Below are 144,179 nucleotides of genomic sequence, written 5' to 3'. Positions count from 1 at the left end.
GACTGTCTTTCTCCAAACTCTCCCACTGTGGTTCCTTTTGAAACCCATCTCTTTCTCAACGAGCTAACAGTCTCTCTCCTAACCCCCTTTTAAACCCCTTTCAAACCTCTTTAATCCCATTTTAACTATTTAACCTCCTTAAACCGTTTATAACTATCTTTTTTAAACCTTTTAAACTCTGAAACCACCTTTTCACCTCCAACCCTCTTTTTAAACTTTAACCCCCTTTTAACCGTTTATTTTATTTCGACCTCTTTTTCACCTCTTTAATACCATTTCAACCAGTAACTTATTTAACCTCTTTAAACCCTCTTTTTAACCCTTTTAGAACATGAGTCACTTTAAACCCTCTTAAAGCTTTTTAACATTATTCTTAATCCCCTCCTGTGAAAGCAGCAAAACGTCCCCCAGACATTGAGCACAATGGAGGTTTGCAGACGGGGGGAGGGGGCAGGGGCTCCTGCCTCGGTGCGTCTCACAGGAAGTGACCGCACCGAGTAAGACAAAGATCCAACATGGCCGCCTCCAACGCTGCTGCCCCGCCCGCTCAGCATCCGACATGTTGTCCTTACCCAGAAGTGACCTCTTCACATCGATGCCAGCTCAACGTGTCCAGCGCCGGGCCCAGCTGGGCTCCTCCTGCTGCCCCGCATCCGAGTGACCGGTTGAGGAGTCACGTGGTCAGTTGACGCCATCTCCCAGAGTGCAGCGCGGCCAGAGCTGACGTCCGATGGGGGATTTTCGCCGCCGCGCTGGATTGTGGGAAGGCGGGGTCGCCATCGCCGCATCCGTCCAACCAGGTCCTGAAATAGGCGAAACCGCCGCCTTCCAACGGGGACGGGCACCGAAAGGAGCGAGAGTTGGGATTCAAACCCTGAGAGGCAACCAGGATCGCCCGTCGGCTCCTTCCAACCACCTGAACACATTCCCCACCCCATAAACGCCTTCGCACTCCCTCAAGCCCTTCCCCAAATACTGAACGACTTCCCTGAACAGCTTCCCATCCCCCGGAACCCTTCCCACACTCTGAATTCCTTACACTCACAATTAATCGCTTCCCATCCCCTGAACCCCTTTTCAACCCCATGAACCCATTCTCGATACACTCAACCGCTTCTCGTCCTTAAACCCATTCCCATCCCCTGAAACCCTTTTTACCCGCTGATATGATTCCAACCACCTGAGCATCTTCCCCAACTCCTTCCCATACCCTGAATCGCTTCCCACTCCCTGAACCCCTTCACAATCCATGTACTCCTTCCCTCCCTCTGAAACCCTGCCCCACCCCCTGGATCATTTTCAATCCTCTCGACCAGTTCCCCTCCCCCTGAACACCTTCCCAGCCAATAAACCCCTTCCACCGCCAAGATTCCCTGATCCCTTCCCAAACCCCTGAACCTCGTTCCCACCCTCTGAATCCCTACCATCAACTTCCCACCCTTGAATCAGTTCCCCACACCCTGATCCCCTTCCCCAACAACTGAACCAACAAGGATCTGCACTGGGGCAACAACTATTCAGTATATTTATTATTAAAATAGATAACACAATAGAGAGCCATTTATCCAAGATTGCAAATGACACAAGGATTTATGGCCTAGCAAGTCGTGTACATGGGAGCCGAAAATTGCAAAGAGACATTTGTGGATTAAGTGATTGGGCAAAACTGTGGCAGATGGATTTCAAAGCAGTTACGTGTGAGGTCATCTGTTTTGGACCAAAAAAGGATGGATCCGAGGATTTGTTTAAATGACTGTCATTCCCTTGAGAATAGAAGATTCTAATTCCAATAGAAGATCTAATAGAAGCGTTTAAGATGATAGAGAGGAATTGTTTCCTCTGGTGGGGGAGTGCAGAACACCGGGAATAAAATTAAAATTAGAGCCGGGCCGTTCAGGGGTGAAGTCAGATAGAACTTCTTCACACAAAGGGCAGTGTAAATGTGGAACTCTCGCCCCCAAAGCTGTTGAGGCTGGGGATCCATTGAAAATTCCAAAACTGAGATTTATAGACTTTTGTTAGGCACGGGTATTATGAGTTACGGAACCGATGCGGGTAGATGGAGTTAAGTTTCAGATCAGCCATGATCAAATTGAACGAAACAGGCTGGAGGAGTTGAATGGTCTACTCTTGTTCCTATGTTCCTATGTTCCGATGTCCCGATGTTCCTATGTTCCAATGTCCCGATATTCCTATGTTCCAATGTCCCGATGTTCCTCAGTAACTATGTTCCAATGGAGTAGGGGTGGAAGTGATTATCCGACGGGTCAGTGCTGGGCCCACATCTCCGCTCCAAAAATATAGACTATTCGGATTTGGGAATCGGGAGCACAATCGGAACATTTGCTGATGAAACAAAATTTGGAGTTTTGAAAACCAGTAACGTAAATTTAAATGAGTTCAGGAAGTCATTGATGGTTTGGACTGGAATGGACTGACAGGTGGCAGATGCCGTTTAATGTGGAGAAGTATGAAGCACATTGAATAATGGTCCGGCAACGCCTCGAATTTCAATTTCCAATCCTCCTGTTAAAATCCTTCCAGGGCCTCACCACTCCCGATCTCTGTATCGTCCTCCAGACCTACATCACCTCCCACACCCCGAGAACTCTGAACTCCTCCAATTCTTGCCTCTTGTGCATTCCCAATTTTCATCGCTCCAGTACTGGCGGACGAGCCTTCAGCTGCCCAGTCCGCAAGCTCTGGAATTCCCTCCCTAAACCTCTCCGCCTCTCTACCTCTGTCTCCTCCTTTAAGACGTTCCTTAAAATCTACCTCTTTGATCAAGATTTTAGTGAACTGTTCCAATGCCTCCTTATGTGGCTCAGTGTCAAACTGTGTTTGATAATGTTCCTGAGATGCGACTTGGGACGTTTTACCACTTTAAATGTGCTATATAAATGCAGGTTGTTGTCGATTATAGATAGCGAATCATAGAATCATAGAATTGTTACATTACAGAAGGAGGCCATTCAGTCCATCGTGCCCGTGCCTGCTCATTGTAAGAGCAATCCATTTAGTCCCATTCTCCTGCTCTTTCCTCCTAACCCTGCTCATTTTTTACCCTTCAAGTATTTCTCCAATTCATTTTTGAAAGCCACGATTGAATCTGCTTCCACCACGCTTTCAGACAGGACATTCCAGATCATAACTACTCGCTGTGTAAAAAAAGTTTTTCCTCATGACACCTTTGGTTCTTTTGCCAATCACCTTAAATCTGTGTCCTTTGTTTCTCGACTCTTCGGCCAATCGGAACAGTTGCTCTTCATTTACTTAATGTAAACCCTTCAAGATTTTGAACACTGACAATCTCCTCTCACCCTTCTCTGCTCTGAGGAGAACAACCCCAGCTTCCCCAGTGTATCCAGTAACTGAAGTCCCTCATCCCTGGAATCATTCTAGTAAATGGTTTCTGCACCCTTTCGAAGGCCTTCACATTCTTCAAAAAGCGCGGTGTCCAGGATTGGATACAATACTCCAGCTTTGGCCGAACCAGTGTTTTATGAAGGTTGAAAATAACTTCCTTGCTATTTTACTCTATGCCTCTATTTATAAAGCCCAGGAGGCTGTATGCTTTTTTAACCGCGTTCTCAACACATTCTGCCACCTTCAAAGATTTGTGCACATATACCCCCAGGTCTATCTGTACCTGCACCACCTTCAGTATTGTACCATTTATTTTATATTGCCTCTCCTCGTCATCCAGGGAGCTCTGCTTTTGTTTGCCCTACCTTCCCCCCTCGTGGGAATGTATCTGGTCTGTCCCCGAACCATCTGCTCTTTAAAGGCTGCCCATTGTTCGATTACAGTTTTCCCTGGCAATCTTTGATTCCAATTTCCCAGGGCCAGATCAGTTCTCAACTCACCAAAATTGGCCCACTTCCAATTCAAGATTTTTAATCTCGTTTTTTCCTTGTCCTTTTCCATCACTAACCTAAAACGTAGGATATTATTATCACTGTTCCCTAAATGTTCCCCCACTGACACTTGTTCCACTTTACCCACCTCATTCCCCAGAACCAGATTCAGCATTGGGCCGGAAACATACTTATCAGGGAAATTTTCCGAAACACAATCAAAAATTCATCCCTCACTCTGCCCTTCATAATATTACTATCCCAGTCTATATTAGGATAGTTGAAGTCCCCAGTAATCACTACTCTATATTTCTTGCTACTCGCTGTAATTTCCCTGCAAATTTGCTCCTCCATCTCCTTCCAAAAATATGGTGGCCGATATAATACACTGATTAGTGTATTGGCACCTCTATTGTTTCTTAACACTAACCAAATAGATTCTATCCGTGATCCCTCAAGGACATCCTTTCTCTCCAGCACTGACATTTTCTCCTCAATCAATACTGCTACGAGCCCAAATCTCCCCGCATCCTTTTTTTCGTTTCCTATGTTTAATGAACACGTTGTATCCAGGAATATTTAGTACCCAATCCTGCCCTTATATGAGCCAGGTCTCTGTTATCGCCACAACACCATATTTCCATGTGGCTATTTGTGCCTGCAGCTCACCAACCTTATTTACCATGTTTGGTGCGTTTACACACATGCAGTCTAAACCTACCTTAGACCTTCTCGGATTTTGTATTCGTCTGATCCCACCTCATAATATATTATTTCTTACTCTAGTCTCTCCCAATCCTTTGTGGACATTGTTTCTCCTTTCTAATGCTACATCCTGGTGCCCATCCCCGTGACGCGTATATCAATATTACAGAGTTTTCAATTCAGTATACACAGCAAACAATTTAATATTTTATTTTTTTATTTCAAATCAGCATTTGTATAATTTAAAATATTAAGTATGAATCAAATGGCCTCCCTATAAATCCAAACAACATGTATATAATCTAAGGCAGCATTTGTATAATTTGCATATTTATCTCTCAAAACTATATATATATATATATATATATATATATATGTGTGTGTGTGTGTGTGTGTGTGTGCATGTGTAACTTAATGCAAGACATCTCTCAATTAAAACCACATATCTAAAATTTCAGAGAACAAATATAACTTCAAGCAGTGGATGAATCATTTAAAACCATGTGTTTATTAAAGCAGTTTTTACTTATTTAAAGTGACATTCTTGTAATCGAAAGCAGCCATTTTTACAGACGATAACATCATCATTTAAACCAGCTTGTGGCAATTGATCTCTATCATCTAATTTGAAAATTCTCGTTCTCGTGTTTCGTATTCTTTATCTGCCCATGTTCAAATTCACAGGACACTGACCAGTTCAATGGGAGTAAGGAGAGAATGGATGACTTGTAAATGGAGATTGAATCTTCACTGCCTCCAATTATATCCTACCCTTCCATCGAGCTCAGTTTGTAGCTCTATCGCCTCTGAGTCAGCAGGTCGTGGGTTCATTTCTCACTCCAGAGACTTAGGCCCATGATCCAGGTTGGCACTCCCGGTGCCTGTACCGAGGGAGTGCCTCACTGTCGGAGGTACCATCTTTCAGATGAGACGTTAAACCGAGGCCCCATTTGTCCTCTCAAGTGGACATAAAAGATCCCACGGCCACGGTTGGAGGAAGAGCAGGGGGAGTTCTCCCTGGTGTCCTGGGACAATATGTATCCCTCAACCAACATCACGAAAAACAGATTACCTGATCACTCTCACATTGCTGTTTGTGGGACCTTGCGCTGTGCAAATTGGCTGCCGCGTTTCCTACATTACAACAGTAACTCGGTTCATTGGCAAGAAACGCGCTTTGGGACGTCCTGAGGACGTGAAAGTGGCTATAAAATGCAAATCTTTCTTTCACCTGAAAACTGCATTTGATTTTTCCTTCCAATTTCTTCAACAGTTTCTCACCGAAATATCTCGGGATTTTCTCTCTGCTTCGTATCTTTGGGATAATGGGCAGGTACTCAATTTGGCAGGATGTGACTGGTGGTGTCTCTCAGTGATCTCTCTTGGTGCCTCAACTATTCACTGTAGTTATTAGCGACTTAGATGACGGGACAGAGAGCCACATATCCAAATTTGTCGATGACACAAAGATAGGCAACATTCAAGTGTAGATGGAATCATAAAACTACAGCGAGATCGTCACAGATTAAGTGAATGGGCAAAACTGTGGCAAATGGATTTCAATGTAAGCAAGTGTGAGGTCATCAACTTTGGACCGAAAAAGGATTGATCAGAGTACTTTCTAAATGGTGAAATGCTCGAAACAGCGAAGGGCCAAAGAGACTTTGTACATAGATTATTGAAATGTCATGGACAGGTGCAGAAAATAATCAAAAGGGCGATTGGAAATGCTGGCCTTTATATCTAGAGGACTATACTACAGGTGGTAGAAGTTATGCTACAACTGTACAAAGTTCCGGTTGGACCACTCCTGAATACAGTATTCACTTCTGTGCTCCGCACCAAGGAAAGATATATTGGCCTTGGAGGGAGTGCAGCGTTGATTTACTAGAATTATACCTGGACTCCAATGGTTAAATTACGAGGAGACATTACACAATCTCGGGTTGTATGCCTTGGAATTTGGAAGACTAAGAGGTGATTTGATCGAAATTTTCAAGATATTAACGGGAACTGATAGGGTAGATAGAGGGAAACTATTTCCGCTGTTTGGCGAGTCTGTGATTAGGGGACATAGCCTAAAAATTAGAGCCATGATTTTCAGGAGTGAAGTTAGGAAATATTTCCACACGCAAAGGCTGGTAGAAGTTTGGAATCCTCTTCCACGGACAGCAGTTGATGCGAGCTCAATTGTTAATTTCAAACCTGATATTGATAGATTTTTGTTCACCTTAGGTATTAAGGTAGATGAGGCTCAGGAGCGCCGATGGAGTTAGGTCACAGATCAGACATGATCTTATTGAATGGCGGAACAGATTCGAGGGGTTAAATGGCCTCCTTCTGTCCCTCTGCAACACCTTTATAAATCACTGTGTTAGACCGCGGCTGGAGTACTGTGTCCAATTCTTGGCACCACACTTTAGGAAGGATGTCAAGGCCTTGCAGAGGGTTCAGATGTGATTGACTGGTATAGTTCCAGGATGAGGCAGCTCAGCTACGTGGACAGACTAGATAAATTGGAATTGTTCTCCTCAGAACAGAAAAGGTTAAGAGGAGAAATATTAGAGGTCTTCAGATTTACAAGGGGTTTTCATATAGTTCAGAAGGAGAAATTGTTTCGACTGGCAGGAAGGTCGCTAACCAGAGGACGCAGATTTAAGATAATTGGCCAAAGAACCAGAGAGGGGAGGTGATGAGGAATTTCGTTTACGCAGCGAGTTGTTATGATCTGGAATGCACTGCACGAAAGGGCAGAGGAAGCAGATTGAATGGTGACCATCAAAAGGGAATTGGATAAATACGTGAAGGGGAGAAAATTGCAGGGCTCTGGGGAATGAGCAGGGGAGTGGAACTAATTGGATAGCTCTTTTAAAGAGATGACACAGGCACGATGGGCTGAATGACCTCTTCCTGTGCTGCACGACTCATCAAACGCTGAGGTTTAATACTTCGTGCTTCCAGAAGATGGCACCTTTACTAAAATATTCCCGCTACCCCCCCCCCCGCCCCCCCTCCGCCACCCAGTGGACTGTTGGTGAAATGCAGCGAAGTTGGACCCTTCACATTTCACAGCAACTCTGGTGATATTAGTGATTCACTTGACATTGATCTTTCCATTCTCCCTCCTCCCACCCGCTACACGTACCGACTGTTGCTGAGGGACGGGCTCCACAGACCCAGGCTGCCTCATTGACAATTCACACCAAGGGCCTTATCTCCTGTGTCACAAGGGGCTCTCGTTGCCAGCCGCTACCGCACTTTCCAGCAGGGGTCATTGCTGACCAGGAGTGATGGAAGAGAGAGCGAGACAGACAGACAGGAGAGCGATAGAGAGATAGAAGGTGAGAAAAAGAAAGTAAGAGAAAGACACACACACACACACGGAGACTGAGACAGAGAGAGAGAGGGGGCAGACAGAGAGAGGTGGAGACAGAGAGAGAGAGGGAGTGGACAGAGAGAGGTGGAGACAGAGAGAGAGGGAGAGAATATAAGATCATAAGAACATAAGAAATAGGAGCAGGAGTAGGCCATTCGGTCCCTTGGGCCTGTTCCACCATTCAATAAGATCGTGGCCGATCTTCTCCAGTAACTCCACTTTCCCGTCCAATTCCCATATCCCTTTATTCCCCATGAGTCCAAAAACCTATCGATCTCAGCCTTGAATGTATTCAACGACTGAGCATCCACAGCCCTCTGGGGGGAGAGAATTCACAGATGCGCAAACCTCTGAGTAACGAAATTCCTCCTCATCTCAGTCTTAAATGGCCGACCGCTTATCCTGCGACTATGCTCCCTAGTTCCAGACTCTCCAGCCAATGGAAACGACATCTCAGCATCTATCCTGTCTCGTTTCGAGATTCTCTAGCCGGGGAAGGGGAAGCGAGAGGTAGAGGAAGAGGCAGGGAGAGGGAGAGAGACCGAGAGAGTGACGAACACACAAACTTAGAGTGACAGAGAGAGAGAGAGACAGGGAGAGAGGGAGAAAGAGAAGGAGAGTGATAGAGAGGGGGAGAAGGAGAGAGAGAGAGCAGGAGAGGGAGGGACGGGAGAGAGATAGAGAGACAGAGAGAGAAAACGACAGAGAGAGACAGAGTGGCAGAGAGAGACAGAGAGGCAGAGAGAGAAAGAGAGGGAGAGAGACGGAGATAGAGTCACATAGAGAGATAGAGAGAGATAGACAGAGAGACATACAAAGAGACAGAAAGCGACATAGCGAGAGGCAGATTGAGAGAGACAGAGAGAGAGAGAGAGACACACACACAAACACAGACAGGAAATGGGACAGAGAGAGAGACAGAGAGAGAGAGAGGCACAGAGAGAAAGAGAGTCTGGAGAGGGAAGGGGAAAGAGACACAGCGGGACAGACAGAGGAAAACTGTGCAGCTTGAGGAAACGAATCTGTAATGATTAACAGAAAAAGGAGATAGAGAGTGAGAGAAAGATGGAGAAAGACAGATTGCGAGAGATAGAGAGACACAGAAAGCGAGACAGAGTAGGGAGGGAGCAAAGGGGAAAACAATGAGAGAGAAAAAGACAAAAAGGACACAAAGAGTGACAGAGAGCGAGTAGAGAAGAGTGAGACAGAGAGAGAGATAGGTGGAGAGGGGGGCAAAGAGAGAGATTGATGGAGAGAGCAATCCAGCTAGTCCCACTCCCCCGCCCTTTCCCCGTAGCACTGCATTTTTTCCTTTCAAGTACTTAACCAGTTCCCTTTTGAAGGCCATGATTGAATTTTCCTCCACCACCCTCTCGGGCAGTGCATTCCAGATCCGAACCATTCACTGTGTAAAAAAAAATCCTCATGTCAATTTTAGTTCTTTTGCAAATTACCTTAAATCTCACTCCTCTGGTTCTTGACCCATCCGCCAGTTTCTCTCTTAATGCTCCCCCACTGAAACTTGCTCCACTTGGCCCACCTCATTCACGAGATCCAAGTCCAGCAATGCCTCCTTCCTCGTTGGGCTGGAAACGGACTCGTTAAGAAAGTTATCCTGAATACATTTCAAAAATTACTCCCCCTCTGTGCCGCATATATGATTACTACCCCAGTCTATATTAGGATGGTTGAAGTCCCCCGTTATCACTGCTCTATGGCTTTTGCACCTCTCTGTAATTTCCCTGCAAATGTGCTCCTCGATATCCTTCCCACTGGTTAGTGGCCGACAGAATACACCCAGTAGTGTCATGGCACCTCTTTTATTTCTTAACTCTCTGACCCCTCCAAGACATCCTCTCCCTCCAGTACTGCATTATTCTCCTTGGGTGCCTGTGAGATTTCAGCTACGATGGCCGATAGGTTCAGGTCGTTGGATTCGAAATCCATTGGGCTTTCCTCGGGCAGATTCGAACCCGGCTCGCAGTGGAACTTTTCAGTTATTCGATACCTGTTATTTTTCGTTCATCCTTTCAACCTGGAGATCACGGGCCCTGAAACTGCTCAGAGTTTTCTCCAATAGATTTTATTCTCGTGTCAGTGGCCGCGTGGTCGAATGGAAAAGGCGCTTGATTTCAGTCTGAATCGTGTTGCTGTTAGAAGATTACAGCTTCGAGTCCTGTCGCGTTGTTTTTAGACACAGGGCGTAACCTTTTCCAACATGTTCCGAATGTGTTTTACACCCGACCATTTCTAACTCAGAGTCTTCAGTCTGTCCGGCATTTTTTTACATCCCGTGGCGAGAGAGGATCTCCCACTGAAGTTTACTTACAAAAGTTGACTCTCCATTTTCAATATTATCGAATTCCCATTCCCTCGAAGAACGAAGCCAAGCAGAAGGAGGGAATAACATCGAATTACAGAGAATGTTCAGCACAGAAACAGGCCATTACGGCCCAACTGATCCACGCCGGTGTTTATGCTCCACACGAGCCTCCTCCCGACTGATTTCATCCAATCCTATCAATATAACCGTATATTCCCTTCTGCCTCAGTGATTGAGGGAGAGGTTTTGAAGATGTTTTGGGTGCTCTTGATCGGCACATAAAAGCCGGTCCGCCCATTTAATGCTCGGTTTGGCACAAATCCAACCTCTCAGCAAGGACTGTGTTTGAAAACCCCACATTCAGTTTAAGTAAGACCTTCAGATCCGTAGCGGCCGAAGTGTTGACTCTCTGTGACACACAGCCGCTTGCTGAAGTTTGTTTTGAGTGCTGCACCTCGACTTTTCACAATTCACTATAAAATGACATCGAATTTACAGCACACAAACAAAGCCATTCGGCCCAACAGGTCCATGCCATAGTTCATGCTTCACACGAGTTTCTTCCCATTCTGCTTCACCTCAGTCTATCATGATATCCTTACATTCCTTTCTTCCTCATGTACTTATCTAGCTTCCCCTTAAATGCATTCATGCTATTCAGCTCAACTACTCCTTGTGCTAACACGCTCTACATTCCAACGACTCTCTGGGTAAAGACGTTTCTGCTGAATTCCTATTGGTTTACTGCTGAATTTCTGATATTTTTGCATCCTAATTTTGGTCTCCCCCACATGTGGAAACATTCTCCCTCCGTCGACCCAAGACAACCCCTTTATCATTTTAAAGACTTCTATAAGGTCACCTCTCGGATTTCACTTTTCCAGAAAAATGCACCACAGCCTGTTCAGTCTTCCCTGGTCGTTATAATGTCTCAGTTCTGGTATCACCATTGTAAATCATTTTGCACTTTTTCCAGTCCCTCTACGGGATTTTTGTACCATGGGGACCAGAAATGTGCTCAGTACTCCAAGTGAGGTCCATTCAAAGTGCTATATCAGTTTAACATGACTTCTCTGCTTTTTAATTCTATTCTTCCAGAAATTAACCCCAGTGCTTTGTTTGCACTTTCTATGGCCTTGTTGACCTGCCTAGGCCCTGATCTCTGGAATTCCCTTCCTAAACTTCTCCGCCTCTCTACCTCTCTCTCTTCCTCACGGACACTCCTTTAAACCTATCTATTTGACCAGACATTTGGTCACCTATCTCCTTATGTGGGTCCTTTTCAAATTTTGTTTGGTAACACTCCCGTGAAGTGCCTTGGGACGTTAAGGGCATGATATGAATGTAAGTTCTTGTTGTTGTAGCATTGCCACATTTAATAATTTATGAATCGATATCTCTCGGACTCTTTGTGCTTCTACGCCACTAAGAAACTTATTTTTCAAGGAAATGTATTGAAGCGACCGGAGTTTAAACTGTCCACTATTTCCCAGGGGACTCCCGTTAACCTGCAAGTTCAAGCCCGAAGGGAAGTGGTGATTCTGTTCTGGCAAGGAATGGGAAAGCTTACCTGTGCTGTGTGCTCTTTGCTGCGGGCTTCAGTTGCAGTTCTACCGCTGTGGACACTTGAGGTCCGCAAGACCTGGTAGGACAGAAACACGTGTATTCATTGCAAAAATGTGCAACATGGACTTGAAACATCTGTCATCGCTACAACATTATGTAACAAAGGCCTGGAACATCTGCAATCGCTACAACAATGTGCGACATAGGCCTGAGACATCTCTATTCATTGCAAAAATCTCAACAAAAAGGTGTAACATGGGCCAGAAACAACTCTCGTCTCTGCAGCAATATATGAAATAGGCCTGAAACATTTCTAATGTCTGCAATATTCTGCAACAGGGCAGAAACATCTCTGATCTCTGCAACAAGTGTTACATAAGCCTGAAGCCCATCCATTAATTACAGAAATGTGCAACATAGCCTGAAACATCATCACTCTTCGCAGCAATGTATAACATGTGCCGGAACAATCTGTCATCGCTGCAACAATGTGTCGCATGGGCCCGAAAAATCTCTAATCTCTATCACAATGAGTAACCACATCTCTAATCTCTACCACAATGGGACTGGAACATCTCTAATCTCTGCAACGATGTGTACATAGGCCTGATACATTTCTAACCTCTACAACAATGTATATAATAGACCTGGAACAAGTCTAATTTCTAGAAAAATGCGTAACATAGACCTGAAACATCTGCAATCGCTACAACAATGTGTAACATAGGCATGAAGCATCTGTAATCGTTCTAACAATATACAGCATAAGCCTCAAATATATCTAATCTCCACAATAATGTATAAAATAGGCCTGAAACATGTCCAATCTCGACGTCAATGTATAAAATAGGGCTGAAACACCTCTAATCTCAACAACAGTTTGTATCGTCAACCTGAAACATCTCTAATCTCTGCAACAATCTGTAACATAGGCCTGAAATACCTCAGCTCATTGCAAAGATGAGCAACATAGATATGAAACATTGTAATATTCACAACAATGTGTAACATGAACCTGAAACATTTGTCGTTTAAAGAACAATGAGGAACACACGACTGAAACATATCTAGTCTCTACCACAATGTATAACATAGACAGGAAACATTTAAAATCTCTGCACCAATGTCTGACTTAAGCCTGAAACACCAACAATCTCTGCAACAATGTATAACATAGGCATGAAACGAATCTAATCTCTACAACAACCCGTAATATAGGTCAGAAATATCTGTAATTTTTGCAAAAATGTATAACTTGGGACTGAAACATCAAGAATTTCGACAACAATGCGTAACATAGGCCTGACGACCTCTGTTCATTGCAAAAAATCTGCAACATGGACCTGAAATATCTGTCATCTCTACAACATTATGTAACAAAGACCTGGGACATCTGCAAACGCTACAACAATGTGCAACATAGGCCTGAAACATCTCTAATCTCGACAACGATATGTAATATAGGCCCGAAACATCTCTAATCTCTTCAACAATGTACAAAATAAACCTGGAACATCGCTAATTTCTAGAAAAATGCGTAACATCGGCCTGAAACATCTGCAATCTCTCAACAATGTGTAGCATAGGCATGGGAAACCTGTAATCGCTAGAACAATGTACAGCATAGGCTTGAAAAGGTATAATCTCTGCAACAAACTGTAACACAGGCCTGAAACATCTGTAATCGGCACAAGAAAGTACAGCATCGGCATGAAAATGTGTAATCTCTGCAACGATGTGTAAGATAGGCTTGAAACAATTGTAATCTCTCCAGCAATGTATATCGTGAGCCTGAAATATCTCTAATCTCTACATCAATGTATAAAATTGGCTTGAAACATCATTAATCTCCACAACAATGTATAACACGGGAATTAAACATCACTAATCTCTACAACAATATATAACACGGGAATGAAACTTCATTCATCTCCACAACAATGTATAACAGGGGAATGAAACATCATTAATCCAGACAACAATGTATAAGAGGGCAATGAAACATCACTAATCTGTACAACAATGCATCAGTTTGGCCTAAAACATCTCCAATCTCTGCAACAATGTATAACACTGGAATGAAACATCACTAATCTCTACAACAATGTATAACAGGCGAATGAAACATCATTAATCTCTACAACAATGTATAACAGGGCAATGAAACATCACTAATCTGTACAGCAATGTATAAGATAGGCCTAAAACATCTCCAATCTCTGCAACAATGTATAACACGGGAATGAAACATCACTAATCTCTACAACAATGTATAACAGGGGAGTGAAACTTCACTAATCTCTATATCAATATATAACACGGGAATGAAACATCACTAATCTCTGCAACAAAGTATAAGATAGGCCTGAAACATCTCCAATCTCTGCAATGATATAAAACATAAGCCTGAATCAAATCTAACCTCGACAACAACCTGTAACATAGACAAGAATCTTCGGCAATTTTTGCTATAATGTATAACATGGGCCTGAAACATTCCTAATTTCTGCAACAGCATGTATCATGGGCCTAATTAACTCTATTCATTGCAAAAATGTGCAACATGGGCCTGAAACATCTCTCATCTTCACAACATGATGTAATAAATGCCTGGAATATCTGCAATGGCTACCACAATATGTAACATGGGTCTGTGACATCTCGACTCGCTGCAGCAATATATGAAATAGGCCTGAAACATCTCCAATGATACAACAATGTGTAATATAGGCCTTAAGCAGCTCCAATATCTACAACAATATGCAACATAGGCCTGGAGCATCTCTAATCTCTGCAACATTGTATAACATGGGCCTGGAACATCTCCAATCTCTCGAACAATGTATAACAACGGACTCAATCATTTCCACTCATTGCAAAATTGTGCAACAGAGACCGGAAACGTCTGTAATCTTCGCAACAGTGTGTAAGAGAGGCCTGAAACATCTGTAATCTCTGAAACAATGTATCACATAGGCCAGAAACAGCACTAATCTCTACAACGATGTGGAACACAGGCCTAAATTACCACTTTTCATTGCAAAAATGTGCAACGCAGACCTGAAATAACTGTTATCTTCTCAACAATGTACAACATGGGACTGAAACATCGGTCTTCTGTACAACTATGGTAACACAGGCCTGAAACATCTGTAATCGTTAAAGCAACGTGAAATATAGGCCAGAAGCATCTGTAATCTCTACAACAACCCGGAACATAGGCCTGAATCATCTGCAATCTCTGAGACATTTTTAATCTCGACAACATTGTTTAAAATAGACCTGGAACCTCTCTGATCTCTACAACAATGCATAACAAAGGCATGAAAAAACTCGAATCTTGACAACAATGCAAAAAAATAGACCTGGAACGTCTCTAATCTGTACAAAGATGCGTAACACCGGCTTGAAACATCTGCAATCCCAACAACAATGTATCACATGAGCTAGAAACATTTCTAATCTCCATAACAATGTGTAATACAGGCCTGAAACATGTTATCTATACAACAACGTGTAACACAGGCTGCAACGCCTGTAATCGCGACTGCAACGTGCAGCATCGTCCTGATAGATGTCTAATCTCTACTACAATGTCTAAAGTAGGCTTCAAACATCTTCAATCTCTACAACAATGTGCAACATAGGCCTGAAACACATGTAATCTCTTCAAAAATGTGTAACATGGCCCTCCAACATCTCGAAGCTCAAAAGCAATCTATAACATAGGCTGGAAACATTTCTAATCTCGGAAAATGTCTAACATAGGCCTGAAACATCTCTAATCTCTTCAACAATGTGTAGCATTGGCCTGAAACATCTCTAATCTCTACAACAATGTGTTACATAGTATTACAAGATATAAAAGTGACAGGGCCATGATATACATTGTTGCAACGATCACAGATGTTTCGGGCCTATTTTACAGATTGTTCTGGAGATTAGAGATGTTTCAGGCCCATGTTACACATTGATGTAGAAATTAGATATATTTCAGACATATGTTATACACTGTTGCAAGAGATTGGAGATGTTTCAGGCTTATGTCACACATTACTGTCGGGATTGGAGACGTTTTTACCCTTTGTCATACATTTTTGTAGTGATTATTATCTGAATGGTGATAGATTGCGAAAAGGGGAGGTGCAATGAGACCTGGGTGTCCTCGTACACCAGTCGCTGAAAGCAAGCATTCAGATGCAGCAAGCAGTTACGAAGGCGAATGGTATGTTGGCCTTCATTGCATCAGGATTTGAGTACAGGAGCAGGGATGAAGAGAAATTTCTTCACTCAGAGGGTGGTGAACCTGTGGAATTCTCTACCACAGAATGCAGTGGAGGCCAAGTCATTAGATGTATTTGAGAAGGAGATAGATATATTTCTTAATGCTAAAGGGTGAGGGGGAAAAAGCGGGAACAGGATGCTGAGTTCGACGATAAGCCATGATCATTTTGAATGGGGGAGCAGGCCCGAAGGGCCGAATGGCCGACTCTTGCTCCTATTTTCTATGTTTCTATGTTTCTATGATTAGAGTTGTATCAGGCCCATTTTCTACATTGTTGCAGGCCGATGTTATGCATTGTTGTAGAGATTAGAGATGTTCCACGTCAATTTTATCGATTGTTGTATAAATTAGTGATGTTTGAGGACCATGTAAGATATTGCTGTAGCGATTGCAGATATTTCAGGCCGATGTTACACATTGTTGTAGAGATGCCAGCTGTTTCAGGATAATGTTATACATTGTTGCAAAGATTACAGATAGTTGAGGGCTTTGTTGCTCATTGTTGCAATGGGTAGAAATGTTTCGGGCCTGTGTCCCACCTTGTTTTACAGATTAGTGATGTTTCAGTCCTACGTTACACATTGTTTTAGGCATTGGAAATGATTCAGGTCTTTGTTATACATTGTAACAGATGTTACAGATGTTTTAAGCCTATGTTACATCTTGTTGCAGAGATTAGAAATGATCCTGGCCTATATTATACATTGTTAGAGATATTAGAGATGATTCATGCCTATTTTATATCTTGTTGCAAAAATCAGAGCCGCTTGCTGCCTATGTTATATATTATTGTTGAGTTTAGAATGGTTTCAGGCCTTTTTTTTATATTGTTGCAGAGAGTAAAGATTTTTCTGACATGTGTAACACATTTTTGTTGAGATTAAAGATGCTTCAGTTCTTTTTTATACATTGCTGCAGAGATTAGATATGTTTAAGGCCTATGTTACATCTTGTTGCAGAGATTATATGTTTCAGGCCCATGTTATACATTGTTGTAGATATTGGAGCTGATATAGGCCCATGTTATACATTGTTGTGGCATTTAGAGAAGTTTCAGGCTTATTGTATACATTGTGTAAGAGATTAGAGACGTTTCTGGTTTATGGTACACATTGTTGTTGAGATTAGAGAAGATTTAGCCTTATTGCATACATTGATGTAGAGATTAAATATGTTTCAGGCATATGTTATATATTGTTGCAGACAATAGAAATGTTTCAAGCCTATGTTATATATTTTTGTGGAGTTAAGAGAAGTTTTAGACCCATGTTATGCATTGTTGTCATAATTAGAGATGTTTCAGGCCTATTTTATATATTGTTGCAAATATTAGAGACGTTTCTGACCTAAGTCATATATTATTGTTGAGATAGCGATGTTTCAGAGCTATGCTTTATATTGTTGCAGGGATTGGAAATGTTGCAGGCCTATGTTACAAGTTGTCGTAACGATTGCAGATGTTTCAGGCCTATTTTATACATTGTTGCAACGATTGCCGATGTTTCAAGCCTATGTTACACAGTGGTTCAGAGATTAGTAATGTTTCAGGCCTGTGTTACACATTGTTGTGTACATTAGAGATGTTTCAGGCCTATGTTACACATTGTTGTGTACATTAGAGATGATTCAGGCCTATGTTACACATTGTTGTGTACATTAGAGATGATTCAGGCCCATGTTACACATTTCACTGCTCTTTCCTCAAAGCCCTGCAATTATTTACCCTTCAAGAATTTATCCAATTCACTTTTACACATTAGTATGAAAGTTACTATTGAATCTGCTTCCACCACTTTTCAGGCAGCGCATTCCAGATCATTACAACTCGCTGCGGAAAAAAACCGACCGCATATCTTCACTGGCTCTTTTGCCGATCATCTTAAATCTGAGTCCTTTGGTTACCGACCCGTTTGCCACTGCAAACAGCTTCTAATTATTTACTCTATTAAAACTGTTAATGATTTTGCATACCTCTATCAAATCACCCCTTAACTTTTTTCTATTCCAAGGAGAACAAAGCAGTTTCTTCAGTCACTCCACATAATTGAAGTCCCTCATCCCAGGAATCAATCTAGTAAACCTCTTCTGTACCTTCTCTGAGGCTTTGACATCCTTCCTAAAGTGCGGTGCTCAGATTGGACATAATACTCCCGTTGAGGCCTAAGCATTGTTTTATAAAGTTTTAGTATATTATTCTTCCATTTGTCCTCTATCCTCTATTAATAAAGTCCGGGATCTCTCATCTTTTACTGCCTTCTCAACTTGTCCTGCCACCTTCAAAAATTTGTGCACATATACCCACAGATCGCTCTGTTCTCCCACATTGCCTCTCCTATTCTTCCAGCAAACGGATCACTTCACACTTCTCTTCGTTAATTTACATCTGCCATGGATGGACCCATTTCACCAGTCTGTCTGTGTCCTCCTGAAGACTGTTACTATCCTCTACATTGTTTACCCCGTTTCTGAGTTTCGTCTCTTCTGCTAACTTTCAAATTATATCCTGTATACCCAAGTCCAGGTGTTTAATATATACCAGTCCAGGATCACTCTGGGCCTGTTTAGTTGGGGTGTGCTGTCAGTCACGGATCATTCTGTGCCTGTTTAGTTGGGGTGTGCTGTCAGTCCCGAATCATTCTGTGGCTGTTTAGAATGGGTGTGCTGTCAGTCCCGAATCATTCTGTGTCTGTTTAGAATGGGATGTGCTGTCAGTCCCGGATCATTCTGTGTCTGTTTAGTTGGGGTGTGCTGTCAGTCCCGAATCATTCTGTGGCTGTTTAGTTGGGGTGTGCTGTCAGTCACGGATCATTCTGGGCCTGTTTAGAAGGGGTGTGCTGTCAGCCCCGAATCATTCTGTGGCTGTTTAAAAGGCGTGCGCTGTCGGTCCCAGATCATTCCATGCCTAGAATCATAGAGTCATAGAAAAATTGCGGAACAGAATGAGGCCATTCTCCCCATCGTGTACGCGCCAGCTGAGAAACGAGCCATCCAGCCCAATCCCACGTTCCCGCATTTTGTCCATGGTCCTGTAGGTCAAGGCTCTTCAGGTGCACATCCAGGCATTTTTTAAATGAGTTGAGGGTTTCTGCCTCTACCACCCTCTCAGGCAGTGTGTTCCAGACGCCCACCACTCTCTGGGTTTAAAAAGATTCCTCATTTCCGCTCTAAACCTTCTGCAAATCACTTTAAATTCATGCACCCTGATTATTGACCCCTCCACTAAGGGAAATAGGTCCTTCCAACCTGCTCTATCTTGGCCCCTCATAATTTAGGACACCTCAATCAAATCACCCCTCCGCCTCCTCTATTACAAGGAAAACAACACCAGCCGAGGTAAAATTCTCCAGTCCTGGCAACATCCTCGTAAATCTCCTCTGCAGCCTCTCTCGTGCAATTACATCCTTCCAGCAATGTGGTGATCAGAACTGTGCGCAGTACTCAAATTGTGGCCTCAGTTGTGTTTTATACAGTTCCAGCATAACATCCCTGCTTTTATATTCTATGCCTAGGCTAACAAAGGAAAGCATTCCATATGCCTTCTTAACCACCTTATCAACCTTTCCTGCAACCTTCAGGGATCTGTCGATATGCACTCCAAGGTCCCTCACTTCATCTATACCTCACAGTATCCTCTCATTTATTGTGTATTCCCTTGCCTTGTTTGCTCTCCTCAAATTCATTACCTCGCACTTCTCCGGATTGAATTCCATTCGCCACTTTTCTGCCCACCTGACCAGTACATTGATATCTTCCTGCAGTCTACAGCTTTCCTCGTCACTGTCAACCACAAGGCCTATCTTTGTGTCATCCGCAACTTTCTTAATCGTGCCCACTACGTTTCAGTCCAAATCGTTAATGTATACCACAAAAAGAAAAGGACCTGGTACCGAGCAGTGCGGCACCCCACTGGAAACAGCCTTCCAGTGGCAAAAATATCCGTCAACCATTACACTTTGCTTCCTGCAAAAGAGCCAATTTCGGATCCAATTTGCCACTCTCCCTTGGATCCCATGGGCCTTTACTTTTTTGATCAATCTGCCATGTGGGACCTTGTCAAAAGCCTTGTTAAAATCCATGTGGACTACATCAATTGCGCTACTCTCATCGATCCTCCTTGTCACCTCATCGAAACATTCCATCAAGTCAGTCAGACACGATCTCCCCTTAACAAATCCGTGCTGACTGTCCTTGATCAGTTCATGCCTTTGCTAAGTGACAGTATATCCCGTTCCTCAGAATTGATACCAATAATTTGCCAACCACTGAGTTTAGGCTGACTGGCCTGTAATAATCGGCCGATCCCTCACTCCCTTTTTAAACAGCGGTACAATGTTCCCAGTCCTCCAATACTCCTGCACTGCCCCTGTATCCAGTAAAGTTTGAACAATGATTGTTGAAGCCTCCGCTATTTCCTCCCTGTCTTCTTTGAACGGCCTCTGATACATTTCATCCGGCCCGAGTGATTTATCCCGTTTCAAAGAAGCTAATCCTCTTAATACTTCCTCTCTCACTATGTTTATCCCATCCAATATTTCACACTCCTCCTCAACTTCAATCCCCAATCATTTAGTTTTTATTTAAAGGGGATGCGCTGTCATTTCCGGATCATTCTGTGTCTGGTTAAAAAGGGTTTGCTGTTAGTCCCGGATCATTCTGTCCGTTTAAAAGGGATGCGCTGTCAGTCCCGGATCATTCTGTATGTTTAAAAGGGATTTGCTGTCAGTACCGGATCATTCTGTGTCTGTTTCAAAAGGGTTTGCTGTTAGTTCCGGATCATTCTGTCCCTGTTTAAAAGGGGTGTGCTGTCATTCCCGGATCATTCTGTGTCTGTTTTAAAGGGGTGTGCTGTCATTCCCGGATCATTCTGTGTCTGTTTTAAAGGGGTGTGCTGTCATTCCCGGATCATTCTGTGTCTGTTTTAAAGGGGTGTGCTGTCATTCCCGGATCATTCTGTATCTGTTTAAAAGGGGTTTGCTGTTCGTCCCGAATCATTCTGTGTCTGTTTAAAAGGGATGTGCTGTCAGTCCCGGATCATTCTGTGGTTGTTTAAAAGGGGTTTGCTGTTAGTCTCGGATCATCCTGTCCCTGTTTAAAAGGGCTGTGCTGTCAGTCCCGGATCATTCTGTGGTTGTTTAAAAGGGGTTTGCTGTTAGTCTCGGATCATCCTGTCCCTGTTTAAAAGGGGTGTGCTGTCAGTCCCGGGTCATTCCGTGTCAATTTAAAAGCGATGTGCAGTCAGTCCATGAACATTCTGTGTCTGTTTACCGGTAGAACAGAGATCAGACTGTGAAATACTAAGGAGCAAGGTGAGCGAGCAGGTGCGACGGGTTATATATTGACTTCACGTGGAGATAATACTGTAGTTGGAGTTGATGGGTTAAATGTCCTGTTCGTGTATCTGTCACATTCTGTCACCTGAACTCACGTGTTAAGCCTTTTAGTTGGGCCACAGCTCACAACCTTGTGATCTGAAAGATCGAGAACTGCCAACTTCGTCCAGCTGCCAACTGATCAACAGTCACACAGAAAGGAAACAACTTTTCCCAGGATTTTTTCAGAGAGCGGTCAGTCCCCGTGTGTCTGATGAAAAAATGCAGACAACTCTCTGTGCCAGAACTGATGGAAGCTCTTCTCTCGGTTCTTGGAGTCATCACACCAGAGACATCACACCAGATGGCATATTAAAGTGCACGGGAAGCGTGCAGGAGAGAGGGGTCTGATTTCGAGCTCATGTGGATGCAATACTTTGGGTGGAGTTAAGGGTGAAATGTCCTGCTTGTGTGCCTGGCACATCCTGTCAGATCAGCTCGAGTTTTAAAACCAGAAGTGGGGCCAAAAACACAACCTTGTGATCTGAAAGATAGAGAACTGCCAACTGAGGCAAGCTGCCAACTGATTCACGGTTACACAGAAGGGAAATTCGTTTTCTCCGAATATTTTCAGAGAGTCCCTCCCCGTGTATGCGATTATAAATACAGCAAACTCTCTGAGTCTAGATACAGAACTTGTGTACTCCAGCCGTCTGATCCTGACTCTGAGGAACTCAGCGGAAGATGATGAAAGTCCTGCTCTTGGTATTTGGAGTCCTGGTGCTGACTCAGTCCATCACTGTTGATTGGTGGAGGTTGGGAGGACGCGTCGTTGTCGCAAGTCGCGGAGGTAAGTTTCTCTGATCTCGCAACACCAAGTTTTGTTTAAACTATTTTATGATCTGAATGAAGCTCACGGTTTGATTGGTTAAATGAATATTATTGTAAGAATGATTGAAGAATTTAACCTGAACCAACTAAATCCCCCGATTGTTTAGTCGGTACCTGAGCGGGTAGTGGGGATGGTGGGTGTTGTTTGATGATCCAAACAGACCAGGAATTAAAGCACAAATTACTGGCCAGTGCCAAGTCAGTGGATCTCAGCCGGAGCATTGACCTGTTTGGGAGACTCAGTAATTGGTCTCAGTTCCCAGGTATTAGGGAGGGCGAAACTCACAGTTCCTGCTCCCAATCAGTGCTACCTGCTACAAAGTGTAAGAGTGCGAACGGCATCAGGAACTCCTTCAGCCCCTTTCCCCCACACTCACTGCTCAGACCCAGATGAAGAATGGTGAATTGGGAGCGATACTGGAGGCATCTGTGGAACCGGACCCCAGACACGAGTCAGATTTTCATAACATGAGGGGAAGGGATTGGATCAAAAGGGTTTCAAAACAGGTTTCTGAATCCTAATAATTCTGCAGTCTACATAGAGATCAGAATATGAGGACATGAACTGAGTAGAGGAATCAACAGTGAAACTATCAAGTTCAGTCGCCGGGTGTCAGTTTGCCTCAGTTGGGAATTGAGTGAACATGTTGTGGGTTGATGTTCCACTCCAGTACATACAGCCCAGCACTGGGGGAGTGCTGCACTGTTGGAGGTGTCATTTTTGAATGAATCGTTAAACGGAGACCTTGTCTTCCCGTTCATGGGGCAGGAAACATTTGGTGGCATTATTTGAAGAGCTGGGAGTTCTCCTGGTGTCTTGGACCAACATTACTCTCTCAACTAACATGACCAGAAACTCCCCACACTGTCAATCTCATTTTCTGTTTGTGGGACTTTGCTGTGAGCAATTTGGTGCCAACATGGTGTCGGCACTTCAGAAATAATCCTTTGTCTTTGAAACACCTTCGACCCTTCTGTTGACGGGAAAGGCTCGATATAAATGTCAGATCTTTCTTTTCTTTGTCTCTGGTCTCAGATAGCGGGAATGGTGGGCTCCATTCTGTGGAAAACCTATTGTGCTGCCCTTGAGAACAAAGAGTGAGTCTCTACAGGTCGGGGAGAGGTCAATGCGAGGTTTAATGAAGTAAAAATGAGCTGAGGTTCATGTGTGGTCCAGAGTCAGTCCCGGTAACACGGACAGACTCAGCTTCATGTTTTCTCATTGATCTCCCACCCTCTTTGTTCAGAACGGTCAATTAATTAACTCTTCGTTTTGTATTTTAGTGCACGTTTTCAACTGCAGCTCGCTTGGAGCAATGTGTCGTGAGGGATCTTGTAACACAAACGAGGAGACTCTGCTGCTGATCTGCCACGATGGGTTCCATTGTTGCAGGCCGAACTAGTGAAAGATCCAGTGATGGATTCTCACCAGCCCGAGCGCTCCAAGTTCTCACTGAATGAAACCTTCGTTCACGGGGAGCAGGCTCTGTTTGATTGTGTTCGTCCCATAACCCTCGGACCCTGTATTACTGCTGTCTGAATAATGGGCTGTACTCAGAAATAAATCTCACTGCATTGATCACAGCTTCATATCCGTGTCTTGTTTCTCTTTTGGATCATTGTGTCCCAGGTTTGCATGCTCAGGGGTCTTATGAGGCTGCGGGAAGATGTCGGAATCGTCGGTAATGAGAAGAGGAGACCAGAGCAGGGAATCTCTGAAAGTGCCTAATAACACATTCAGAAAATTACTGAAATAAGACAGGCGTTCAAGGTTCAAGATATCTCACTTGACCGGGTTTCTTCAGGAAGATTGGAAGGAGACACACATTGCATCAGGCCCATCAGATTGCTTGATTGGTCATTAAAGCGGGAGCTTTAACTCTGAATCTAGCCCGTGCTCTTCCTGCCCTGGGAGTATTTGATGGAGACAGTGTAGATGGGGCTTCACTCTCTATCTAACCCTTGCCGTACCTGCCCTGGGAGAGTTGATGTGCCAGTGTTGAGGGAGATTGACAAGAGACCCATGTGAATCTGGCAGTATAACTCGATGCTGTTGGATGAAGCTGCTCTGACATCAGTAACTATATCAAAATCATTACTTACTGAACACAATTGTATGGGTTCAAAACCTGTGATTATAACCCAACAGCGCTCTTACATTAGAAGAATAAAAAATATAAGAAATATTTAACTGTGTTGGGAAGCAAAGATAAAACATGTTCCAACTTCTGTCGCTCTCTCTGCCTCTGCCGAATCTCTCGGTCTCGTTTTCACTCACTCTTTCTCTCTTTGACTTAATTTATCTCTCTCTATGCTTCATCTTTCTCTGCCTCTGATTTCTCTGCCTCTGTTTATTTAACTCTGGCCCTGTCACTCCCTGCCTCGTTCTCCCTCTTTCATTCAGTTTGACGGGGTCTCTCTTTTCGATCTCTCAATCGCTCTCTCTCTCTCGCTACCTCTAGCTTATTTCACTCTGCCTCGTCTCTCTTACACTTCCTGCCTTGTTCTCTTCTCTATCTCTCGTTCCCTCTTCTTGCCTCGCTCTCATTCCCCCTCACTCCATCTGTATCGTCCCTCTCTCTTCTCTCTGCATCATTGTTTCTCGCCAACTCTGCCGCTTTCCTGTCTCTCGCTCGTCTTTCTCTCTCTGCCTCATTCTCTTCCTTTCCATCGCTGCTGCTCTAACTTCCCTCCCCCCTTTCTATCTCTCTGCCTTATTCTATCTCGCCTACCCTCTCTTCTCTCTCTCTCTAAATCTCCCTCTCTCTCACTTATTTCCACCTGTCACTGTTTCCTATCTGTCTGTCACTTACCCACTTTCTCTCTCTGTCCGGGTCTTCGTTCTAAGTTAAGATCCCTGATGCAACAGGACTATCCAAACACAAACACTTTCACACTGATCCCAGCCTGTACTCTGAACACATTGCATGAGCTGATCACAGCTTCTGCACCCCTAGTTCGCAAATGAGCTGCTCAGGATGTGCAAGGCCCACCAGTGGCATGGAATCCTGCAAGATTTTGACATTGCTCGAGAGCGAAGCCTGCTTTTGGTCCTAACTTCTGCTGCACCTCTGCCTCCACGTCTCATGCAGCCTCGATTCTTGAACTAATTTTATTATCTTCCATCCTCAAGTGACATTTACACACTCTTCTTCATCCATGAATTATCCATGCCTCTGATTTGGTTCTCTCTGCGAATCTTTTGGACCTTGTTTTTCCTTATTTTTGACAGTCCGTCTCTGTTACTGAATCTGTTTGTTCATTTTCTAATTTGATGTGAAATTTTTGAATAGCTGGCAAGCAATACCTGATATTTTGCTCAGCGTATTTCCACAAATTGAGATGAATCTAGGGAGCAGAAATTAACCAAATGAACCTTCTTTGAATCTTCTCTAAGGCAAGTATATCTTTCTTTAGGTAAGGAGGCCAAAACTGTACACAGCACTCCAGGTGCGATCTCACCAGAGCCCTGTACAATTGCAGCAAGTCCCCCTTACTATTTAACCCAACCCCCTTGCAATAAAGGCTAACATGCCATTTGCCATCCTAATTGATTGTCGTACCTGCATGCTAACTTTCTATGATTCCTCCACAAGGACACCCAAATCCCTTTTAAATCCCGATATAAACACACGAGGGAGAAATGAACAGAAGTGTATGCTGATAGGGTTAGATGAAATAGGGTGGAGGAGAGATAGAACAGGAGTTAAAGTTCAAAATTGGGTTAAGGCCAATTTTACTAAGCTGAGAAGTGATTTAGCAAAAGTGAAATAGAAACAGCTACTTGAAGTTAAATCAGTGTCAGAGCAGTCGGAGCCATTAAAAGGGAAATTCAAGGGTTTCAGAGTAAACGTGTTGCCACAAAGATAAAGGGTGGGACTGCCAAATCTAGAGCCTCCTGGGTGACAAGTAGCATACAGGGTAAGATAAAGCAAAAAAAAGGAATCTTATGTCAGACACCAAGTGCTCAATACTGCAGAAAGCCTAGAGGAGTATGGAAAATGAAATTAAATTAAATCGGTGAAATTTAAAAGGAAATTCGGAAAGCAAAGAATAATACTGGTAATTAAAATTACGGAAAACCCAAAAAATGTTTTATAAATGCATAAAGAGCAAGAGGATAACTGTGGAAAAAGTACAGACTATTGGAGATCAAAAAGCTAACCCATGTGTGGAGGTGGAAAATGTGGGTATGGTTCTAAATGAATACTTTAATTCTGTCTTCACAAAGGAGAGGGATAATGCAGGAATTGAAGTTAAGAAGGAGGAGTGTGAAATATTGGATGGGATAAACATAGCGAGAGAGGAAATATTAACGAGATTGGAATTTTTGACAGTCGATAAATCACTCGGCCCGGATGAAATGTATCCCAGGCTGCTCAGAAAAAACAAGGGAGGCATTAGCGGAGGTTCTGACCATCATTTTCCAATCCTCCCTGGCTACAGGTATGTGACAGAGGATTGGAGGACTCTTCAATCTGTACCATTGTGTAAAAAGGGAGAAAGAGATAGATAGAGTAATATATGCAGTCAGTCTAACCTCGGTGGTGGGCAAATTATTGGAATCGATTCTGAGGGATAACATTAACCTTCATTTAGAAAGGCACTGGTTAATCAAGGACAGTCAGCTTGGATTTGTTAAGGGAGGGTCGTGTCTGACTAACTTGATTGAATTTTTTGAGCAGGTAAGAAGGAGGGTAACGCGTTTGATCTCGTGTACATGGATTTTAGCAAGGCTTTTGACAAGCTCCCACATGGCAGACTGGTTAAAAAGTACAATCCCATGTGATCCAAGTGAGAGTGATTGATTGGCTCAGTAGCAGGAAGTAAAGGGAAATGGTCGAAGGGCATCTTTGCGACTGGAAGGCTGTTTTCAGGCGGGTTCTGCAAGGTTCAGTACTCGGTCCGTTGCTTTTTCTGGTATATATTAATGGTTTGGACTTGAATGTGGGGGGCTTGATCAAGAAGTTTGCAGGTGATACAAAAATTGGCTGTGTTGTTTTCAGTGAGGAGCAAAGCTGGAGACTGCAGGAAGATATTAATGGACAAGTCAGGTGGGCAGAAAAGTGGCAAATGGAATTCCATCCAGAGAAGTGTGAGATAATGCATTTGGGAAAGGCAAACAAGGCAAGGGAATAAACAATAAATGGGAGGATACTGAGAGTTGTAGAGGAACAAAGGGACCTTGGAGTGCATATCCACAGATCCCTGAAGGTAGCAGGACTTGTAGATAAGGTGCTTAAGAAGGCATATGGAATACATTCCTTTATTAGCCGAGGCATAGAATATAAGAGCAGGGAGGTTATACGAGAACTATATAAATCATTGGTTAGGCCACAGCTTGAATACTGCGTGTTGTTCTGGTCACACATTAAAAGAAAGATGTGATTGCACTCAGTAGGGTACAGAGGAGATTTACGAGGACATTGCAAGGGCTGGAGAATTTTAGCTATGAGAAAAGATTGGATAGGCTGGGGTTTGTTTTCATTGGAACAAAGGAGGCTGAGGAGAGATTTACTTGAGGTACATAATATAATGATGGGACTAGATAGAGTGGATAAAAATTACCTATTTCTCTTAGCAGAGATGTCAGTGCCAGGGGACACAGATTTAAAGGAATTGGTAGAAGGATTAGAGGGGAGTTGAGGACAAAGAAATTCATCAAGAGGGTGGTGGGGGTCTGGAACTCACTGCCTGAAAGGGTGGAAGTGGCAGAAACTCGCAACTCATTTAAAAAACACTTGGATGAGCACTTGAAGTGCCGTAACCTACACGGCTACGGACCAAGTGCTGGAAAGTGGGATTAAGCTGCATAGCTCTTTATCGGCCGGCACGGACACAGTGGGCCGAATTACCTCCTTCTGTGCTTTAACTTTCCATGATTCTATACCTTTATGTTTGTGTATGTGTATGTCTGTGCATGTGCCTTGATGTGTGTCCATGTGCCTTTATGTGTGTGTATTTGCCTGTATGAGTATGTATGAATATTTGTGCGTATCTGCCTTTATGTGTGTGTGTGTGGCTTTATGTGTGTGTATGTGTGTATATGTGTGTATGTTCCCGTATGTGTGTGTATGTGCCTTTATGTGTGTGTGTGTGTGCCCGTATGAGTGTGTGTGTGTGTATATGTATGTATGTGCCTTTATATATATATATATATACATGTTTGTGTTTTTGCCCTATGTGTGTGTCTGTGACTTTATATGTAAGTATATGCGTGTATATGTGTGTATGTGCCTGTATGTATGTGTATGTTCATGTGTGTGTGTATGTGTGTGCGCATCTGTGACTTTATGTGTGTGGATGTGCTTTTCTGTGTATGGATGTGCCTATATGTGTTTGTATGTGTGTGCATGTGACTGTATATATTTGTGTGTGATGAAAGTGCTGCTCTCGGTACTTAGAATCATGCTGCTGACTGCCCGAGAGGGGCGGGTGGAAGAGAGACCAGACTCGGTGAGATATTAAAGAGTCGAGCAGCGAGCAGGAGAGAGAGGTCAGATTTAGTGCTGCATCAAGATTAGAGATGATTCAGGCCTATGTTATACAATTTTACAGAGTTTAGAGATGTTTCAGGCCTATGTTATACAATGTTACAGAGATTAGAGATGTTTCAGACCTATGTTATACAATTTTACAGAGATTAGAGATGTTTCAGACCTATGTTATACAATTTTACAGAGATTAGAGATGATTCAGGCCTGTGCTACACGTTGTTTCAGGGATTACAAATGTTTCAACCCTACGTATTCATTGTTGCAGAGATTACAGATGTTTCATGCCTATGATATACATTGTTGCAGCGATTACAAATGTTTGAGGCCTACGTTATTCATTGTTGCAGAGATTACAGATGTTTCAGGCCTATGTTATACATTGTTGCAGAGATTACAGATATTTCAGGCCTATGTTGTACATTTTCATAAATTGCTACCCTCCAGCAGTTCCTTTGATAGTCAGCTGCAGAGGATTTGTTTCCCGGGAATGCCAACTTGCAAAGCAAATTGAAAGTGCCAGAAGCTCTTCTAGGAAGTGGCCGGTTAACTCTGTGTCAGTTTAAAAGGGTTGGGCTGTCAGTCCTAGAACATTTTATGTCAGTTTAAAATGGGTGCGCTGTCAGTCCCGGATCACAGAATCAAGTTGCTGATCATAACCTGAACCCGCAGACAGCTCCATCACACTGGAGATCTCAACACACTGAGGTGAACTGGGGCATGAAAAACATTCATTTAATGAAACAAATACTTCAAACAGGAAGTATTGAGCCTACACAGAAATACGGAGATCAGAGGCGCCTGTAGCTCAGGCAAAGCAGTTAGGAAGGGAGATTTTAATTTTCACATAGACTGGGACATAAGGGCAATACATTTCTAGAGTGCATCGAGCTCAGTTTTCTCAAACAATATCATAGAACTGAGAGGTTGCACATGTCAGGAAAGAGAGAAAAAGCTGGGGCTCTTTTCTCTAGAAAGGAGAAGACTGAGGACTTACGTGATAGAGGTCTTTAAGATTAATGATCTGTTTGACAGGGTAGACGCAGAGAAGATGTTTCCGCTTGCAGGGGAGACCAGAACCAGGGGTCATTATTATAAGATAGTCACGAATAAATCGAATTGAATCGAAAAATGAATGCAGGAGAAACTTCTTTCCCCAGATGGTGCTGAGAATGTGAAACTTGCTACCACAAAGGATAGTTGAGACGAATAGCAAAGATGGATTTAAGGGGAGATACATGCAGAGAGAGAGAGAGCCTGCTCCGCCATTCAATCAGATCATGGCTGAACTTCCACCTCAACTCCAATTTCCCGCCCGATCCCCATACCCCTTGATTCCCCTAAAGTCCAAAAATCTATCAATCCCAGCCTTGAACATACTCAACGACTGAGCATCCACAGCCCTCTGGGGGAGAGAATTCCAAAGATTCGCAAACCTCTGAGTGAAGAAATTCCTCCTCATCTCAGTCGTAAATGGCCGACCCCTTGTCCGAAGACTGTTCGCCTTTGTTCGACACTCGCCAGCCAGGGGAAACAATCTCTCAGCATCGATCCTGTCAAGCCCCCTCCGAATCTTATATTCTATTTTATATGTTTCAATGAGATGCGAAATGAATAGAAGGATATGGTGATGGGGTTAGATGAAGAAATATGGGAGGGGGCTCGTTTGGAGCATAATCACTGGCATGGAACTGTTGGGCCGAATGGCCTGTTTCTGAGCTGTACAGTCTACGAAATCCTGGAATTTACCACACATTCGGCCCGTCATACCTGTGCTGGCACTTTGAAAGAAGTGCCCGATTTATTCCCACATCCCAGCTTTTTCCCCACAACCCTGCAAATTAGTCCTCTTCAAGGGCATGTCCAATTGCCTTTTGAAAGTTCTTATGGAATGTGGTTTCACTGTTCTTTCATATGTTGCATTCCAAATCATAATAAACCTCAGTGAAAAGTGTGTCCTCATTTCCCCTCTGGATCTTTTGCCAATCAGTTTATTATCACAGAGAGGACGGGTACAGAGAGAGAGAGAGTAGAGGGCAAGAGAAAGGGAGAGTATAGAGGGAGAGAGAGAGAGAGAGAGAGTAGAGGCAGAGCGATTAAGAGAGAGAGAGAGAGAGAGAGACAGAGACAGAGACAGAGGAGGGTGAGAAAGAGAGAGTAAAAGGAGACAGAAGGTAGAGGGAGAGAGAGTGGGACAGAGAGAGAGAGATAGAAAGAGTAAGGTGAGAAAGAGAGAGTAGAGAGAGAGAGGTTCAGAGAGAGAGAGAAGAGGGGATGAGGCAGAGAGAGGATAAAGAGAAGGAGAGCACAAAAAGTTAAAAAGAGACAGAGGGGAAGACTGAGAAAGACAAGGGGGAGAGTGAGAGTGACCGATCGAGGGACGCGAGAGAGAGAGAAACAGGCAGAGAGAGAGAAACAGGGGAGATACATACAGAGAGAGGGAGAGACGGGGACTGAGTGTGTGATAGAGACTGGTCAGAGAGAGAGTGGAATGACAGAGAGAGAGAGAGAGAGAGAGAATCAGGGTCACAGCATCACAGAGAGGTGGAATCACCGAGAATGGGGGGAGGCAGTGATCTCTGGGGAAGGCCCAGGCAACATCCCGGCCTCTGTTAGTAGATCTCATCCGGTGTCGGACTGGCACCCACACACAGAGCATGGGAGAGTGTTGATGGAGCTTTACTCTGTATCTAACCTCTGTTGTACCTGCCCTGGGATTGTTGAAGGGACAGTGTTGGAGGAGCTTCACTCTGTATCTAACCCGAGTTGGTCCTGCCGTGGTTGACGGTTGTTTTTGCGACTGGAAGGCTGTTTCCATTCGGGTCCCGCAAGGCTCAGTAGTAGGTCTCTTCTGCTTTTTGTGGTATATATTATTGATTTGGCCTTGAATGTGAGGAGCTTGACCATGAAGTTTGCAGATTATACAAAAATTGGCCGTGTGGTTGACCGTGAGGAGGAAGGCTGTAGACTTCAGGACGATATCAATGGACTGGTCAGGTGGGCAGAAAAGTGACAAATGGAATTCAATGCAGAGAATTGTGAGGAAATGCATTTGGAAACGGGAAACAAGGCAATGGAGTACACAATAAATGGGGGGATACTGAGAGGATTGGATGAACCAACGGACCTTGGAGTGCATGTTCACAGATCCCTGATGGTAGCAGGACAGGTAGATCAGATGGTTCGAAAGGCATACGGGATACTTTCCTTTTTTAGCGGAGTCATAGAATACAAGGGAGGTTATGCTAGAACAGCATAAAACATTGGTCAGGCGACAGCTTGAATACTTGCTGCAATTCTGGTCACCACATTACAGTAAAGATGTGATTGCACTCGAGAGGGGACAGAAGAGATTTGCCAGGATATTGCCAGCGCTGGAGAATTTTATCGATGAGTAAAGATTGAACATGCTAGGTTTGTTTTCTTTGGAACAGATGTTCAATAAAGCTCCGTCAACGCCAACACAGAAATCTCCAGAGCAGGGTCTTTGGTCAGAGTGTGGTCTGTCTTCAGAGTGGGGTCTGTGTTAAGCGTGGGGTCTGTGTTTAGAGCGTGATCTGTGTTCAGAGAGGGGTCTGTCTTCAGAGTGGGGTCTGTGTTCAGAGTGTGATCTGTGCTCAGAGTGTGATCTTTGTTCAGAGTGGGGTCTGTCTTCAGAGTGGGGTCTGTGTTCAGAGTGTGGTCTGTGTTCAGAGTGTGGTCTGTGTTCAGAGCGTGATCTGTGTTCACAGTGAGATCTGTGTTAAGCGTGGCGTCTGTGTTCAGAGTGGAGTATTTGTACAGAATCGGGTCTACTTGTTCAGAGTGGGGTCAATGTTCAGAGTGGGGTCTATGTTCAGAGTGGGGTCTTTGTTCAGAGTGGGGTCAATGTTCAGAGAAGGGTCTATGTTCAGAGTGGGGTCTTTGTTCAGAGAAGGGTCTATGTTCAGAGTGGGGTCTTTGTTCAGAGAAGGGTCCATGTTCAGAGTGGGGTCTTTGTTCAGAGAAGGGTCTATGTTCAGAGTGGGGTCTTTGTTCAGTGTTGGGTCAATGTTCAGAGTGGGGTTTGCTTAGAATGGTGTATTTGTTCAGAGTGGGGTCTTTGTTCAGAGTGCGGTCTGTGTTCAGAATTGGATTTGCGTTCAATGTGTGTCTGTGTTCAGAGTGGGGTCTGTGTTCATAGTGGGGACAGTGTTCAGAGTGGGTTCTGTGTTCAGAGTGCGGTCTGTGTTCAGAATTGGATTTGCGTTCAATGTGTGTCTGTGTTCAGAGTGGGGTCTGTGTTCAGAGTGGTGACAGTGTTCAGAGTGGTGACAGTGTTCAGAGTGGTGACAGTGTTCAGAGTGTGGACAGTGTTCAGAGTGAGGTCTGTGTTCCGAGTTTGGACAGTGTTCAGAGTGGGGTCTTTGATCAGAATGTGGTCTGTGTTCCGTGTGGGATCTGTGTTCAGTGTCAAGCTTTGTTTATAAATAGATTGCTCAGACGAATTGAAAAAAGGATTCAACTGCTTGCAGAATGTATAAGAGCGTGCGGCTCAAAGAGATAGAAAGAGGCAAAGCTCTCTGAAGAAATTGGTTTTATAGCAGCTTTTGAAGGCACTTGCAGACACCTTACAGACTATTTACCAATTCGGGACTTATTAAGGATGTCTTTTCATTACTGGCTCTAAATATGTTACGGTCTGAACTCTGCACAGCAATATTATCTGAAATATTTAGTTCCCAGGGGTGAATATTCAGAGTGTTCCCCTCATGTGACACGGGTCCCTGTCTCACAGTTTGTTCTGGACACAATTTTGTGAGAATTGCGCCTTCAACAAAACAGAATTCTTGCTTCCCCCTCAGCAATCTCTGTTCAGTATGAAGATATATTCTGTCGATGAGGTGGCTTTGTTGCTAGGAATCCGAAGTAAGGAATTCAGTTGAAAACTGACCAAAGTGCTACATTTACAGAGAAAAACAGCTAAAATGGGGAAAATAAAAAGCAGATTTACAGCATACTTATGGAAAGAAGTAAAGTGGAGGAGAGGAAGATTCGATGGCGAAGAGGAGGGGGAAATGTAAATGACATATGTAATGTAACAAAGGTAAGTGCAGCCATGGAGGGAGAAGGAGAAGTGAGGGGAGAGGAACAGCATCGTCCAGATGTACAATATTGTTTCCTGTACACTGACAAAGACATCTTCAGAATGGTGTCCGTGCTCAGAGTAGGGTCCGTGTACAGACTGGAGCCTGTATTCAGATTGGGATCTGTGTTCAGTGAGGGGTCTGTGTTCAGAGTATGGTCCTTATGCAGTGGTAGTTGGTATTCAGTGTCAGGTTTTGATTATAAATCGATACCTCAGGATACTTTACAAAGACTGCACGCAGAATGTGTGAGAGAGTGCGGATTAAAGCGAAAATTGAGGAAATGCCCTTTGAAGAAATAGGTTTTAATGATTCCTTTGAGGGCACATGATCGGCACCTCAGAGCAACTTTGCCAATTCAGGGACTTATAAAGGACAACGGTTCCAACTGTGAGCATGATTACAATTCCTCCCACCCCGCATCCTATCGGTTCTGTTTCTAGAGTGGGGACAGTGTTCAGAGTGGGGCTTGTGTTCAGAGTGGGACAGTGTTCAGAGCGGGGACAGTGTTCAGAGTGGTATCTGTGTTCATCGTGGGAATGTGTTCATAGTGGGAAATGAGTTCAGAGTGGGGTCTGTGTTTAGAGTGGAGTCTGTGTTCAGATTGAGGGATGTGTGCACAGTGGGGAATGTGTTCAGAGTGGGGTCTGTGTTCAGTGTCGGTCTGTGTTCTGTGTCAGGCTTTGTTTGTAAATATATATCTCATATTGCTTTACAAAGAATTCAACTGCGTGCAACATATGAGAGAGAGAGAGAGAGTGCGGGTTAAAGAGATTTTTGAAGGAACTTGATTGGCATCTTAGAGCAACTTTACCATTTCCGGTACTAATGAGGACATCTTTCATTACTGGCACGAAATATGTTAAGCTCTGAACTCCAAATAGCAATTTTACCTGAGATCTTTAAGTGTCAGGGGTGAATGTTCAGAGTGTTTCTCCTCACGTGATTGGAGGTCCTGCCTCACAGTTTGTTTCGGACAGAATATTGGTTGAATTCGAAATTCAACAAAACAGTTAGCTACTTCCCTTTGAGCAATCTCTGTCCCGGATGAAAATATATTCTTTCGATGAGGTTGCTTTGTTGCTTGCTATGAAAAGTAAGGAATTCAGTTGGAGAATGACCAAAATGTTCCTGTTACTCACTCAGGCAGATAAATTGGTGAAAATAAAAAGCAGACTTAAAGAAGATTATTAAACAGAAATAAAGTGGAGGAGAGGAGGATTCGGGGATGAAGAGGAAGGGGCAATGTAAATGACATATGTAATGTTCCAAAGGTGGGTGCAGCCACGGGGGTGAAGGAGAAGTGAGGAGAGAGGAACAACACCGAACAGATGTACAATAAAGCTCTGTCTTCACTAACACAGAAATCTTCAGAGTGGGGTCTGTGTTCAGAGGGTCGTCTTTTTACCAATTCAGGACTTACAGCCTCTTTACCAATTCAGGACTTATTCAGGGCATCTTTACGTTGCTGGCAGTAAATATTCTAAGGCCTCAACTCCGCACAGTACTTTTATCTCAGGTATTTAGGTCCCAGGGGTGAATATTCATAGTGTTCGCCTGATGTGACACAGGGCGCTGTCTCATAGTTTGTTCTGGATACAATTTTGTGAGAATTCCGCCTTCAACAAAACAGAATTCCTCCTTCCCCCTCAGCAATTTATGAAAATATATTCTGTCGATGAGGTGTCTTTGTTGCTCGGAATCCAAAGTAAGGAATTAAGTTAAAAACTGACCAAAGTCTTATGTGTACAGAGAAAAGCAACCAAAATGGCGAAAATAACAAGCAGGATTACAGTATACTTAGAGAAAGAAGCAAAGTCGCTGACGAAGATGAGGGGGAAATGTAAATGAAATATGTAATGTTACAATAGTGTGTGAAGCCATGGAGGGTGAAGGAGAAGTGAGTGGAGAGGAACAGCATCGTCCAGATGTAAAATAAAGTTTCCTGTACACTAACAAAGACATCTTCAGAATGGAGTCTGTGTTCAGAGAGGGGCCGCTATTCAGAGTATGGCCCTGATGCAGTGGTGGTCGGTATTCAGTGTCAGGCTTTGTTTGCAAACAGACACCTCAGATGACTTTACAAAGAATTCGAATGCACGCAGATTGTGTGAGAGAGTGCGGGTTAAAGAGAACATGGAGAAAAAGCCTTTTGAAGAAATTGGTTTTCTTTTGCGTCCACACGATCGGCACCTCAGGGCAAAGCTGCCAATTCAGCGACTGATTGAGAACACCGGCTCTCACCGCTACATTGACAACAACACCTCCCACCCCGCTTCCTGTGGGCTCTGTGTTCCCAGAGTGGGGACAGTTTTCAGAGTGGGCACAATGTTCAGTTTCGGTCTGTATTCGGTGTCAGGCTTTGTTTGTAAATAGATATCGGAGGTTGCGTTACAAAGAATTCAATTGCGCGCAGAATGTGAGGGAGAGACAGTGCGGGCTAAGGAGACAGGCGGAAAAACGAACTTTGAAGAAAGAGGTTTGAAACAGGTTTTTGAAGGCCCTTGAATGGCAATTTAGATCAACTTTACGAGTTCTGGGTCTATTAAGGATAACTTTCATTACTGGCACGAAATATGTTCGGGTCTGAGCTCCAGACAGGAATTTTATCTGAAATCTTTTGTCCCTGAGGTGAATGTCAGGAGCGTTTCTCCTCGTGTGACACAAAGTCCTGTCTCACAGTTTGTTTTGGACAGAATATTGTTTGAATTCGAACTACAACAAAACAGATACGTCCGTTCCCCATGAGCAATCTGTGTCCCTTACGAACACATATTCTGTTGATGAGGTGGCTTTGTTCCTTGGTATGAAAAGTAAGCAATTCAGTTGGAAAATTACCAAAATGTTTCAGTTACTGAGTCAGGCAATAAAATTGGGAAAATAAATAGCAGATTTAAAGAAGATTTACAGAAAGAACTAAAGCGGAGGAGAAGAGAATTCGGTGTTGAAAAGGAAGGGGGAAATGTAAATGAGATATGTAATGTTCCGAAGGTGGTAGAGCAACGGGGGTGATGGAGAATTGAGGAGGGAAGAACAGCATCGTCCAGATGTACAATAAAACTCTGTCTACACTAACACAGGAATCTTAAGAGTGGGATCTGTTTTCAGAATGGTGTTTGCGTTCAGTGTGAAGCCTGCATATGGAGTGGGGTATGTGTTCAGAGTGGGGTCTGTGTTCAGAGTTGGGCCTGTGTTCAGAATGGGGTCTGTGTTCAGAGTTGGGCCTGTGTTCACAGTGGTGTCTTTGTTCAGAGTGTGGTCTGTGTTTCGGCTTTGGTCTATGTTCAGAGTGGAGTCTGTGTTCTGAGAGGAGTCTGTGTTCCGTGTGGGATCTGTGTCCAGTGTCAGGCTTTGTTTAACAAAAGAAAACTCAGACTAATATATAAAGGATTCAACTGCGTGTATACTGTATGAGAGAGTGCAGCTTAAAGAGATAGATGGAGGGAAAGCTCTCTGAACAAATTGGATTTAAAGCAGCTTTTGAAGGCACTTGCAGACACTTCACAGCCTCTTTACAAATTCAGGATATATTCAGGAAATCTTTTCATTACTGGCGCTGAATACTTCAAGGCCTGAACTCCACACAATAGGTTATCTCAGGTATTTAGTTCCCAGGGGCAAATGCTCATAGTGTTCCCCTCATGTGACACAGGGCGGTGTCTTACATTTTCTTCTGGATACAACCTTGTGAGAATTACGCCTTCAACTGAACAGAATTCCTCCTTCCCCCTGAGCAATCTCTGTCCGCGTGAAAATATATTCTGTCGATGAGGTGGCTTTGTTGCTCGGCATCCAAAGGAATTGAATTGAAAACTGACCAACGAGTTATATTTACAGAGAAAAGCAACTAAAGTGGGGGAAATAAAAAGCAGATTTACCGCATACTTTGAGAAAGAAACAAAGTGGAAGAGAAGAAGATTCAATGACGAAAAGGCGGGGGAAATGTAAATGACATAAGTAATGAAACAACGATGGGTGGAGCCGAAGGGGTGGTGCGGGGAGAAGGAGAAGTGAGGAGAGAGGCACAGCGAAGTCCAGATGTACAATAAAGTTTCCTGTACACTAACAAAGACATCTTGAGATTAGGGTCTGTGTTTAGAGAGGGGTCTCAATTCAGAGTATGGCCCTGATGCAGTGGTGGTCGGTATTCAGTGTCAGGCTTTGTTTATAAATAGATATCTCAGATGACTTTACAAAGAATTCGAATGCACGCAGATTGTGGGAGAGAGTGCGGGTTGAAGAGAAGATGGAGGAAAAGCCTTTTGAATAAATCGGTTTTCTTTTGTGTCCACATGAGCGGCACCTCAGAGCAACTCTGCCAATTCAGGGACTTATTCAGAACACCGGCTCTCACAGCTACATTGATACACCACCTCCCACCCCGCTTCCTGTGGGGTCTGTGTTCCCAGAGTGGGGACAGTTTTCAGAGTGGGGGCAATGTTCAGTTTCGATCTGTTTTCAGTGTCAGGCTTTGTTTGTAAATAGATATCGGAGATTGCTTTACAAAGAATTCAACAGCGCGCAGAAGGTGAGGGAGGGACAGTGCGTGGTTAGGAGATAGGTGGAGAAAATAACATTGAAGAAACAGGTTTTAAATGGGTTTTTGATGGCACTTGAATGGCAACTTAGAACAACTTTATCAGTTCAGGGACAATTGAGGATGACTTTCATTACCGCACGAAAAATGTTCGGGTCTGAGCAAAACATAACAATTCTACCTGAGATCTGTAGGTCCCAGGGGTGAATGTTCGGAGTGTTTCACCTGATGTGACACAAAGTCCTATCTAACAGTTTGTTTTGGACAGAGTATTGTTTGAATTCGAACTTCAAAAAAACAGTTACCTCCGTTTCCCCTGAGCAATCTGTGACCCTTACGAAAACGTATTCTGTTGATGAGGTGGCCTTGTACCTTGGGAGGCAAAGTAAGCAATTCAGTTGGAAAATGACCAAAATATTTCAGTTACTGGGCCAGGATGGTAAAAAGGGGAAATAAAAAGCTGATTTAAAGAAGATTTACAGAAAGAACTAACTTGGAGGAGAGGAGAATTCAGAGATGAAAAGGAGAGGGCAATGTAAATGAAATATGCAATGGTGCAAAGTTGGGTGGAGCCCTGGGGGTGAAGGAGAAGTGAGGAGAGAGGAACAGCATCGTCCAAATGTAGAATAAAGCTTCCTCTGCACTAACACAGAAATCTTCAGAGTCGGGTCTTTGTTCAGAGTGGGGTCTGTGTTCAGAGTGGTGTCTATGTTCAGAGTGGGGTCTATGTTCAGAGTGGGGTCCATGTTCAGAGTGGGGTCTATGTTCAGAGTGGGGTCCGTGCTCAGTGTGGGGTCCATGTTCAGAGTGGGGTCCATGTTCAGAGTGGGGCCTATGTTCAGAGTGGGGTCCGTGCACAGAGTGGGATTCGTGTTCATAGTGGGGACAGGTTTCAGAGTGGGGACAGTGTTCGGAGTGGTGTCTGTGATCATCGAGGGGACTGTATTCAGAGTGGGGTCTATGTTCAGTGTCAGGCTTTGTTTGTGAATAGATATCTCTGATTGCTTCACAAAGTATTCAACTGCGTGCAGATGGTGAGGGAGTGTGCGGGTTAAAGAGATAAATGGAGGAAATACCTTCTAAGAAAAGGGTTTGAAACAGTTTTTTGAAGGCACTTGATTGGCAGCTGAGAGCAACTTTACCATTACCGGTACTAATAACGACGACTTTCATTACTGGCACGAAATATGTTGGGCTCTGAACTCCAAATAGCAATTTTACCTGAGATTTTTAATCTCAGGGGTGAATGTTCAGAGTGTTTCTCCTCATGTGACACAAGGTCCTGCCTCACAGTTTGTTTCGGACAGAATATTCGTTGAATTCGAAATTCAACAAAACAGATACCTACTTCCCTCTGAGCAATCTCTGTCCCGTATGAAAATATATTCTGTCGATGAGGTGGCTTTGTTCCTTGGTGTGCAAAGTAAGGAGTTCAGTTGGAGAATGACCAAAATGCTTCAATTACTGAGTCAGGCAGGTGAAATGGAAAAATAAAAAGCAGATTTAAAAAAAGATTTGCAGAAAGAACTGAAGTATTGGAGAGGAGAATTCGGGGATGAAGAGGAAGGGGGAATGTAAATGGCATATATAATATTCCAAAGGTGGGTGGAGCCACGGAGATGAAGGAGAAGTGAGGAGAGAGGAACAACATCGCCCAAATATAAAATAAAGCTCCATCAACGCTAACACAGAAATCTTCAGATTGGGTCTTTGTTCACAGTGAGGTCTGTGTTCAGAATAGGATTTGCGTTCAGTGTGATGCCTGTGTGCAAAGTAGAGTTTATGTTCAGAGAGGGGTCAGTGTTCAGAGTGGGGCCTGTGTTCAGAGTATGGTCTGAGTTCTGAGTAGTGTCTTTGTTCAGATTGGTGTCTTTGTTCAGAGTGGGGTGTATGTGTGCAGAGTGGGATTTGTGTTCAGAATGTGGCCTGTGTTCAGAGTATGGTCTGAGTTCCGAGTAGTGTCTTTGTTCAGAGTGGTGTCTGTGTTCAGAGTGGGACCTGTGTTCAGAGTATTGTCTGAGTTCCGAGTGGTGTCTTTGTTCAGAGTGGGGTATGTGTTCAGAGTGGGATTTGTGTTCCGTGTGGGATCTGTGTTCAGAGTGGGATTTGTGTTCAGAATGTGGCCTGTGTTCAGAGTGTAGTTTGTGTTCTGAGAGGAGTCTGTGTTCCGTGTGGGATCTGTGTTCAGTGTCAGGCTTTGTTTATAAATAGATACCTTAGACTAATTTATAAAGGATTCATCTGCTTGCATAATGTGAGAGAAAGTCCGGCTTAAAGAGATAGATGGAGACAAAGCTCTTTGAAGAAACTGGTTTTAAAACAGCTTTTGAAGGCACTTGTAGACACCATAGAGAAATTTTATAATTCAGGACATAATAAGGACATCTTTACATTACTGGCACTAAATATTTTAAGGCCTTAACTCCGCACAGTACTTTTATCTCAGGTATTTCGGTCCCAGGATTGGATGTTGATCGTGTTCCCCTCATGTGACACAGGGCGGTGTCTCATAGTTTGTTCCGGATACAATTTTGTGAGAATTACGCCTTCAACAAAACAGAATTCCTCCTTCCCCCCGAGCAATCTCTGTCCCGTATGAAAATATATTCTGTCGATGAGGTGGCTTTGTTGTTATGAATCCAAATTAAGGAATTAAGTTCAAATCTGACTAAAGTGTCATATTCACAGAGAAAAGCAACTAAAATGTTGAAAATAACAAGCAGATTTACAGCATACTAAGAGAAAAAAATAAAGTGCAGGAGAGGAAGATTCGATGACGAAGTTGAGGGTGAAATGTAAATGAAATATTTAATGTTACAATATTGTGTGAAGCCATGGAGGGTGAAGGAGAAGTGAGGGGAGAGGAACAGCATCGTCCAGATGGACAATGAAGTTTCCTGTACACTGACAAAGACAACTTCAGAATGGAGTCTGTGTTCAGAATATGTTCCTTATGCAGTGGTGGTCGGTATTCAGTGTCAGGCTGTTTATAAATAGATGCTCAGATGACTTTACAAAGAATTCGACTGCACGCAGAATATGGTAGAGAGTGCAGGTTAAAGAGAAAATGGAGGAAAAGCATTTTGAAGAAATAGGTTTTCTTTTGGGTCCACATGATCTGCACCTCAGAGCAACGCTGCCAATTCAGTGACTTATGAAGAACACCGGCTCTCACCGCCACATTGATTACAGCGCCGCCCACCCCACCTCCGGTGGGCTCTGTGTTCCCAGAGTGGGGACAGTCTTCAGAGTGGGGGCAATATTCAGTTTCGATCTGTATTCAGTGTCAGGCTTTGTTTGTAAATAAATATCGGAGATTGCTTTACAAAGAATTCAACAGAATGTGAGGGAGGGACAATGCATGGTAAGGAGATAGGTGGAGAAAATAACATTGAAGAAACAGGTTTTAATAGGTTTTTGACGGCACTTGAATGGCACCTTAGAACAATTTAATCAGTTCATGGACTATTGAGGATGACTTTCATTACTGCACGAAACATGTTCGGGTCTGAGCAAAACATAACAATTCGACCTGAGATCTGTCGGCCCCAGGGGTGAATGTTCGGAGTGTTTCACCTCATGTGACACAAAGTCCTATCTCACAGTTTGTTTTGGACAGAATATTGTTTGAATTCGAACTTCAACAAAACAGATACCTCAGTTGCCCCTGAGCAATCTGTGTCCCTTACCAAAACGCATTCTGCTCCTTGGTCTGCAAAGTAAGCAATTCACTTGGAAAATGACCAAATATGTTTCAGTTACTGGGTCAGGCTGGTAAAATGGGGAAAATAAAAAGCTGATTTAAGGAAGATTTACAGAAAGAACTTAAGTGGAGGAGCGGAGAATTCGCGGATGAAAAAGTAGCTATGAACCATACATTCGTCATAAGCCTCAATTTTCTGTTTCATTTTAATCTCTATTTCTTTACTCATCCAGGGAGCTCCAGCTTTGGGTGCCCTTCCTTTCCCCCTCGTAGGAATGTGTCGACTAAACAGACACAGAATGATCTGAGACTGACAGCACACCCATTTTAAACAGACACAGAATGATCCGGGACTGACAGCACACCCCTTTTAAACAGAGACAGAATGATCCGGGACTGACAGCACACCCATTTTAAACAGACACAGAATGATCCGGGACTGACAGCACACCCCTTTTAAACAGACACAGAATGATCCGGGACTGACAGCACACCCATTTTAAACAGACACAGAATGATCCGGGACTGACAGCACACCCATTTTAAACAGACACAGAATGATCCGGGACTGACAGCACACCCCTTTTAAACAGACAGAGAATGATCCGGGACTGACAGCACACCCATTTTAAACAGACACAGAATGATCCGGGACTGACAGCACACCCATTTTAAGCAGACACAGAATGATCCTGGATTGGTTAAAGGAAAGAAACAGAAAGAATGAATAAACGGGTCATTGTCGGGTTGGCAGGGTGCAACTGGTGGGGTGCCGCAGGGATCAGTCCTTGGGCCTCAGCGATTTACAATCTATATTGATGAATTAGATGAAGGGACAGTGTAATGTGTCCAAGTTCACTGACGATACAAAGCTCGGTTGGAAAGTGAATTGTGAGGAGGACACAAAGAGTCTGCGAAAGGATAGAGACAGATTAAGTGAGTGGACAAGACGGTGACAGTTGGGGCATAATGTGTGGAAATGTAAGGTTATTCACTTTGGTAGGAAGAATAGAAAAGCAGAATATTTTAAAATGGTGGGGGACTATTAAATATTGGTGTTCACAGAGACTTATCCTTGTGCAAGAAACACAAAAATGTAGTATGCAGCTACAGCAGCTAATTAGGAAAGCAAATGGCATGTTGGCCTTTATTGCAAGGGGGTTGGAGTACAAGAGAGAGGAAGAATTATTAAAGCTTTAGTGAGACCTCACCTGGAGTATTGCGTCCAGTTTTGGCCTCCTTATTTAAGGAAGGGTTTCCTTGCCTTGGAGGCGTTGCAACGAAGTTTCAATAGATTAATTCGTGGGATGAGAGGGTTGTCCCATGAGGAGAGATTGAGTAGATTGGGCCTGTACTCCCTGGAGTTTAGAGCAACGAGAGCTGATCTAATTGAAACATATAAGATTATGAGGGGGGTTGACAGGGTAGATGCTGAGAGATTGTTTCTGGAACTAGGGGGCATTGTCTCAGGATAAAGGGTCGGCCATTCAAGACTGAGATGAGGAGGAATTTCTTCACGCAGAGTGTTTTGAATCTTTGGACCTCTCTACACCAGAGGGCTGTGGATGATGAGTCATTGAATATATACAAGGCTGAGATGGATAGATGTTTGAATTGTGATCAAATTCCATCCTATCTCCTCTCAAACTTCCTTTAACAGCCTCGGGTGCCTTATCTCTGAGTTCAGTGACTTATCGACCTCGGCTATTAAATTCAGATACAGATCCGTCTCCACAGTTGACTCGAAATATGGTCCCACATCCTCCTCTGGTACAACAACATTTTCACACCTGCCATCACTTTTAGAAACAAAATAAAATAAAATATTTTGTTTCTCCCCAAAACCTCATCCACCACAGCCCAGTCTTACAGATACTGGATCATATCTCCCAAGATTCTGACTTTCCAAATGTATTTGGAATGATTTGTAGATTCTGAGACATAACACACAACCTGAACTCCAATTCAGTGGAATGTTGACCCGTTCTCGTTTTTCTTCGCTTTTCATATCAAGTTACTTCTCCTGTCACTACTTCAAAACCTCCTTCCGTTTTCCTGCTAATAACTTTTCACTATTTCATAAATCTTCTGTTCCTGCTCCAACAGTTTTATTATTTCCACTCTCTAGTCTCAGATCCGGATATTTCACACGCTCCAGTCCTATCAGGTGAAACCCTCCCACTGCTCCATGTGCTCAGTCTGTCAAACCGTTGTTGTTTGTCGGTTCAGATCGTAACCATCCCTTCCCTTCTTCCTGAACTCACCCTGGTGTCCCAAAAACATGAACTCTTCCCTCCTGCTCCAGCCCTGCAGCCGCACATTGACCTGCCTCATATTGTCCTCCTTAAGCAGCCCAGCGCAAAACAATCCAGAGATCACCACCTTGAGGCCTTGTTTTTCAGTCTAGAGCTCAAATATTAATATTCCCTCTGTAAACCTAGCTCTTTCCTTGTTATTGGTTGCGGCCATGACTATTTACTGCTCTCCTTTCCTTCCCAGAGATGGTCCCACCTGTTCCAGGAAGTTAGTCCCTCTGACATCAGGAAGGCAACTTACCAATTGGGACCTGTTCATGGCTGCAGAAGAGTATGTTTATTCGCCTGACTATAGAATATCGCACCACTATCGCTCCCCTATCCCTGTGCCCAACCTGCCTCTCATACCTGCCCCACTCGGAGTGTCCCCTTACTCCCTGGTGTCAAACTATTACTCAGGAAGACCATCCTGAGTCCCTGTCTCTATCCACCTTACAGTCCCCAACACCAGTTATCGAGCGAACAGTTCCAGTACTGATGTCCCTCCACCTGAGACTGCACACTGCCCCATTAGATGTTCACTCACTTTCCTCTATCTGCACAGTATCTGCTCGGTTTTCTCTTCCTGATTGAGCGGCAGGTTCTTGTTCGTGATCTGAACCGTTTATCAGGACACAATTGATATTTTAAGGCTGTTCTGAACCAACCGGTGTCTATTCTCATTCTTGTTGATGATGTTGGATCTTCTCCCCTGTTTGGACCTTCAGCCATGGTGGTGACAGGCGTTCCAAGATCCTGATGCTCTGTAATGAATAGATTAATAGGAGGGTTAGACTGAAATATTAAAATAAGAAGGATAAAACGTCGCCTTGTCGCGATATCAAGTCCCTCCTCCCCCATCAGTGGAACAACTGTTCGCTCTGGAATTGAGCATTTCCCGACTGTTCCCAACAACTCTCCACATCGGGTGCGGCACAGACAGCTGCCCAGTGAAACCCAATGAGTCCCGCTGATCTCCACAACCCAGTTCCAGACGGCCGAGATTCTTCACTGGGAGCATCAATTGGTAAGATTTACTCACAGTGCAGGCCAACACTGGAATTATTCTGAGGGAGTGAATATTCTGGAGGGCAATTTTGAGCGAGGTGATGAATTAAATAATCCTTCACTCGGTTTTACCCAGTCTGGCGCTATTGTATTATTTTATTCACAGATTTGTTTTAATATTTTTGATTTGTTGAGTTTTGATATTAAATTCTGGCATTTTATGAACCTGATATCTATCTACATACACAAGATGGAGCTGGGTGTGATTTCTCTGCTCTCTATGGGTAGTGACATTGTCCGTGTGTTCATGGAGATGTGTTTTGTTTGATGCTTCTATTTGAATATATTTACCATATCTCTCATGGTATCAGCACCTAACTAATGAGCACTGGAGGAGGTAAGGAATTTTATACCATTCAATAATATTAGCACTAATGTATAATGTTATGAATCGTGTAACTTTAAACAGGTGTTGCACATTTATTTTTGGAGCATCTTTAGGGGTCTTCCAATCTCGGAAAACACCACAAATATATAATTTGTAAATTTGACTGCTGTTTTACAATCATTATTCCCAATTGTGTGTGTGCCTCGCTGTGTGTGCGCACAAAGGCAAGAGCAACCAATCAAACTATTAGTCACCGTAATTTCCTGTCCACACTGTGGAAATGTCAAAGAGATTAATCTCGGACAGTAATTTCATCAAACTATAGTTGAAGTTATTCTCTGGCATTAATGTACAACCAAGTTTGAGACCTTGTAAGATGCAGTTATCTGTTGTTTCATTCACTCTAACACGAGTGTAATAAAAGAAGAGCAACAAAAACTTACATTTACATGTACACTAATTACATTAGAGTTATCAAACACAAGATTAATTTGAGTGCTCAGTTATTTTTTTATATAAAGCCGAGGGAACGGGTCCTCCTACCTGTTGGTAATTTCAGTAGTTACTTTCTGTATAAAGATTAGTGATGGACCCTCCGACCTGTTGGAAATTTTAGCAGTTATTTTTTGTGCAAAGATTAGTGATGGACCCTCCTACCTGTTGGTAATTTCAGTAGTTATTTTTTGTGCAAAGATTAGTGATGGACCCTCCTACCTGTTGGTAATTTCAGTAGTTATTTTTTATGTGAAGATTAGTGATGGACCCTCCTACCTGTTGGTAATTTGAGTGAATATTTTTCCATAAAGATTAGTGATGGATCCTCCTACCTGTTGATATTAAAAGTAATTACTCAAATTCCTAAGATTAGCGATCAGGAACCACCTATCTGTATGAAAGATGGTTTCAGCCCTGAACCGGTTTCCCTTTAAAACATTCCTGAAGTTTGTTTCTGTTTGCACGGAGCGGCCTTTCTTTCTTCAGTTGAACCAATTTAACAAATAACATCCTCAATAACACATTTTAGAAAAAACTGAAGTACCTGCTCTATTCCTCCACCAAATTCCGATTAAACCAATTAATTATAATTCATCAGGAACAAGTTTTGTCTCCGATGTTGCTCCTATCCTGTGATTGGATGGCGTTTAGTCCTCCCTCGGGTTACCATCGGTTGATTTTCCAAGGACCCAGCAGAGAGCGATTCTTGGCCATTGCGAATGTGTTAACCCTTTACTGAGCTGAACTGTGTGTTCGATCTGTCTTTGACCAGTTCAATAAAAGTGCACCGGGAACGAAACATTTCAGTGAGTAAAACGAGCGAGTGTCAAAGTTAAAAATAAATGCTTATAGAGTGAGAAAGGCCAGTTTCCCACCCGTGTTCACTGAATATCAAATTCTAACATGGGGAGGAGGCACATCTGGACGAGGATGGTGTAAATCTCCAGAGTTCATGTTCCTGCTTTCCGTCCTGTAACCGCTTTAAAATGTGTCTCTGGGGAGATTGATGGGATCCATGTTGGGATGAGCCCTGAAATTCCCGGAGTAAAGTCGCCGGCCTTCAGTCAGTGTCTGAGCGAACAATTCGTGAATTGTTCCATCCGCGAGGAATGGAGAGCTTGCTCCGCCGGGGAACATATCTGACCGCGGGAAGTCGGCTTTAGAAAAGAGGAAGGGGCAGAAAAAGTTAATTAAAAAAACAAATTGAAACAACATTAACCTGACCTTGATCCCGCAAGGATTTTCCGCCTCTCAATGTCCGTTTAGATTTTGCAAATTATATCCTTGTTATTTCATTACAACCAATCGAGTAAACGTTCCTTGCTTTATTTTAGCAAGTTGCAAATTGTGAATTTGATCTGATCCTTGTTGTGAGATTCAGAGCTCCGCCCTCTGTGAAAGCTGCTGCCAGACATCAGGATGGATTTCAACACAAACATTCCTCATTTGTTTCAGAACAGGGAAGGCCTTTCTGATGGAATCTAATCGAACCGGGTTGACAATTCGCTGCCACGTCAATTGTGAACGAAGTTGGTTGTAAATTTTACTTTTTCTCTTCTGGTTCCAGGGAAGTTCAGTAAAACAGATACTTGGTTCGAAATAAATTGTTACATTTGCATCAGCGTCGTTGTTTGCTAAAAGTCCCATCGATTTTCTGATGTTTGCGCTTTCAACCCTGGGGCCAAAATCCAGTATTTCGTCAGTGAACTGAGGAGAGGCTGTTTCTCCAAGTGAGGACATTAACCATTTAACGGCCGAATCAAACTGTCGCTGAGCATCAATCACCTCAATCACTGGGGGAATGAGTACTGACTTTCCACAGTTACATTTATCACAGTAAATATTCAGCAGATAAACCAGTTACATCGTTAAATCCGGAAAGGGCCATTCCTGTGCTGTGATTGGTACAAGGATTGGATTTCCTTTATTTTCAGGGGGTTCACAGACAGAAATAAATAGCCCCTCCCCGGGATGGAAGTGTCTGAAGAGAGAAAGTTTTTGACGACAGATTCCGAGGGACGAATTTTTGTGATCAATCCCAGGGACAGATTGTGATGATAATTCCGAGGGACGGATTGTTGTGATCAATCCGAGGAACAGATTGTGGTGATAATCCCGTGGGAGAGATTGTTGTGATCCATCCCAGGGACAGATTGTAATGATAATTCCGAGGGACGGATTGTTGTGATCCATCCCAGGTACAGATTGTAATGATAATTCCGAGGGACGGATTGTTGTGATCAATCCCAGGGACGGATTATGGTGATAATTAAATACTCTGTTAAATGGACAGTTTGGGTAAATGGTCAATTAATATAGCATAAAATACACTGTTAAATGGACAGTATTGGTAAATGGTCAGTTAATATATCATTAAATACACTTTTCAATAGACAGTACTGGTAAATGTTGGATTACATATCATTAAATACACTGTTCAATGGACAGTGTAGGTAAATAGTGGGTTTGTATATCATTAAATCCACTATTAAATGGACAGTGTGGGTAAATGGTGGGTTTATATATCATTAAATAAACTGTTCAATGGACAGTGTGGGTAAATGGTGGGTTTATATATCATTAAATACACTGTTCAATGGACAGTGTGAGTAAATGGTGGGTTTATATAAATTTTAATTCCACTGTTAAATGGACAGTGTGGGTAAATGGTGGTTCATATATCATTAAATACACTGTTAAATGGACAGCGTGGGTAAATGGTGGGTTTATATATCATTAAATAAACTGGAAAATGGACAGTGTGAGTAAATGGTGGGTTCATATATCATTAAATAAACTGTTAAATGGACCGTGTGGGTAAATGGTGGGTTTATATATCATTAAATACACTGTTAAATAGACAGTGTGGGTAAATGGTGGGTTTATATATCGTTAAATACACTGTTAAATAGACAGTATTGGTAAATGGTCAGTTAATATATCATTAAATACACTTTTCAATAGACAGTACTGGTAAATGTTGGATTACATATCATTAAATACACTGTTCAATGGACAGTGTAGGTAAATAGTGGGTTTGTATATCATTAAATCCACTCTTAAATGGACAGTGTGGGTAAATGGTGGGTTCATATATCATTAAATACACTGTTAAATGGACAGTGTGGGTAAATGGTGGGTTTATATATCATTAAATAAACTATTAAATGGACAGTTTGGGTAAATGGTCAATTAATATATCATAAAATACACTGTTAAATGGACAGTATTGGGAAATGGTCAGTTAATATATCATTAAATACACTTTTCAATGGGCAGTACTGGTAAATAGTGGGCTTATATATCATTAAATCCACTGTTCAATGGACAGTGTGAATAAATGGTGGCTTTATATATCATTAAATACACTGTTAAATGGTTCGAAATAAATTGTTGCATTTGCATCAGCGTCGTTGTTTGCTCAAAGTCCCATCGATTTTCTGATGTTTGCGCTTTCAACCCTGGAGCCAAAATCCAGTATTTCGTCAGTGAACTGAGGAGAGGCTGTTTCTCCAAGTGAGGACATTAACCATTTAACGGCCGAATTAAACGATCGCTGAGCATCAATCACCTCGATCACTGGGGGAATGAGTACTGACTTTCCACAGTTACATTTATCACAGTAAATATTCAGCAGATAAACCAGTTACATCGTTAAATCCGGAAAGGGCCATTCCTGTGCTGTGATTGGTACAAGGATTGGATTTCCTTTATTTTCAGGGGGTTCACAGACAGAAATAAATAGCCCCTCCCCGGGATGGAAGTGTCTGAAGAGAGAAAGTTTTTGACGACAGATTCCGAGGGACGAATTGTTGTGATCAATCCCAGGGATAGATTGTGGTGATAATTCCGAGGGACGGATTGTTGTGATCAATCCCAGCAACAGATTGTGGTGATAATTCCGAGGGACGGATTGTTGTGATCAATCCCAGCAACAGATTGTGGTGATAATCCCGAGGGACGGATTGTTGTGATCAATCCCAGCAACAGATTGTGGTGATAATTCCGAGGGACGGATTGTTGTGATCAATCCCAGGGACGGATTATGGTGATAATTAAATACTCTGTTAAATGGACAGTTTGGGTAAATGGTCAATTCATATAGCATAAAATACACTGTTAAATTGACAGTATTGGTAAATGGTCAGTTAATATATCATTAAATACACTTTTCAATAGGCAGTACTGGTAAATGGTGGATTACATATCATTAAATACATGTTCAATGGACAGTGTAGGTAAATAGTGGGTTTATATATCATTAAATCCACTGTTAAATGGACAGTGTGAGTAAATGTTGGGTTTATATATCATTAAATACACTGTTAAATGGACAGTGTGACAAAATGGTGGGTTGATATAAATTTTAATTCCACTGTTAAATGGACAGTGTGGGTAAATGGTGGTTTATATATCATTAAATACACTGTTAAATGGACAGTGTGGGTAAATGGTGGGTTTATATATCATTAAATACACTGTTTAATGGACAGTGTGGGTAAATGGTGGGTTTATATATCATTAAATACACTGTTCAATGGACAGTGTGGGTAAATGGTGGGTTTATATATCATTAAATACACTGTTCAATGGACAGTGTGGGTAAATGGTGGGTTTATATATCATTAAATACACTGTTTAATGGACAGTGTGGGTAAATGGTGGGTTTATATATCATTAAATACACTGTTCAATGGACAGTGTGGGTAAATGGTGGGTTTATATATCATTAAATACACTGTTCAATGGACAGTGTGGGTAAATGGTGGGTTTATATATCATTAAATACACTGTTCAATGGACAGTGTGGGTAAATGGTGGGTTTATATAAATTTTAATTCCACTGTTAAATGGACAGTGTGCGTAAATGGTGGTTTATATATCATTAAATACACTGTTAAATGAACATTGTTTGGAAATGTTCCGTTGATACATCATTAAATACACTATCAAATCGACATTGTGGGTAAATGGCGCGTTTATATCTCATTAAATCCACTGTTAAATGGACAATATGGGTAAATTGTGAGTTTGTACCTCATTAAATACACTGTTAAATGGACTGACAGTACCTTTACTGATTGTCGAGCTGATACTTCTGACAGTATAAGTTTTGATTATAGAGCTTATGCTTCTGAGAGTACCTGTCTTGATCAAAGAGCTGATGTTACTGAGAGTATCTGCATTAATTGTAGAGCTGATATTATGAACAGTATCTGCACTGATTATAGAGCTGGTATTACTGACAGTATCTCTGCTGATCATACAGGTGATATTACTGAACGCACCTGTACTGATTATAGAGCTGATATTACTGACAGTATTTGTATTTATTATCGAGCTGATATTACTGAACGTACCTGTATTTATCAATGAACTGATATTACTGACAGTACTTCTATTGATTGTCGAGCTGATATTACTGAAAGTATCTGTGCTGATTTTATCGAGCTTAATAGTGACAGTATTTGTGATGCTCATAGGGTTGTTAAATGACAATGTCTGTGTTGATTATAGAGCTGATATTACTGACAGTATCTGTGCTATTATGGCGCTGTTACTGACTTTATCTCGGTTCAATATAGCGCTGATATTACTGACAGTGTCTGTGCTCAATAGAGCTCTGCTTTACTGACTGTATCCCTGTTCAATATATGGCTGATAATTCTGACAGTATCCCTGCTCAATATAGGGCTGATATTACTGACAGTATCCCTGCTAAATATAGGGCTGATAATTCTGACACTGTGTGATGATGAAAGAGCTGGTGTAATCAAAATATTCATTGAATGACATGGAATTTTACAGCTCAGGAACAGCCCATTTGGCCCAACAGGTCTTTGCCTGGATTTGTGCTCCACACGAGCGTTCTCCCACACCATTTCATCGCACCCTATTAACTTATCTTTCTATTTCTAGCCCCCTCATGTATTTTTCTGCCTTCCCCTTAAATGCATCTGCACTTTTCGCCTCAACCATTCCACGTGGTAGCGAATTGCACTTTCTCGTCACTCTCTGAGCAACAAGTCTCCCCTGAAATCCATCTTGGTTTCATTGGAAACTTTCTTATCTTCATGGCCTTTATTTTTGGACTGCTCTCAAGGGGAAATATCCTCTCCAGTTCTAGCCTATGGAACCCCTTCCGAATCTAAAAGACCTCTATCAGTTCACCTCTCCGTCTTCAACTGAATAGAGAAAAGAGACACAGCCTGTTAAATCTTTCCTGATATTGTTGGGAAATAATGCATTGAACAAGTGACGCCAGGAATGAAAGGAAAGTAATGCCAGGAAGGAACAACCAGGCCATAATATTCCCCCCTAGGACCGGATTAATGCAGGCAATCTCGGCACAATCAAGAGCAGGGAACAAGGGGTACTTAAAACATCACCAATAAAATGCCCGGAGCCGGCAGGCTGTGTTTGTGCATTGCTGCGGTTCAAGCAGAACAGTTCGAACGACTGCACTGTCAAACTCACAGATTAAAAAAACAACCTTCTGTTCAAGCGTTGCCTTGTCCTGCCAGGTAGGTGCGGGAGAACTGCTGGGACTCGCCCGGCAGAGGCGGAGACTCCGAAACGGCGCCAGAGATTGCGATGTTCTGACCTGTGTCACTGGTTATCGACTGAACAATAAGATTCTTATGATAGCGTGGGTTTGTTTGGGGGGTGAATTGCGATCCAGAATCCTGGACACATCAGGTTAGCATCTCGGCAGATACAAAAAGCATTAATTTCAGGACCTTAGTATTTAAAATCTGCAGATGCAGAATCTCTTGTGCTGAACTTTTAACCGTCCCCGAAATAAAATCGCAGGTTGGTTTCAGGGTTTCACTGTTTAATTCTGACTGGACACAGGGTGCAACAATGGGTGTGTTTACTAAACTACATTCTCTTGCACCGATTATCTGATCTTTGCTCCCCTGGAATTCTGCGAAGTACAGAACCGATGGAGCTCAGCCTTACATAAAAACAGCCAGTCAGAGCCCACTTGGTTCGAGTACAGTGTAGACACATCCCGACGAGGGGGAAAGGAAGGGCACCCAAAGCTGGAGCTCCCTGGATGAGTAAAGAGATAGAGATTAAAATGAAACAGAAAATTGAGGCTTATGACGAATGTAACGTAGAGAACCAGGCTGAATACAGAAAGAACAGAGGAGATCTTTAAAAAAGGAGGGAATTAGACGGGCAAAAAGAGAGATTCAAGAGTAACTTTCAAAGGGGAATTGGATTAAAATTTTGAAGGAAAGATTTACAGGGATATGGGGAAAGAACACGGGAAAGGGACTAAGTTGATAGCTCTTTCAAAGAGCCAGCACAGGTATCATGGACCGAATGGACTCCTGTGCTGTACCTACTATGATACTACGATGCATCCATTTAAGGGGAACGTACAAACCCTCCAGTGCTGAAGTCATTGTACAGAAACTCTGGTTAACCTTCGCATTCACCAAATTCCGGAATTCATAGTCCAGCACATGTTTAAATAGAGGAACATCGGAACAGGAGTAGGCCATTAAGCCCCTCGAATCTGTCCTCCCATTTAATTAGATCATTGCTGCTCTGTACCTGAATTCTATTTACCTGCCCTTGATCCATTTCGCGTGATACGCTTACGTAAAAAATGCTGCAGCTATCAGTCTTCAAAATTTCAGTTGAACCAGAACTCACAACCTATTGGAGGAGGGAATTCCACATTTACAGTAAACTTTGTGCAACAAAGTCCGTCCACATTTCACTCCTGAACGGCCGAAGGCCAATCTTAATATTTTGCCCCTTGTTCTGGACTCGTCCTTGACAGGAAATTCCTTCTCTGTATCTAATGAGTGTGAGGTATTATATTTTAGTCGGGATTGATCACAACAATCCGTCCCTCGGAATTATCACCACAATCTGTCCCTGGGATTGATCACAGCAATCCGTCCCTCGGAATTATCACCGCAATCTGTCCCTGGGATTGATCACAACAATCCGTCCCTCGGAATTATCACCACAATCTGTCCCTGGGATTCATAGAATCATAGAAGTTACAACATGGAAACAGGCCCTTCGGCCCAACATGTCCATGTCGCCCAGTTTATACCACTAAGCTAGTCCCAATTGCCTGCACTTGGCCCATATCCCTCGATAACCATCTTCCCCATGTAACTGTCCAAATGCTTTTTAAAAGACAAAATTGTACCCGCCTCTACTACTGCCTCTGGCAGCTCGTTCCAGACACTCACCACCCTTTGAGTGAAAAAATTGCCCCTCTGGATCCTTTTGTATCTCTCCCCTCTCACCTTAAATCTGTGCCCCCTCGTTATAGACTCCCCTACCTTTGGGAAAAGATTTTGACTATCGACCTTATCTATGCCCCTCATTATTTTATAGACTTCTATAAGATCACCCCTTAACCTCCTACTCTCCAGGGAATAAAGTCCCAGTCTGTCTAACCTCTCCCTGTAAGTCAAACCATCAAGTCCCGGTAGCATCCTAGTTAATCTTTTCTGCACTCTTTCTAGTTTAATAATATCCTTTCTATAATAGGGTGACCAGAACTGGACACAGTACTCCAAGTGTGGCCTCACCAATGCCCTGTACAACTTCAACAAGACATCCCAACTCCTGCATTCAATGTTCTGACCAATGAAACCAAGCATGCTGAATGCCTTCTTCACCACCCTATCCACCTGTGACTCCACTTTCAAGGAGCTATGAATCTGTACTCCCAGATCTCTTTGTTCTATAACTCTCCCCAACGCCCTACCATTAACGGAGTAGGTCCTGGCCCGATTCGATCTACCAAAATGCATTACCTCACATTTATCTAAATTAAACTCCATCTGCCATTCATCGGCCCACTGGCCCAATTTATCAAGATCCCGTTGCAATCCTAGATAACCTTCTTCACTGTCCACAATGCCACCAATCTTGGTGTCATCTGCAAACTTACTAACCATGCCTCCTAAATTCTCATCCAAATCATTAATATAAATAACAAATAACAGCGGACCCAGCACCGATCCCTGAGGCACACCGCTGGACACAGGCATCCAGTTTGAAAAACAACCCTCGACAACCACCCTCTGTCTTCTGTCGTCAAGCCAATTTTGTATCCAATTGGCTACCTCACCTTGGATCCCATGAGATTTAACCTTATGTAACAACCTACCATGCGGTACCTTGTCAAATGCTTTGTACAACAATCCGTCCCTCGGAATTATCACCACAATCTGTCCCTGGGATTGATCACAACAATCCGTCCCTCGGAATTATCACCACAATCTGCCATCAAACACTTCCTCTAATCGGACACTTCCATCCCGGGGAGGGGCTATTTATTGCAGTCTATGAACCCGCTCAAAATGAGGGAAATCCAAACTTTATACCGATCACAGCACAGAAATGGTCCTTTCCGGATTTAACAATGTAATTGGTGTATCTGCTGAATATTTATTATGATAAATGTAACTGTGGAAAGTCAGTCCTCATTCCCCCAGTGATTGAGGTGATTGATGCTCAGCGATAGTTTAATTCGGTGGTTAAATGGTTAATGTCCTCACTTACAGAAACAGCCTCTCTGCAGCTCACTGACGAAACACTGGCTCTTGGCCTCAGGGTTGAAAGCGCAAATATGAGGAAATCGATGGGACTTTTAGCAAACAATGTTCCTGATGCAAATGTAACAATTTATTTCTAACCAAGTATCTGTTTTACTGAACTTCCCTGGAACAAGAAGAGAAAACGTAAAATTTATAACCGACTTTTTTCACAGTTTTCGTGGCAGCGAATTGTCAACCCGGTTCGATTAGATTCCACCAGAAAGGCCGCTCCCTGTTCTGAAACAAATGAGGAATGTTTGCGTTGAAATCCATCCTGATGTCGGGCAGCAGCTTTCACAGGAGGCGGAGCTCTCAATCTCACATAACAAGGATCAGATCAAATTCCCAAGTGATGAACTGCTAAAATAAAGCAAGGAACTTTTACTCGATTGGCTGTAATGAAATAACAAGGATATAATGTGTAAAATCAACACGGGCATTGAGAGACGGACAATCGTTGCGGGATCAATGTAATGTTAATGTGGTGTCAATTTGTTTTTAATTAACTTTTTCTGCCTCTTCCTCTTTTGTAAAGCCGATTTCCCGCGGTCAGATATGTTCCCCGGCGTAGGGAGCTCTCTGTTGCTCGTGGATGGAACAATTCACTAATTTATCGCTCAGACACTGACTGAAGGCCGGCTATTTTACACCGAGAATTTCAGGGCTTATCCCTTCAGAGACCCCACCAATCTTCCCACAGACACATTTTAAAGCGGTTCCGGGACAGAAAGCAGTCACACGAACTCCAGAGATTTACACGATCTTAGTCCAGCGGTGCCTCCTCCCCATGTTAGAATTTGATATTCAGTAAACAGGGGTGGGAAACTGGCCTTTCTCACTGGATATGCATTTATTTATAACTTTGATACTGGCTCTTTTTACTCACTGAACCGTTTTGTGCCCGGTACACGTTTATTGAACTGATCAAAGACTGATCGAACACACAGTTCAGCTCAGTGAAGGCTTAACACATTCGCAATGGCCGATTATTGCTCTCCGCCGGGCACCTGGCAAATCAGCCAACAACTCACCTGACGAAGGAGGAAGCCTCCGAAAGCTTGTGATTTCAAATAAAGCTGTTGGACTATATCCTGGTGTTGGAAGACTCCTTACATTTGTCCACCCCAGTCCATCACCTGCATCTCCACATCATATTATAATTACCAACAGGGAGGAGGGTCCATCAACAATCTTTATATAAAAAGTAACTACTGAAATTACCAACAGGGAGGAGTGTCCATCAACAATCTTTATATAAAAAGTGACTACTGAAATTACAAACAGGGAGGAGTGTCCATCAACAATCTTTATATAAAAAGTGACTACTGAAATTACAAACAGGGAGGAGTGTCCATCAACAATCTTTATATAAAAAGTGACTACTGAAATTACAAACAGGGAGGAGTGTCCATCACTAAACTTGAAATAAAAAGTAAATACGGAATTACGAACAGGTAGGAGGGTCCCATCACTAAATTTAAATAAAAAATAACGACTGAATTACAAACAGCAAGGAGGGTCTATTACTGTTTTTAATATAAAAAGTTAATACTGAAATTACCAACAGGTAGGAGGGTCCATCACTAATTTTTATAAAAAAGTAACCACTGAAATTACCAACAGGTAGTGGAATCCATCCCTAATCTTAATATAAAGAGCAGCGACTGAAATTACCAACAAGTAGGACGGTCCATCACTAATATTTATCGAAAAAGTAATGACTGAAATTACCAAAAGGTAAAAGGGCAAATCACTAATATTTATGTAAAAAGTAACTACTGACTTCAAAAAGGTAGGAGAGTCCATCACTAATCTTTATATAAAAGTAACAACTCAAATTACCAACAGGCAGGAGGGTCCATCACTAATCTTTATATAAAAGTAACAACTCAAATTACCACCAGGTAGGAGAGTCCATCACTAATCTTTATATAAAAAGTCACGACACAAATTTCGAACCGGTAGAAGAGTCCACACTAATCTTCATATAAAAAGTAACGACACAAATTACCAACAGGAAGGAAGTTCCATCACTAATCTTTGTATGAAAAGTAACTACTGAAATTACAAATAGGCAAATGGGTCCATCTCTAATCTTTATATAAAAAGTAACCATTCAAATTACCAACAGATTGGAGGGTCCATCAATAATTTTTATGTAAAAAGTAACTACTGAATTGCAAACAGCGAGGAGGATTCATCATTAATCTTTATATAAAAAGTAACCACTGAAATTACCAAGAGGTAGGAGGGTCCATCACTAATCATAGAAGAATCATAGAAGTTTACAACATGGAAACAGGCCCTTCGGCCCAACATGTCCATGTCGCCCAGTTTATACCACTAAGCTCGTCCCAATTGCCTGCACTTGGCCCATATCCCTCTATACCCATCTTACCCATGTAACTGTCCAAATGCTTTTTAAAAGACAAAATTGTACCCGCCTCTACTACTGCCTCTGGCAGCTCGTTCCAGGCAATCACCACCCATTGAGTGAAAAGATTGCCCCTCTGGACCCTTTTGTATCTCTCCCCTCTCACCTTAAATCTATGCCCCCTCGTTATAGGCTCCCCTACCTTTGGGATAAGATTTTGACTATCTACCTTATCTATGCCCCTCATTATTTTGTAGACTTCTGTAAGATCACCTCCAAACCTCCTACTCTCCAGGGAAAAAAGTCTCAGTCCATCCAACCTCTCCCTAGAAGTCAAACCATCAAGTCCCGGTAGCATCCTCGTAAATCTTCTCTGCACTCTTTCTAGTTTAATAATATCCTTTCTATAATAGGTTGACCAGAACTGTACACAGTATTCCAAGTGTGGCCTTACTAATGTCTTGTACAACTTCAACAAGACATCACAACTCCTGTATTCAATGTTCTGACCAATGAAACCAAGCATGCTGAATGCCTTCTTCACCACCCTATCCACCTGTGACTCCACTTTCAAGGAGCTGTGAACCTGTACTCCTCGATCTCTTTGTTCTATAAATCTCCCCAACGCCCTACCATTAACGGAGTAGGTCCTGGCCCGATTCGATCCACCAAAATGCATCACCTCACATTTTTATCGATGAAACTCCACCTGCCATTCATCGGCCCACTGGCCCAATTTATCAAGATGCCGTTGCAATCCTAGATAACCTTCTTCACTGTCCACAATGCCACCAATCTTGGTGTCATCTGCAAACTTACGAACTATGCCTCCTAAATTCTCATCCAAATCATTAATATAAATAACAAATAACAGCGGACACAGCACCGATCCCTGAGGCACACCGCTGGTCACAGGCCTCCAGTTTGAAAAACAACCCTCTACAACCACTCTCTGTCTTCTGTCGTCAATCCAATTGGCTACCTCACCTTGGATCCCGTGAGATTTAACCTTATGTAACAACCTACCATGCGGTACCTTGTCAAAGGCTTTGCTGAAGTCCATGTCGACCACATCTACTGCACAGCCCTCAACTATCTTCTTGGTTACCCCTTCAAAAAACTCAATCAAATTCGTGAGACATGATTTTCCACTCACAAAACCATGCTGACTGTTCCTAATCTGTCCCTGCCTCTCCAAATTATATAAAATTTCTGTAATTATATAAAAGGTAATTACAGAAATTACCAACAGGTTGGAGCATCCGTTCTTTCTCTCTCACACCCACTATTTCTCTGTCTGTAATATTCAGACTCTCACAGTCTGTCTGTCTGTCTCTCTGTCACCCTCCCCCTCCTCATTCACCCTCTCCGTGTCTCTCTCCCTCGACACTGTATCTCCCTCTTTCGTTCTTCACTCTCCCTCTTACTCTCTCCCTTTATTCTCCATTTTTCCCCACCTCCACCTCTACTCTCCACCTCTCTCATTCACTGACTCTCTCCCTTTCTCTATATCTCACCTTCACTTTCACTCTTCCCCTTTACTCATTCTCTTGGCCCTTGCCACTACACTCTGTGCCACTACACTCTCTGCCACTACAATATCTGCCATTACATTCTCTGACCCATCCCCATCTCTCTGTCCCTCTTTCTCTGTCTCTGTCTCTCGCCCTCTGACCCATCCCCGTCTCACTCTCTCATAAGAACATAAGAAATAGGAGCAGGAGCAGGCCAATCGGCCCCTCGAGCCTGCTCCGCCATTCAATAAGATCATGGCTGATCTGATCCTAACCTCAAATCTAAATTCATGTCCAATTTCCTGCCCGCTCCCCGTAACCCCGAATTCCCGTTACTTTTAGGAAACTGTCCATTTCTGTTTTAAATGTATTTAATGATGTAGCTTCCACAGCTTCCTGGGGCAGCAAATTCCACAGACCTACTACCCTCTGAGAGAAGAAGTTTCTCCTCATCTCAGTTTTGAAAGAGCAGCCCCTTATTCTAAGATTATGCCCCCTCGTTCTAGTCTCATTCATCCTTGGGAACATCCTTACCGCATCCACCCGATCAAGCCCCTTCAAAATCTTATATATTTCAATAAGATTGCGTCTCATTCTTCTGAACTCCAATGAGTAGAGTCCCAATCTACTCAACCTCTCCTCATATGTCCACCCCCTCATCCCCGGGATTAACCGAGTGAACCTTCTTTGTACTGCCTCGAGAGCAAGTATGTCTTTTCTCAAGTATGGACACCAAAACTGTATGCAGTATTCCAGGTGCGGTCTCACCAATACCTTATATAACTGCAGCAATACCTCCCTGTTCTTATATTCTATCCCCCTAGCAATAAAAGCAAACATTCCGTTGGCCTTCTTGATCACCTGCTGCACCTGCATACTAATTTTTTGATTTTCTTGCACGAGGACCCCCAGATCCCTTTGTACTGCAGTACTTTCCAGTTTCTCCCCATTAAAATAATAACTTGCTCTCTGATTTTTCCTGCCAAAGTGCATAACCTCACATTTTCCAATATTGTATTGCATCTGCCAAATCTCCGCCCACTCACCCAGCCTGTCTATATCCGCTTGTTGTTTTTTATGTCCTCCTCACTCTCTACTTTCCCTCCCATCTTTGTATCATCTGCAAACTTTGATATGTTACACTCGGTCCCCTCCTCCAAATCGTTAATATAGGAACACCACTGGCGACTGGTTACCAGTCCAAGAATGAACCATTTATCCCAACTCTCTGCTTCCTGTCAGATAACCAATCCTCCACCCATGCCAGAATATTACCCCCAATCCAGTGATTCTTTATCTTGAGCAATAATCTTTTATGTGGTACCTTGTCGAATGCCTTCTGGAGGTCGAAATGCACTCCGTCCACTGGTTCCCCTTTATCCACCCTGTACGTTCTATCCTCAAAGAACTCAAGCAAATTTGTGAGACATGACTTCCCCTTCATAAAGCCATGCTGACTTTGTCCTATTAAATTATGTTTATCCAAATGTTCCGCTACTGTCTCCTTAATAATAGACTCCAAAATTTTACCCACCACAGATGTTAGGCTAACTGGTCTATAATTTCCAGCCTTCTGCCTACTACCCTTTTTAAATAAGGGTGTTACATTAACAGTTTTCCAATCTGCCGGGACCTTTGCCGAGTCCAGAGAATTTTGGAAAATTATTACCAAAGCATCCAAAATCCCTACTGCCACTTCCCTCAAGACACGAGGATGTAAGCCATCAGGTCCAGGTGATTTATCCGCCGCGAGTCCCATTAATTTACTGAGTACCAATTCCTTAGTGATTTTAATCGTGTTTAGCTCCTCCCCCCCCCCCCAGAGCCCCCTGTTTGTCCAGTGTTGCGATATTCTTAGTGTCCTCTACCATAAAGACTGAAACAAAATATTTGTTCAGCATTTTTGCCATCTCCATGTTTCCCACCATTAATTTCCCGGTCTCATTCTCCAAGGGAACTAAGTTTGCCTTAGTCACCCTTTATTTTCATATAACAAAAGAAACTCTTGCTATCTGTTTTTATATTTTTTGCGAATTTATTTTCATAATCTATCTTCCCTTTCTTAATCAATCCTTTCGTTACTTTTTGCTATCTTTTGAAGACTTCCCAATCTTCTATCCTCCCACTAAGTTTGGCTACCTTATATGTCCTTGTTTTTCGTCGGATACTATCCTTAATTTCTTTACTTAGCCATGGATGGCTGTCATTTCTTTTACACCCTTTTTTCCTCAGTGGAATATATATTTTTTGAAAGTTGTAAAATAACTCCTTGAATGAACACCACTGCTCATGTACCGTCTGACCCAATTTTCCCAGTCCACGTTAATCAATTCCGCTCTCATACCATCATAATCTCCTTTATTCAAGCTCAGTGCGCTTGTTTGAGAACCAACCTTCTCACCCTCTAATTGGTTATGGAATGTAACCATGTTATGGTCACTCATTCCAAGGGGATCCTTAACTAGGACATGAGTTGCTTGCCCCCTTGTATGATCAGTTACAGACTGCTCAAGAAATCCATCCCTAATACACTCAATAAACTCTTCCTCAAGGCTGCCCTGCCCAATTTGATTTGTCCAGTAAATATGATAGTTAAAATCCCCCATAATTACTGCTGTTCCCTTCATACATGCCCCGACTATTTCCTGATTAATACTTCTTCCAGCAGAGTTGCAACTATTAGGAGGCATATATACTCCGCCCACTAGTGCTTTTTTCTCCTTATTATTCTTTATCTCTACCCACACTGTTTCATTATCCTGATCCTTTGTCCCAATATCATTTCTCTGTATTACAGTGATTCCTTCCTTTACTAAAATAGCAACCCCACCTCCCCTTCCTTCCTGCCTGTCCTTTCTGATTGTTAAATACCCTGGCATATTTAATTCCCAGTCGTTGTCACCCTGCAGCCATGTTTCTGTAATGGCCACAAGATCATACCCATACGTAGTAATTTATGCCGTTAACTCGTCCATTTTGTTACGAATGCTACGTGCATTCAGATAAAGAACTTTCAATTATGTTTTGTGACACTTAGTTCCTGCTTTTTCCTTTTTTAACACTTTACCTTTTACTCCATACGTTCTGTCCCTTCCTGACACGCTTTCCTCTGTCTCCATGCTCAGGTTCCCAACCCCCTGCCACAGCTTTGATGCTGGGTTAATCGCCTTACGCCTTCTAGTTTTTATTTTATCTGTCGTGCCTAAAGTACACTTTCTTTCCGCTGCTCTACGCTTTTCTCTTTCATTTGTTCTTGAACAACTGTTTGTACTATTTGTATTGTAGATTTCCCCTGGGTCTTCCCCTCTCTTGCTGATCTCAACTTTATTCCCTTATGACTCTCCCGATACTCTCTAAATCTGTCACTTTGTCTGCCTCTGACCCTCTCCCATTGACATCCTCTGATTATCTTTCATTCCCGGTCATTCACCCTCTACTCTCTTTCTCTCTCTCTTCCTTTCCCCGTCTCTCTGCCTCTACACTTCTCTCCATGTCTCTACTCGCTCTGTCTCTCTATCTCCTTCCCTCTACACTCTTAGATCCATTCCCCTCTCTCCCTCTCTATCTTCCTTGTTGCTCTGTCTCCCCTGTTTCTCTCTCTTTATCAGTCTGTTTCTCCCTCTGTCTGTCTCTTTCTTTCTCCCTCACGCCCACTTTTTCTCTCTCTCAATTATTCTGACGCTTACAGTCTGTCTGTCTCTCTGTCGCTCTCCATGTACTCATTCTCCCTCTCTATGTATCTCTCTCCCTGTCTCACTCCCTCTAATTTGTCTCTCATTTTCCACTCTCCTTCTATACTCTCCTTCTTCAGTCTCCGTCTCCACTCTCCTTCTCTGACCGATCCCCGTCTCTCTCTCTCTCTCTCGCTTCCTCCCACCGCCCTCTCTGTCTGTCTGTCTGTTTCTCCCTCTGTTTGTGTCTTTCATTCTTTCTCCCTTACCATCTGTGTGTCTCTACCTCTCTGTCTCTCTCTCCCTACTGATTATCTGCCTCTCTATCACTGTCTCTCTGTCCCCCTCTCCATCTCTTTCTCTCCCCCCCCCCCGCATCTCCGTCTCTCTCTCCGTCCTCCTCTCCGTAACTCTCTCCGTCTCTCTCTCTCATTCCCTCAATTATCTCTGCCTCTATCCCCCTCTCTCTCTGTCTCTCTTTCTGCCTCCCCTATTTATCTCTATCTCTTGCTCTCTCTTCTCTGTTTGTCTCTCTCTTTGTCCCCTGTCTGTCTGTCTCGTTCTCTCTCCCCAACTATATGAATCTGTCTTTATTTTTCTCTCTCCCTCCCCCTGCCCATTTCTCACTCTTCTTTTGGATGCGTCTCTTTCTCTTGCCTCTTTCTCTGTCTCTCTGCTCTGTCACTGCTGGTCAGCAGCGGCCCCTGCTGGTGGTTGTGGTAGGTGATGACATTGACCAGGAACACAGGAACAGGAGGAGGCCATTCAGCCTCTCGAGCCTGTTCCGCCATTCAATGGGATCATGGCGGATCTCTGACCTAATTTCACATACCCACCTTAATCCCATAATCCCTGAACACAGGGTTAACAAAAATATATCAACCTCAGATTTAAAATTAACAATTGATCTCGCATCAACTGCTGTTTGCGGAAGTGAATTCCGAACGTCGACCACTTTTTGCGTGTGGAAGTGTTTCCTAACTTCACTCCTGAAACTTCTGGCTCGATTTGTTCGGCTCTGACCCCGAGTCCGAGATTCCCCAACCAGTGGACATAGTTTCTCTCCATCTCCCCTATCAGTTCCCGTTAATATTTTGAAAACTTCGATGAAATCACCCCTTCGTCTTCTAAATTCCAGAGAATACAACCCTAGTTTGTGTAATCTCTCGTCATAATTTAACCCTTGAAGTCCAGGTATCATTCTACTAAATAAAAGGTCCAAACTGAATTTTAACAGCTCGGTATTTTTTAATGACTGCCATACAAGTAAAGATTAACTTTTAAAAATGGGGTCTCTCATATTATTCCTTATTATATTAGTTTTTGGTTGTTGAAAAAGAATTAAAATTACAATATTATTTTTTAAAACTTTTCCCTTCTGTCTCTTTAATGTAATTCAATGATTTCTTTGGCTTTTTATTATTATTGTTTTTATTTGCAATGACATACAGAATGCGAACTTTAAAGGAATGAAGTCTGCTTGCTTGTTTGAGCAATGCAGCCTGATTCTGTGGGCGGGACTCTCGTCCTTACCGATTTTGTGGTCGTGTCTTTTTCTCACACAGCTTTCCAGCTGCGCAGCAAATCACGCTGCTCAGAGGCTGGGTTGATTGTGCCCAATTTTTGTAAAGTTCAAATTCAAGCAATTCATCGCCACAGAGCCGACAGTAAGTATTTTTGTGAATTTAATTCGCAGGAGCTGTGGTGAGCGTTGCCTCGCCGCTCGCAGCGATTTCTGGCCCAATGTCTTCTGCCGCTCTGCAACTTGTAAACCAGATCAATAAATACCCCTTAGTTCCAAGAGCTTCAACTTTAGCTAACAGCCTCTTCTGAGGGACTTTATCGAATGCCTTTCGGAAGTCCATACAAACAACACCCATAGACAATCCCCGCTCCACCATTTTATTCACCTCCTCAAAACAAATCCATGCTGGCTCTTCCTGATCAGCTGAAAATGTTCAAGGTGTTCAGTCACTATCCTTAATTATAGACTCTGGTAATTTCTCGAAACCAGATGTTTGGCTAATTGGTCTATAATTCCCGATTTTCCTTCTGTCACCTTTCTTAAATAGTGGAGTGACATGTGCAATTTTCCAATTTAGATCAATGTTCATACACCGTTAGGATATGAACTAAATCTGGCTCATTACCCATTGTTAAATCTAATATGGCCTGCCCCCTTGTTCGCCCTCGGACTCATTGTTGCAGAAAGCTTTCCTGAACACACGCAAAAAATTCATTACCTTTCTGACATGAGCTCGTCTGTTTATCCCAATCTATATGAAAGTTGAAATCTATTCCCCATTAAAACCACTCTGCCTTTGCTGCATGCTTGTCTCATCTCCGCATTTATACATTCTGCAACTTCACAGCTTCGACAAGGGGGCCCATGCACAACTCCCACTACAGTCTTGTCCAGGACACGGGATGAGTCCCGGAGTTCCCACATGGCACAGGTCGTGCATTCGACAGGTTTGAGCTACCCTGCCATGCCTTAATATATTCGATTAACTTAAACAAAGCAAAAACAAATTACGGTTATTTTTGTTTATTTTACTCTAGTTAAGTAGTTTAAGCTTTAATTTTAATGAGCTTCCAGGAGTTTGATACTTCAAGCTTTTAATTCAATTTTACCCAATTCCCCAAATCAGAGGAAAAAACCGAAGACTCGCCAGCCATTCACCGACCTGGGCGCGGAGTAACAGCGCATCACGCGACATAAGCCCAAAACGGCCCTTATCCAATTTTTCCCCCAACGTTTCCTGTTTGCGCCAGTCGACAGGATTCGGATATGGTACCTGGCACATGGGGCCACAGGAAGAAAGATTGCATTTCGATTGCGCTCTTCACCACCTCGGACGTCCCAAAGCGCTTTACAGACAACGAACCACTCTTTGGAGTGTAGTCACTGCTGACATGTAGGAAACGAGGCAGCCAATTTGCACACAGCAAGATCCCAAACACAGCGATGTGACAATGACCAGATAATGTGTGCTAGTTATGTTACTGGAGGGATAAATATTGATCAGGGTAGCAGGGAGAACGAATTACTCTTCAAGGTGAAGACAAGGTGATTGTATCAGTTCGAGTTTGGACCTTTGTAATGTTTTTATTTCCTTATTTTTATCTTCTTCAGATTCCAACTGATCAGAAAACTGACAACTGAACTCTGAATGAAATTTCGATAAATCTACCACGCAAAATAAACAATGTTAGAAATAAAGAAATAAACCGGATTGAGACGGTTCACTTCACTGAAACGTCTCATTCCGGTTAAACCGGCGCGGCGGAGTCACAGCAGCTCATCGCTGATCTGCACCTCAACTCCATTTAGCGAAACAGAAACTGGAAAACTCATGTTTCGAGACGAGTTCACTAATTTCCTGAAAAATGAATATCACGAAACCAGCAAAATATTCCCTGCCCTGATTAAACACACAGCAAGGGACTGTGTCGAATATATAGCAAGAAATCGGCGATTTTATTATTACACGGATAGAATACCGTGCTCAATATTAACATTAACACTGAGCGCTTTTCCCCGTGGTGCGGGACCCCGTCCGCGTTTATATTTAGAAAAAAAAAATCAGAAAATAATAATCTCACCCAGCAGAATTGGGGATTGTTCGTATTTTACAGGACAGGATGAGGCCACTCGGCCCGTCGGGCTTGGATAGTAAATTCTGTTCACATTCTCCGCTCGGTGTTGTTCTCCGTGTACATTTTTAATTTACCGATTTGTCTTTTGTTTCATTTCCCCTCACTCTATTTTGCAGACTGAGTGTGAAAGCGATTCGCATTGGAGGCGAAACATTTTGATCAAAGATTTGAACATTGTTTATTCTGATTGTCGGTTTCTCGGAGACCCAGCGGGAGTTCAGTTGTCAGTTTCCGGATCAGTCGGAAACAGTGGAGCCAACTTGCTGCAAGAGAAAAAACAATAAATGAACAACATCAACAAAGCGAAAGGAAGAGAAAGAGACAAGCAGAGGATTAACCAGCCCTGCCCAGCGTTTAGGATCATTTGGTGAAACAATTCGTCATCGGCCGCGTGGCCGAATGGATAAGGCGTCTGACTTCGGTATTAACTCGAGTTGTTATCAGAAGATTGCAGGTTCGAGTCCTGCCGCGGTCGTTTTACTCGCTGGGTGAAAAGTTGTCCAACGTGCGCCCGAACTGTTTTGCACCCGACCGTTTCGAACAGTCGGATGGAACAGAAATCCCTAAATTACTTTGCTTTCAGAAATTGACTCCACATTTTCAATATTGTCGATCTGGGTGCACGGGCAGGACATAGTGTCAAAGTGACTTTATTTCTACTGTTTGGATTCAGAAATGGTCGGCGAATCCATTGTGCTCTGTCGGTATGGGTCCGAATCCCATCCGTGTCGTTATTGTATTGAACTTTTGTTACGGCCCTGCGTAAGTTTTGTGCAATCAAAATGGGCTTGAAAGCAATTAATACCAATCCGACACCGGTGTTTGAAGTCTGTATCCCTGGATTGTTTATATTTTGTTGAAATGGAGAGGGACAACTTGTCTTATCAACCATGATGTGGAGATGCCGGTGATGGACTGGGGTGGACAAATGTAAGGAATCTTACAACACCAGGTTATAGTCCAACAGTTTTATTTTCAAATAAAACTGTTGGACTATAACCTGATGTTGTAAGATTCCTTATATTTGTCTTATCAATTAAGACTTTCTAAAATTTAAATGCTCTACAGCTATATTGCCGTTTGTGTGAGAATATATACACCAGGTAGACTAGCGCTAATACACATTTCCGAATATAAAACACACACACATTAGACTATTGTGCAATATTTGTAGGAGGTCACCCACAGGAGGAGGTCAGGGCCTGGTGTATCACAGACATTACTCACCAACATTTTGTGGGAAGCGATGAGAAATGTAATTGGATAAGACCAGATAGTCTGGAGAGAGTGTGGAAATACAACAGGATGAATAGAGCTCGATATAAGATGTACTGACATGGGATAAGGAAGAGAAGATCATGACTGATACCCATGGTTTCCCATGCAGAGACTGATGAACAAAAGATTGATGTTATTGCGCAGACGTATTGAGGGAGAAGGCGCAACAAAGTGGCTTGGCAAATGTATCAATACCATAACGGTAGGAAATAATTCAAAACATGTGGGCGCCGTGGCTCAGTGGTTCGAACACCTGTTCTATAAACCGAATATCTTGGGTTCAAATACCAGCAGTACATTTCACAAAATTCTCCACAATAACATCTGGGGGTTTGTGTAAAGAATTGTGTCGAGTTGTACCACAAACTAGTCAAATAACAGCCGAACATAGCCATGCTGACGGAATCATAGCGTTAAGCCAATATCCCCGACTCTTTGGGTGAGACGAGTCAGACACCAATCACAGGTTAAAAAAAAGACGTCAATATTTTCCCCTGGGTCCCCACTCAGAGAGCCAGGGACAGCTCCCTCAGACGGCTGGGCGAATGCACCGTCCAGCGCTGAGCCCCAGAGATTACAAAAGTCCCAGGCTCGAGCTCGGGCCTGCAGCTGAGGTTCGACCTCGGCTGGACTTGGGCTCAGTGCCCTCGGGCTTGGTTGGGGGTTGGGGGTTTGTGGGGACAACATGTGAGGAAGAGAGTGTGCCAGGCAGCACTTCAAACTGAGGAGTGGGTGACGAGGAAATTGATTAGAATGGTGCCAGGGATGAGGGACTCCAGTTCTGGGGAAAGACTGAAGAAGCTGGGGTTGTTCCCCCGAGAGCAGTGAAGGTGAATTACATTGAATCACTTTGAGAGCACAGAACAGGGACGGCCCATCAAGGCCATGCCGGTGTTTAAGCTCCACACGAGCCTCCTCCCTCCCAACTTCATCTCACCCTATTCTTCTATTCCTTTCTCCCTCATGTCTTTATCTGCTGTTCGCCCCAACCACTCCTTGTGGGAGTGAATTCCACATTCTCACTACTCTCTGGGTGAAGAAGTTTCTCCTGAATTCCCTTCCTGTCTTAAATGTCTTTGTATCTTCTTCGATCTCTCCTTCCAATGTCCTGCCCACCTTGCTGGTCTCTGTGGTAAATAGAAACATCGAAAATAGGAGCAATAGGAGGCCATTCGGCCCTTCGGGTCTGCTCCACCATTCAAAATGATCATGGCTGATCGTCTAACTCAGTAACCTGTTCCTGCTTTTTCCCCATATCCCTTGATCCCTTTAGCATTGAGAAATATATCTATCTCCTTCTTGAATACATCTAATGGCTTGGCCTAACTGCCTCCTGTGCGAGAGAAATCCACAGGTTCACCACCCTCTGAGTGAAGAAATTTCTCCTCGTCTCGGTTCTAAATGGCATACCCCGTATCCTGAGACTGTGACCCCTGGTTCTGGACTCCCCAGCCATCGGGAACATCCTCCCTGCATCCAGTCTGTCTGGTCCTGATAGAATTTTATATGTTTCGATGAGATCACCTCTCATTCTTCTAAACTTTAGTGAATATAGGCCGACTCGACCCAATCTCTCCTCATACGTCAGTGCTGCCATCCCAGGAATCAGTCTGGTAAACCTTCGTTGCACTCCTTCCATGGCAAGGACATCCTTCCTCAGATAAGGAGACCAAAACTGCACACAATACTCCAGATGTGGTCTCACCAAGGCCCTGTACAACTGCAGTAAGACATCCCTGCTCCTGTACTCAAATCCTCTTGCAATGAAGGCTAACATACCGTTCGCCTTCCGAACGGCTTGCTGCTCCTGAATGCTCGCTTTCAGCGACTGGTGTACAAGGACACCCAGATCACGTTGCACCTCCCCTTTTCCCAATCCATCACCATTCAGATAATAATCTGCTTTTCTGTATTTACAACCAAAGTGGATAACCTCACAAATACTGCGGCAAATTAATTATTGAATATTCCCGCCATTTCCCTGTCATTACCTGTGAGTTTATCCTATGTATCCCTCAGTGGCCCTATCCCTATCCTGATTTTTCTTCTGTTATTTATGTGTCTGTCGAATCATTAACTATTTTTATACTGCTTGATAATTTAATTCAACCTCGTCGTTCCTCTTTGCTTTCCGAATTGTTTTTTTTACTTTGTTCCCAATCTTCTCACGTTCCCTTTTCTCATCCTCTCCGGTATTGTCGATGTACTCAGCGTACGCCTTTTTCTTTAGTTTTAATTTTATTCATTATTCGCGGGTGACTCACCTCCTGACTCCCCAAAGCCTTTCCACCATCGACAAGGCACAAGTCAGGAGTGTGATGGAATACTCTCCACTTGCCTGGATGAGTGCAGCTCCAACAACATTCAAGAAGCTCGACACGGTGAAGGTTCCCATCTCTCTCTCTCTCCTCCCCTGAAGGTGCTGACTCTGGCTGGGTTCAGTTCTGCACTTACTGGTTCCCCTCTCTCTCCTCCCCTGAAGGTGCTTACTCTGATTGGGTTCAGTTCGACACTCACTGGTTCCCCTCTCCCTCTCTCTCCTCCCCTGAAGGTGCTGGCTCTGACCGGGTTCAGTTCCACACTCAGTGGTTCCCCTCCCTCTCCTCTCCTGAAGATGCTGAGACTGGCTGGGGATATATGCTCTCCCCCTCATTTCGACATTACGTCCCACCCTATTGCTGCCGGTAAGCTGTCCATCTGTGGTATCTCCCACTTTTGGCGACGGACTCTCTCTGACCAGTCACCTTTTCTCGTTCATTTAAAGACGGTCCCTAATCTGTCACTATTCTACTTCATTTGCAGATTCTCCCAAACCCGTCACCATTTTCCTTCAATTCCAGATACTCCCTGACCAGTCACTATTTAGCCTTCATTTGAAGATTCACCCTGACCTCCTTCATTTACAGACACTCCCTGATAAGTCACTATTTCTCATTCAGTTACAAACATTACCTGACCCGTCACCATTTCTCCTTCATTTAAGGACTCTCCCTGACCAGTCACCATTTCTCCTTCATTTAAGGACTCTCCCTGACCCGTCACCATTTCTCCTTCATTTAAGGACTCTCCCTGACCAGTCACCATTTCTCCTTCATTTAAGGACTCTCCCTGACCAGTCACCATTTCTCCTTCATTTAAGGACTCTCCCTGACCAGTCACCATTTCTCCTTCATTTAAGGACTCTCCCTGACCCGTCACCATTTCTCCTTCATTTAAAGACACTCCCTGACCAGTCACCATTTCTCCTTCATTCAAAGACACTGTCTGACCAGTCACCATTTCTCCTTCATTTGCAGTCGCAACCTGACACGCCAACATATTTCCTTCATTTACAGACACTCCCTAACCAGTTCCCTCCTCTCTCCGCATCTCCCTCCAGATGTCCGTTCACTTGTGAACAAGGCCCTTGTCATCCACAACCTTATTGCGGGTGGCTGCATCTGGAAACATAGGAATAGGAGCAGGCCACACCGCTCCACGAGACTGTTCCGTCATTCAATTAGACCATGGCTGATCTGTATCTTAACTCTATCTGCCTGGCTTGGTATCATAAATCATAATACCCTGGCCAAACAAAAATCTATCAATCTCAATTTTCAAATTTTTAATTGACCCCCAGCCTCAACAGCATTTTGGAGTGAGGAGAGTTCCAGATTTCCACGACCCTTTGTGTGAAGAATTCCTTCTGACATCACCCCTCAACGGCCCAGCTCTAATTTTAAGGTGATTCCCCCTTGTTCCAGACTCTCCCAACACAGAAAATAGTTTCTCTGTATCTACCCTATCAAATCCTTTAATCATCTGAAACACCACAATTCGATCACCCATTAATCTTGTATATTCAAGTGAAGACAAGCCGAGTCTATGCATCGATTCTCATAATTTACATAAGTGGTCACTGTAAGTGCAGGATAGAAATTCAGAACAGACAGTTTCAGTTTGTGTGGAACATTATTTTCTCCATAGTCCCAAGAAGATGCAAATCCCCCGTCCCACACTCTCCCTCTTTGTTCCTATTAATCTGCAAATCCACCGTCCCACAGTCTCCCACCTTGCACCTATTAAGCTGTAAATCCCCCGTCCCACACTCTCCCTCCTTCCTCCTGTTAAGCTGTAAATCCCCCGTCCCACACTCTCCCTCCTTGCTCCTATTAATCTGTAAATCCCCCGTCCCACACGCTCACTCCTTGCTCCTATTAATCTGTAAATCCCCCGTCCCACACTCTCCCTCCTTGCTCCTATTAAGCTGTAAATCCCCCACACACACTCTACCTCCTTGACACGTCCTCACTGTTTGAAATCCAGATTCATCGCAGGCTCTAATTTTCTGCCTTTCTCTCCTGAAGGTGCAGCGTGATGGTGGGGTTCGGCCCCAGTCACTGTCTGCCCTCCAGTATTAGGCCAAGTGGTAATTCTGCACTTGTGAGCCTATGCAGTGAACTGCCGGTATTTCGACCATCGGCAGCCGCCGTCTCTGGCTGATTCTCTCCGGCAAAGCTGAGGCCAACGGTGGCAGATCAACAATAACCTGCATTCACACTGAGCGGAGTCTCAGCAACACCGAGTGCGGCTCAGGCCCCGAATCAGAGCCGGGGGACCCGGCGGACGGGCGTGCCGGGGGGGCCGGGCACCATTAAACCGATCACCCAACGCCTCACAAGTCCAACCCGCCGCTTCCCGATTTCATCTCCCGTTTCCACCGAGTCCGACTCGAGACAAGAGACAGGGCAGAGGCGCTCCCAGAACGCGGGGCGGGCCTGGGGAGCTTGCGCCGTCTGAGCGGAAATGCAGCGCCTTGGAGAGATAGAGGGGTTTCTGGGGCGCGGCGGATTGTGGGGCCGGCGGCCGCCATTAGTCGCCGGGCGTCGTTCAGTGTTTTATTGCCCGCGTCGCGCACAGAACCGTTTCTCGAAATGCAGACTGAGGAGTTCAGAGCCGGTTTGCTGAACAGACACTGACCGTACAATGTAGAACAGTGTTTTTCAAACTATTTTTCTCGTGACCCAGTGAAAGAAAAACACTTCCCCCAGGGACCCAAAACAATAATATCTTCTGACTGGAGTTTTCATCAAATCCCAATGGAGGACAATCCATGCTCGCTCTTCACTTCACTTCACTTCAAGTAATAACTAAAATTAGACATCGACGTTACTTGAAAAATATTTTAAATACAGTATTAATAAAGTAAAAAAAGATCAGTTTGAGTTTCACTTTCTTAATGTGAAGGGTTGGACTGTCGCTTCTTCATGATCTCGTTCCAATCTGGATCACACGATGAAAGCTCCACACGCATATCAGGTGCGCTGTTGAGTCGGTTTCTTTCTCTTGTTTTTAGCCTTGTCAAAGTCGAAAATCCAAGTTCGCACATGTAGGTTGTTGTTAAGGGCAGCAAAAACAGAACACTAATCTGACTTAACAGAGGATGTTCTTTGAAAATACTGATCCAAAAAGATGACAAACTGAATGACTTGTGGCGTGTTTTCAGTGTGCTATCACAGGTGAGTCGCACCAGCTCGTTTTCTTGCTCAGGCATCAAGTTTCGCTTCATTATTGATTCAGGGTTTTCGAAAACAAAATGACCTTTCACCCAACACTTTGCCTTCAAATTTTCAAACCTCTCTGCAGGGAAGTAGCGACTAAAATGATCAGACAGAGCAGCGAGATGGAACTGTATGACACATTTCATTTCATTCCCTTTTTCTTCATTGATGCTGTTCTCCTCAGTGTGTTGTAACAATGTTGGGAACAGGGAATAGCTCGGGCGATTACTTTTCACTCCGGTTTGCCACTGTTCAAATGATTTTTGAAAGTTTGTATTTGTTCACAATGTCGAAACAAGTCATTGCCTCTTCCTTGTAATTTCAAATTCAGAACGTTTAAAATTGAGAACATGTCAGCGAGGGATGACAACTTCATTAACCAACTGTCATCGTAAAACAAATTTGTCATGTTAGACTGTTTCTCTGCCAGAAAAATGTGAATCTCTTTCCTAAGGTCGGACACCCTTGTAAGCACCCTGCCCCGTGACAGCCATCGTACTTCAGTGTGAAACAGGAAATGAATGAGCTCAGCTCCCATTTCTCAGCATCACGCTTCAAAAAAGCTTTTACTTCAGTGAGCTTCCTTTAATGAAATTAACAATTTTCATGATTTCCTTCATAATTGCCATAAGATCAGGGAGAATACACTTAGACGTCAAGGCTTCGTGGTGAATGAAACAGTGATTCCAAACATCATGGTCAGCTGCCTCAGATATTCTTCTCATGACTCCACTATTTCTACCTGCCATATTTGCTGCTCCATCACTTGGAATTCCTTTGCAATTAGCCCAGTCCAATTTGTATTTTCCATCTACACAGTCATGTAGTGCTTCGAATATTGGTGCTCCTGTTGCATTTGTTGATAAAGTTAGACAACACAGCCAACCTTCCATAAAGTCATCTTGCCCGACATATCTCACAGAAACTAACAGTGTTCCACAATTTGAAATATCAGCACTCTCGTCAAGTTGGATCGCAAAATCCCCGGCTGACTGTAACCGAGTAATAATCTTGGCTTCTGAATCCTCAGCAATGGAACATATTCGCCGAGACATTGTGTCATCACTGAGAGGAATGCTTCTCAATTTTTCAGCAGGCTTCTCGTCGAAGATTTCCGCACCATATCCAGAGATGCTGAAATTCTTCCAGCATCTCTGAATAAGTTTTTCGGCAACTGTAAGGGCCATTTTCTCTTTTGCCACACTGTATGCGACCAAATATGACACCAGTTGTGCCTAATCATTCAGAGCATTTGACCGATTAAGAACTGGTGCTGATAACTTTAATCCCCGTTGCTTCCTTTGAAAATATTCAAGCGGGTGATCAACGAGTTCCCCATGTTTTGTTTCAAAATTTCTTTTTAATTTTGACGGTTTTAATCTCTCGTTTACGAGCACCTCGCTACAAATAACACACTGGGGCTTTGGATCATGGTTTGCGTTTGCACAATTGATGAAACCACATTTCAAAAAAGCCTCACTATACTGCCTCGTCTACGATTTGGTTTTCTTCTTAGTGGACGGTTCAGACCTGGTCCACATGGCAGAAGTTTGTCCCTCATTTCTCGAACTTCCTGTTGCAGACGACGTACTCACACATGTTGGTTTTATTGTCGGATGTGGATGGGTTTTAGAACTGTGTTTTTGAACTTCTTTGTTTTGTTATAAAATGATCAATTTTGCGGAATTAAGGTTTGGTAATTAAGCCGCCCCTGACTCCTTTCCCCGTGATACTGGGCCCAGACCAGCACCACTCACCGTGGCTTTGGCGGCGAGGAAGGGCGCGTCCTGGTTGATGCTCGGAAACACGAAACCTAACAGAATGACTATTCCACTGGAACAAGGTCATCGCTCCACAGAATGAAATGACTGTCTGTCATCTGCCCAACGGAAATTACCGAATAAAAACGTGAATGTAAACTTCAGTCCAACATTCAACCAATCAACGTCACGCAATCACAAGTTCTGACCACAAAACTGCCCGTGACATTTCATCTCGTTATGAAATAAATATTTGCCCTTTTCTTACTTAATGTCCAGTTATGGTTCATTTGATTTTCCTGGGTTTGTTTTGTGACCGTACCCATTTAATGGGAGTGAGCTAATCTTGCCAAACCGGCTCAGCATTCTCTGGCAAGCAGTTACCTGCCCTATAAGCTCCGCTGATAACCTGATGTCTGACGAATTTCCTTTCCATGTTCCATTACATTTATGCTTTTCTTTTTTGGGTTCAAACGAGGGGGCACAAAGTTAAACACAAAACAATTTGGCAACATGCAGGTCTCCGTATCAATGCAAGAGCACGCAGAAGGAATCCCAATGGACCAAACCCCTTCTCATTCACTGCCACTGGAAAAAAATCCAAACAGACCAAACCCTTTCCTATTCCCTCCCATTGCATAGAATCCCAAAGAGAAAAACCCTTTCACAGTGCAAGCCATTAAGGAGAGTGCGGTGCCCAGAACTGAACACAGTTCTCGAAATGAGGTCTAACCAGAGCTCTGTATAACTGTGACATAACTTCCACTCCTTTTTATTCCATTTCCCTTGAGATAAAGATCAAAATTTGATCTCCATTTTACCTTATATTTTTAGTGAATTCTGTACTTGGACCCCTAAATCTCTCTCCTCCCCCACAGTTCCTTGCTTCTTGCCATTTAGAAAATACTCTGATCTATCTTTTTAAGGTTCAAAGTGGATGACCTCACACTTTGCCACGTTGAACTCCATCTGCCACTGTCTTGCCCACTCACTTATACTATCAATGTCCCTTTGCAACTTTCTGCTCCCATCTATAATGCTTACTGTGCCACCAAACTTAGTTTCGTCAGCACACTGGGTTATAAGGTTCTCTGCACAAGAACAGAACAAATAGGAGCAGGAGTCGGCCCAACGGCCCCTTGAGCCTGTTCCGCCATTCAATCAGACCATGGCTGATCTTCAACCTCAACTCCACTTTCCCGCCCGATCACCATATACCTTGATTCCCCTAAAATCCAAAACTCGATCGATCTCAGACTTCAATATACTCAACGACTGAGCGTCCAAAGTCCTGTGGGTGAGAGAATTCCGAAGATTCACAACCCTTTGAGTGAAGATTTTTTTCCTCATGTCCTTATCTTGAGACTATGACCTCTAGTTCTTGACTCTCCAGCCAGGGGAATCAGCCTCTCAGCATCTACACTGTCAAGCCGTCGAAGAATTGTATACATTGCAATGTGATCACCTCTCTTTCTTCTAAACTCCAGCGAATGTAGGCCAATTTTACACACTATCTCCTCACAGTAAAACTGCAGCAAGTCCTCCTTACTCTTATATTCCAACACCCTTGCAATGAAGACGAATATTTTATTTGCCTTCCTCACTCTCATTGGACCCTTGGTAACTCACTATTTCTATTATGTTTTTCCTCCATTCCTTCTGCTGGGAAAATAAATCATTGTTGAAAACATTTCACTCCAATTATACCAGTTTGTGTTTGGGGAACAAAATCCAGCTGAACTGCAAACTTAGAGTTTCCTGAAAAAAGCGGATGAACGTTGAATTGCGATGGCCGGGAATCGAACCCGGATCAACTGCTGGAAGGCAGCTGTACTCACCACTATACCACCATCGCCGAAAAAAAATTATCAATAAAATGGTTCCCAACCATCAGATCCTGAACATCCACTGCAGGCTGTTACATTTTTTTCTTCATTTGCACTGGTTTCTGACGGATCCTTTCTCGCTCTGTTGCAGTTCCCGTTTCCGCCCAGCAGATGATGCCAAGCCCCAATCAATGGAAATTACACAACAGCCAGTAATTCTTCACCTGATATCGGACTGAAGAGATCGTCGATCCCTGCAATACTTGACCAGTGGAAATACACTTTGCCGCAACTCACATCAGCCATTGTTTAATATTAAGTAATTTCATTAAATCATTCTGGTGACCTGACTACCAACTGGGCACAAATGGCAGCTTAATATTCAAGTCTATAAGATCGTTAGAAAGGACAGAGAAGTAGGGAAAGGAGGAGGAGTAGCAATATTGCTAAAGGACAATATTACATCAGTTGAAAGATAGAATATCAGTGAGCGTGAGGGGGCAATGTAAACACTCCGAGAGAGACTGATCAAAAGTGGCCCCATTGTAATCCTCCAGAAGGTATAAGAAGGGCGAGTTGGGGAGGATTTCTTCATTCTTTGTGAAAGTGTTTGTGAGATTGTGGAAATGTCTGAATGAGGAAAATCCGATGGAAAAACTCGGGCCAAGGCCAAGTCTCGCTCATCCTGGGCAGGACTGCAGTTCCCTGTGGGCCGTGTTCACAGGTCCTGTGAAAGGGGAACAATGCTGAATGTGAAGGTGCCGGAGCTCCGGTCTATCTGGCTGCTGTGCTCGAGCACCTGACGGCTGAAATCCTCGAGCTGGTTGGTGATGCGGCCCGCGACAACAAGATGACGCGCATCATCCCCAGACACCTGCAACTGGCCGTCCGCAACGACGAGGAGCTCAACAAGCTGCTGTGAGATGTGACCATCGCTCAGGATGGAGCGCTGCCTAATATCCAGGCCTGTTTCTGTGCCGTAATTTCGATGTAACTCGATGTAAAGGCTCTTTTCAGAGCCACCCACTGTATCTATGAAAGGGCTGGTTACTGTCTGAAGGGAGACGCTGATATCATGCTACCAGTGTTGCTTTGAGCTGCTTTTTTCTCGTTGTGGACGAGATGAGGTATTAATGGGACTGGAGTCGGGGCACCGACCACATTCCGATACTTTAAACGGTAACTTATGGACCCCAGTCCACACATCACCAGATTTGTTGTATTTATTTAAACTACTTGCCATGCTGGGCTCGTAAAGCATCACCAGAACTGCTCGACAAATCTTTCTTTATCTGCGGGATTCAGCGCTTCGCTCCGTTTCTGTTCTATTTTGTTGGATTATTCAAATAACTCATCAAAATCACTGGGGAATCACTGAAATGTAACTCTGTACAGAAACAAATAACAGTGAACGGCCTGGTGCCCAGGAGATCAGAAATATTATTCGCCTTTCGCCTTCTTGACGAGTAAACCGTGTTTCGAGTCCACCTACCCGCGTTGTTTGCATATGGGGATCAAATAGAGAGGGCGGGAGGGGAGGAGTCAGAGTGATGGACAGAGCAGAGAGCGGCCTCTGATCTTCCAGCTCCACCTCCAGCTTTCTCCACCCGCCAATTTCAAACCGTTTATTGATAATAGAACCGAAACACAGCGGTCCGCACAAACCCTTACAGACTCGGGCTTCATGTTCAAGGATTCCCAGGAACCCGGAGCTTTTAAATAAGACCCGTTACAATTAACAGGCAGTAATATTCCTGCCGAAATACAGTCCCTTCGATAACAAGTCAAACCGTCTCCTTCCATTTCAGTCCCACACCCGATTCTATCTCCCCACATATCCCCTCCCAGACGGGTTCAGCGTTTTACAAACACCTTATTCTAGCTCATTTGGAGAATCTCATATGTTGGGGTTTGAGTTATGACGCGGAGTTTCTCCGCCAGTGTTACCGTCTCACAGAGACTCTCGCCCTGAATCTGTGAAAAGAAAATGACCATGAACTGGGAGTGGAGCCGAACACATCCCCAGTTACAGTGAGGCTCGGACACCCCATTCTCTCTGTTTTATATCAGACAGTATCCCACCTTCATGTCCAGCACTTGAGAGAGAGACTGTCAGTCTTACACTTCCTATCAGTGTGTTCATATCACCCTCAATAACTGTATCCAACCTTCATATACAGCACCAGAGAGTGAGAGAGAAAGGGAGACAGATACGGTGACAGAGCGAGCGGAGAAGCACAGTGCCACAGTATCAGTTCCAGACCGACCTGTAAAGTTGCGTTTTATCCAGAAAATCCCGTTGGAGAGACAGAAGATGCATTCTTATCTCTCACTGATGTACCAGAGACGGACACACTATTAATCCCACACTCAGGGACAGTACAGAGAGTGACAAAACAATGTGGGCCGAATGTAACCCTCTCTTGCCTGTTGTACCATATTCGGTTTTGCAGATCAGGTCCGTTCGTTATTAATCTCAGTGGCCGAGAGTTTCACTCTGATTATATTAATCTGGGACTGTTGCTGTCTGATATTAATCCTACACGGTCCCATCAAATACACCGACTCCCGCTTTCCTCCCATGTTCCTCCAGGATTGGTTTGAGAAATCCTCCCTCTAGTTTCGGGTTCACGCGTTACTTTATCAGTAAAGGGACCAAGAATAAACAGAACCCATTGGCTCATTTCACAGCCGTCCACGTTATCTCTGATTGCCCCTTTACCATAAAAAGATACCGAGAGAAACAGCAGGGATGGAAACATCCAGTTGAATAGTGAGAGATTGTAAAGTCAGTCTGGATTCCAGCGATCGGCACCGGTGGAATCCCATCTGTTTCCCATTCTGCTGCCTGTTCCTGCACTGCCTGTGGACCCCATTCCCTCTGACCTTTCCCCCACTTCCTTTGCTCAGACTCTGAAAAATTCCAATTGGGGAAAGTTTCCACCGATTTTGGTATTGCGAATTACACCAGATATCTGCGCATGCGTGACTCAGCCCCGCCCCCAGCGCTGCTTGCTGGTGAGCAGAAGAGCGCATGCGCGCTCCCCTCCCCCAGCTCGGCCTGTGGGCGCCATTTCCTCAGTGAGCGGAAGAAGATGGTTAAAATCAGCCGGGAATGGAGAGATCACGGCCCCCGGGGGAAGGGAGCAAAGAGCAGCCTCGTTACAGCAGCTCATCGCTTCGGGACCGTGTCCGCAGATGGGCTCAGAGATCGGCATTGAGTCCGGGGGCTGTTTGTAAGAGGCGGAGTGGATCAGGAACTGGTCCCGGAACATGGAGTGAGCGGGGGAAGGGAGAGGGCATTCTCCGGCTGTGTGTGCACAGGGTGTGTCCAGGGTGAGGGAGACAGAATGGGAAGAGCAGGTTGTTTGAAATCATTGCTGCTTTCTCTCCAAAACCAGTGGTGAATTGTTCCTGGTTTAGTTCCAGTCTCACCCTGTTTATTGTGATTGGACAGTGAACAGTGGAAACAGAGCCGGACAGTCAGGATATCGGGAGTTTTCCAAAGAGCATCTATTGCAGGCACCAGGTGACAAGTGTGAACACATTTTAAATAGCGGCTGTTATGTTTCGGTTGAACGGTTAGTTCCATGGTAGAGGGTATTAGAAACCTGACCTGCACAAAGGTCCCTGCCCCATCGGGTAGTGCCATTCATGGATCAGTGCAGGGGTTGTGTTGTGTCTGGATGTCACCAAATTATTGTCAAACAGCCCAACACACCTGGTGTGCAGAAGCTGAGAGCTGCAGTACTGCAGTGGAGTCAGACACTGACACTGTTTGTATCGCTGGTTTTCATTTGTGGATATTACAATGATTATTAACGGAGAGATTCAATTGATCACTTTTGCATTTTCCACTTCACCTGTTCTTGAGTTACAAGAGATACTTTTTCTTCCTGCAGTCAAATCCTTGAAGGACCCAGAATCAGTGTGATGTTTATTCCACCCGAGCCACAAGGAGCAGTCAGTGCAGCCAGCTCCTTCTCACACACAGTAAGTACATTATCACTCACAGAGCACAGAGACACAGACAGGTCATCAGTCCCACAGTGGAAATAGTCAGTCGCACACTGACCCCAATCCAACACTCAAACAGAGCAGGAGAGACAGACGTAATTTCCATTTCACAACGACTCAGTACTGCTGACCAGCAGATAAATAATTCCCAGTCCAAAATCACACCCAGTATCAGATTGAAAGGCACTGTGTCAATCTCTCTTTAGTTCAGCCTTAGCTACAAATTAAATACCAGATAGAACTGACACATGGCACTGATTGATAGGTACAGAATGAATCACAATAGTGTGCTCCAAGATTCAAATTAAATACCAGCCCACAACTCACACACATTATGAGTTTAAAGATGCAGTATTCATGCCACTATTGTACACTGAGATACAAATTAGATACCAGTTCAGATGTTACCCATTTTTGACTCACATATATGTCCAAAAACTTCATAGTGTCAGAATGAAATGTGCAGTTTCAATTCATTCACTGCAGACTGAGGTACACATTAGATACCAGTCCAAAATTCTCATACAGTATAAGACTGAAAGAGAGAGTATCAAACCCATGAGTGCAGACTGAGCAACACATCACATACCAGTCCAAAAATCTCAGTGTCAGGTTGAAAGATACAGTATCAATTCCATAAGTGCAGATTGACCTCCACATTATATACCAGTCCAAAATTCGCATAATGTATCGTACTGGAAGATACAGTATCAATCCCATTAGTGCAGACTGAGGTACACATTAGTTACCTGTCCAAAAATCACATTGTGTCAAATGAAAGGCACAGTGTCAATTCCTTTATTGCAGACAGAGGTTCACAACAGATACCTGTCCAAAAATCTGGTACAGTATTATTGTGAAATATATAGTGTCGATGTGATTAATACAGAATGACCTACACGTTGCATATCAGTATAAAAATCTCACACAGTATTCGACTGGAAGATACAGTATCAATCCCATTAGTGCAGACTGAGGTATACATTAGATACCAGTCCAAAAGTCACATTCAGTGTCAAATTGAAATACACAGTATCAACTCCATTAGTGTAGACTGAACTACACCTTACAAACCAGTCTAAATATATTACACAGTATCTGACTGAAAGGTACAGTATGAATTCCATTAGTGCAGACTGAGCTGCACATTATATATCGTCCAAAAATCTCATACATTATCATACTGAAACATACAGTATGAATCCTTTTAGTGTAGTCTAAGCTACACATAACAAAGCAGTCCAAAAATCCCTCGCTGTGTCTGACTGAAAGTTCGAGTGTCAATTCCATTGGTACAGGGAGAACCACACATCACACACCAGTCCAAAAATCTCATTCAGTGTCAGACTGAAACGTACAGTATCAATTCCATTAGTACAGACTGAGCGACACCGAACACACCAATCCAAAAATCTCATTCAGTGTCAGACTGAAACATACAATATCAATTCCACTAGCCCAGACTGAGCTACACAATAAATACCAGTCCAATAATTCCACAGTAAAAGGTTGAAGTGAACATTATCTTCACAGAGATTAAGATACAATCACACAGCAAAACTCACACACGTTGTTTGATTAAAACAAAATCCAAAAGCGTATCCATATTTACACATTAATGCCGGACAAAAGATTTGCATACATTTGTGAATTAAAGACACAGTTTCAAGCACCATACTGTAACCTGAAATAAGAATACAGAACAAATCCAGACTTGCACTTTTCCCAGAGACTGAGTTACAGAATGAATCCCATACTGAGATAAAATACCAGAGATTGAGAGATACCGAATGAATCCCACACTCACAGACAGCACCCAGAGATTGACAGATACCAAATGAATCCCACACTCACACACAGTACCAGAGATTGACAGAAACAGAATGAATCCCACTCTCACGTACAGTATCAGAGACTGACAGACAGAGAATTAATCTCGCACTCTGATACAATCTGACATCTACTGGCCATAAGTGAGAACTGTAACAGAGTGGAACAAATTCACATCATCTGTCGTTGTCACAGATTCAGGACAATGTGCAATGTGAGGAAATAGTTTCTCTCTGTAACTTCTACTCTCGTATTTTTTCATATTTTGTCAGTGAAAAATTGGACAATTGATTCATAATAAAGTTTTTGTTTTGCTCATTCGAAAGTTGCTCCATTATATTTTACTCTACATTGCGCAATATTTCTGTCTGATTTCTCAGGACACGATTTATATCAATCCAAATAAACCGAACTGAAACACAAATAAAAACCGAGCGCAAATCTGGAAGTTTGAACGGCGACCGTCAAAAGTGAAAGGGACAAATTATAGAAAAACTTAAAACCGAAAATGCTGGAAAGACTCAGCAGGTCCAGCAGCATCTGTGGAGAAGGGAAGCTCGGGTTGAAGGTTCAGGGCTATGACCCTTCCAGAGATCAGAAAGGTTAATCCGATATAATTTAAATAAGGAACGGGAATCAGCAGACGGAAAACCTTCAGAAAATCAATGAATTTCACTGAATCCGAGCAATTGTGTCTCGTATCCACCATTCAGATCAGGGCAAATAATAATACAAAGGAACAGAGTTAAATTCAACGATATGGGGGAAATAAATGAATTTTAGAATTATTTTTACATGAATTAGACCCGTTTGTGTTTTGGAAACACTGTCCCTCTGAACATCATCAAATTCAGTTCCAGTCTTGGTGTTTCTGAATTCAGCATGCTGGGATTCAAACCTGTTGGAATTAACTGCTTGGAAGGCAGCTATACTCACCATTCTAGCGCCTTATTTCACCAGGAGGGAGAAGTCGAGTGTTTCTGTGGAGTTTCGGACTGAATTGCTCCCTTTGGGTTTCTGGCACTTTAATCATAGACAATAAATAGTTCCCAAACATCAGTCCCTGAACAGACACAACAAGCTGGTGGAATTTCTCATTTATAGATATTAAATAAGAGGATGGCAAAAGCGAATAGGAAGAGTCATAGTCATAGAGTTATACAGCACGGATAGAGGCCCTTCGGCCCATCGTGTCCGCGCCGGCCATCAGCTCTGTCTACTCTAATCCCATATTCCAGCATTTGGTCCATAGCCTTGTATGCTATGGCATTTCAAGTGCTCATCCAAATGCTTCTTGAATGTTGTGAGGGTTCCTGCCTCCACAACCCTTTCAGGCAGTGAGTTCCAGACTCCAACCACCCTCTGGGTGAAAAAGTTCTTTCTCAAATCCCCTCTAAACCTCCCGCCTTTTAACTTGAATCTATGTCCCCTTGTTATAGAACCCTCAACGAAGGGAAAAAGCTCCTTAGTATCCATCCTATCTGTGCCCCTCATAATTTTGTACACCTCAATCTTGTCCCCCCTCAGCCTCCTCTGCTCCAAGGAAAACAAACCCAATCTTCCCAGTCTCTCTTCATCGCTGAAGCGCTCCAGCCCTGGTAACATCCTGGTGAATCTCCTCTGCACCCTCTCCAAAGCGATCACATCCTTCCTGTAGTGTTCGGAAGAAGTCACCAAAACAATTAGGGAAGCAAACAGGAACCAGGAAATCAAATTATCAAGGAATATAAAAAGAAATAGTAAATTATTCCACTGACACAAAAATATCAAAAGGAAAATCAGAATATCTTGAGTGCCACAAAGTGATGCACGAGATAAACTCACAGATAACGTCAGCGAAATGGCAGAAATATTGAATTGTTACTTTGTCTCAGTATTTACCCGGGAGATTAACAGGGTGAATACGTTAGAGGAAGAGGTCAATAAAGATATCAAGGCATTTAAGTTAGAAAGCATGGTTCAACTCCTGGTCCAGAGAGATTGCATCTGTGCATATTAAATGAAGCAAGGATAGAGATAGCAGAGGCATTGTTACATATATAGGAAAAAATCATCACAAAAAGGAATAGTGCCAGAGGACTGGATGACAGCGAATCTGATTCTTACATTTTAAATCAGGTGATAAAACAAGTCCAGGCAACTATAGACCAGTTAACTAAAGGTCGGTGGTTGGATTGATCATGGAATCTTTTACTCAATGATGCAACAGAAAAACATCCAGAAACCGAAAATATAATAAAACAGTTTGACAGAAGGTTTGACAGTTTAAATTACAGTTCAACATAACTTATTTGCTTTTCAATTCTATTCCGCTAGAAATAAACCCCAGTGCTTTGTTCGCTTTTTATGGCATTATCATCCTGTGCTGCTACTTTTAATGATTTGTCAATCTGTACCCCGAAATCCCTTTGCTCTTTTACCCCATTTAGACTCTTATTTTCCAAGCAGTATGTGGCCTCCTTATTCCCCCAAGCAAAATGCACCACCTCACACCTTTCTACATGGAAATTCAATGGCCATTTACACCGCCTTTCGGCAAGCTTATTAATTCTTCTTGTATTTTGTCGCATTCTTCCTCAGTGTAGGCTGCATCCCCTAAATTAATTACAAGAATTTAACACAGCATTACAACTAATGTTTGGTCCAACAGAATGTACTTGCAGCTCGTCTTCATTCCCAGTTTTTCTAAATCCCACTCGTGCAATATAATGTGAAGAATTAGTTTCTGTTCTGTCCCTCTCTCATCTGCAAACTTCACTGTCCCGGGGTTTGGGGACATCTACTGGCCGGAAGCAGAACTGCAACAGTTCGGAACAAATTGCTGAAACCGGACAATGTGCAGTGTGAGCGTGTTTGTGATTGGTGGCAGTTATTAAATCTGATTGGATATTTGAAGAAACCAATCAGAGAGTTACAGTTAATAATTATTATGACCTCACTCCCAATGACCCAATCACAATCATTAGCTTCCCCCATCCTTCATTACCATAGGGCTGTGGGGACTGCCTATTTAATCCGAGCTCGGAGCGGATTTGGGTCATTTCTGGGTCTGAAATTGAGTTTGAAAATGCCTGAGGACAAGAAAGCAGCTCCCAAGAAGGGCGCCAAGAAAACCTTGAGTAAAGCACCAGCCAAAGGCGGCAAGAAGCGGAGAAAGTCGAGGAAAGAGAGTTACTCCATCTACATCTACAAAGTGATGAAGCAGGTTCACCCCGACACCGGCATCTCCTCCAAGGCCATGAGCATCATGAACTCCTTTGTGACCGATATTTTCGAGCGCATCGCAGGTGAGGCTTCCCGCCTGGCCCATTACAACAAGCGGGCGACTATCAGCTCCCGGGAGATCCAGACCGCCGTGCGCCTGCTGCTGCCTGGGGAACTGGCCAAGCACGCCGTGTCAGAAGGGACAAAGGCGGTGACCAAATACACCAGCTCCAAGTAAAACTCCACAATGAAGTGAAAAAAAAACAACGGCTCTTTTAAGAGCCACCCACAACCTCTCTGAAAGAGCTGCATTTCCTATATATTACTAAGGATCATTTTATTGCAGCAATATTATTATTCCAATCGAAAAGTGACTCGAACGACCCCGTTCAAATCCCTGGCCCCAAAAATGAACACGAGTTTATCATCCGCTCCTTCCTATTTGTTTTGTTCTTAAAGCATTACTATTCTGGCCTCTCATCCCCTTTATGACCCCCTCAGCAATTCCGTTCTATGAATGCAGTTTCTGAAATATTTATGGACTGACGTGAAAGTCCCCAGATTAACAGTAACCCCACCCCTTGTAGTAACAGCGGAATCGGGGCAGAATGAGAGCTCTGTCCGGGTCCCTCTTTTCACAGAAGCACTCCCGGCTCTGAGAAGGGACCAATCTGTAACGTTTCACTTTTCTAAACACTAAATTCAAATGTGTCCTTTCACGGAATGCTGTGAATGGGGCTTTAGTCCGGTCCGGTGGCGTTTGAAAGCGATGGTCGAATGAGCCATAATTTAAAGCAGATTTTAAAACAGAGCGAGCGATTAGTGACGGGGAGCGCTGAATAAGACAAGATAAAAAGAACGGGTTTAAAATCTTGTGCTCAGGGCGACATTGATCGAAATCCGATCCTTCACTGCACTGAAATTGGCGGGCTTTTTGTAATTCATAAAATTCCTGGTCTGACCGTTGAGGCCGGTAAATCGCGCCCTCTTCGAATTTCCAGCTATCTGATTGGTTAATGAAATAGGCAAATGAGGTGTAATAAGGAACAACCAATCAGATGATCTTTCAGTCTCTCAGAAGGGAAAATACAGAAGTCATTCTTCATTCTTTGTGAAAGTGTTTGTGAGATTGTGGAAATGTCTGGAAGAGGAAAAACCGGCGGTAAAGCTCGGGCCAAGGCCAAGTCTCGCTCATCCCGGGCCGGACTGCAGTTCCCTGTGGGCCGTGTTCACAGGCACCTGCGAAAGGGGAAGTACGCTGAACGTGTGGGTGCCGGAGCCCCGGTCGATCTGGCCGCTGTGCTCGAGTATCTGACGGCTGAAATTCTCGAGCTGGCCGGCAACGCGGCCCGGGACAACAAGAAGACCCGCATCATCCCCAGACACCTGCAACTCGCCATCCGCAACGACGAGGAGCTCAACAAGCTCCTGGGACGGGTGACCATCGCTCAGGGCGGGGTGCTGCCTAATATCCAGGCCGTGCTGCTGCCGAAGAAAACCAGCAATGTGAGCACCAAGAGCAAGTAAAGCGGCCAAGATTTAATCTGATATCCCAAAGGCTCTTTTCAGAGCCACCCACTGTATCTCTGAAAGGGCTTGTTACTGACTGAAGAGAGTCAGGAATCAATTTAATAAGGACTCAATTTAATAAGTTCTGGTCGCCACACTACAGGAAGGATGTGATCGCTTTGGAGAGGGTGCAGAGGAGATTCACCAGGATGTTACCAGGGCTGGAGCGCTTCAGCGATGTTTGTTTTCCTTGGAGCAGAGGAGGCTGAGGGGGGACATGATTGAGGTGTACAAAATTATGAGGGGCACAGATAGGATGGATACTAAGGAGCTTTTTCCCTTCGTTGAGGGTACTATAACAAGGGGACATAGATTCAAGGTAAAAGGCGGGAGGTTTAGAGGGGATTTGAGAAAGAACTTTTTCACCCAGAGGGTGGTTGGAGTCTGGAACTCACTGCCTGAAAGGGTTGTGGAGGCAGGAACCCTCACAACATTCAAGAAGCATTTGGATGAGCACTTGAAATGCCATAGCATACAAGGCTACGGACCAAATGCTGGAATATGGGATTAGAGCAGACAGGGCTGATGGCCGGCGCGGACACGATGGGCCGAAGGGCCTGTATCCGTGCTGTATAACTCTATGAACTCTATGAATTATTATTCCGATTCGAGAACTAACAATAACTTGTTGATTACAAATGATCCAGATCGGTCTGTTGAAGTACTCGCTTCCGGACAGCAGATGTCGCCAACCTCCAATAGATTGATATTTGCAGTTTGTGTGGTGAATGAGACAAAATATCAAAATTGTCATTAAACTGGGCGGGTGGGATACAGAAATACCAGGGACGTTTGATCATCGGCATCAAGAGGCATTCTGTTGTGTTCCACCCAATATTATTTACAGTCTCATCCTCCGACAACACTTGCTCGGTCTGTGTTATTTTACCCAGATTTGTGCAACAGAAGCTGACTGATGTGTTGAATATTGTGTCAGCGATTGCTGAATCAAGAATGTGAGTTAAATTTGCCCGTGTTGTTGGATGTGATTGAGGGATTGATTCTGACCCTGTATCAGTTACGAGTGTTAGTGAATGTAACACGAATGTTTTACACTGCTTCTGATTCTAGCGCTGATAGAGAGCAAGACACACTGCCTTTCGATCTATTGGTTCGAGTTGCATTGAAACAGCCTCTGCCACTATATCTGCAGGGGAGAATAGACTGAAACGTTATATGATCCGAGTCTGATTCCTTACATCCAGCATGGGTTTCAGGTCCCGTCCGATTGCACCTGTCCTTCAGTGCTGGACTCAAATGTCCAGTAAAGTGTTGGAGTGAGGCTTGAACTTTGAAACCCCTGACTCCGACATTCGAGTGTTTCCAACCGAGCCAAGCTGACACGACATTGGAAATGAGAACTTGTATCTCTCGTGCTTTCCACGAGTCCCTCTCTGTCCATATGTCCCAGTAAGTTTGACACTGGGGGTGTATGTCCCTCATGTGAAAGAGTGGGGTCGGAATCAGAACTTTCTGCAGCTGTTTGCCAGAACTTTCTCTGTCCGAATGAGGCACTGGTGGTGATGAGAGTCAGTCTGGTGGAATTCACCTCCCTCCAGTCCTGCGTGTGTGTGAAAATGAAACTGTCTCCGTTTCAAATTCCTCATGTTGGTCAGTCTGGAATTGGCACTCCTCTCTGGTGCTGAATCTTCGTCCAAAATGAACAGCAGCTGTTTCTGCCATAAAACGTAGATCGGCTCTGTTCCCATCTCTCTGCTGTTATGATGGGCCAACAGATTGTCAGGCCTTGCGTCTGACATCCGCTCCCTCCCCTTTATGCATTTCCCATTTAATCAAATTTCTGTGAACTGCACGGCCCTGCGATTTCAACCCCAGAGATCAGAGCTCTTTCCTTTGCTGATTTGGTGGCTCTGAAAAGAGCCTTTGTTGCACTTGGTGCTGAAGGCGGGTCGGGTTTAAGCGCGCTCCCCGCGGATGCGGCGGGCCAGCTGGATGTCTTTGGGCATGATGGTGACTCGCTTGGCGTGGATAGCGCACAGGTTGGTGTCCTCAAACAGCCCCACCAGGTAAGCCTCGCTGGCCTCCTGCAGGGCCATGACGGCCGAGCTCTGGAAGCGCAGGTCTGTCTTGAAGTCCTGAGCGATCTCTCGCACCAGGCGCTGGAAGGGCAGTTTGCGGATGAGCAGCTCGGTGGATTTCTGGTAGCGGCGGATCTCCCTCAGAGCCACAGTGCCGGGTCTGTAGCGATGAGGCTTCTTCACTCCGCCTGTGGCTGGAGCGCTCTTCCGGGCCGCTTTGGTCGCCAACTGTTTGCGAGGAGCTTTCCCGCCGGTCGATTTACGCGCTGTCTGTTTGGTCCTGGCCATTTTCTGAACAGATCTCAACACAACCTGAGACACAGAAACTGTTAATAGCGAGCCGGCTCTGGGGCTGCATTTTAAAGTGTCTGTGAGGAACCGCCCCGGGACTGTGATTGGCTGCAGACCGACCCCAGTCAGGGAGGGACCGCCCCTGGCCTGTGATTGGCTGTATTCCGACCCCCAGTCAGGGAGGGACCGCCCCGAGACTGTGATTGGCTGTATTCCGAACCCCAGTCAGGGAGGGACCGCCCCTGGCCTGTGATTGGCAGGTTTGAACCGAAGTCTGACAGTCAGAACGAAACGGTGGGAGGTCTTGAGCCCCAATTGGCTGAGCTGAAATTAATCATCAATTTCAAAAAGCCCGCCAATTTCAGAGCATCAGATAACAGTTTGAAGAAAATCTCATTTCCCTCCAGCAATTTAAGAATCTCTCTCTTTATAATCTCCATTATTTCCTACTCGTCAGCACAAATCTCAGGCTGTTTCACATTCCGGTTCATTCTCTGACCTGTCTGTAAACGGGCGGGAATAAAGTCCCGGTCATTGCTTTCCGTCGGAAGCGGGACAAAGTCCAGCTTCGATTTCAAAAATCCCGCCAGTTCCGGCCCGGTGAACGGCTCCTCAAACAGAAACTTCACATCGAACTGATATTTGAATGAGGGCAAGAAATAAACACCGAGCAGAGAGAACACAGCGGGAGAGAGAGTGAGGAGGGATTTTACTGAGCGGAGAATGTAATGTCTGTGGAAAGACTCTGCATCCCCGCCTGTTCATTTATACCGTGAAACCGGGAATTCCGCTCCTTCTCTCGGGATGGCCGAGAACCCCGGCCGTTTTTCTGATCTCCCTGTTACGAGTGCTGGAGAAATCTCCCCATATTAATAGAATATCGGAAACTACTTCCCCACCCCGAGATCGTCCCACTCCCCCTTCCCAGGTCACTGCTCTCTCTGTGAGGCGGTGGGTGGCTCTTAGAAGAGCCTTTGTTTTGTGTTTGGTTGGAAAGGATCGAGTCGTTCAGCCGCCGAATCCATAGAGGGTGCGGCCCTGCCGTTTCAGAGCGTACACCACATCCATGGCCGTGACCGTCTTGCGCTTGGCGTGTTCAGTGTAAGTGACCGCGTCCCTGATCACATTCTCCAAGAAAACCTTCAGTACCCCACGGGTTTCCTCGTAGATCAGACCCGAGATCCGCTTGACACCGCCACGGCGAGCCAGGCGGCGGATGGCTGGTTTGGTGATCCCCTGGATGTTATCACGAAGCACTTTTCGGTGCCGCTTGGCACCACCTTTGCCCAGTCCTTTGCCTCCTTTACCTCTGCCAGACATGATAATTCTTCACTGAAATGAACAGCGAACTCGTGCTGGTTCCCTTTTTTATGCAGACTGCCCCGACCTGACTGAAACATGCACAGAGTGAAAGTGGGAGGGGAGGATACAGAGTGAGAAATTAAACAGGGAGGGGAGGAGACAGAGTGAGATATTAAACAGGGAGGGGCGAGAGAGTCAGAGTGAGATATTAAACAGGGAGGGGCGGAGACAGAGTGAGAAATTAAACAGGGAGGGGCGGAGACAGAGTGAGAAATTAAACAGAGAGGGGAGGAGAGAGTCAGAGTGATGGACAGGGCGGAGAGCGGTCTCTGATCTTCCAGCTCCAACTCCAGCTTTCTCCACCCGCCAATTTCAAACCGTTCATCGATAATAGAACCGAAACACAGCGCTCCGCACAAACCCTTACAGACTCGGGCTTCATATTCAAGGATTTACAGAAACCCGGAGCTTTTAAATAAGCCCCGTTACAATTATCAGCCAGTAATATTCCTGCCTAAATACAGTCCCTTCTGTAACTAGTCAACCCGCCTGCTTCCATTTCCGTCCAAGACCCGATTCTATCTCCCACACATTCCCTCCCAGACGGATTCAGCAGTTCACAAACACATTATTCCAGCTGATTTGGAGAATCTCATGTGTTGGGGTTTGAATTGTGATAGCGGCGGATCTCCGCCAGTTTTCCCCTGTCACGGACCCTGGCCATGAATCTGTGAGAAAAAGAATGAACTGGGACTGGAGGTGAACACGCCCCCAGTTACAGTGAGGCCCGGCCCGGGTATCCCATTCTCTTTATTTTATATCAGACAGTGGGAGTGGGGCGGGGGTAGGGAATGTCAGCGAGTCACCAGGACCCTGGGTTTATTGTAAATGATTTCAATCTGAAATCTGAGCCCGGCCCCGGGACAGGAATCATCTGATTCCGGGATCAGCTCTTTTCTGAGAGACGTGGGTGGCTCTGAGAAGAGCCGTTGGGTTCAGATGGTCACAAGTTGCACTTGATTTTTTACTTCTTTTTGCCTGCTGCTTTCTTCGGTTTGGGCTTGGCGCTCGGATTTTGTACCTTCTTCGCCTTCGCCTTCACTGGCTTTGGGGTCTTGGGCTTCTTCACAGCCGCTTTCTTCTTAATTGGTGATTTCGCCGCCTTCTTTGTGGTCGATTTCTTGACAGCTGTTTTCTTGACAGCTGTTTTCTTGACCGCTGGTTTCTTGGCCGTTAATTTCCTGGCCGCTGGTTTCTTGGCCGCTGGTTTCTTGGCCGCTGGTTTCTTTCCGGGAGATTTCTTGGTTCCTTGTTTCTTCACCTTCTTTCCCACTTTTTCCTGGGCTTCCTTCTTAGCGACTCTGAAGGAGCCCGAGGCGCCCGTGCCCTTGATCTGCACCAGGGAGCCTTTTTCCACATTTCTCTTGATACTTAATTTGATCTGGGTCCGGTGCTTCTCCACATCCAGGCCTTTGGTGGCCAGAACCTTCTTTATCGCGGCCAGGGAAAACCCCTTGCGATCCTTGCAATCCGCCACAATCTTGAGGATCTGTTCGCCCAATTTGGGACCGGCTGTCTTGGGTCGGTGAACCGCCTTCTTCTTCTTCGGAGCATTGGTTTGAGCGGCGGCGGGAGGTGCGGTTTCGGCGGCTGCAGTATCTGTCATGTCCGGGACTCTGAAGAAAATCTCTCTGACAGTCAGAGCTGGGTCAGAAATGAAACGAGAGGCGGCGGCACAGAGCAACTTAAAGGCCCAGAGCGGACGGGGCGGAGACACCCTGCTGTCAGCTCTCGGCACCTCCAGCCACTCTGTGTTTCTCTCTCCTCTTAAACTACCCGATTCTAATTATAATCGGGCACTCCAGAGTCCCAGACTAGCCCCTTCCCATCTCCAACACCGGAATGTTTGCTGTCGAAAAACTTTCACCGGAATTAAAAGCACCAGTTTCGATTTAAACCCGTTTCATTGCTGCATTGATCGCGCTCTCTCACCCGATCGCTGACATGATTTCTGTTTTTCGGCTGAAATCTTGAATTGAACTAAAACCGTACCTTTAATTTTCACTTCGGGTCTCGGCAGGGGAGGAAGGCGATGCTTTGACAGGGATTTTTTTAAAATTTTACTCAAAAGGGACTCGGACATCCGGCGATGAGACCGGCCACACAAACACAGTGGCATTAATCTAAACCGCCCGCCCATTGAACACACTCTCTCTGACACAATGTTCACATCTGTACACAATTTTACAACACCAAGTTATAGTCCAGCAATTTTATTTTAAATTCACAAGCTTTCGGAGGCTACCTCCTTCCTCAGGTGAACGATGAGGAAGGAGGTAGCCTCCGAAAGCTTGTGAATTTAAAATAAAATTGCTGGACTATAACTTGGTGTTGTAAAATTGTTTATAATTGTCAACCCCAGTCCATCACCGGCATCTCCACATCACATCTGTACATTCACAGGACAAACTGTTCGCCAGATTGACAATTCCCGGGACAAGCTTTCCTCCCCGCTCGGCCTGTGCTGCGGATTCTCGGGGGTTGGTTGTAGTTTCCCAGCTCAGTAACTGTTAAACACTCTGAGGCCGGCGCTCCTCACAGTCTCTGGTCTCCAGATTCAGGGACAGGAGCCAATCACAGCTCTGGCTGTGATAATCCATATCTGCTTTTACATTATTGTATTGTTCGCACACAGAAATATGTTTGGTTAAGTTGAAAATTCAAATTATCCGCTCTGGGCTCCTCCAGTCTCTCTGTGTTTGCTTCTCCTGCTAAACTGACTGACAGGCAATAGTAACTGGCGTCCGATCCATCCCATTCTCAACACCCAGAGACGGCGAGTTACTGAATAAATTCAACACCCACAGACAGTCCGGAGTCAGACTGTTACAGGCTGTTTCTCGCCACCTTTACTTTTCGGCGGATAAATGCACCGTCAGACCGGCTCATATACAGTAGAAGGGAGAGTAATCGTCTCACCAACAGCACACAGACACAGAATCAGTCTTTCACATTCCATCAGTGGGTCTACATTACGCTCAGTAACAGTGTCCCGCATTGATGTGCAGAACTAAAGAGAGAGAGAGAGAGAGACGGACCGGCTGATAAACGGACATACAGAGACACAGTCAGACAGACGCAGAATCAGTCTCACACATCCCATCAATGTGTCCGTTTCACGCTCAGTAAACATTATCGCAGCTTCATGTACACCGCTAGAGAGAGAGAGATACAGACAGGCACAGTATCAGTCTCACACTTCCCATCAGTGTGTCTGTATCATGCTCAATAACAGTATCGCACCTCCATATAAAGTACAAGAGAGACAGAGAAACTGAGCTGTAATGAACGGTTTTCACCCAGTAACAAATAGGGAATCACTCCATTCCAATTGCTATTCCAAGGTTGAATGACAGAAGATGCAGTCTCATCTCGAACTGATCTTATTCCAGAGACAGGCACGTTATTAATCCCACTCTCAGGGACAGTGTCACACATTTAATCCTCTCTTGCATATTGTACCCTCTGTAATCTTGCAGCAGAGGGCCGTTCAGTATTACTCTCAGTGACCGAGAGTTTCACTCCGATTGAAATAAACTGGGACTGTGGCCGTCAGATATTCATCCTGCACAGACCCAGCAAATACACCGAGTCCCACTTTCCTCCCATGTTTCTCCAGGATTGGTTTGAGAAATCCTCCCTCCAGTTTCGGGTTCACGCGTTACTTTATCAGTAGAGGAACCAAGAATGAACAGAACCCATTGGCTCATTCCACAGCCGCCCAAGTTATCTCTGATTGAACCTTTACCATCAAAAGATACCGAGAGAAACAGCAGGGATGGAAACATCTCGTTTAATAGTTGGAGATTGTAAAGTCAGTCTGGATTCCAGCGTTCGGCACCGGTGGAATCCCATCTGTTTCCCATTCTGGTGCCTGTTCCTGCACTGCCTGTGGACCCCATTCCCTCTGACCTTTCCCCCACTTCCTTTGCTCAGACTCTGAAAAATTCCAATTGGGGAAAGTTTCCATCGATTTTTGTATTGGGAATTAAACCAGATATCTGCGCATGCGTGACTCAGCCCCGCCCCCAGCGCTGCTTGGTGGTGAGCAGAAGAGCGCATGCGCGCTCCCCTCCCCCAGCTCGGCCTGTGGGCGCCATTCCCTCAGTGAGCGGAAGAAGATGGTTAAAAACAGCCGGGAATGGAGAGATCACGGCCCCCGGGGGAAGGGAGCAAAGAGCAGCCTCGTTACAGCAGCTCATCGCTTCGGGACCGTGTCCGCAGATGGGCTCAGAGATCGGCATTGAGTCCGGGGGAAGGTCAGGGGGAGTCCGGGGGCTGTTTGTAAGAGGCGGAGTGGATCAGGAACTGGTCCCGGAACATGGAGTGAGCGGGGGAAGGGAGAGGTCATTCTCGGGCTGTGTGTGTACAGGGTGTGTCCAGGGGAAGGGAGACAGAATAGGACGAACCTGCTATTTAAAATCATTGCTACTTTCTCTCCCCAAACCAGTAGTGAATTGTTCCTGGTTTCGTTCCAGTCTCACTCTGTTTATTGTTATTGGACAGTGAACAGTGGAAACAGAGCCGGACAGTAAGGATGTGGGGAGTGAGACAAAGAGCATCAATTGAAGGCACCAGTTGAGAAGTGTGAAGGACACAATTTAAACAGCGGCTGTTTGGTTTCGGTTGAACGGTTGGTCCCATGGGAGAGGGGATTAGAAAGCTGACCTGTACAAAGGTCCCTGCCCCATCGGGTAGTCCCATTCATGGATCAGTGCAGGGGTTGGGTTTTTTCTGGATGTCACTAAATTGTTATGAAACAGCCCAACACACCTGGTATACAGAAGCTGAGTGCTGCAGTACTGCAGTGGAGTTAGATACTGACACTCTTTGTAGCACTGGTTTTCACTTGTGGATATTCAAAATGATCATTAACAGAGATATTAAATTGATCACTTTTGTATTTTCGACCTCACCTGTTCCTGAGTAACAAGATATAATTTTCTTTCTACAGGCAAATCCTTGAACGACCCAGAATAAATGTGATGTTTCCTCCACCCGAGGCAGAAGGAACAGTGCGGCCAGCTCCTTCTCACAAACAGTAGGTACATTATCACTCACAGAGACACAGACAGGTCATCAGTTCCCACACTGATCCCAAGTTCGTGAGACACATTTTCAATCCAACAGTCAGACAGAGCAGGTGAGGCAGACGCTGTTTCCATTTCCCCCGAACTCAGTCCCGCTGACAGGAAGATACAAAAATCCCAGTCCAAAATCACACTTTCAGATTGAAAGGCACTGTTTCAATGTCACAATAGGGCAACATTAGCTCCGAATTAAATACCAGATAGAAATCACACATGGTACCCGATTCAAAGGTACAGAATGAACCCCAATGATGTCCCTCGAGATTCCAATTGAATACTAGCCCAGAACTCTCACATGTGAGTTTAATACATGCAGTATCGATTCAAATAGTGTATCATGAGAAACAAACTGCAGGCAAGTCCAAAACTCATGTACATTATCAGATTGAGAAATGCTGTGACAGTGTAACCTGAGAAACAAATTAGAAACCAGTTTATAATACACTCATTGTATGAGATGTAAAGATACAGTATCAATTCTATAAGTGCAGACTGAGATAAACATTACATACCAGTCCAACAATCTCATATAATATTAGATTGAAAGGCACAGTATCGATTACAATAGTACAGACTGAGCTGCACATTATGTACCAATTCAAAAATCACTTTCAGTTTGAAGTATATATTATCATTCACAATATTACAAAGAAATATAGATTTAATAGTGGTCCAAAAAGCACACAAATTATCTGAATAAAAACGTCCAGCACCAAATCCTAAAGTTAATCCATATTTACCAATTAAATAATGAGAAAAACTATTTAAACATATTAAAGCTACAGTATTGTATGCCACAATATAATCTGAGAGAATAATTATAGACAGACACAGAATGAATCCCGCACTCATATATGGTACCAGAATTGACAGATACAGAATGAGTCCCACACTCTCATAATGTACCAGATACTCGCAGATAAAGTATGGATCCCACACTCACACAGTACCAGAGACTGAGAGAGACAGAATGAATTGCAAACTTGGAGTTTGAGAAACTGCACATATATAATGAATTCAACACACACACACACACACAATATTAGAGACTGTATAAAAAGACGGAAACCCACACTCACACACAGTACCAGAGACTTACAGATACAGAATTAATCTCTCAATCATATAGAGTACCAGATGACTGATTCAATCCCACACAAACATACAGTATGAGAAATTGCATATTTAAAATGAATTCAACACCCACATGCAATACTGGAAACTGACAGACACAGAATGAATCCTAAACAGTATCACGGAGTGAGAGATACAAAGTGAATCTCACAGTCACCTACATTCGTGCAGGCTGAGTTACAAATTACGTACCAGTCCAAAAATCTCAGTGTCAGATTGAAAGATACAGTATCAATTCCATTAGTGCAGATTGAGCTACATATTATAAACCACTACAAAAAAAATCTGATACTGATTCAGACTGAAATATACAGTATTCCATTCATGCAGACTGACCTACACATTATATACAAGTTCAAAAATGCCACCATATCAGTTTGGAAGATGCACGAAATCACAGTTGTGTTCACATCGAAGCAGATTTAAGAGTAGCCCAAAAAGTGCACTCATTCTCTGATTATAACCTACAGCATCACATTTTAAAGTATATGATTATCTACCACTTAAATACTGGGAAAAATTATTTATACATTTAGGTATGAAAGATACAGTTTTGAACGCCATATTCTAAACTGAGATACAAATTAGATACAGATAAAGAATGAATCTCATACTCAGATCCAGTGCCAGAGACTGACAAATAGAATGATTCTCACACTCACACAATGTTCCAGTGATTGATAGATACCGAACAAATCCCACACTCACAGACAGTAGCACAGACTGGCAGATACAGAATTTATATCACGCAAAGACAGTATCAGAGATTGATGGAAACGGAATGAATGTCTCACTCACATACAGCATCAGAGACTGAAAGATATGGAATGAATCCCAAATTCACACACAGTGCCAGAGACTGACAGGAACAGAATGAATCACAAAGTACCACAGTCAGACAGATACAGAATGAATCTCACTTGCATACAGTACCAGGGACTGACGTTTTTAGAATGAATCCCACACTCACACACAGTACCACAGGTTGACAGATACAGAATGAATCTCAGTCACATTATTGCAGACTGAGTTACACATAACAAGCCAGTCCAAAAATCTTATAGTGTCATATTGAAAGATAATGTTTGAATTCCATTAGTGCAGACTGAGCAAAACATTACATAGCAGTCGAACAATTTCATACCGTATCAGACTCAAAGATACAACATCAATTCCATTAGCATGCACTGAGCTACATGTTACACACCAGTCCAAAAATCTCATACAGTATCAGACTGAGATACAGAATTAATTCTATTATTATAGACTGAGTTACACATTATATACCAGTCCAATAATTTCACCGTGAACAGATTGAAAGGTACATTGTCATTCACAATAGAGTTCAGAGATTAAGATGTAACACTACTCCAAAACTCACACACATTGTTTGATTAAAGAAAATCCATAAGTGTGTCAATATTTACAAATTAAACACTCGACAAAAAAGCATGTACTTTAAAGTATTAAAGATATAGTTTCAAATAAAATAATATAAACTGAAATCAGAATACAGAGTGAATCCAGACTTGCACATTGCCTCAGAGACTGAATTGCAGAATGAATCCCACTGAGATAAAGTAGCAGAGAATGACAGATACAGAATGAATCCCATACTCACAGACAGTACCAGAGAATGTCAGTTACAGAATTAGTCCCACACTCATATATAGTATCAGAGAGTGACAGATACAGAATAAAACCCACACTCATATATAGTATCAGAGACTGACAGATGCAGAATAAACCCCACACTCGCACATCGCACCGGAGACAGACAGATTCAGAATAAAGCCCACACTGGCTTACAGTACCAGAGAGTGAAAGATACAGAATAAACCCCACAAACATGTACAGTACCAGAGACTGACAGGCACAGAATGAATCCCACATGCACACACAGTACCAGAGACAGGGAGATACAGAATAAATCCCACATTCGCATAGAGTACCCGAGACTGACAGATACAGAATGAATCCCACAATCACGGACAGTACCAGAGACTGACAGATACAGAATAAACCCCTCACTCATGTACAGTAACAGAGACTGTCAGATACAGATTAAATCCCACACTCATATACAGTACAAGTGACAGGAGATAAAGATAAAACCCCACAATCACACACAGTACCTGAGACCGACAGATACAGAATAAACCCCACACTCACACACAGTACCATAGACAGACAGGCGCAGAATGAATCCCACACTCACACACAGTACAAGAGACTGAGAGATGCAGAATGAATCCCACTCTCATGTAAAGTACCAGAGACAGACAAATACAAAATAAACCCCACACTCATACAGTACCCGAGACAGACAGATACAGAGCAAACCCCACACTCACACACAGTAAAAGAGACAGACAGATACAGAATAAATCCCACACTCATGTACAGTACCAGATACCAACAAATACAGAATAAACCCCACTCTCATATTCAGTACCAGAGACTGGCCTCTACTGGACGTAAGCGAGAACTGTAAAAGAGTGGAACAAATTCACTTTGTCTCGTGGTTGCAGAATCAGGACAATGTGCAATGTGAGGAAAGTTTCTGTCTGTAACTTCTACTCTCGTATTTTTGCACATTTTGATCGTGAAAAATGAGGACAATTTATTCATAATAAAGTTTTGTTTTACTTATTCAATAGTTGTGAATTTTCCCCGTTATATTTCACTGTACATTGCGCAGTATTTCTCTCTGATTTCTCAGCTCGATTTACATTACTCCTCTCCCCCGTTTAGACTCTAATTTTCCAAGCAGGATGTGGCCAACTTGTTCCCCTGGCAAAATGCACCAGCTCACACCTTTCTATATTGAAATTCAATGGTCATTTACACGGCCGTTCTGCAAACTTACTTTGTTGCAGTCTTCCTCAGTATTGACTATAACCCCCTAAATCAATTATAACAATGTAACACAGCATTACAACACACGACAACGCAAAATCGTCGAGCAGAAATTGATAGCCAAGTTCCGCACCCATGAGGACGGCCTCAACCGGGATCTTGGGTTCATGTCACGCTACACGTTACCCCACCAGCGAACAAATGTTATCTGTTTTTAATATAATGGGTCATTTGCTGGCTTTCTCTGCCTTCCTGATGTTTCTGCCTCTCTCTGTTTTTTTTTCCTGTTTGTTTTTTTGTTGAATGTGTATTCGGGGGTTCTGCAGGTGACACCTCTCTGTCTGAACACGGTGATTGACTTGGCAACGGGCAGTTGCAGGGGCAGTCTGTAAACACCATGTATTGTTCTATATGTATAAATGCGTAGGCTTCAAGGAGCTCCTGAACATTTACCTGAGGAAGGAGGAAGCCTCCGAAAGCTTGTGAATTTAAAATAAAATTGCTGGACTATAACTTGGTGTTGTAAAATTGTTTACAATTGTCAACCCCAGTCCATCACCGGCATCTCCACATCATTACAACTAATGTTTGGTCTAACAAAATGTACTTGCAGCTCGTCTCCATTCCCAGTTTTTCTAAATCCCACTCGTGCAATATAATGTGAAGAATTAGTTTCTGTTCTGTCCCTCTCTCATCTGCAAACTTCACTGTCCCGGGGTTTGGGGTCATCTACTGGCCGGAAGCAGAACTGCAACAGTTCGGAACAAATTGCTGAAACCGGACAATGTGCAGTGTGAGCGTGTTTGTGATTGGTGGCAGGTACGAAATCTGATTGGATAGCTGAAGAAATCAATCAGAGAGTGAAAGAAACAGGGATGTCTTTAGGGATGTCTCACTGCTGTTATACAGGACCTTGGTGAGACCACATCTGGAGTATTGTGTGCAGTTTTAGTCTCCTTATCTCAGGAAGGATGTCCTTGACATGGAGGGAGTGCAACGAAGGTTTACCAGACTGATTCCTGGGATGGCAGAACTGACGTATGAGGAGAGATTGGGTCGACTCGGCCAGTATTCACTCGAGTTAAAAGAATGAGAGGTGATCTCTTCAAAACATATAAAATTCTAACAGGACTAGACAGACTAAATGCAGGGAGGATGTTCCCGATGGCTGCAGAGTCCAGAACCAGTGGTCAGAGTCTCAGGATACGGGGTATGCAATTTGGAACCGAGATGAGGAGAAATTTCTTCACTCAGAGGGTGGTGAACCTGTGGAATTCTCTACCACAGAAGGCAGTGGAGGCCAAGTCATTAGATGTATTCAAGAATGAGATAGATATATTTCATACTGCTGAAGGGATCACGGGATATTAGAGCCAGACCTTTCAGGAGCGAGATTAGAAAACATTTCTCCACACAAAGGGTGGTAGAAGTTTGGAACTCTCTTCCGCAAACGGCAATTGATACTAGCTGAATTGCTAAATTTAAATCTGAGATGGATAGCTTTTTGGCAACCAAAGGTATTAAGGGATATGGGCCAAAGGCGAGTACATGGAGTTAGAACACAGATCAGCCATGATCTTATCAAATGGCAGAGCAGGCAGGAGGGGCTGAATGGCCTGCTCCTGTTCCTATGTTTCTATATGGGGAAAAAGCGGGAACAGGGTACTGAGTTCGACGATCAGCCATGATCATTTTGAATGGCGGAGCAGACCCGAAGGGCGGAATGGCCGACTCTTACTCATATTTTCTATGTCAGGTGGCATCACTCTCATCCGTCCAATCACAATCATTGCCTTCACCCATCCCTCATTAGCATAGGGCTGTGCGGCTGCCGATTGAATCCGAGCTCGGAGCGGATTTGGGTCATTTCTGGGTCTGAAATTGAGTTTGAAAATGCCTGAGGACAAGAAAACAGCTCCCAAGAAGGGCGCCAAAAAAACCTTCAGTAAAGCACCAGCCAACGGCGGCAAGAAGTCGTAACTGACACAGGAATAGAATAATTCCCTCGCTCACATCCAATAACAGACAAATGTGATTCACTGATTCAGTAATCGCTGACACAATAATCAACACATCAGTCAGCTTCTGCTATACAAATCTGGGTAAAATAACACAGACCGAGCAAGTGTTGTCGGAGGATGAGACTGTAAATAATATTGGGTGGAACACAACAGAATGCCTCTTGATGCCGATGATCAAACGTCCCTGGTATTTCTGTGTCCCACCTGCCCAGTTTAATGGCAATTTTGATATTTTGTCTCATTCACCACACAAACTGCAAATATCAATCTATTGGAGGTTGGCGACATCTGCTGTCCGGAAGCGAGTACTTCAACAGACCGATCTGGATCATTTGTGATCAACAAGTTATTGTTAGTTCTGGGATCGGAATCAAGTCCTTATTAAATTAATACCTGACTCTCTTCAGACAGTAATCAGCCCTTTCATAGATACAGTGGGTGGCTCTGAAAAGAGCCTTTGGGTTATCAGATTAAATCTTGGCCGCTTTACTTGCTCTTGGTGCTCACATTGCTGGTTTTCTTCGGCAGCAGCACGGCCTGGATATTAGGCAGCACCCCGCCCTGAGCGATGGTCACCCGTCCCAGGAGTTTGTTGAGCTCCTCGTCGTTGCGGATGGCGAGTTGCAGGTGTCTGGGGATGATGCGGGTCCTCTTGTTGTCCCGGGCCGCGTTGCCGGCCAGCTCGAGGATTTCAGCCGTCAGATACTCGAGCACAGCAGCCAGATAGACCGGGGCTCCGGCACCCACACGTTCAGCGTAGTTCCCCTTTCGCAGGTGCCTGTGAACACGGCCCACAGGGAACTGCAGTCCGGCCCGGGATGAGCGAGATTTGGCCTTGGCCCGAGCTTTACTTCCGCTTTTTCCTCTTCCAGACATTTTCACAATCTCAAACACTTTCACAAAGAATGAAGAAATCCTCCCGAACTCGCCCTTTTTATACCTTCTGGAGGAATACAGTGGGGGCAGTTGTGATTGGTCCAACTATTCGCAATCTCATTGGGTTGTTCGTTGAACCAATCAGAGAGCTGCTTTATGCACCAATCAATAGCCGGCAATGAGAAAGGGGCGGAAAATACCAAACTGAACCGTTCATGAAATTTGAAAAGCCCGCCAATATATTTCCAACACAAGAAGCGGATTTAGTAAACAATGTCGCGTAAAGACAAAGATTTAAAAATCTCTCTCCTTTTACTCTGTTACTCCACATTTCCCGTCACAACTTCCAAAATCTTTTCCAATCCGGTTAAAATCCGGCTTCATTCACCGTTCGCTTTCAATCGGGCGGGAATAAAGCCCCATTTTGTAACGGGACAGATTCCAGCTCAATCTTTGTAAAATTAACAAACAACAGATTGTGGATTGATCCCTGTTCACAGGAGCTGCAGCGCGATCGAAACCGGAGCCGAGACTCTTGGTGTAAGAAGTCGAGCAGTGACAGAGTCTTTAGACTGTTCTGCACTCGGTGTGAACAGCCTTTCGGGAATGCTGCTTTACAAAGGATTGCGGTTCTGAAAGTGATATTCCCGAATAATGAACAAACAAAGGTGAAAAGGAGAAAGAAATGACTGAAGTGTAATCCACCGCCTTAAAACGGCTCTGACGGGGCAGATGCGGGGGAAGGGGCGGAATATTAGCGGGAATGAGAGGATCAGGGACACGTTTTTGGTTATTGGAATTAAATAAAAAAGCGATCCACAGATTATACCGGGCAGCGATTGAGAGAATCTTACAGATTTCAACAGAAATTTCAAAAGCACAAGAACATAGGAACAGGGAGTCGGCCATTCAGCCCCTCGTGCCTGCTCCGCCATTTGATAAGATCATGGCTGATCTGTGATCTAACTCCAGATACCTGCCTTTGGCCCGTATCCATTAATACCTTTCGTTGCCAATTAACTATCTATCTCAGATTTAAATTTAGCATTTGAGCTCGTATCAATTGCCGTTTTCGAGAGAAAGTTAGTATCAAACTATTTACAGTAAAATGATTCCATACAGAGGTGTCGGTACAGCGTCTTCAGAGAGACTGTGGGTGGCTCTTAAAAGAGCCTGTGTGTATAATTTTTTTTCAGTTCATTGTGGAGTTTTACTTGGAGCTGGTGTATTTGGTCACCGCCTTTGTCCCTTCCGACACGGCGTGCTTGGCCAGTTCCCCGGGCAGCAGCAGGCGCACGGCGGTCTGGATCTCCCGGGAGCTGATGGTGTGGCGTTTATTATAATGGGCCAGGCGGCAAGCCTCACCCGCGATGCGCTCGAAAATGTCGTTCACAAAGGAGTTCATGATGCCCATGGCCTTGGAGGAGATGCCGGTGTCGGGGTGAACCTGCCTCATCACTTTGTAGATGTAGATGGAGTAACTCTCCTTCCTCGTCTTTCTCCGCTTCTTGCCGCCCTTGCCTGGTGCTTTATTCAAGGTTTTCTTGGCGCCCTTTTTGGGAGCTGCTTTCTTGTCCTCAGGCATTTTCAAACTCAATTTCAGACCCAGAAATGACCCAAATCCGCTCCGAGCTCGGATTAAATCGGCAGTCCCACAGCCCTATGCTAATGAGGGATGGGTGAAGGTAATGATTGTGATTGGGTCATTGGGAGTGATGCAACGTAATCTTTTATTTTCATTCTCTGATTGGCTATCTGAAGAAACCAATCAGATTTAGTACCTGCCACCAATCACAAACACGCTCACACTGCACATTGTCCGGTTTCAGCAATTTGTTCCGATCTGTTGCAGTTCTGCTTCCGGCCAGTAGATGTCCCCAAACCCCGGGACAGTGAAGTTTGCAGATGAGAGAGGGACAGAACAGAAACTAATTCTTCACATTATATTGCACGAGTGGGATTTAGAAAAACTGGGAATGGAGAACATTTTGTTCGACAAAACATTAGTTGTAATGCTGTATTAAATGCTTTTAATTAATTTCGGGTTTATAGCCTATACTGAGGAAGAATGCAACAAAATACAAGAAGACTTTAATAAGCTTGCTGAAAGGCGGTCAAAATGGCCATTGAATTTCCATATAAAAAATGTGAGGTGGTGCATTTTGCGAGGAGAAATAAGGAGGCCACATACTGCTCCGAAAATAAGAGTATAAATGGGGTGGAAGTGCAAAGGGATTTCGGGGTAGAGATTGATAAATCATGAAAAAGAGCAACTCAGGATGATAAGGCCATAAAAAGCAAACACAGAGGTTTATTTCCAGAGGAATAAAATTGTCAAGCAGATAAGTTGTGTTGAACTGTAATTTAAACTGTCAAACCTTTGGCCAAACTGTTAAACTTTCCTTTTCTGAAATCCGTGCTGACTATTCTTTGTTGTATTTTCGGTTTCTAGATGTTTTTCTGTTGCTTCATTGAGTGAAGGATTCCATGATCAATCCGACCACCGACCTTTAGTTAACTGGTCTTATGTTCCCTGGAATTGTTCTACATCCTGTTTTGAAATATAAGAATCACATTAGCTGTCATCCAGTCCTCTGGCAGTATTCCTTTTTTGAAGATTTTTTCCGATGCATGTAACAGTGCCTCTGCTATCTCTTCCCTTGCTTCATTTAATATGCACAGATGCAATCTATCTGGACCAGGAGTTTAACCACACTTTCGAACATAAATACCTTGATATCTTTATTGACCTCTTCCTCCAATACATTCACCCTGTTAATCTCCCGGGTAAATACTGAGGCAAAGTAACAATTCAACATTTCTGCCATTTCGCTGACGTTACCAGTGAGTTTATCTTGTGCATCACTTGGTGGCACTCAAGATGTTCTGATTTTCCTTTTGATATTTTTGTGTCAGTGGAATAATTTACTATTTCTTTTTATATTCCTTGATAATTTGATTTCCTGGTTCCTGTTTGCTTCCCTAATTGTTTTGGTGACTTCTTCCGAACCTCTTCCTATTCGCTTTTGCCATCCTCTTATTTAATATCTATGAATGAGAAATTCCACCAGCTTGTTGTGTCTGTTCAGGGGCTGATGTTTGGGAACTATTTATTGTCTATGATTAAAGTGCCAGAAACCCAAAGCGTGCAATTCAGTCCGAAACTCAACAGAAACACTCGACTTCTCCCTCATAGTGAAATAAGGCGCTATAATGGTGAGTATAGCTGCCTTCCAAGCAGTTAATTCCAACAGGTTTGAATCCCAGCACGCTGAATTCAGAAACACCAAGACTGGAACCGAATTTGATGATGTTCAGAGGGACAGTGTTTCCAAAACACAAACGGGTTTAATTTATATAAAAAATACTTCTAAAATTCATTTATTTCCCCCATAAAGTTAAATTTAACTCTGTTCCTTTGTATTATTATTTGCCCTGATCTGTACGGTGGATACGGGACAAAATTGCTTGAATTCAGTGAAATTAATTGATTTTCGGAAGGTTTTCCCTCTGCTAATTCCCGTTCCTTATTTAAATTATGTCGGATTAACCTTTCTGACCTATTGAAGGGTCATAGTCCTGAACCGTTAACCCGAGCTTCCCTTCTCCACAGATGCTGCCGGACCTGCTGAGTCTTTCCAGCATTTTCGGTTTTAATTTTTTCTGTATTTTGTCCCTTTCACTTTTGACGGTCGCCGTTGAACCTTCCAGATTTGCGCTCAGTTTTTATTTGTGTTTCAGTTCGGTTTATTTGAATTAATATAAATCGTGTCCTGAGAAATCAGACAGAAATATTGTGCAATGGAGAGTGAAATATAATGGGGCAACTTTCGAATGAGCAAAACAAAAACTTTATTATGAATCAATTGCCTAATTTTTCACTGACAAAACATGAAAAAATACGAGAGTAGAAGTTACAGAGAGAAACTATTTCCTCACGTTGCACATTGTCCTGAATCTGTAACAAAGACAGATAATATGAATTTGTTCCACTCTGTTACAGTTCTCACTTATGGCCAGTAGATGTCAGATTGTATGTGAGTGTGAGAGTAATTCTCTGTCTGTCAGTTTCTGGTACTGTGTGTGAGCGTGATATTCATTCTGTATCCGTCAGTCTCCAGTTCAGTCTGTGAGTGTGGGATTCATTCTGTATCTGTCAATCTCTGGGAATGTGTGTGAGTGTGGGATTCATTCTGCATCTGTCAGTCTCTGGTATTTTGTCTCGGTGTGGGATCCATTCTGTAACTCAGTCTCTGGGCAAAGTGCAAGTCTGGATTCGTTCTGTATTCTTATTTCAGGCTACAGTATGGTGCTTGAAACTGTATCTTTAATTCACTAATGTATGCAAATCTTTTGTGTAGCATTAATTTGTAAATATGGATAAAATTTTGGATTTTGTTTTAATCAAACAACGTGTGTGAGTTTTGTTGTCGTATTATATCTTAATCTCTATGAAGATAATTTTCACTTCAATCTTTTACTGCGAAATTATTGGACTGGTATTTATGGTGTAGCTCAGTCAGCACTAATGGAATTGATATTGTATCTTTCAGTCTGACACGGTATGAGATATTTGGACTGGTATGTAAGGTGTAGCTCAGTCTGTGCGAATGGAATTGACACTCTTTCTTTCAGTCTGACACTGTCTGAGATTTTTGGACTGGTGTGTAATGTGTGGTTCAGTCTGTACGAATGGAATTGACATTCCAACTTTCAGTCAGACACTAAGATATTTTTGGACTCGTTTGTAATGTGTAGCTTAGTCTACATTAATAGGATTCATACTGTATGTTTCAGTGTGATAATGTATCAGATTTTTGGACAATATATAATGTGTAGCTCAGTCTGCACTAATGGAATTCATACTGTACCTTTCAGTCTGATACTGTGTAATATATTTAGACTGGTTTGTAAGGTGTAGTTGAGTCTACACTAATGGAATTGATTCTGTATCTTTCTATTTGTCACTGAATGTGACTTTTGGACTGGTATCTAATGTATACCTCAGTCTGCACTAATGGGATTGATACTGTATCTTCCAGTCTGATACAGTGTGAGATTTCTATACTGGTATGTAACATATCGGTCAGTCTGTACTAATCACATCGATACTATATCTTTCAGAATGATACTGGAACCGATTTTTGGACAGGTATCTCATGTGAACCTCTGTCTGCAGTGAAGGAATTGATACTGTGCCTTTTAGTTTGACACAATGTGATGTTGGGACAGGTAAATAATGTGTACCTCAGTCTGCACTAATGGGATTGATACTGTATCTTCCAGTACGATACTTTATGCGAATTTTGGACTGGTCTATAATGTGTAGCTCAATCTGCACTAATGGAATTGATACTGTATCTGTCAATCTGGCACTGTGATTTTTGGACTGGTATGTGATGTGTTGCTCAGTCTGCACTAATGGAATTGATACTGTATCTTTCAACCTGACACTGAGATTTTTGGACTGGTATGTGATGTGTTGCTCAGTCTGCACTAATGGGGTTGATACTGTGTCTTTCAGTTTTATACTGTATGAGACTTTTGGACTGGTATCTAATGTGTACCTCAGTCTGCAGTAAAGGAATTGAAACTCTACATTTCATTCTGACACTATGAGTTTTTTGGACATTTCTGTGAGTCAAATATGGGTAACATCTGAATTGGTATCAAATTTGTATCTCCGTGCACAATAGTGGCATGAATATTGCATCTTTAAACTCATAATGTGTGAGAGTTGTGGGCTGGTATTTAATTTGAATCTTGGAGTACACTGTTGTGATTCATTCTGTACCTATCAATCAGTACCATGTGTCAGTTCTATCTGGTATTTAATTTGTAGCTGAGGCTGAACTAATGTGAGATTGACACAGTGCCTTTCAATCTGATACTGGGTGTGATTTTGGACTGGGAATTATTGATCTGCCGGTCAGCGGTACTGAGTCGTTGTGAAATGGAAATTACGTCTGTCTCTCCTGCTCTGTTTCACTGTTGGATTGGGGTCAGTGTGGGACTGACTATTTCCGCTGTCTGAGACTGTGGGACTGATGACCTGTCTGTGTCTCTGTGCTCTGTGAGTGATAATGTACTTACTGTGTGTGAGAAGGAGCTGGCTGCACTGACTGCTCCTTGTGCCTCGGGTGGAGTAAACATCACACTGATTCTGGGCCCTTCAAGGATTTGACTGTAGGAAGAAAAAGTATCTCTTGTAACTCAAGAACAGGTGAAGTAGAAAATACAAAAGTGATCAATTGAATCTCTCTGTTAATAATCATTGTAATAACCACAAATGAAAACCAGTGATACAAACAGTGTCAGTGTCTGACTCCACTGCAGTCCTGCAGCTCTCAGCTTCTGCACACCAGGTGTGTTGGGCTCTTTTACAACAATTTAGTGACATACAGACACAACCCAACCCCTGCACTGATCCATGAATGGGACTACCCGATGGGGCGGGGACCTTTGAACATATCAGATTTCTGTTTCCCACTCCCTTGGGACGAACCATTCAACTGAAACAAAACAGACGCTGTTTAAAATGTGTCCTTCAACCTTCTCACCTGATGTCTGCCATAGATGCTCTTTGTATAACTCCCCATATCCTCACTATCCGGCTCTGTTTACTGTTCAATAACAAACACTAAAGGTTAATGGGCAGGTTTAAAAAATCTGATTTAATAGCTGCCACCAATCACAAACACGCTCACACTGCACATTGTCCGGTTTCAGCAATTTGTTCCGAACTGTTGCAGTTCTGCTTCCGGCCAGTAGATGTCCCCAAACCCCGGGACAGTGAAGTTTGCAGATGAGAGAGGGACAGAACAGAAACTAATTCTTCACATTATATTGCACGAGTGGGATTTAGAAAAACTGGGAATGGAGTCGAGCTGCAAGCACATTTTGTTGGAAAAAACATTAGTTGTAATGCTGTGTTAAATTCTTGTAAATGATTTAGGAGGTATAGTTAAACAGAGGAAGTCTGCGGCAAAATAAACTTGCTGAACGGCTGTGTAATTGGCCATTGAATTGCAATATCGAAAGGGTTGCGGTGCTGCATTTCGCAAGAGGGAATAAGGAGGCCACATACTGCTTGGAAATTAAGAGCCTAAATGGGGTAGAGGAACAATGTAAACCGTGTCCTGAGAAATCAGAGAGAAATACTGCGCAATGTACAGTGAAATATAATGTGGCAAATTCACAACTATTGAATGAGTGAAATAAAAACGTTATTATGAATAAATTGTCTTCATTTTTCAGGATCAAAAAGTGCAAAAATACGAGAGTAAAAGTTACAGACAGAAACTTTCCTCACATTGCACATTGTCCTGCTTCTCCAACCACGACAGATAATGTGAATTTGTTCCGCTCTTTTACAGTTCTCGCTTACGTCCAGTAGAGGTCAGTCTCTGGTACTGGATGTGAGAGTGGGGTTTATTGTGTATCTGTCAGTCTCTGGTACTGTGTGTGAGCATGGGGTATATTCTGCATCTGTCAGTCTTAGCTACTATATATAAGTGATGGATTCGTTCTGCATCTGTCAGTCTCTGGTGCTTTATGTGAGTGTGGGCATAATTCTATGTCTGTCAGTCTCTGGTACTGTCTGTGTGTGTGGGGGATACATTCTGTATCTGCCATTCTCTGCTACTTTATCTCAGTGAGGGTTTCATTCTGTAATTCAGTCTCTGAGACAATGTGCAATTCTAGATTCATTCTCGATTCTTATTTCAGTTTAGAATATCGTATTTGAAACTATATCTTCACAACTTCAAAGTATATACAGTTCTTTGTCGAGTATTTAATTTGTTAATATGGATACACTTTTCGATTTTCTTTAATCAAACAATGTGTGTGAGTTTTGGAGTAGTATTACATTTAATCTCTGAACTCTATTGTGAATGATAATGTACCTTTCAATCTGTTCACGTTGAAATTATGGACTGCATGAGATTTTTGGACTGGTGAGTAACATATTATTCATTCTGTGCTAATAGAATTGATATTGTATCTTTGAGTCTGATAGGCCAATGAGATTCTTGGACTGTTGTGTAATGTGTGGCTCAGTCTGCACTGATGGAATTGGCAATCTATCTTTCAGTCCAATATTGTATGAGATTGTTGGACTGTTATATAATGTTTAACTCAGACGGTGCTACTAGAATTTAGAGTATATCTTTCAGTCTGATCATTTATTTGATGTTTGGACTCGTGTGTAATATATAGCTCAGTCTGTACCAATGGTATTGACACTGTTTATTTCAGCATACCACGAGTATTTACCAATACATTGAATATGTAGCCAGGTGCACCAATTGAATTGATACTGTATCTTTCAATCTGACCCAATGAGTTTTTGGGACTGGTATGGAATGTGAAGCTCAGTTTGAAGTCATGTGACTGTGAGATTCATTCTGTATCTTTCAGTCTCTGGTACTGTTTGTGAGTGAGAGATTTATTCTGTTCCTGGTACTGTATGTGAGTGTGGGATTCATTCTGTATCTGTCAGTCTCTGATACTGTGTGTGAGTGTGGGATTCATTCTGTATCTGTCAGTCTCTGATACTGTGTGTGAGTGTGGGATTCATTCTGTATCTGTCAGTCCCTGGTACTGTGCGTGAGAGTGGGATTCATTCTGTATCTGTCAGTCTCTGATACTGTGTGTGAGTGTGGGATTCATTCTGTATCTGTCAGTCCCTGGTACTGTGCGTGAGTGTGGGATTCATTCTGTATCTGTCAGTCTCTGGTACTGTGCGTGAGTGTGGGATTAATTCTGTATCTGTCAATCGCTGATAATGTATTTGAGTGTGGGATTCATTCTCTATCTATCAGTCTCTGAGACTCTGTGTGAGTGTGGTATTCATTCTGTATCTGTCAGTCTCTGATACTGTGTGTGAGGGTGGGATTCATTCTGTGTCTGTCAGTCTCTGATACTGTGTGTGAGTGTGGGATTCATTCTGTATCTGTCAGTCTCTGATACTGCATGTGAGTGTAGGATTCAATCTGTATCTGTCAGTCTCTGATACTGTGTGTGAGTATGGGATTCATTCTGTATCTGTCAGTCTCTGATACTGTGTGTGAGTGTAGGATTCAATCTGTATCTGTCAGTCTCTGATACTATGTGTGAGGGTGGGATTCATTCTGTGTCTGTCAGTCTCTGTTACTGTGTGTGAGTGTGGGATTCATTCTGTATCTGTCAGTCTCTGATACTGTGTGTGAGTGTGGGATTCATTCAGTATCTGTCAGTCTCTGATATTGTTTGTGAGTTTTGGATTCATTCTGTATCTGTCAGTCTCTGATACTGTGTGTGAGTGTGGGATTCATTCTGTATCTGTCAGTCTCTGGTACTGTGCGTGAGTGTGGGATTCATTCTGTATCTGTCAGTCTCTGGTGCTGTGTGTGAGTGTGGGATTCATTCCATATCTGTCAGTCTCTGGTACTGACTGTGAGCATGGGGTATATTCTGCATTTGTCAGTCTCAGAGGTACGATATATAAGCAATGGATTCATTCTGTATCTGTCAGTCTCAGATACTGTGTGTGAGTGTCGGATTCATTCTGTGTCTGCCATTCTCTGCTACTTTATCTCAGTGTGGGATTCATGCTGTAATTCAGTCTCTGAGACAATATGCAAGTCTGAATTCATTCCATATTCTCATTTCAGTTTGCAGTATCTTATTTGAAACTGTATCTTTAATACTATAAAATATATACTGTTCTTTTTCGAGTATTTAATTTGTAAATAGGGATTACTTTTCGATTTTCTTTAATCAAACTATGTGTGTGAGTTTTGGAGTAGTATTACATCTTAATCTCTGAACTCTATTGTGAACGATAATGTACCTTTCAAAATGTTCACAGTGAAATGACTGGACTGGTCTGTAATGTGTCGTTCAGTCTGCAATAATTGGATTAATTCTCTATCTGAGTCTGACACTGTGTGAGATGTTTGGACTGGTATGTGATATGTAGCTTATCCTGCACTAAAGGAATTGATACTGTATCTATCAGTCTGATACTGCAATAGATTTTTGGACTGGAATGTGATGTGCAGCTCAGTCTTCAATAATGGAAGTGATACTGAATCTTTCATTCTGATACTGTATGAGATTTTTGGATTGGTGAGCAACATACAGCTCAGTCTGTGTTAATGGATTTGATTTTGTATCTTTGAGTCTGATACGGTATGAGATTGTTGGACTGCTGTATAATGTGTGGCTCAGTCTGCTCTCTTGGAATCGATTCTGTATCTTTCAGTCTAATATTTTATGGGATTTTCAGTCTGGTGTGTAATATACAGCTGAGGGTGAGCTAATAGAATTGAAGTTGTATCTTCCAGTCTGAACATTTATGAGGTATTTGGGTGAGTATGTAATGTATAGCTCAGTCTGTACCAATGGGATTGAGACTGTTTATTTCAGTATAATACTCTATGAGTATTTACCAATATAACTAATATGCAGATCAGTCTGCGCTAATGGAAATTATAATGCATCTTTCAATCTGACTCTGAGATTTTTGGACTGGTACCGAATGTGTAACGAAGCCTGCATTGATGGAATTGAGATGGTAACTTTCAATCAGCAACTGTGAGATTTTTGCTCTGGTATGTAATTTGTAACTCAGCCTGCACGAATGTTATGATGTGGAGATGCCGGTGATGGACTGGGGTTGACAATTGTAAACAATTTTACAACACCAAGTTATAGTCCAGCAATTTTATTTTAAATTCACAAGCTTTCGGAGATTTTCTCCTTCCTCAGGCAAATGTTTCAAGATCTCCTTGAAGCCTACGCATTTATACATATTGAACAATAATAAATGGTGTTTACAGACTGCCCCTGCAACTGCCCGTTGCCAAGGCAATCACCGTGTTCAGACAGAGAGGTGTTACCTGCAGAACCTCCGAATACACATTCAATAAAAAAACAAACAGGGAAAAAAAAGAGAAAAAAAAAACACAGAGAGAGGCAGAAACATCCGGAAGGCAGAGAGAGCCAGCAAATGACCCATTATATTAAAAACAGATAACATTTGTTCGCTGGTGGGGTAACGTGTAGCGTGACATGAACCCAAGATCCCGGTTGAGGCCGTCCTCATGGGTGCGGAACTTGGCTATCAATTTCTGCTCGACGATTTTGCGTTGTCGTGTGTCTCGAAGGCCGCCTTGGAGTACGCTTACCCGAAGGTCGGTGGATGAATGTCCATGACTGCTGAAGTGTTCCCCGACTGGGAGGGAACCCTCCTGTTTGGCGATTGTTGCGCGGTGTCCGTTCATCCGTTGTCGCAGCGTCTGCATGGTCTCGCCAATGTACCATGCTCTGGGGCATCCTTTCCTGCAACGTATGAGGTAGACAACGTTGGCTGAGTCACAGGAGTATGAACCATGCACCTGGTGGGTGGTGTCATCTCGTGTGATGGTGGTATCTGTGTCGATGATCTGGCATGTCTTGCAGAGGTTACCGTGGCAGGGTTATCTGTTCAATATGTATAAATGCGTAGGCTTCAAGGAGATCTTGAAACATTTGCCTGAGGAAGGAGAAAATCTCCGAAAGCTTGTGAATTTAAAATAAAATTGCTGGACTATAACTTGGTGTTGTAAAATTGTTTACAATTGCACGAATGTTGGTGGCTATGAGATTCACTTTGTATCTCTCAGTCTCTGGTACTGCGTGTGAGTGTGGGATTCATGCTGCATCTGTCACTCCCTGGTACTCTATTTGACTGTGGGATTCATTCTGTTTATACATTCTCTCGTACTGTGTGTGGGTGTTGAATTATTTCCACATATGCAGTTTCTCATACTCCATGTTTGGATGGGATTCATTCTGTATCTGTCATTCTCTGATACTGTGCATGAATGTGGGATTCATTCTGTATCTGTCAGACTCTGATACTGTATGTGAGTGTGGGATTCATTCTGTATCTGTCAGTCTGTGATAATGTATGTTAGTGTGGGATTCATTCTGTATCTCTCAGTCTCTGATACTGTGTGTGAGTGTGGGATTCATTCTGTATCTCTCAGTCTCTGACACTGTGTGTGAGTGTGGGATTCATTCTGTATCTGTCAGTCTCTGATACTGTGTGTGAGAGTGGGATTCATTCTGTATCTGTCAGTCTCTGATACTGTGTGTGAGTGTGGGATTCATTCTCTATCTGTCAGTGTCTGGTACTCTGTGTGAGTGTGGGATTCATTCTGCATCTGTCAGTCTCTGGTACTGTATGTGACTGTGGGAATCATTCTGTTACTGTCAGTGTCTGGTACTGTGTGTGAGTGTGGGATTCATTCTGTATCTGTCAGCCTCTGGTACAATATGTGAGTTTGGGATTCATTCTGTATCTGTCAGTCTCTGGTGCTTTGTGTGAGTGTGGGATTCATTCTATATCTGTCAGTCTCTGATACTGTGTGTGAGTGTGGGATTCATTCTGCATCTGTCAGTCTCTGGTACTGTGTGTGAGTGTGGGATTCATTCTATATCTGTCAGTCTCTGATACTGTGTGTGAGTGTGGGATTCATTCTATATCTGTCAGTCTCTGATACTGTGTGTGAGTGTGGGATTCATTCTGTATCTGTCAGTCTTTGATACTGTGTGTGAGTGTGGGATTCATTCTGTATCTGTCAGTCTCTGGTACTGTGTGTGAGTGTGGGATTCATTCTGTATCATTCAGTCTCTGGTGCTTTGTGGAAGTGTGCATTTCATTCTGTATCTGTCAGTCTCTGGTACTGTGTGTGAGTGTGGGATTCATTCTGTATCTGTCAGTCTCTGATACTGTGTGTGAGTGTGGGATTCATTCTGTATCTGTCAGTCTCTGATACTGTATGTGAGTGTGGGATTCATTCTGTATCTCTCAGTCTCTGACACTGTGTGTGAGTGTGGAATTCATTCTGTATCTGTCAGTCTGTGATAATGTATGTGAGTGTGGGATTCATTCTGTATCTCTCAGTCTCTGATACTGTGTGTGAGTGTGGGATTCATTCTGTGTCTGTCAGTCTCTGGTACTGTGTGTGAGTGTGGGATTCATTCTGTATCTGTCAGTCTCTGATACTGTATGTGAGTGCAGGATTCAATCTGTATCTGTCGGTCTCTGGTACTGTGTGTGATTGTGGGATTCATTCTGTATCTATCAGTCTCTGATACTGTATGTGAGTTTAGGATTCAATCTGTATCTGTCAGTCTCTGGTACTGTGTGTGAGTGTGGGATTCATTCTGTATCATTCAGTCTCTGGTGCTTTGTGTGAGTGTGCATTTCATTCTGTATCTGTCAGTCTCTGACACTATGTGTGAGTGTGGGATTCATTCTGTATCTGTCAGTCTCTGGTACTGTGTGTGAGTTTAGGATTCGTTCTGTATCTGTCAGCCTCTGGTACTGTGTGTGAGTGTGGGATTCATTCTATATCTGTCAGTCTCAGACACTGTGTCTGAGTGTGGGATTCATTCTGTATCTGTCAGTCTCTGATACTGTCTGTGAGAGTGGGATTCATTCTGTATCTGTCAGTCTTTGATACTGTGTGTGAGTGTGGGATTCATTCTGTATCTGTCAGTCTCTGATACTGTGTGTGAGTGTGGGATTCATTCTATATCTGTCAGTCTCAGATACTGTGTCTGAGTGTGGGATTCATTCTGTATCTGTCAGTCTCTGGTGCTTTGTGTGAGTGTGCATTTCATTCTGGATCAGTCAGTCTCTGGTACTGTGTGTGAGTGTGGGATTCATTCTGTATCTGTCAGTCGCTGGTACTGTGTGTGAGTGTGGGATTCATTCTGTATCTGTCAGTCTCTGGTACTGTGTGTGAGTGTGGGATTCATTCTGCATCTGACAGTCTCTGGTGCATTGTGTGAGTGTGGGATTCATTCTGTATCTGTCTGTCTCTGGTGCTGTGTTTGAGTGTGGGATTCATTCTCTATCTGTCAGTCTCTGATGCTGTGTGTGAGAGTGGGATTCATTCTGTATCTGTCAGTCTCTGATACTTTGTGTGAGAGTGGGATTCCTTCTGTATCTGTCAGTCTCTGGTACAATATGTGAGTTTGTGATTCATTCTGTATCTGTCAGTCTCTGGTACTGTGTGTGAGTGTGGGATTCATTCTGTGTCTGTCAGTCGCTGGTACTGTGTGTGAGTGTTGGTTTCATTCTGTATCTGTCAGTCTGTGGTACAATATGTGTGTTTGGGATTCATTCTGTATCTGTCAGTCTCTGGTACTGTGTGTGAGTGTGGGATTCGTTCTGTATCTTTCAGTCTCTGGTACTGTGTGTGAGTGTGGGATTCATTCTGTATCTGTCAGTCTCTGATACTGGATGTGAGTGCAGGATTCAATCTGTATCTGTCGGTCTCTGGTACTGTGTGTGATTGTGGGATTCATTCTGTATCTGTCAGTCTCTGATACTGTATGTGAGTTTAGGATTCAATCTGTATCTGTCAGTCTCTGGTACTGTGTGTGAGTGTGGGATTCATTCTGTATCATTCAGTCTCTGGTGCTTTGTGTGAGGGTGCATTTCATTCTGTATCTGTCAGTCTCTGACACTATGTGTGAGTGTGGGATTCATTCTGTATCTGTCAGTCTCTGGTTCTGTGTGTGAGTTTGGGATTCATTCTGTATCTGTCAGTCTTTGATACTGTGTGTGAGTGTGGGATTCATTCTGTATCTGTCAGTCTCTGGTACCATGTGTGAGTGTGGGATTCATTCCATATCTGTCAGTCTCTGGTAATGTGTGTGAGTGTGGGATTCATTCTATATCTGTCAGTCTCTGGTAATGTGTGTGAGTGTGGGATTCATTCTGTGTCTGTCAGTCTCTGGTACCATGTGTGAGTGTGGGATTCATTCTATATCTGTCAGTCTCTGGTAATGTGTGTGAGTGTGCGATTCATTCTGTGTCTGTCAGTCTCTGGTACTGTGTGTGAGTGTGGGATTCATTCTGTATCTGTCAGTCTCTGGTACTGTGTGTGAGTGTAGGATTCGTTCTGTATCTTTCAGTCTCTGGTACAATGCGTCAGTGTGGGATTCATTCTATATCTGTCAGTCTCTGGTAATGTGTGTGAGTGTGGGATTCATTCTATATCTGTCAGTCTCTGGTAATGTGTGTGAGTGTGGGATTCATTCTGTGTCTGTCAGTCTCTGGTACCATGTGTGAGTGTGGGATTCCTTCTATATCTGTCAGTCTCTGGTAATGTGTGTGAGTGTGGGATTCATTCTGTGTCTGTCAGTCTCTGGTACCATGTGTGAGTGTGGGATTCATTCTGTATCTGTCAGCCTCTGGTACCATGTGTGAGTGTGGGATTCATTCTTTATCTGTCAGTCTCTGGTAATGTGTGTGAGTGTGGGATTCATTCTGTGTCTGTCAGTCTCTGGTACTGTGTGTGAGTGTGGGATTCATTCTGTATCTGTCAGTCTCTGATACTGTATGTGAGTGCAGGATTCAATCTGTATCTGTCGGTCTCTGGTACTGTGTGTGATTGTGGGATTCATTCTGTATCTATCAGTCTCTGATACTGTATGTGAGTTTAGGATTCAATCTGTATCTGTCAGTCTCTGGTACTGTGTGTGAGTGTGGGATTCATTCTGTATCATTCAGTCTCTGGTGCTTTGTGTGAGTGTGCATTTCATTCTGTATCTGTCAGTCTCTGACACGATGTGTGAGTGTGGGATTCATTCTGTATCTGTCAGTCTCTGGTACTGTGTGTGAGTTTAGGATTCGTTCTGTATCTGTCAGCCTCTGGTACTGTGTGTGAGTGTGGGATTCATTCTGTATCTGTCAGTCTTTGATACTGTGTGTGAGTGTGGGATTCATTCTGTATCTGTCAGTCTCTGATACTGTGTGTGAGTGTGGGATTCATTCTCCATCTGTCAGTCTCAGATACTGTGTCTGAGTGTGGGATTCATTCTCTATCTGTCAGTCTCTGATACTGTCTGTGAGAGTGGGATTCATTCTGTATCTGTCAGTCTTTGATACTGTGTGTGAGTGTGGGATTCATTCTGTATCTGTCAGTCTCTGGTACTGTGTGTGAGTGTGGGATTCATTCTGTATCATTCAGTCTCTGGTGCTTTGTGTGAGTGTGCATTTCATTCTGGATCTGTCAGTCTCTGGTACTGTGTGTGAGTGTGGGATTCATTCTGTATCTGTCAGTCGCTGGTACTGTGTGTGAGTGTGGGATTCATTCTGTATCTGTCAGTCTCTGGTACTGTGTGTGAGTGTGGGATTCATTCTGCATCTGACAGTCTCTGGTGCATTGTGTGAGTGTGGGATTCATTCTGTATCTGTCAGTCTCTGATAATGTATGTGAGTGTGGGATTCATTCTGTATCTGTCAGTCACTGATACTGTCTGTGAGTGTGGGATTCATTCTGTATCTGTCTGTCTCTGGTGCTGTGTTTGAGTGTGGGATTCATTCTCTATCTGTCAGTCTCTGATACTGTGTGTGATTGTGGGATTCATTCTGTATCTGTCAGTCTCTGATGCTGTGTGTGAGAGTGGGATTCATTCTGAATCTGTCAGTCTCTGATACTGTGTGTGAGAGTGGGATTCATTCTGTATCTGTCAGTCTCTGGTACAATATGTGAGTTTGTGATTCATTCTGTATCTGTCAGTCTCTGGTACTGTGTGTGAGTGTGGGATTCATTCTATGTCTGTCAGTCGCTGGTACTGTGTGTGAGTGTTGGTTTCATTCTGTATCTGTCAGTCTCTGGTACAATATGTGTGTTTGGGATTCATTCTGTATCTGTCAGTCTCTGGTACTGTGTGTGAGTGTGGGATTCGTTCTGTATCTTTCAGTCTCTGGTCCTGTGTGTGAGTGTGGGATTCATTCTGTATCTGTCAGTCTCTGATACTGTATGTGAGTGCAGGATTCAATCTGTATCTGTCGGTCTCTGGTATTGTGTGTGATTGTGGGATTCATTCTGTATCTGTCAGCCTCTGGTAGAATATGTGTGTTTGGGATTCATTCTGCATCTGTCAGTCTCTGATACTGTCTGTGAGTGTAGGATTCGTTCTGTATCTGTCAGCCTCTGGGATAATATGTGAGTTCGGGATTCATTCTGTATCCATCAGTCTCTGGTACTTTGTGTGAGTGTGGGATTCATTCTGTATCTGTCAGTCTCTGGTAATGTGTGTGAGTGTGGGATTCATTCTGTATCTGTCAGCCTCTGGTACTGTGTGTGAGTGTGGGATTCATTCTGTATCTGTCAGTCTCTGATACTGTATGTGAGTGTGGGATTCATTCTGTATCTGTCAGTCTCTGGTACTATGTGTGAGTGTGGGATTTATTCTGTATCTGTCAGTCTCTGGTAATGTGTGTGAGTGTGGGATTCATTCTGTATCTGTCAGTCTCTGGTGCTGTGTGTGAGTGTGGGATTCATTCTGTATCTGTCAGTCTCTGATACTGTATGTGAGTGTAGGATTCAATCTGTATCTGTCGGTCTCTGGTACTGTGTGTGATTGTGGGATTCATTCTGTATCTGTCAGTCTCTGATACTGTATGTGAGTGTAGGATTCAATCTGTATCTGTCGGTCTCTGGTACTGTGTGTGAGTGTGGGATTCATTCTGTATCTGACAGTCTCTGATACTGTATGTGAGTGTGGGATTCATTCTGTATTTGTCAGTCTCTGATACTGTGTGTGATTGTGGGATTCATTCTGTATCTGTCAGTCTCTGAGACTCGATGTGAGTGTGGGATTCATTCTATATCTGTCAGTCTCTGGTAATGTGTGTGAGTGTGGGATTCATTCTGTATCTGTCAGTCTCTGGTACAATGTGTGAGTGTGGGATTCATTGTGTATCTGTCAGTCTCTAATACTGTGTGTGAGTGTGGGATTCATTCTGTATCTGTCAGCCTCTGGTACAATGTGTGAGTGTGGGATTCATTCTTTATCTGTCAGTCTCTGGTAATGTGTGTGAGTGTGTGATTCATTCTGTATCTGTCAGTCTCTGATACTGTATGTGAGTGTGGGATTCATTCTGTATCTGTCAGTCTCTGGTACTATGTGTGAGTGTGGGATTCATTCTGTATCTGTCAGTCTCTGATACTGTATGTGAGTGTGGGATTCATTCTGTATCTGTCAGTCTCTGATACTGCATGTGAGTGTGGGATTCATTCTGTATCTGTCAGTCTCTGGTACTGCATGTGAGTGTGGGATTCATTCTGTATTTGTCAGTCTCTGATACTGTGTGTGATTGTGGGATTTATTCTTAATATGTCAGGCTCTGATACTGTATGTGAGTGTGGGATTCATTCTGTATCTGTCAGTGTCTGAGACTCGATGTGAGTGTGGGATTCAGTCTGTATCTGTCAGTCTCTGATACTGTGTGTGAGTGTGGGATTCATTCTGTATCTGTCAGTCTCTGATACTGTGTGTGAGTGTGGGATTCATTCTGTATCTGTCAGTCTCTGATACTGTGTGTGAGTGTGGGATTCATTCTGTATCTGTCAGTCTCTGATAGTGTATGTAAGTGTGGGATTCATTCTGTATCTGTCAGTCTCTGATACTGTGTGTGAGTGTGGGATTCATTCTGTATCTGTCAGCCTCTGGGACAATATGTGAGTTCGGGATTCATTCTGTATCCATCAGTCTCTGGTACTTTGTGTGAGTGTGGGATTCATTCTGTATCTGTCAGCCTCTGGTCCTGTGTGTGAGTGTGGGATTCATTCTGTATCTGTCAGTCTCTGATACTGTATGTGAGTGTGGGATTCATTCTGTATCTGTCAGTCACTGGTACTATGTGTGAGTGTGGGATTCATTCTGTATCTGTCAGTCTCTGGTAATGTGTGTGAGTGTGGGATTCATTCTGTATCTTTCAGTCTCTGGTGCTGTGTGTGAGTGTGGGATTCATTCTGTATCTGTCAGTCTCTGATACTGTACGTGAGTGTAGGATTCAATCTGTATCTGTCGGTCTCTGGTACTGTGTGTGATTGTGGGATTCATTCTGTATCTGTCAGTCTCTGATACTGTATGTGAGTGTAGGATTCAATCTGTATCTGTCGGTCTCTGGTACTGTGTGTGAGTGTGGGATTCATTCTGTATCTGTCAGTCTCTGATACTGTATGTGAGTGTGGGATTCATTCTGTGTCTGTCAGTCTCTGATACTGTGTGTGAGAGTGGGATTCATTCTGTGTCTGTCAGTCTCTGATAATGTATGTGAGTGTGAGATTCATTCTGTATCTGTCAGTCTCTGGTACTGTGTGTGAGTGTGAGATTCATTCTGTATCTGTCAGACCCTGGTACTGTGCGTGAATGAGATTCATTCTGTTCCTGGTACTGTGTGTGCGTGTCGGATTCATTCCATATCTGTCAGTCTCTGGTACTGACTGTGAGCATGGGGTATATTCTGCATTTGTCAGTCTCAGAGGTACGATATATAAGCAATGGATTTATTCTGTATCTGTCAGTCTCTGGTGCTGTCTGTGAGTGTGGGATTCATTCTGTGTCTGCCATTCTCTGCTTCTTTATCTCAGTGTGGGATTCATGCTGTAATTCAGTCTCTGAGACAATGTGCAAGTCTGAATTCATTCCATATTCTTATTTCAGTTTGCAGTATCTTATTTGAAACTGTATCTTTAATACTTTAAAATATATACTGTTTTTTTCGAGTATTTAATTTGTAAACAGGGTTTACTTTTCGATTTTCTTTAATCAAACTATGTGTGTGAGTTTTGGAGTCGTATTACATCTTAATCTCTGAACTCTATTGTGAATGATAATGTACCTTTCAAAATGTTCACAGTGAAATGACTGGACTGGTCTGTAATGTGTCGTTCAGTCTGCAATAATTGGATTAATTCTCTATCTGAGTCTGACACTGTGTGAGATGTTTGGACTGGTGTGTGATATGTCGCTCAGTCTTCAATAATGGAAGTGATACTGAATCTTTCATTCTGATTCTGTATGAGATTTTTGGACTGCTATATCATGTGTGGCTCAGTCTGCTCTCTTGGAATCGATTCTGTATCTTTCAGTCTAATATTTTATGGGATTTTCAGTCTGGTGTGTAATATACAGCTGAGGGTGAGCTAATAGAATTGAAGTTGTATCTTCCAGTCTGAACATTTATGAGGTATTTGGGCGAGTATGTAATGTATAGCTCAGTCTGGACCAATGGGATTGAGACTGTTTATTTCATTATAATTCTCGATGTGTATTTACCAATGTAACTAATATGCAGATCAGTCTGCGCTAATGGAAATGATAATGTATCTTTCAATCTGAATCTGTGAGATTTTTGGACTGGTACCGAATGTGTAACTAAGCCTGCATTGATGGAATTGAGATGGTAACTTTCAATCAGCAACTGTGAGATTTTTGCTCTGGTATGCAATTTGTAACTCAGCCTGCACTAATGCAGGTGGCTATGAGATTCACTTTTTATCTCTCAGTCTCTGGTACTGCGTGCGAGTGTGGGATTCATGCTGCATCTGTCACTCCCTGGTACTCTATTTGACTGTGGGATTCATTCTGTTTATACATTCTCTCGTACTGTGTGTGGGTGTTGAATTATTTCCAGATATGCAGTTTCTCCTACTCCATGTTTGGATGGGATTCATTCTGTATCTGTCAGTGTCTGGTACTGTATGTGAGTGTGGGATTCATTCTGCATCTGTCAGTCTCTGGTCCTGTGTGTGAGTGTGGGATTCATTCTGTATCTGTCAGTGTCTGGTACTGTGTGTGAGTGTGGGATTCATTCTGTATCTGTCAGTCTCTGGAACTATGTATGAGTGTGGGATTTATTCTATATCTGTCAGTCTCTGATACTGTTTGTGAGTGTGGGATTCATTCTGTATCTGTGAGCCTCTGGTACAATATGTGAGTTTGGGATTCATTCTATATCTGTCAGTCTCTGATACTGTTTGTGTGTGTCGGATTCATTCTATATCTGTCAGTCTCTGATACTGTGTGTGACTGTCGGATTCATTTTGTATCTTTCAGTCTCTGATACTGTGGGTGAGTGTGGGATTCATTCTGTATCTGTCAGTCTCTGGTACTGTGTGTGAGTTTGGGATTCATTTAGTATCTGTCAGTCTCTGATCCTGTCTGTGAGTGTAGGATTCATTCTGTATCTGTCAGTCTCTGATACTGTGTGTGAGAGTGGGATTCATTCTGTGTCTGTCAGTCTCTGATAATGTATGTGAGTGTGGGATTCATTCTGTATCTGTCAGTCTCTGATACTATGTGTGAGTATGGGATTCATTCTGTATCTCTCAGTCTCTGATACTATGTGTGAGTGTGGGATTCATTCTGTATCTATCAGTCTCTGGTGCTGTATGTGAGTGTTGGATTCAATCTGTATCTGTCAGTCTCTGGTGCTTTGTGTGAGTGTGGGATTCATTCTGTATCTGTCAGTCTCTGGTATGGTATGTGAGTGTGGGATTCATTCTGTGTCTGTGTGTCTCCGTACTGTATCTGTGTGTGAGATTCATTCTGTAGCTGTATATAACTTTTCTCTCAGATTACATTATCGCGTTCAATATTGTCGCTTTAATACCTTAATATTGAAATAGTTTTGCTCATTATTTAATTAGTAAATATGGATAAACTTTAGGATTTGATGCTGGAGGTTTTAATCAGATAATTTGTGTGCTTTTTGTACTCCTAGTAAATCTGTATCTCTGTGACTAACATTGTGAATAATAATTTATCTTTCATACTGATATGGTGACATTTTTGAATTGGTATTTAATGTGTAGATCAGGCTGCACTAAACGAATTGATACTGCATCTTTAAATTTTATTTGATAAGATTTTTGGACTCATGTGTAATGTGTTTTTCAGTCTGTGCTAATAGAATTGATGCTGTATATTTAAATCTCACAACATGAGTATGTTATAAACTGGTATCGAATCTGTTTCTCAGGTTACACTGTCACAGCATTTCTCAATCTGATACTGTACATGAGTTTTAGACTTGCAATTTGTATCTCATGATAAGCTCTTCGGATGGATACTCACGTGTTTTGTCAGAGTTCTGGGCGAGTATTCAATTTGAATCTCGGGGTATCTGGTATTTAATCCATGGCTAATGTTGCCCTTTTGTGAAATGGACAACCTGAAAGCGTGACTTTGGACTGGGATTTTTGTATCTTCCTGTCAGCGGGACTGAGTTCGGGGGAAATGGAAACAGCGTCTGCCTCACCTGCTCTGTTTGACTGTTGGATTGAAAATGTGTCTCTGGCACCTGGGATCAGTGTGGGACTGACCACTTCTGCTGTCTGAGACTGTGGACCTGATGACCTGTCTGTATCTCTGTGCTCTGTGAGTGATAATATACCTACTGTGTGTGAGAAGGAGCTGGCTGCACTGTTCCTTTGCCTCGGGTGCAGGAAACTTCACATTCATTCCAGATCCTTCAAGGGTTTGCCTGTAGAAAGAGACATATTTATTGCAACTCAAGAACAGGTGAGGTAGAAAATACAAAAGTGATCAGTTTAATATCTCTGTTAATAATTATTTTGAACATCCACAAATGAAAACCAGTGATACAAAGAGTGTCAGTGTCTGACTCCACTGCAGTGCTGCAGCACTCAGCTTCTGTTCAGCAGGTGTGTTGGGCGATTTTAAAACAATTTAGTGACATCCAGACACAACCCAACCCCTGCACTGATCCATGAATGGGATTACCCGATGGGGCAGAGACATTTGCACAGGTCAGGTTTCTAATCCCCTCTCCCATGGGACTAACCGTTCAACTGAAAGCAAACAGCCACTGTTTAAAATGTGTCCTTCACACTTCTCACCTGGTGCCTGCAATAGATGCTCTTTGTATAACTCCCCACATCCTTACTGTCCGGCTCTGTTTCCACTGTTCACTGTCCAATAAAAATAAACAGGGTGAGACTGGAACTAAACCAGGAACATTCCCCACTGGTTTGGGGAGAGAAAGCAGCAATGGTTTTAAATATCAGGATCTTCCCATTCTCTCTCCCTTCCCCTGGACACACCCTGGACACACACAGCCCGAGAATGCCCTCTCCCTTCCCCCTCTCACTCCATGTTCCGGGACCAGTTCCTGATCCACTCCGCCTCTTACAAACAGCCCCCGGACTCAATGCCGATCTCTGAGCCCATCTGCGGACACGGTCCCGAAGCGATGAGCTGCTGTAACGAGGCTGCTCTTTGCTCCCTTCCCCCGGGGGCCGTGATCTCTCCATTCCCGGCTGTTTTTAACCATCTTCTTCCGCTCACTGAGGGAATGGCGCCCACAGGCCGAGCTGGGGGAGGGCGGGGGGGGGAGCGCGCATGCGCTCTTCTGCTCACCAGCAAGCAGCGCTGGGGGCGGGGCTGAATCACGCATGCGCAGATATCTCTTTTTTTCCCAATACAAAAATCGATGGAAACTTTCCCCAATTGGATTTTTTCAGAGTCTGAGCAAAGGAAGTGGGGGAAAGGTCAGAGGGAATGGGGTCCACAGGCAGTGCAGGAACAGGCACCAGAATGGGAAACAGATGGGATTCCACCAGTGCCGAACGCTGGAATCCAGACTGACTTTACAATCTCCAACCATTAAACTGGATGTTTCCATCCCTGCTGTTTCTCTCGGTATCTTTTGATGGTAAAGAGCCTTTCAGAGATAAAGTGGGCGGCTGTGGAATGAGCCAATGGGTTCTGTTCATTCTTGTGCTCTTTACTGATAAAACTGACGTTTGAGGAAGAAACTGGAGGGAGGATTTCTCAAACCAATCCTGCAGAAACATTGGAGGAAAGAGTGAGGCGGTGTGTTTGCTGGGACCATGTAGGATTAATATCTGACGGCAACAGTCCCAGATTAACTTAATCAGAGTGAAACGCGCGGTTAAAGAGTTTAGTACCGAACGACCATGAGCTGCAAAATCAAACATAGTGCAACAGGCAAAAGAGGATTAAATGTGACCCATTGTTTTTGTCACTCTCTGCACTGTCCCTGACTGTGGAATTAATAATGTGTCTGCATCTGGTACAAGATCAATGAGAGATGAGATTGCATCTTCTGTCTCTCCAATGGGATCTTTCTGGAAAGAACGGGACTTTGCATGTCAGTCTTCAATTGGTACCGTGGCACTGTGTCTCCGCGCTGTCTCTCAACGTGTCTGTCGCCCTCTCTCTCTCTCTCTGGTGCTGTATCTGAGGGCTGGATACGACAACAGAGCGTGATATGAACACACTGATAGGACGTGTAAGACTGACAGTCTCTCTCTCTCTAGTACGGACATGAAGGTGGGATACTGTCTGATATTAAACCGAAAGAAAGAGATGTCCGGGCCGGGCCTCACTGCAACTGGGGATGTCTTCGGCTCCAGTCCCAGTTCATGGTCATAATCTTTTCACAGATACGGGGTGGGAGTCTCTGTCAGAGCGGAACACTGGTGGAGAAACTCCGCGTCATAACTCAAACCCGAACACATGAGATTCTCCAAATGTTTGTGAGGTGTTTGTGAACAGCTGAACCCGTCTGGGAGGGGATGTGTGGGGAGATAGAACAGGGAAACAGACTGTAATGGAGGAGCCGAGTTGACTTGTTATTGAATGGACTGTATTCAGGCAGGAATCTTACTGACTTTTCATTGTAACGGGGTTTATTTGAAAGCTCCGCGTTTCTGGGAATCTTTGAATATGAAGCCCGAGTCTGTAAGGGTTTGTGCGGAGCGCTGTGTTTCGGTTCTATTATCGTTAGAAATCGGTGGTCGGAGCGAACTGGAGGTGGAGCTGGAAGATCAGAGTCTGCCATCTGTCCTGTCTGTCACTCTGTCTCCTCCCCTCCCGCTTTCTCTGTTTAATCCCCCATATGGAACCAAAGCGGGTAGGTGGACTCGAAACACGGTTTACTAGTCAACAAGGCGAAAGGCGAGTAACATTTCTGATCTCCTGGGCACCAGGCCGTTCACTGTTACTTGTTTCTGTACAGAGTTAGATATCATTGATTCCCCAGTGAGTTTGATGCGTTATGTAAATAATCCAACAAAATAGAACAGAAACGGAGCGAAGCGCTGAATGCCGCAGATGTAGAAAGGTTAGTCGAGCTGTTCTGGTGATGCTTTACGAGCCCAGCATGACAAGTAGTTTAAATAAATACAAGAAATCTGGTGATGTGTGGACTGGGGTCCAAAAGTTACCGTTCAAATTACCGGCATGTGGTCGGTGCCCCGACTCCAGTCCCATTAATACCTCATCTCGCCTACAACGAGAATAAAGCAGCACCAGTACCAGGATATCAGCGTCTCCGTCCAGCCAGGAACCAGCCCTTTCACAGATACAGTCGGTGGCTCTGAAAAGAGCCTTTACATCGAGTTACATCGCAACTGCAGCACAGAAACAGTCCATTCGGCCCAACTGGTCGATGCCGGTGTTTATGCTCCACACGAGGCTCCTCCCTCCCTAATTTATCTAACCCGATCAGAATACTCTTCGATTCCTTTCTCCATCATGTGTTCATCTAGCTTCCCCTTAAATGCACCTGTGCTATTCGTCTGAACTCTTCCTTGCGTTGGTGTTTTCCACATTCTTACCACTCTCTGGGTAAAGCACTTTCTCCTGAATTCCCTATTGGATTTATTCGCGACTATTTTCTATTTTATAATTATTATCTTTAGTTTTGGACTCCCGACAAGTGGAAACATTTTCTCTCTGTCTACCCTATGAAACCCCACTGTAAGACCTCGATCAGAACACCCCTCAGCCTTCTCTTTTCTAGTGAAAACACCCCCAGTCTGTTCAGCATTTCCTCGTCAGAATATTCTTTTATTTCTCGTATCATGAGAATCTTTTTGCACCTTCTAAGTCCTTTCTATAATTGGAGACCAGAACTGTGCAAATTACTCCAAGTTTGGTCCAACCAAGGTCCCTTACAAGTTCAACAAAACTTCTTTGCTTTTCAATTCTATCTGTCTAGAAATGAATCCTAGTGTTTGATTTGCCTTTTTATGACCAGCATCGCTACTTTCAGTAATTTGTTCATCTATACCGCGAGATCCATTTGCTCCTCTATCCCGATTAGACTCTTATTATCCAATTGGTATGTGATCTCCTTATTCTTCATTCTGCAAGTTTATTAATGTCCTCTTACATTTTGACACATTCTTCCTTTGTATTAACTACATCCCCCAATTTGGTTTCGTCCACAAACTTAGAAATTGTACTTCCGATTCTCGAGTCCCGAATTGTTAATGTAAATTGTGAACAACAGTGGTCCCAACACCGATCCCTGTGGAACTCCACTTCCCACCTTTTTGCCAATCTGAGTAACTACCCTTAACCTCTATTCTTGGTTTTCTGTTTTGTTGCCAGCTTGCAAACCATTCTGCCATCTGTCCCCTGACTCCACCTGCTCTGAACTTAGCCACGAGTCAACAATGCGGTGCCTTATCGAAGGCCTTCGGAAAATCCAAACATATTGCATCAACTACACGAACCTTGCTCTCCATGGGTCTCTCAGAGTGTTTACATTGCCCGCTCACCCTCACTGATATTCCATCTTTCAACTGCTGTAATATTGTCCTTTAGCAATATTGCTACTCCTCTTCCTTTTCCTACTTCTCTGTCCTTTCTAAAGATCATATGGACTTGAATATTAAGCTGCCATTCGTGTCCAGCTGGTAGTTGGGTCTCCGTAATGATTTAATGTAATTATTTAACTTTACCCAGTGGCTGATGTGAGCTGCCGGAAAATGTGCGTGCAGCTGGTCAAGTATTGCAGGTATCGAGGATCTCTTCAGTCCGATATCAGGTGAAGAATTACTGGCTGTTGTGTAATTTCCATTGATTGGGGCTTGGCGTCATCTACTGGACGGAAACGGGAACTGCAACAGAGCGAGAAAGGATCCGTCAGAAACCAGTTTAAATGAGGAACAGAATCCAACAGCCGAGAGTGTGTGTTCAGGGTCTGATGTTTAGGAACTATTTAATTGTTGTTGCTAGTTAGCGATGGTGGTATAGTGGTGAGCATAGCTGCCTTTTAAGCAGTTGACCCGGGTTCTGATTCCCAGCCATCGCAATTCAGTGTTTGTATTAATTTGCTTGCTTCAGAAACTCAAAGTTTACAAACGAATGCGTTGCAATTCAGCTGGGTATTGTTTCCAAAACATAAACAGGTGTAATTAGAATAAATTGTTTTCAACGTTCATTTCTTTTACCCGTAGAAGGAATGGACGAAAAACATACTGGAAATAGTGAGCTACCGAGTGTCTAACGAGAGTGACGAAGGCAAATGATATGTTAGTCTTTATTGCAAGGGCGTTGGAATATAAGAGTAAGGAGTTCTTGCTGCTATCAGGAGATATTCTGTAAAATTGGCCTATATTCGCTGGAGTTTAGAAGAAAGAGAGGTGATCGCATTGAAACATATACATTTCTTAGACGGCTTGACAGGGTAGATACTGAGAGGCTAATTCCCCTGGCTGGAGAGTCAAGAACTAGAGGTCATAGTCTCAAGATAAGGGGTCGGCCATTTAGGATCGGCATGAGGAAAAAATTATTCACTCAAAGGACTCTGAATCTTTGGAATTCTCTCCCCAAGAGGCCTGTGAATGCTCAATCGTTCAATATATTCAAAGCTGAGATCGATAGATTTTTGGAATCCAGGGGAATCAAGGGATATGGGGATCGGGCGGGAAAGTGGAGTTGAGGTCCAAGATCCCCCAAGATCTGATTGAATGGCGGAGCCGGCTCGAGGGGCCGTATGGCCTACTCCTGCTCCAATTTCTTATGCTCTTATGTAAAGAGCCTTATATCCAAGTGTGCTGACGACAAGAAGTTAGGTGGCACAGTAAGCATTATAGATGGGAGCAGAAAGTTGCAAAGGGACATTGATAGATTAAGTGAGTGGGCAAGACAGTGGCAGATGGAGTTCAACGTGGGAAAGTGTGAGGTCATCCACTTTGGACCTGAAAAAGATAGATCAGAGTATTTTCTAAATGGCAAGAAGCAAGGAACTGTGGGGGAGGAGAGAGATTTAGGGGTCCACCAAAAATATAAGGTGAAATTTTGATCTTTATCTCAAGGGAACTGGAATAAAAAGGAGTGGAAGTTATGTCACAGTTATACAGAGATCTGGTTAGACCTCATTTCGAGAACTGTGTTCAGTTCTGGGCACCGCACTCTATTATGGTTTGGACTGAGAAGGGGTTTTTCTCTTTGGGATTCTCTGCAATGGGAGGGAATAGGAAAGGGTTTGGTCTGTTCGGATTTTTTTCCAGTGGCAGTGAATGAGAAGGGGTTTTGTCCATTGGGATTCTATGCAATGGGACAAAATAGGAAAGGGTTTAGTCTGTTCGGATTTTTTTCCAGTGGCAGTGAATGAGAAGGGGTTTGGTCCATTGGGATTCCTTCTGCGTGCTCTTGCATTGATACGGAGACCTGCATGTTGCCAAATTGCTTTGTGTTTAACTTTATGCCCCCTCGTTTGAACCCTAAAAAGAAAAGCATAAATGTACTGGAACATGGAAAGGAAATTCGTCAGATATCAGGTTATCAGCGGAGCTTATAGGGCAGGTTACTGCTCGCCAGATAATGCTGAGCCCGATTGGCAATATCAGCTCACTGCCATGAAATGGGTACGGTCACAAACCCAAGAAAATCAAATGAAGCATAACTGGACATCAAATAAGAAAAGGGCAAACATTTATTTCATAACGAGATGAAATGTCACAGGCAGTTTTGTAGTCAGAACTTGTGATTGCGTGACATTGATTGGTTGAATGTTGGACTGAAGTTAACATTCACGTTTTTATTCGGTAATTCCCGTTGGGCAGATAACAGGCAGTCATTTCATTCTGTGGAGCGATGATCTTGTTCCGGTGGAATGGTCAATCTGTTAGGTTTAGTGTTTCTCAGCATCAACCAGGACGCGCTCTTCCTCAACGCCAAAGCCACGGTGTGTGGTGCTGGTCTGGGCCCAGTATCACGGGGAAAGAAGTCAGGGGCGGCTTAATCACCAAACCTTAATTCCCAAAAATTGATAATTTTGTAACAAAAAAATAAGTTCAAAAACACAGTTATCAAATCCATTTACATCCGAAAATGACAAAAGCATGTGCAAATACGTCATCTGCAACAGAAAGTTCAAGTAATGAGGGACATACTTCTGTCATGTCGCCCTGGTCTGAACCGTCCACTAAGAAGAAAACCAAATCGTAGACGAGGCAGTATAGTGAGGCTTTTTTGAAATGTGTTTTCATCAATTGTACAAATGCAAACCATGATCCAAAGCCCCAGTGTGTTATTTGTAGCGAGGTGCTTGTAAACAAGAGTTTAAAACCGTCAAAATTAAGAAGACATTTAGAAACAAAACATGGGGATCTCGTTGATCACCCGCTTGAATCTTTTCAAAGGAAGCAACGGGGATTAAAGTTATCAGCACCAGTTCTTAATCGGTCAACTGCTCTGAATGATAAGGCACAACTGGCGTCATATTTGGTCGCAAACCGTGTGGGAAAAGAGAAAATGACCCTTACAGTTGCCGAAAAACTTATTCTTCCAGCATCTCTGGATATGGTGCGGAAATCTTCGACGAGAAGCCTGCTGAAAAATTGAGAAGCGTTCCTCTCAGTGATTGCACAATGTCTCGGCGAATATGTTCTATTGCTGAGGATTTAGAAGCCAAGATTATTACTCGGTTACAGTCAGCCGGGGATTTTACTATCCAACTTGAACGAGAGTGCTGATATTTCAAATTGTGTAATACTGTTAGTTTATGTGAGATATGTCGGGCAAGATGACTTTATGGAAGGTTGGCTGTGTTGTCTAACTTTACCAACAAATACAGGAGCACAGATATTCGAAGCACTGCATGACTGTGTAGATGGAAAATACAAATTGGACTGGGCTAATTGCAAAGGAATTCCAAGTGATGGAGCAGCAAATATGACAGGTAGAAATAGTGGAATTATGAGAAGAATATCTGAGGCAGCTGATCATGATGTTTGGAATCACTGTTTCATTCACCACGAAGCTTTGCCGTCCAAGGGTATTCCCCTGATCTTATGGCAGTACTGAAGGAAGTAGTGAAAATTGTTAATTTCATTAAAGGAAGCTCACTAAACTGCAGGCTTTCCAAGCGATATGTTCAGAAATACGACCTGAGCTTACTCATTTACTGTTTCACACTGAAGTACGATGGCTGTCACGGGGCAGGGTGCTTACAAGTGTATACAACCTCAGCAAGAGATTCACATTTTTTTCTGGCAGAGAAACAGTCCAACATGACAAATTTGTTTTCCGATGACAGTTGGTTAATGAAGTTGTCATACCTGGCTGACAGGTTCTCAATTTTAAACGAACTGAATTTGAAGTTACAAGGAAGAGGCAATGATTTGTTTCGACCTTGTGAACAGAAACAAGCATTCAAAAAGTCATTAAAACTGTGGCAAGCCGGACTGAAAATTAATCACTCGAGCTATTCCATGTTCCCAACACTGTTACATCACATTGAGGAGAACAGCATCAAAGAAGAAAAAGGAAATAAAATGAAATGTTTCATACCTTCTGTAAAAAAAATGTAATGCAATAATCATGGACGATTTTAACTTTCATAGAGATTGGACAAATCAAATTGGCAAAAGTAGCCCTGAGGAAGAGTTCATAGAGTGTATTAGGGACTGTTTCTTAGACCAATACGTCGGGGAACCAACCAGGGAACAGGCCATTTTGGATTTGGTAATGGGTAACAAACAGGATAAATTAATGATCTCAAAGCATAGGATCCCTTGGGAAGCTGTGATCATAACATGATAGAATTTCACATCCAGTTTGATAGCGAGGATCTTCGGTTTGAAACTACAGAATAAAACGTAAATAAGGGCAATTATAAAGGAATTGGCTAAAGTGGATTGGTAAACAGATTAGATGGTCTGATGATGGATAAGCAGTGGCAAACATTAAAAAGATATTTTATGACTCGCAACAAAAATATATCCCTGTGAGGAGGAAAGACTCCACAAAAAGAGTGAACCAACCATGGCTAACTAAGGAAGTCAAGGATGGTATCAGGTAAAAATAAAAAGCATACAACATGGCAAAGATTACTGGTAAGCCCGAAGATTGGGCACTGGTTCACATCCGGACAACGTGCAACATGTAATATTAATGCACACTGGACCTCATCTGGTCAATGAGAAACATTTAATAAGAATGAACAATTGACATTGGGCCACATTTGGTCCATCTGAAACATTTACTAATAATTCACATTGGAGACTTACGCATAAATGGCCTCAGTGAAACATTTAGCAATAATGCACGCTGGTCACTGGGGCATATCTGGTCAACGTAAACATTTAATAATAATGCACATTGAACACTGGGTCTGATGTGGAAAACATATAACATTTCATAATAATGCACACTGGGCACTGGGTTTCATCTGGTTGACATGTAACTTTTAGTAATATTGCACACTGGACACTGGGTCACATCTTGTCAATGTGAAACATTTAATAATAATGCACAGTGGACAATGGACCATATCTGGTCAATGAGAAACGTTTAATAATAATCTGCACTTGACTCTGGGCCACATCTGGACAATCTGATGCACTCTGGAGACTGGGGCACATATGGGCATTGTGAAACATTTCATAATAATGCACACTGGACACTGGGGCACATCATCGCGGAAACGGACCAGCTTTCAGGTGTACGCTGACAAAACTACCGCCTCTCTTGATCCTTCCAGGTCTGTGTTTTGTCAGTCCGACATCGTGTTTTAGATGAGCCACAATTTCCTCCGGTTACAATTGGAGAGTCTTTGGTCCCACAACCTCCACATTATTGCCACTGATTCCAACCCCATGCCTGGCTTTAGTCTGAGGCTGATCCTGACTGTTCATAACTGCGGCGTTCTATTCGACCGCAAGCGAAGCTTCTGACCCCATACCCGCTCCATCCCAAAGACCGCCTACTTCTGTATCCGTAACGTCCAACCTGCCGAGCCCATCTGCTACTAAAACCTTTAGCTGTGTCTTTGTTACGTCTATGGCCTTTGTCCTCCTCTCCGGCCTCTCCACAAACTTCAGCTGTCCGTATTCGATCCCACAATAAGTCCCTCACCAATCACCCAAGTCCTTATTGACCTGCAATGGCTTCCTGTCTCCTCACCCTGCAGGTTTAATTTTTCTTTCTTGTCGAAGAACATAAGAAATCGGAGCAGGAAGAGGCCATGCAGTCCCTCGAGCCTGCTCCCATATTTAATAAGATCGTGGCTTATCTTCGTCCTTAAATACATAAGAGCCTCACCCCTTCCTATCTCTGTAATCTCCTCCTGCTCTGCAGCCCATTCCCACTGCTCCTCCACCTTTGGCCGCTTGTGCATCTGCAGTCCATTTGCCCTACTTTTGACAGACGCGGCTTAAGCCATATCCACGCTCCAAAATGCCCGCCCTAAGCCCCGCTACCATTCATCTCCGTCTCCCCCTTTCAGACCTTGCTGAAACCCATCTCATGCTCCTAATAACTCCTCCTTTGGCCGGGGGTCTATTTTTGTCTGATTGTACCCCTGCGAATCACCTAGTGATCTTTATCAATGTTAAAGGCGCTCCAAGTTATTCTTGTTACATTTAACCATATTCCAATCACTCCGTCCCCCCATTGGTGGCCATTTCTTCAGACAACGAATTCTCCGTCTAATCCTTTTATATCCTCCTTAAACTCACTCTTTGACCAAGGTTTTCATTACTCCTCCTTGGTCTCTTATTTATGTTGTGGCCGTTTTTTCTCATTAGTTGTTCACTTTATGAGCAAAAGTAGTTTCTGGGCTAATATTCTTGTACCAGACAGAGATTTATACAACAGTTGGACATGTTGAGATAAATTAACATTGAAAACTACTCGTGGACACCGCTTTGTTAGAACAACATAACTTGGTTTATGGACAGACATCGCATTGAAATAGATTTGTACAACTGTAAGGAAGACTTTATGGAGTCATCTATCTAAGATGAGTCCAGGTACAGTGACTGGGATGAAGCTTTATTCGTTATTTGTCTTTTTTCTCTTTGGTCATAGGCCGTTTTACTGATCTTTGGGACTGATGACTAGGTTGGCGCTTTATTTGTTATATATCTTTGGTTACAGTCAGTAGTTCCAGAGTATCGTGTGCAGCTTTGTTGCCCCATTATAGAGACGACATTCAAGCCATAGAGAGAGCACATTGTAGATTCACTCGTGTTTCTTCACTGTCCAATAACTAACAATATGATAATATAACCCAGGAATGTAACAATATTTCCCCTTATAATCTTAACTGGATATTCGTGTTTCTGCAGTGTCCAACATCTAAAAATACGACAGTGTAACCCAGGAATATAACAATAGTTCCACCTTATAATCTGAACTGGATATTCTTGTTTCTGCACTGCCCCATATCTAACAATTCGATTCTGTAACTTAGGAATAAAACAATACGTAGATTTTACATAGATTCTATATAGAATTTACAGCAGAGAAAAAGGTCATTCGACCAAACTGGTCCACGCCGGTGTCCATGCTCCACACGAGCCTCCTCCCAGCCCACCTCATCTAACCCTTTCAGCATATCTTCCTCTTCTTTTCTCCTTCATGTAATAAATAGTTGTCTGCTGTTTGGCTCAACCACTCCATGTTGTAGCATATACCTCATTCTAACCAATATCTGGGTAAATTAGTTTGTCCTGATTTCCTTATTGGGTTCATTCGTCACTATGTTATATCAATGACATAAGTGGGAATATCTTCTCTATCTCTGCACTATCTGTCCCCCCTCTTAGTTGTAAGGACCTCTATTAGGCCACAGAGACAAAGGCCACAAACTGTGGAGTCTCTCCTAGTAATTATAACCTCTCAGTTCTGTTATCATTCTTGTGAATCCTTTTTGCACCTTCTCCAGTGCCTCTATATCCTTTTCATAATGTGGAAACTAGAACTGTTCACAGACCTGAAATGTTTACGCTGTTTCTCTCTGCAGATACCTGATCTGCTGGGTGCTTCCAGCATTTTCTGTTTTTATTACAGTATTCTAAGTCTGGTCTAAACAAGGTTCTCTGCAAGTTTACCATAGCATCTCTGTATCGAATTCTAGTCTAGAAATGAAGCCCAGTCATCTGTTGGCATTTACGGCTTTGTTAGCCTGTTTTGCTACATTTAATGAATTGTGAATCTGTACCCAAAGATCCTTTTGCTGCTCGAATACATTTACACTCTTATTTTCCAGAGTATGGCGTCTCCTTGTTACGAATTCCAAAATGTAGGATATCACACTTAACTAGATTGAAATTCAGTTACCATTTACACGCCCATTCTGCAAGTTTATTAACGTCTGCTTGTATTTCGTGGCAGTCTTCCTCAGTTTTATCTATACCTCCCAATTTAGTGACATCCACACATTTTGAAATTGTACTTCCGACTCCCGAGTCCAGTCGATTCACCTCATGAAATAAACAGGATATTCGTGTTTCTGCACTGCACCATATCTAACAATACGATAGTGTAACCCAGGGATGTAGCGATAGTTTCCCCTTATAATCTGAACTGGGTGTTCATATTTCTGCACTGCTCCATATCTAACAATACGATAGTGTAACCCAGGGATGTAGCGATAGTTTCCCCTTATAATCTGAACTGGGTGTTCATATTTCTGCACTGCACCATATCTAACAATACGATAGTGTAACCCAGAGACGGAACAATACTTACGCTTTATGATCTAAACTGGATATACAAGTTTCTGCACTGTCCCAATATCTAGCAATACCACAGTGTAACCCAGGGATGTTGCAATAGTTTCCCCTTAGGCCCAACTGGTCTGTGCTGCTCTTTATGCTCCACACAAGATTCCTCCCACCCCATCCAATCTCACCCTATCACCATATTCTTCTATTCCTTTCTCCCTCATGTACTTATCGAGCTTCCCCTGAAATGAATCGATACTATTCGCCTCCCGAGAGGCGAATCTTTCCTCATAATTTCCCCTTCCCTGGCCTCATTCGTGTGAATCTACAAAGTAACCTCTATGGCTTTAATGTTGTTTCGAAAATGTGGCACCAAAACTGCTCAGCATATTCTGAAATTTTATTTTATTCGTTCATGGGATTTGGGCGTTGCAGGCGAGGCCAGCATTTATTGCCCATCCCTAATTGCCCTTGAGAAGGTGGTAGTGAGCCGCCTTCTTGAACCGCTGCAGTCCGTGTGGTGAAGGTGCTCCCATAGTGCTGTTAGGAAGGGAGTTCCAGGATTTTGACCAAGCGACGATGAAGGAACGGCGATATATTTCCAAGTCGGGCTGGTGTGTGACTTGGAGGGGAACGTGCAGGTGGTGTTGTTCCCATGTGCCTGCTGTTCTTGTCCTTCTAGGTGGGAGGTGCTGTCGAAGAAGCCTTGACGAGTTGCTGCAGTGCATTGTGCATTGTGCATTGGTGAAGGTAGTGAATGTTTAGGGTGGTGCATGGGGTGCCAATTAAGCGGGCTGCTTTGTCCTGGATGGTGTCGAGCTTCTTCAGTGTTGTTGGAGTTGCATTCATCCAGGCAAGTGGAGATTATTGCATCACACTCCTGACTTGGAAAGGCTTTGGGGAGTCAGGAGCTGAGTTATTCGCCGCAGAATACCCAGCCTCTGACCTGCTCTTCTGGCCACTGTATTTATATGGCTGGTCCAGTTAAGTTTATGGTCAATGGTGACGCCCAGAATGTTGATGGTGGGGGATTCGGCGATGGTAATGCAGTTGAATGTCAAGGGGAGGTGGTTAGACTCTCTCTTGTTGGAGATGGTCATTGTCTGGCACTTGTCTGGCGCGAATGTTACTTGCCAATTATGAGTCCAAGCCTGGATGTTGTCCAGGTCTTGCTGCATGCGGGCTCGGACTGCTTCATTATTTGAGGGGTTGCGAATGGAACTGAACACTGTGCAATCATCAGCGAACATCCCCATTTCTGACCTTATTATGGAGGAAAGGTCATTGATGAAGCAGCTGAAGACGGTTGGGCCTAGGACAGTGCCCCGAGGAACTCCTGCAGCAATGTCCTGGGGCTGAGATGATTGGCCTCCAACAACCACTACCATCTTCCTTTGCGCTCGGTGTGACTCGAGCCACTGGAGAGTTTTCCCCCTGATTCCCATTGACTTCAATTTTACTCGGGCTTCTTGGTGCCACACTCGGTCAAATGCTGCCTTGATGTCAAGTGCAGTCACTCTCACCTCACCTCTGGAATTTAGCTCTTTTGTCCATGTTTGGACTAAGGCTGTAATGAGGTCTGCAGCCGAGTGGTCCTGGCGGAACCCAAACTGAGCATCGTTGAGTAGGTTATTGGTGAGAAAGTGCTGCTTGATAGCAGTGTCGACGACACCTTCCATCAATTTGCTGATGATTGAGAGTAGACTGATCACTGGCGGTAATTGGCCGGATTGGATTTGTTCTGCTCTTTGTGGACAGGACATACCTGGGCAATTTTCCACATTGACGGGTAGATGCCAGTGTTGCAGCTGTGCTGGAACAGCTTGGCTAGAGGCGCAGCTAGTTCTGGAGCACCAGTCTTCAGTATTTGAGTCGGGATGTTTTCGGGGCCCATCGCCTTTGCTGTATCCAATGCACTCAGCATTTTCTTGATTTGACGAGGAGTGAATCGAATTGGCTGAAGGTTGGCTGCTGTCGTGGTGGGGATATCGGGAGGAGGCCGAGATAGATCATTCACTCGACACTTCTGGCTGAAGATGGTTGCAAACGCTTCAGCCTTGTCTTTTGCACTGTCGTACTGGACTCCGCCATCATTGAGGATGGGGATGTTTACAGATCCTCCTCCTCCCGTTTGTTTGATTTCCACCACCATTCACGACTGGATGTGGCAGGACTGCAGAGCTTTGATCTGATCCGTTGGTTGTGGAATCGCTTAGCTCTGTCTATAGCATGTTGTTTCCGCTCTTTAGCATGCATGTTGTCCTGAGTTGTAGCTTCACCAGGTTGGCACCTCATTTTTAAGTACGCCTGGTGCTGCTCTTGGCATGCTCTTCTACACTCCCCATTGAACCAGGGATGATCCACTGGTTTGTTGGTAATGGTAGAGTGAGGAATATGCCGGGCCATGAGGATACAGATTGTGCTAGAATACAATTCTGCTGCTGCTGATGGCCCACAGCACCTCATGGATGCCTGGATTTGAGCTGCTTGATCTGTTCTGAATCAATCCCATTTAGCACGATGATCGTGCCACACAACACGTTGGATGGTTTCCTCAGTGCGAAGACCGGACTTTGTCTACCAGCTCTAACCAAAGAGAATAACTAATAAACCTTCATCCTAGCCACCAGTCCATGAGACCAGTAAGAAGTATTATAACCAAATGGAAAACGACAAATTACTGATAAACCTTCATCCTAATCTCTGTAGCTGGGCTCATCTTAGATCGAGGCAACGCAGGAGGCGCAGAAGGAAATGCCATTCTACGAAATAGCAAGTTTCACATTCTCACCACTCTCCGGGTAAAGTAGTTTCTCCTGAATTCCTTTTCGAATTCATTAATGACTATTTTATATTAATGACCCAAAGTTTTGGTCTCCCCCACAAGTGGAAACATCTTCTCGAACTCTTCCCTGTCAAAACCCTTCATTATTGTGAAGGCCTCTATTAGGTCACCCCTCAGACTTCTCTTTTCAAAACGAAAGAGCCCCAGCCTGTTCAGTCTTTGCTGATATTTAAAACCTATCAGTTCTGGTATCATTCTGGTGAATCTATTTTGCACTTCCTGTGTTGTCTCTATCTAAGATGAGACCAGTTGCAGAGACTAAGATGCCGATCCACACTGAAGAAACACCAACGGGTTTATCGGGGGGAGAGACCGTTCAACTGCACTGAGTGTGGGAATGGATTCACTGGTTCATCCCACCTGCTAATACGCCAGTGAGTTCACACTGGGGAGAGGCCGTTCACCTGCAATGAGTGTGGGGAGGGATTCACTCGTTCAACCGCCTGCTGATCCAGCGGCGAGTTCACATTGGGGAGAGGCCGTTGAGCTGCAAAGAATGTGGGGAGGGATTCACTCGTTCATCCGCCTGCTGATACACCAGCGAGTGCACACTGAGGAGAGGCAATTCACCTGCACTGAGTGTGGGAAGGGATTCACTCTTTATCCCACCTGCTGTGACACCAGCGAGTTCACATTTGACTGCAGGTGTTGGATTCTGTTGTTATTACTGATGTTAATCACATCCAGGACTGAACCATGTCCATTCTGACAGTCCGAGTTTGTTCCTGCTGATGTTATTAACCCCTCTAACTGGGCTGGAGTTTAATATTCTATTATCTGTCAAATAAATCAGCTTTGTTTTAAACAACTTGTTGAAGATTTTGGTCTTTCCCACCTGAGTGTTCAGCGTCACCTGACTGGAGCTCAGAAAGGACACTCCGGCGGCGGGGCGGGGGTCGGGGGGGTCGGGGGGGGGGGGTGCGGGGAGGATCGTACGGTGGGAACAGAACTTCGCCCTCGACACTGTCCTTCAGGGCTACACTGAGAGGGTCTCTTCACAGTCAATAAACTCGCCGTGTGGGTTAATCTTGTCGCGTGTAGGAAATGTGCACCAGTCATTTCCTTCGATGGTTCAGAGCTCCGAGGCACGGAAGAGAAGGCTCCTTTACAACTGTGTTTCGAGTCAGGAAGAAGAACGGTGAATGCTGGAAACCTGCTGTCAAATCAGAGATTGGTGTAAAACTGTGATTTGTTCCTGACTGGAGGTGAAACGGCAGGTTTAAGTTTCCAGTCTAAAAATGACTGTGTCCATTATTGTATGAAGATTCAACCTGTTTGCGTGACAGTCCCGAGTCTACCATTTCAAGCCAATTGTTAAGTTATTTAAAATAAACCCGTTTAAAATAAATGGGTTAATGTCTGCTTTAAAATAACAGAGGGAGGAGTTCACAGGAGCCTGTTAACTGCTGGTACAATTATACAACCGTCATTTGATCTCCAGATACAGAAGGACCTGCAGTGTGTTTCCAGAATTCCCTGTTTTATTGATGTGTGCGGGTTACACACAAGGATAACTCAAAATACGCGACCCGGACCATCCACGAGGGAGCGATCCCGACAGTTACTCTGGGATCACTCCCACTGCGGAAATCCACCACAGACCCTGCTGAAAGTTGTATGCTCAGTGAGTGGGGCCTCCAGGAATAGACTGATAGAAGGCTGGGTTTCGGTATCGTGACAAATATATGCCGGGGAACCAGCGGAACCCTTACTGATGAAACGTCTGGGGTTTTACCTGACAAGGTAGGCCTCGGGGTGAATGATTCCTGACTCCCGCAACTGTCTTACATTTAAACCAGTTCAGATCAAGGTGAATTCAGTACGTTAAACCCCAGTTAGGTTCCCCACAAGCGGTTGAGTGAGTGAATTAACTCTTTCTTTACAAATCACCAAGGAAGAAACCATATCACAATCATGCACTAAACATCGTTTATTGGTTACGGACCACAAATTATCGTTAAAACTGGGCACCCGGACGCTTGAAGACATGTATAAATGTAATCAGAGTTACCCTGCAGTTGAGCAGTAAATCATCAATGGACAGAGTTACTTAACAAAACGAGAAGGAGAGGTTACCAACGCCCGAATCCCCCATCATCAACATCCTGAGAGTCACCATTGACCAGAAACTTAACTGGACCAGCCAGATAAATACGATGGCTACAAGAGCAGGTCCGAGGCTGGATATTCTGCGGCGAGTCACTCACCTCCTGACTCCCCAAAGCCTTTCCACCATCTACAAGGCACAAGTCAGGAGTGTGATGGAACACTCTCCACTTACCTGGATGAGTGCAGCTCCAACAATACATAATAAGCTCGATAACACCCAGAATAAGGCAGCCCGCTTGATTGGCACCCCTTCCACCACCCTAAACATTCACTCCCTTCACCACCGGCGCACTATTGCTGCAGTGTGCAGCATTTACAAGGTGCGCTGCAGCAACTCGCCAAGGCTTCTTCAACACCACTTCCCAAACCCGCTACCTCTACCACCTAGAAGGACAAGGGCAGCAGGTGAATGGGAACAACACCACCTGCACCTTCCCCTCCAAGTCTCACACCATCACTACTTGGAAATATATTGCCGTTCCTTCATCTTCGCTGGGTCAAAATTCTAGTAATCCCTCCCTAACAGCACTGTGGGAGAACTTTCACCACACGAAGCTGCAGTGGTTCAAGATGGCGGCTCACCACCACCTTCTCAAGGGCAATTAGGGATGCGCAATAAATGCTGGCCTTGCCAGCGATGTCCACATTCCATGAATGAATTATAAAAAGACAATTCAATGAATCACTGTAAATGAGCACTAATGAATGCTGAATATTAAATACAACAGGGACCAGAGTCTAAGTTTGTAAATTGGAGAGATTACTTTGAGAGCAAATCCTTCGATAGCTGACTAGTAAACTGCTTTGAACAGC

General features: G+C 43.5%; 2 protein-coding genes, 5 long non-coding RNA genes, 2 other non-coding genes and 1 pseudogene across 10 annotated transcripts; 5 read left to right on the top strand and 5 right to left on the bottom strand.

The window, feature by feature from the left end:
• Window positions 1-9,265: 9,265 nt before the first annotated feature.
• LOC137307091 (uncharacterized) lies at window positions 9,266-47,083 on the bottom strand. Of its 2 annotated transcripts, none has more exons than XR_010959028.1 (4): window positions 46,881-47,083; window positions 44,993-45,209; window positions 11,832-11,903; window positions 9,266-9,343 (listed from the first exon to the last, which is right to left on the bottom strand). It is a non-coding gene; the product is annotated as an uncharacterized lncRNA (long non-coding RNA). The 2 variants fall into 2 exon arrangements; XR_010959029.1 differs by having other exon boundaries at window positions 45,114-45,209.
• On the top strand, window positions 22,125-23,896 carry LOC137307090 (uncharacterized). Its single transcript, XR_010959027.1, has 2 exons — window positions 22,125-22,271; window positions 23,597-23,896. It is a non-coding gene; the product is annotated as an uncharacterized lncRNA (long non-coding RNA).
• A 20,438-nt stretch (window positions 47,084-67,521) lies between the features above and the next one.
• trnar-ucg (transfer RNA arginine (anticodon UCG)) lies at window positions 67,522-67,611 on the top strand. Its single transcript is given in 2 exon segments — window positions 67,522-67,558; window positions 67,576-67,611. It is a non-coding gene; the product is annotated as a tRNA-Arg (tRNA).
• A 6,018-nt stretch (window positions 67,612-73,629) lies between these two features.
• On the bottom strand, window positions 73,630-77,846 carry LOC137306986 (protein FAM200A-like; annotated as a pseudogene).
• A 2,752-nt stretch (window positions 77,847-80,598) lies between these two features.
• LOC137307089 (uncharacterized) lies at window positions 80,599-84,175 on the top strand. Its single transcript, XR_010959026.1, has 2 exons — window positions 80,599-81,533; window positions 83,768-84,175. It is a non-coding gene; the product is annotated as an uncharacterized lncRNA (long non-coding RNA).
• Window positions 84,176-91,498: 7,323 nt separating this feature from the next.
• On the bottom strand, window positions 91,499-91,810 carry LOC137307088 (histone H4). Its single transcript, XM_067976419.1, has one exon. It carries the CDS (start codon window positions 91,808-91,810, stop codon window positions 91,499-91,501), a length of 312 nt encoding a protein of 103 aa, XP_067832520.1.
• A 1,006-nt stretch (window positions 91,811-92,816) lies between these two features.
• LOC137306984 (histone H1-like) lies at window positions 92,817-93,458 on the bottom strand. The gene is made up of 2 exons (XM_067976347.1): window positions 93,279-93,458; window positions 92,817-93,185 (listed from the first exon to the last, which is right to left on the bottom strand). Exons 1-2 carry the CDS (start codon window positions 93,456-93,458, stop codon window positions 92,817-92,819), a joined length of 549 nt encoding a protein of 182 aa, XP_067832448.1.
• Window positions 93,459-95,930: 2,472 nt separating this feature from the next.
• On the top strand, window positions 95,931-101,452 carry LOC137306866 (uncharacterized). Its single transcript, XR_010958953.1, has 3 exons — window positions 95,931-96,178; window positions 96,807-96,893; window positions 101,262-101,452. It is a non-coding gene; the product is annotated as an uncharacterized lncRNA (long non-coding RNA).
• Window positions 101,453-106,112: 4,660 nt separating this feature from the next.
• LOC137307086 (uncharacterized) lies at window positions 106,113-127,012 on the bottom strand. The gene is made up of 4 exons (XR_010959025.1): window positions 126,539-127,012; window positions 126,077-126,162; window positions 109,926-110,016; window positions 106,113-106,383 (listed from the first exon to the last, which is right to left on the bottom strand). It is a non-coding gene; the product is annotated as an uncharacterized lncRNA (long non-coding RNA).
• Window positions 127,013-130,694: 3,682 nt separating this feature from the next.
• On the top strand, window positions 130,695-130,767 carry trnak-uuu (transfer RNA lysine (anticodon UUU)). Its single transcript has one exon. It is a non-coding gene; the product is annotated as a tRNA-Lys (tRNA).
• Window positions 130,768-144,179: the final 13,412 nt, after the last annotated feature.

This window comes from Heptranchias perlo, chromosome X (genome assembly GCF_035084215.1).
Source record: "Heptranchias perlo isolate sHepPer1 chromosome X, sHepPer1.hap1, whole genome shotgun sequence".
Classification (NCBI taxonomy): Eukaryota; Metazoa; Chordata; class Chondrichthyes; order Hexanchiformes; family Hexanchidae; genus Heptranchias; species Heptranchias perlo.
This window is presented reverse-complemented; position numbering and strand designations above follow the sequence as displayed.

What these genes read in the sequence shown, in the direction of transcription:
- LOC137307088 (XM_067976419.1), bottom strand. Translation starts at nt 91,810, where the DNA reads ATGTCTGGCAGAGGTAAAGGAGGCAAAGGACTGGGCAAAGGTGGTGCC.
- LOC137306984 (XM_067976347.1), bottom strand. Translation starts at nt 93,458, where the DNA reads ATGACAGATACTGCAGCCGCCGAAACCGCACCTCCCGCCGCCGCTCAA. An exon ending in CCCTGGCCGCGATAAAGAAG is followed by an intron (nt 93,186 to 93,278) that starts GTTCTGGCCACC and finishes TCCCTGGTGCAG; the next exon opens with ATCAAGGGCACGGGCGCCTC.